Source organism: Natator depressus, chromosome 8 (assembly GCF_965152275.1).
Source record: "Natator depressus isolate rNatDep1 chromosome 8, rNatDep2.hap1, whole genome shotgun sequence".
Taxonomy (NCBI): Eukaryota; Metazoa; Chordata; order Testudines; family Cheloniidae; genus Natator; species Natator depressus.
The window spans coordinates 23,377,190-23,521,368 of record NC_134241.1 but is presented as its reverse complement, the minus strand read 5'-3'; the positions used below and the strand labels follow the sequence as shown (position 1 = coordinate 23,521,368).

Below are 144,179 nucleotides of genomic sequence, written 5' to 3'. Positions count from 1 at the left end.
TCCTTTACATCAAACTTAGATAATTTTAGGGAATGGGGTGGGGTGGGGGTGGGGGGAGATGGAGCGGAAGTCTATAGTTAAAAACTAATTGTAACATTCCTGGCTAATCAAAGAACAAGTGAGTGAATTTCTTGTTAGCATTTCACATCTTGTTTCTTTCGAATGGCCTTTGTTTTTGAAGCTCCCTGATTTCCAACAATCAATTCTGCTTGGAAACTTTATTAGTATATGTGTGGTATTTGATTTCCAATGCTAAAGCTTTTTTAATTTTTTAAAGTATCTTCTCACTGTTTGTGCCTTGTTTGTGATTGTTCCTCCCACAAGGGAAAGATTGCATTTCCCAGTCTAAACACAGAGCTGTGCCTGATGTCAATTTCATCATCCCTAGCCCCTTTGCTGACCTCTGGTTTCCTTCAACTCCTTTAAGGCTGCACTTATCTCACCCTCCAGGGGTAAATAATGGTGGATGTAAAGGGTCATCATTGATATATAACTGATTGGCCAGCTGGATAAATGGGGGGGGGGTGATTTAAGAGGAGTTTTAATCTATCCTGTACATTAAAGTGAGAATGTGCTAAGCACCTGGCTACCAATAACAGAAAGATCATTTATATAATTGGTCAGCCTATCATACTTCCTATAGCTGTAAATTTGAATTTTACTTGGAATGCACGGTCCTTAGAGAAATAAGAACTTAGTTTGCCCAACTCAACAAGAGTCATTTAAGAGCCTGATCGTATCTACTGTAGTGCTATGCAGAAATGATGCCTGGGGTTAGATGGAACAGCAGGTTATAACACATTAGTCTTTTCACCCCTGAAGGCCTGAGTTTAAATCTTGGTTTGAGGGATGGCTGAAAAATGGTTTGGTGGTCTTACCTTACTTGTCTTCATGCACCTCTCCAAACTACCACACCATGCCAATCTCTCTTTACATAAGCGCTCTAACTGGAGTTCCTTAGCTGTTAGGACTGAAGTTATTGGGAGAATTGCGGGGGGATTTTTGCAAATTTTGTGCGTGACTAAAGCCAGTGCTTTTATAGTGCTTTCCTTTTGTTTAATGTCTGCATAACTTGTTCTTCCATTTAATCGGATTAAGACTTCAAGAACTAAATAATTTGTGTTAAAAATAATACATCCTCCACCCTTTTTTTAATCAATTTTGATTACTTTTGGCGGTTACTGGATAACACAGTCATTGGTTATAGAGAGATGTCATTTTATATAAAAAGGCAAATTGGGATTCTGAACAAGACTGAGCCTATATGATACGATGTCAACAACTGAAGGTTGTAGTGTCATCACTGCTAACACTATAAGTATTATCCTATGCTGTGCAAACTGCCCTATCCCTGGGTGATTTATATGGTTAAACAAGATCAATTACATAAATCAGTCAAAATGATAGACATGGATTAGATCGAAATAAGTGGAAGGTTCAGTAATCTCATTCTCATTCCCCTAAAACGATTTACAGATTTTTAACCAGGGAAATAAGAGTCTTAAAAGGCTGTAATGCAATTTCTCCACTAATGACAGGTAACATCAGCACTGAACAGAAACAGACTGATAAAGAACCAGTTCCAAGCTTTAATGTTTTAGCACACTATGTGACTCGTATATAAAATTTGGGGATTCTGAATGTAAATACAGTTGGATGAGGACTTCTAGATTGCTAGTACTGTTGAAGGTCATGCTGTATCTTATTCAAAGGGTAAATTTCCCTGCATTTGTGGTTTGACTGAAGATCTTGCTGTCATGACAACTTGTCCATTCTTAACATAGTAGATTTTTTAGATGTGTCCCTCCACTCAGGTTTTTATGCATCATTTTTAATTAGAACAACCCCCATTCTTAATGTTAAAGCTGCGAGGAGTGTCAACTTTCATTATTTTATTTATTTGTCCTCCATTTTTGTGAAACGTGAAAATTTCTGAAAGAAATTTGGAAGTAACTGACATGAAAGAAACAAATGACAATATTTACCTGCCTGATATAAACTAGGGCACAGGGCTCCAGCTGGTGGAAAGCCATCCCTTACCAAAGTCCACAAAGCAGCTGCAATTTCCCCTTTATGACAAGGGAAGGGACCATGTTGGGCTTTTCACCTCAAAGCTGGGTGACGCTGATTTGGGAGAGCATGTAGCCATGGCAGGCAGGGAAATAAAAAGCTGTTTCTGCTTGTGGTTTTGCTTGCTAGTTCTTGTTTGCCTCTTGTTCTTGTAATTTTTGTACATGACGCGTTCATTGTTTAGGTAGTACCTAAAGGTCACCTAGACCAGGGCTGTTAAGTTGCTGAGGTAACTGCACCTCTGACCCCTTCATGGCCTTCTTGAGAACCCCTCAGGTATTGGACTTCTAGACATCACCTCTTTGGGTGGAAACATGTACATCTCTCTCTAGGCCAGGCATTCAAGCAGCAATTTCCTCCTGAAACTCACTGTCTGTGATCACCTTAGTAAGTCTGAGTTTAGTTCAGCACCTGCTGTCCAGTTCTTTCCAAGGGGTTATGACAGGATTAGCCAGTGATCATCCGGCCTTCATAAAGCAAAAGTATGATAGACAAAATGCTTCTTGAAAACAATAAGCAACTTGCATGGATGCCAGTCTTACCAGGTGCCACCCATTTTCCTCCTGAAGACCTTGATAGGTTTCAAAGTCCTTCGAACCATTTCTGCTGGGTCTGTCCCTCCTGTCACAGCCTCATATCTGTTCTTGGATTGGGTGAGAATGACCCCTCTTCTATATCAGGCTAGTTATTTCATACAATTCTCTATTTTCTGGGTTACTTTAACTCAGTCAGACCAGTATGCAATTTCCCCCAGTAGGTGGTACTTCTGCAAACTTGTTTATCTGTTTCATAGAAAGGTAAAGCTACAAGGGACCTCGATAGGTCATCTTGTCCGGCCCCCTGAACTGAGTCAGAACCAAGTAAACCCAGACCATCCCAGGCAGGTGTTTGTTTAACCTGTTCTTAAAAAACTTCCAATGGTGGGGATTCCACAAATTCTTGTGGTAATGTGTTCCAGTGGTTAACTATCCTTATAGTTAGAAAAACTGTCTTTAATATATGACTGAAATCTCCCTTGCTGCAGATTAAGTTGATTGCTACTTGTCCTGCCTTCAGTGGACATGGAGAAACAATTGATCACCATCTTCTTTATAACAACCCTCAACATATTTGAAGACTGTTTTCAGGTCCTTACCAGAGTCATCTTTTCTTGAGACTAAATATGCTCAGATTTTTTTACATTTCCTGACAGGTCATGTTTTCTAAACCTTTTATCTTTTTTGTTGCTATCTTCTGGACACTCTCTCCAATTTATCCACATCTTTCTTAAAGTGTGGCACCCAGAACTGGATACCATATTCCAGGTGAGGCCTCATCAGTGCCAAGTGGATCTGGACAATTACCTCCCATGTCTTATGTAGGGTACTCCTGTTAATACACCCCAGAATAATAATAGTCTTTCTTGCAATTGCATCACATTGTTGACTAATATTCAATTTGTGATCCACTAAACCCCCTAGATCCTTTTCAGGAGTACTACTGCATAGCCATTCAATTCCTCATTTGTTAGCTGTATATTTGATTTTTCTTTCCTTATTGAAGTACTTGTCTTTTTTGAATTTTATCTTGTTGGTTTCAGAACGGTTCTCCAAATTGTCAAGCTCATTTTATATTCCTGTCCTCCAAAGTGTTTGTAACCCCTTCCAGTTTGGTGTCATCCACAAATTATATAAGCACACTTTCCACTTCATTGTCCAAGTCATTATTGAAAATATTGAGTGGTACCAGATCTAGGACTGACTCCTGCAAACTCCCACTAGATACAGTTTGACAGTGAACCATTGATGACCTCTCTTTGAGTATGGTAAATCAACCAATTTTCACCCACTTTATAGTAATTTCGTCTAGACCACATTTCCCTAGTTTGCTTATGAGACTATTTTATGGAACTCTGTCAGAAGCCTGACTAACATCTACAACTTCCCCCCCTATTTACTAAGGCAGCAACCCTGTCAAAGAAGGAAATTAGGTTTGTTTGGCATGATTTGTTCTTGACGAATCCATGCTGGCTCTTACTTATCCTATTATGCTTGAGATGTTTACTAATCGATTGTTTAATTATTTGTCCCCATATCTTTGCAAGTAGGTTGACTTGTCAAAAATTCCCTGGGTCCTCTTCCCCTCCTCCCCTCCACACTCCTTTTTAAAGATAGGTACCCTTTGCTCTTCCCCAGTTCTTTGGGACTTCACCCAGCCTCCATAAGTTCTTGAAGATAATTACCAACAATTCTGAGTTTGCTTCAACTACTTCTGTAAATTCCTGGGGTGAATTTCATCAGGCCCTACCAACTTAAATACACCTAAGTTATCCAAATAGTCTTTAATCTGATCTTACCTTATTTTGGCTTGCATTCCTTCCCCCATGTTGTTAATATTAATTGCATTGAGTATCTGGTCGTCATGAATGTTTATAGTGAAGATAGAAGCAAAATGGGCATTTAAATATCTTATTAATGTCATCCCTTATTAGCTTTTCTTCCCAGCTAAGTAGAGGAGTTACACTTTCATTGGTTTTTCTATTGCTTCTAATGTACTTAACCTCTTCTTGTGGCCCTTCATGGTCCTTGCTAGGTGTGACTCATTTTGTGCCTTTCTGATTCTGTCCTTACATGCTTGTGTTATTCTTTTGTACTCATCATGTTTCCACTTTTTGCAGGGATGGTGGAGCCTTCCCAAAAGTGGTGGGGCCAGAGGCCTCTGTGGCCTTGCCCCCACACCTGGCCAAGCCCGGGCTCCTTGCCCAGGGCTGGTGGAGGGTCTGCGGCTCCGTATAGCTGCCCATGGGGCTCTTACCCCGACCCAGCTCCGCTTGGGGGCTGGGCCTCAGGGGTCGAAGAGCCACAGCTGGGCCATGGTAAGAGCAGCCCAGGCAGCTGTGGGGAGCTACGGACCCTCCATCTGCCCTGGGTGAGGCCCCAGGGGAAGGGAAATGGGCCGGGGCTGCTTTCAGCCCCACCTTAACCCTGGTTGGTGAAGAGTCCATGGCTCCGCACAGCTGCCCTGGCTCCCTAGCCGGGCTCCAGCTGCTGGCCTGACCAGGGGGTGGGGCCTCAGGGGAAAGAGGAGGGGCAGGGGCAGGGCCTTTGGCAAAAAATGGATGGGAAAGGCCAGTTCCGACACCTCAGTCTTTTTGTAGGATTCAGGTTTAGGGACTTGCATTATCACCCCCCTCCTCCCAGTGATTTCAGTTCCTGATAGTTCACTTGTGTGAGGTGACTTTCCCTCCCTCCCCTCAATCTCTGCATTACTTGTCCTGTTCCAAGAAACAAATAAACCCCTTCAAACCTCACAGGTATCAGTATAAGGTGAGAGGGGAAACTAAGTCACACTTTTCCATTATATAAACAGTCAGTTTCCCAGTTCTCCACAAGAGCTATATTGTGCTAGGTACTGCACAAACATATAGTAAGTAAGAGCTGTTGCCTTAGAGCCTACAATCTGAAAGCCATAACAAATGGATGAGAAAATCAACCAGGGCTGGATAGAGAGGCTGGGTAAGAGGGGATAACAAAATAATAGGATGGGTGTAATTGTTAACCAAACAAGGGAAGCAATTACAGCCATTCTTTCATAAATGTTAATATCCATGTAGAAAGTAAGAGAACAATGATTTGTTATTTGTGTGTGTTAATACCTCCATTTAAAGAGAATCTTCTCCAGCTATGGTGGGTTACGTGGGACCCCTCTTTTCCAGGATCACAAGCAGGGACTTACATTTACAAACTTCTGGTTTCTTCGAGTAGTAGAACAGCTTTTGGTACATTTCCTGAGCATCTATTGATGAGGCATTTTTTGACCTGCCGTCGTATTTTTGCATTTTATTTATTTATTTATTTATCCCCATCCCTCCCCCGAGCATTTGTTATGTGAAAGGCAAAAAAATTAAATTACAAAATGATAACATTTGACAAAAAAAGGCCTATTCTTTCTACCAAACAATGTAATTTTCTGTTTTTGACAGTTAAATGTTACATTAAAGATTTTGCAGCTACTGTGGGTCATGTCGATGAGCATTGTCAGGCACTTCGAAAGATCCCTGTCAAATTACCATCCATTTAAGAAAAATACTAACTTTGCTGTTACATTTCTGAAGACATCTAATAAAAATGTCCACTTCAATAAATCTCTTGAGGGGGGAGAGTCTGTATCGGGGATGATGGTTATCATCTGCTTTTGTGAGAATAATTTGCAACCATGATAGACAAGAAGCAGAGTAATGGTTGGTGTTGCTTTGGTTAAGGATCTCTTATGGCTATAAGGATCTCTTATAGCCATTCAACTTCATTCTATAGGGGTTCAAAATAAATGGAAACCACCCACAAACTCTAGTGGGGATTACCCTGAGGTGGCAAGAGTCCCCAGCAGGCTTAGTCAAGGTAGGTGGGATCTATGCTTATATCCCTCACAGGTCCCGGTGCAAAGGACATATCAGGAGTGGAGAAGGACATGCTGGGAGAGGGGAAGGGGTTTGGTTTGCAAGCATGGTGTGCCAGCCATCCTCAGCTGGTCTGTAGTTCATCACACACACTCAGCTGTCACAAGTTAGAGCTATCCTCCAGTTGTTCTAAACTGCTCTGGGGCTGGGGCAGGGAACTGGGGAGCTGAGCTGGCGCTAAGCTTTCCGTGCCTCTCCCTCACTCTGCTCCTGACATGTGTGGAAGGGTGCTCTCTGGGGCTAAGGCAGAGTCACTTGAGCAGCTACTGTACTGTCCCCGGATTTCCTATAGCCTGGCAAGGAAGTCGGCAGTGGAGCACCTCTAGTTACACTCCTTCCCCTGCACAGTAATGGGCAGTCATTGCGGGTGCTACTGAGCTGCTGCTGCAGGAAAGGGTTGGCAGCTCCTCAGAGTATTCATGGCTCCTGTCAGCTGTTCCCAGGGCTGCCGGCAAAGTGGTCAAGGGAGTTGGGGCAGCAGTGCTTGCTACCTCTTCCCCCTGGTTAAAGGGCTCTTTCAAACCCGTCAGTTTTAAATGTCTCAGGGCGTGGCCCAGGAAGCACATTTTCTATACATTATCAAATCCAGTTTCTTTAACACAATGGATTTTGGAGCTGCAGTTTAGAGTAACAGGAGCCACAAACTGGACAATCTTGCATTACAGATTTCCTTCCTTAAAATATAATGTGTCCTGTGTTTTCTAGATCATTTGACTAATTGTTTCAGCCCTAGTTAAGGGGTGTATATATATAATATATATATATATATATACATAGTATCCCTGTCTATGATGGAGAAATGATCCTTCTGTCGGGTGCTGCCTCCCGGTAGTCGGCCTAGCAGTTGGAGCAGAGATCAAAGACAGAGGTAGGGTTGGGACTGGGCTGAGGGTAGTGCTGGAACTGAAATCCGAGAACAGGCCAGGATCAGAACTGAGATCAGCGTCCATAGCCATGCCAGAATTAATACCGTAGCCAGAGCCTAGATATAGGCCAAAGATCAAAGCCGAGAAGTCGGAGTCTGGGGGTCCAGGGAGGGTCAGGAGGCAGAGACAGGGCTGGAGTGAGGTCAGAGTAGGGTAAGGACAAGACTAGAACAGGGCTTGGGCAAGACTGGGGCAGGAACAAGATCAAGAGCAGTCTGGGAGTCTGGAGGATCTGTTATACTTCAAGGCAGTTCCTCACCAGATAATGCTGTTGCACAGTTTGATCTGCTGTTTCTGTGGGGTTGGGGAAATACCTGAGCCTGGGGGGGGGGGGGGGTCATCAGAGCCAGGCTCTGCTAGGGGACAGGCTGCTGTTGCATGCTTTGAAGGCCAAGTCACCGCAGGCTCTGTCAGAAGGGTAAGTCAGTGGAGCTGAGTTACTGCATGTCTGTGAAAACTCACTGCCGCTCTCTTGGAGGGATGGCTGAGCGAGCAGCACTGGTTTGGCTCTAGGTTTGCCTCACATCCTCCCTCATCCTAATAGGCAAAAAATGCTGCTGAGCTTTTGCTGAAGATTTAAAATGGTAGTTCAACAAAGACGAAGCTAAAAGAGAGGCATCCCCTACCCCTTCTGCGCTCTCTGGTTTCTGCTCCCAAGAGTCTTAGATTTCTCTTATAACGCCTCAGGCTACCGAACCCCCAGTAGACCCAGGTCACGGAACCAATGACTGAGGGCTTTGCCAAATCAGCTTGCAAATTAATTTGCTAATTACCTTTCTGAAACTGGTCACTTTTCATGGTTAATTTAATCAGTGGAAAACTTTAAACATTATGCTGCTACAGAATATATATGTTTTATGAATATAATTACTTGGAGCACAGCAGAAACCAGGACTTTGAAGAAAACAGATATTTTTTATAATTTATAATGCGAGGGAACAGGCTGTACTCTTCACAGTTGCCTGGGTACCAGGGATCAGCAGCTTACCTGGTTCATTCTGTTACGAGTGGAAGAACACACACTAATTTCCCTGTCTGGGTCCAGTCCAGTTGTAAGGCATCTTATGGAGGAGGTAAGGGCCAAAAGCAGATTAAAATCTGTCTGCCGCATGGGCACAGGGATGAGAAGAGGGATCAAGCAACTGAGAGCTTACATGAGGAGACACTGTGTATACAGGCGATTCAAAGAGCTTTGCCCAGCATTTGTTACTTAAAATTGCAAATTCCACCATAAGGTTTACAACTACTGCCCATCACATGTGAACTGAGGCTCTGATTGGATTCCCAGCTGCTTCTGGCTGTCCACGTGATAAGTGGCAATGTAGTTTTTCCATCTGAGTTAGTCAAGATTGTAAACATTTATTTTGGGTGCAGACTGCACTACAGGGATCCCTGTTTTTGTTGTCTCCAGACTAAATTACTATGTAGGGCTGTATCTGAAGAGCATTCCGAAATTTGAGCTGGTACCTCCAAAACCTGGAAACCTTTTGGAGGAAGTCTTAAGGGTCCAAGTTTCAAGCTGAAAGCTTGAGGCATGGTGACATTGACAGAAGAAACACCGACACCAGGAATGTGACCAATCCATCCACACATGATACAGATCCACGTAGTCACAAACCTGCATAAATAAAGAGCAGCAGGTCTCTTTCCCTTCCCTTCCGCCCCACCCCAGCAATTTCTAATGCAATCCTTGTTTCCAGGTTGGGAGTGAGGATTTCACCCCTTTCTTCTCACTTAGTAAATCCCCGTTCCTTAACTTTGCTTGAGGACTCCATCAGCCTGCTCACCTGTTATTTTCCCTGGTAGCTGCAATTGTTTCCTCAATTTCTCTTCATCTAGACTGAGAACTCGGGGAAGATGTACCAGAAGCTTAAGCTGCTACAGGAACAGAGCCGGGTCATGAAAACTGCTATTTGCCTTTTGCCTTTGTATTCAGAATTCACTGTTTGACAGCATTCTGACTTTCTGTGCAATCCTAGCTAAATATAGTTCAGAGGGTCTACCTCCTTCCATTTCCTCTGGGCACGTTTGTGCTGCCCCAGGGAAAGCAGTAGTGAGTAAGGATTGAATTTCAGATCTTGCCCCCCTTTTAGGTGCCAAAGTAAGTGGCCAGATTTTCAGAAGCCCTCAGTATGTGTTGTGCTGAGCAGGAGCATCACAAAGGAAGCCAATGGATGCTGTGCACGTTTGAAAATGTGGCCTCAATTGTGGGTACCTGAGCACTTGTAAACTCTTGAATATTTAATCCCATGTGATTTAACACAATAATTAGAGATGGGAGCTGTGTCCCCAGGCATACTGCAAGCTTCCCCAGACAGCTCTACTCCTGAATCTGTGACACTGGGAGACACCTGGCGGGAGTTTGTCCCCAGCAAAGAGTGCCAGTCATGCCAAATAGTGCTGCCATTTTATGACCAGAACAAGTACTCCTGAGACACTGACCAGCTCTCATTTTCCTTTGTGACCTAAACAGGATTTGACCCCTGGACCTCCAGAGATGAAAACCCAGTATGGTATTGTTTTTTCCAGGAGCTTTAACAGAACACCATTTGCAAGGGTCAGTTCTTTATTCTAAACAACCTGTTCTTGGCCCTGCCATTGGATAGACTGTTTAAATCCATGGTTTGCCTGTTGCTTCCCTCGTCAAGAAGTCCACAGAGAATCTAGAAGGACTGTAGCATCTTATTTGTTATGACACTCTTGGCTGCTGTGGTAGCAAACTGAGCTGTTTTGCAAGTCGTGCTCCTGTGAGTGAAAATATAAGTCGCGCAATGCTCCTCTTCCATGTTGGTCAGGCTGTTCAAAGCCTGCATGCAAACCCTAAACAAAATCCGATAATAAATAGCAGCTGACGTGACTGAAATTGAAAACTCTGCAGTGGGGTGTTTAGAGGTTTACTGGTTCCCCCAGTACCATGGCCTCTTTTTTAGCCAACTCACTTGCAGTGCTTCTGAGTAAACAATGCCAGACAATTGTATTATGGGCTCTTGCTCTCTGCTCCTTACCTGGCTTTGCTTTCACAGTTCTAACAATACCTTTTTAAACATGGCTTCTCTTTTTAAAATGATGTGTTTCAAGCGGAGATGCCATGAGCATAGAAAGTAGAATGCTGAAGACTTGGAAACAGTGGTACCTGGCAGGTAAATTACTAGGTGGGGATTTACCAAGGACTAGGGGGAAAAGGTTTCTGCCAGCAAACTGTCAGTGTGCTGCTGCAGTTTGAATAATTCATCCAGAAATGCCTGCAGAACAGGTCTGATCCCTGCTCAATGTCAGCCAAGCAATAGTTATCTGGAAAACGTGCTGCTGTATTTACTTTTGGATTCTCTCCTTACCCTTCTGTCCTCTTTAGCACTTTGTAAGAACAGCTCATCTCTAATACGAAACTTGTGTCCAACCTGCATATGAATCAGTGCAAACTTCTGTGTTGCAATGTTTAATACGCTCTTAGCCAAAGGCAAAGCGGAAATAATCTCTGTAGACTAGAACTCTTGTAATCATTACACATCAGACCTAGGGTAACCCATCAATCCCCGAATGATGCTCCACACAGCACCCTAGGGATGGATTGTAATAGAAATGGATTCAGCCTCTAAAGCTTTGGTAAAATGGAAAAGTTGAGTCTAATTTTACTGATAGTCTTTTGTTAATAAGACCATTAGTTTAAAATAATATTGATTTATTATTCTGAGCATCATAGTCAATTTCAGACCAAGATTGGATGTATCCATTGGCTGGACTAACCATTAAGCCCAGTATTAAAAAGTTAGCAGTCTGTTTTAAAAATAATTAATAACACAGGCAGTCCCTAGTTAAGTGTGATGGACATTTAATTGACAGACTACCTTAATTGAAGTGATTGTTGCAGCTAGTTTCTGGATGAAAGCAAATTTCATATATTGAGAAGTATGTGTTTTTTCTTTTTGGATGAATGAATCCCTGACCGCAAATGAAATTGCACAGAATGGTTTCTGCTATCATTTAAACTATTTCATGTTGGAAATAAAGTACATGTCCCTCTTCTGATATAGTAGCTAATTAAAGGAAAGTTGTCAAGGTAGACAAGCCCAAAATGTGTGTCCCCCTGATAAAAGTAGTAGTCAGCCTTTCCACAATAAAGGCTACAGTCATGTTAAATTCTTTCATTGCTAAAATGTTTGACCCATCAGTGATGCCTATCCTGGGCATTTTAGAATCCTATAAATTACAGAAGGAAAGAAATATTAAAGTCAGCTAGCTTATCCCCTGCTAGTGCAGATTTTTTTCCCCTACAGTCTATTTTCTATTATTTTGTTCACTGTTAAGTGTTGGAGCTTCCAGTAATTTCCCTTGATGTTTTTCCAAAATCTAATAGATGTTGCACCCTTTGTTGCACTATCCTTCTCTTAAACCTACTTGCTGCTTTGTTGTAAGTGGTGTTGGGCCATATGAAATTGACAAGAGTCCTACTCACCAGCACTGAAAGCAACACCTGGAATTTGGCAGGTATTTCTATTCTCAATAGATTTTTGCACCGCCCTCCTTGCTGTAGAATTTGAGCACCTACGAGTAGCGCATTAAGCAACATGACTGATGTCTATTACGTGTGGTTCATTTGAGGTTGCAGAATAGCAATGCTGGGTTTCCCTGAGCTTTTTTCTGCTAATGACCATACTGCCATAGCTAGTACTAATAGAAACAAGAATTGTTATACTACGTCAGGCCAGTGGTTCATCTATCTCACACTGCTTTAGAGGAAGGAGCAAGAATCCTTGTAACAGACAGTTTATAATGGAATAATCTGATCATGGGGAAAGTTTCCTCCTGGATTATGCCCTGAAGCATGAGCATTTATTATATATTTAAAAACTACCCGATCGGGACCTCTGGACACTATTGTAATAAAAGTATTAATTTGCTCCTTTCTTCTAAACATCTCAATAATTTTCTAGAGCCGGATGAATTTGTTAGGCTGAAATTTTTTTCACTGAAAAATACATATTAGCGTCAGCTGAAACATTTAATAAATTCATGTCTATTTTGACAAATTGGTTCAGTCAAAAAAAATCAGAAGTGTTGAAATGGTTGATTACAAGCTTTCCAAACTAAGCATTTTGATTTTTCAGGCTAGATTTACAAGACGATTTAGGCTCCATTCAAAAAACTGAGAAGGAAGAGGTGCCCTTTCTCTCACTTCTCTCCCCCTCCCCAGGTAAGTGTTCTAACCTAGTCGCTCTCAACCTTTCAAGACTAATGTATCACTTTCAGGAGTCTGATTTGTCTTGAATTCCCCAAGTTTCACCTCAGTTAAAAACAACTTGCTTACAAAATCAGACATAAAAATGCGAAAGTGTCACAACACACTGTTACTGAACAATTGCTTACTTTCTCTTTTTTACCATCAATTGGAATATAAATATTGTACTTATATTTCAGTGGATAGTCTATAGAGCAGTATAAACAAGTCATTGTCTGTATGAAATTTTAGTTTGTACTGACGTCACTGATGCTTTTTATGTAGCCTGTTGTAAAACTAGGCAAATATCTAGATGAGTTGATGTACCCTAGGAAGACCTCTGCTTACCACCAGGGGCACACATACTGCTGGCTGAGAACCACGATCAAACCCAGGGATCGGCAATGCTTGGCACGCGGCCAGCCAGGGTAAGCTCCCTGACAGGCTGGGCCGGTTCGTTTACCTGCCACGTCAGCAGGTTTGGCTGATCGCAGTTCCCACTGGTCGTGGTTTGCGGTTTGCAATGGAATAACTCGACACACTGGTTGTGAGTGTCCTAACCTGGGGGAGAGCGGGCAACCTCATGGATCTTGCCCTTTGTTACCAAATTTCCTTTGTGTTTATTTTTAAAAAGTTAAAAATGCCAAAAATTGAAATTTTTTTCCAGAATTTTACTTTCACTGAATTTTTTTATTAAATGGTTTCAGGTTGACCTGAAACAATTTTGGTTTTGATCAGAACTGCTGGCCAGCTGAAAAATCTGTTATTTACACAATTCTGTTTTACTACTGTCAACAAAGCTCTTAATACTGCTGACACATCGGCTTAGAACTGAGAGGTCAGCAGAATTGACCAAGATCATTATAATGAATCAGAGGGAGAGCTGGCTATAGAAATCAAGAATCAGGTGCCAATTTTCTATACTGTGCTATGCTGTTCAAAAAGGAGTAAACCAGGCACTTATACCTCATGATATTTCTTCCATCCAATGCTAACTATGTGGAGTGATCTGGATGGGCTGAATTTCCATCCCAGAGTGTTGCCATGTTATTAGTTGCTAATATGCTTGTCCGCTGAAATGGATAGCATGACGGGAAAAATCTGATAGCTGCAGGAAAATATTGAATATATGCCTAGAGGATTTTAGATGGCCTGTTAAATGCATAGAATCTAGCTTCCTGGCACACATTTCCAGCTTCACCAATGTATTTGGAAGCAGAAATCCAACTGTTAGCCAAAGCACTAATATGTAGGTTTATAAGAAGTTTGAGAGGAATGTACCCTGTCAGCCTGCTGGAGTTGTCAGAAATGTGTGAGGTTCCCAAGGGCCATTTAAATAAAGGAGGTTGTGTAGGAGGGAAGCCAGATGGCAGTAGCTGCTTGTGTGGAGGTTGATGTGCCAAATAACTTTTTACATCTTTAAATGTGAAAGGGTTTGCCTTTGACTTTAAAATAAGAGATGTTGAGAATTATCATTCCGTGTGATGTTCAATTTTTTTTGTAATTCAGACCGCAGGATTCACTGTAGCAGACGGTCCAAAATGCTTATCAGATGACCAGTACTTAATCTGTGATCTGGCCTAGCTATAGTACCATTGAAAAGTTGTGGAATGCGGCGTTAACTCAGATTGGCAGCATCTGCAGAGTTCAGTGAGTTGTGTGTGTCCTGGCCAAATTCCAAATGGGTAATTAGATCCTGCCTGCCTAAATTTCCCCTTGTACTTTTTTGAAATCCCTCACTAAAAGCTGTTTTACAGTGTGGCTATATGCTGTTAATGGCTACCATATTCCACCCTAGGCAATTGCATCTCAGTGGCAAGTGAAATGACCCGGTGTCTGTGTTGTGGTGATGTCCATGTAATAAACTGTAAAGCCATGTGATATATTGTTTTCAAAATGCACGTCTCGACTCCTGTCCTCTGCCTACTGATTTATTTGTGCTAAAGTTCTACTGCCAATTTTTTGGAAAATCTAATTCTGTTTACAAGAATATTTAATTTTTACCTGACATTTAATTACTTCTGGCTAATTTATAAGTAGTTCTCCATCAGTTTCTCTTTTCAGTGTTTTTTTTCTCTTTATTGAATGTGTAGGGCTTCGTTAATAGCATGTTAACCATTAGTGTCCATGATGGCTAATGTGAGTAATGTGTCCTGAATTTTAAAAAAACTCGAGCCTTGTTTGACCAGCAGAGAAAGCAGGTTCCAGAGCTGAGGGCCCTCTGTTGAAAATGCCCTGCCTCTGAACTTGAAATCTAAGGTCTATGAGGGAGTGTACATCAGATAAGCAGAATTGGCAAAGTAGTGCACAGGGATGTATGCCATCTCGAAGGTAGCTAGGATGCAAACCGTATGCCATAGGACTTTGAAGAAGACGACCTGAAGAAGAACTCTGTGTAAGCCTGAAAGCTTCTCTCTCTCACCAATAGAAGGTCCAATAAAAAATATATTATGGCACCCACTTTGTCTCTCTAATGGGACTTTATAGTTGAATATCAATGCCTTCAATTACAAGGTAGGAGTTTGTCTGTTTACTGGGTATACTCAGGCACACATTGTGGATCTCTTCTGTTCACCTGGATGTTAGAAAAGTTGGCCCCAAAAACTCTCTCTCACTGTGTTTTATCATTCAGCTCTCTAAAATGAATACTTCAGGGTGCTTATACTGAAGGAAGAAGTTATACAAATTCTCCTACACTTAAGTGCATTTAGCAGGCAATTCTGTATCTGTTTGTTTGTTTTTGTGCTTGTGAACGTTCAGTAAATTCGATGTTGTAACTTTACCTCTCTCCCTCTCCAGTTATACATATGCATGAAGCTATAAAAAAAAACCCTTTCAATTATTCAATATAGACTAAGTACTTATTTTCCAGAAAATTGTAAACTAACTTAATTATTTGGGAGACCTGAAAAAAAAGTCTTGACTTTTGCTGTTCTGTTCACAAGTGGCAAGAAAGAAGAAGAAAAAAGAGGAATAAAGGTTACAGAGTACAGTGGAGAGTTGCAAACTTGTTTTCAGCAGCTGAAAACAACACAATAATGACCATCCCGCTAAAAGATCTGTAGATTTGAATATGTAACATTGCTGCTATTCAAGAAAACTTGGTAACATCCTCATGGAGTCTATGCTCTGTGAACTTTGTAATAATGAATAGAATTCACTGCCATGTAATCTGTGAGTGTTTGAACTGGATCACAGTTTTTGTTTACTCCATTTTATTGGGGACCCCTTGAACTGTTCTCTGTCTCTCTCTGCTCTATTAGAATGCAATTTGGTCTGAGGAGATAAGTCTAAAAATAAAACATGTCATGGCATGTTAACAAATAATGAAAAATTGGAAAGATACATGGCATTGGATATGTATAGTTATGTTGCTGAATCCACTCTTTTATTTCTAAGTATGAAAGAGTTTATATGTGGTATAAACCTAAACTTTTTATAAATTCTGAAAAACTTTAACTCCTTCCTCAAGCATGTTGCAACATCAGGTTGAATCCGGTCCACTCTCCATTATTTGTGTCATTCTTCAAAAAAGACACAGAATGGCTGTAGGCTGAAGCACAGACCTAAGGTTTATTGCTGACTCTAGACAGATTTCCTGAGTAATCTTGTGCAGCATTCTTTACTTGGATATCTGTATCTGCAAAATGTGTATAATAATACCTCCAAACCTCACATTAGCTGCGGAATCTTAATTCATTAATGTTTTGCACAACCCTGTGAGATCCATAGTTAGAAGGTGCAGGAAAAGTATTGAGTAATTTATTATTCAATAAATACAGTAGACTAAATTAATTAACCTTAATGAGGAAGTAAGTAGTTCCATTGAACTCAGTTGGACTACTGCTGTGAAGAAGAGGAAGAAAAGCAAGAATTGGCTTCATGTGGCTCTAATAATAATACCTACCATGTTTTTCATTAGTAGATGTAAAAGCACTCTACCAAGTGGTATCATCCCCATTTTACAGATGGGGAAACTGAGGCACAGAAGTGAAATGACTTGTCCAAGGTCACCCAGCTGGCCAGTGGCAGAGATGGGAATAGAATCAAGTGTCTGAGTCCCAGTCCAGTTCGCTATCCACTAGGTCACACTGCTTCCTTCCTATTATAATCTGTTAGTTTATTTCATAGAGACTTCAGTTAGTTATGTCCATTGGCTTTCCTGTTCAAACACTTGAGCTGTCCTCGTCAGGGCCGTTGGACTAGAATTCTGATTCCTGTTTGGGATCTCTGCTCAGCCTTCTGTGATTATTTGTATTGTACTGTAATTATTAGTTCTGTAACAGTATACTGCTGTTAGGAGGGCAGTCCCACAAACCAAACCCAGGGAATTTTTGCAGGCTTTGTAATCGTTGGGGTAGCAAAAGGGGATGAAACAGTGCATCTTAAATTTTTGCTTACTAGGTGAAACTAAGAAGATTTAAACAAAGCCTTGGTGTCATTAATAAAACAAAGGTTATGGGTAGTGTTGTGCAGTTATTTGTCTGTCTGAATTTAAGACGACTTTCCATAAGAGACATTTTTCTTCACCCTGTTTCCTTTTCCTCAGAGTGAATGATTGTTCAGCTGCTGACAGCTGGCAATGTGAACAGCACGCAAAGAGTTCATAAATGTAACTGCTTTCAGGAGAGCTGTTTGTGTAGGAAAGTGCTCAACAGTGAGAACTGGCAGGCAAGATATTTAGGTTGTAAAATAAATATAGTTACTTAAGGAGTTGTCTTTGTGCTGTTTAGACCTTCTTACTCACTGTCTGATAGAGGCTGAAACTTTAGTGGAAAATCATTTGTGAGCTTTCTCCTCGGTTACCTCATCTCCTGCTCTGAAGTTTGTAGCCATATGTAGATGTGCACTGCTGCGCACTATATGCCTGATACTCTGTTACCTCTTTATAGTGTACATCACTGTATAACATATGGCTTTTCTAGACTGATCAGCTGGTGAACTGGTAAAGGAAAAGTCTGAGGTATCTAAGAATTCCCTGATAAGGAATTCGATAATTCTGTGTAATGTCTATGGACTGGCACCATGTTGAACTATCCTAATGTCGTTAAATTCAGTTAAAGGCTTCTGTTGATTTCCATGGCTTGGGATCAGAACCCAAGCTGACAGAGAGAGATGCATATTTCTCCATTCAAGGCTATAAGATTTTCCCATAAGGGCAATAAAGCAGAAAAATCTGTTTGTTTGAAATACATTAGTCTCTCTAGGCAATTTATTCCAGTGCTTAACTAACCTGACAGGAAGTTTTTCCTAATGTCCAACCTAAACCTCCCTTGCTGCAATTTTAGCCCGCAGTTTCTTGTCCTATCCTCAGAGGTTAATGAAAACATTTTTTCCCTTCCTCCTTGTAACTTTTAAGTTTTTTATGTACTTAAAAACTGTTATGTCCCTCCTCAGCCTTCTCTTCTCCAGACTAAACAAACCCAATTCTTTCAATCTTTCTTAATAGGTCATGTTTTCTAGACATTTAATCATTTTTGTTGCTCTTCTCTCAACTTTCTCCAATTTGTCCACATCTTTACTAAAATGTGGCACCCAGAACTGGACACAATACTCCACCTGAGGCCTTATCAGTGTGGAGTAGAGTGGAAGAATTACTTTTCATGTTTTGCTTACAACACTCCAGAATGATGATTACTTTTTTGTAACAGAGTTACACTGTTGACTTACATTTAGCTTGTGATCCGCTATGACCACCAGATCCTTTTCTGCAGTACTCCTTCTTCAGCAGTCATTTCCCATTTTGTATGTGTGCAACTGATTGTTCTTTCCTAATTGGAGTACTCTGCATTTCTCTTTATTGAATTTCATCCTATTTACTTCAGGCCCTTTCTCCAGTTAGTCCAGATCATTTTGAATATTAATCCTATCCTCCAAAAGAACTTGCAACTCCTCACAGCTTGGTTTCATCTGCAAACTTTATAAGTATACTCTCTATACCATGATCTAAACCATTGATGAAAATATTGAACAGAACCGCACCTAGAACCAATCCCTGTGGGAACCCCCTCCCCAATATGCTCTTCCAGCTTGACTGAGAGCCACTGATAAAACTTATAGTAGCTCCATCTAGGTTGTATTTCCGTAGTTTGTTGATGAGAAGGTCATGCGAGACAGTATCAAAGGCCTTACTAAAATCAAGATATACCACATCTACCACTTCACCTCGATCCACAAGGGTTACCCGGTCAAAGAAAGCACCAATTTGTCAAGAACAAATTGTGTCAAACCAACCTGACTTTTTAATCATCTTTTTATAGATGGATACTGTATTTGTCCTTTTCCAGTCCTCTGGAATCTCCCCCGTCGCCCATGACTTTTTGAAGATATCACTAATGGCTCAGATATCTCCTCAGTCAACTCCTTGAGTATTCTAGGATGTATTTCATCAGGCTCTGGCGACTTGAAGACATCTAACTCATCTGAGTATTTTTTTAAATTAGATCTAGAGGCAAGGCTTGGGGGGTTGCATGTGGGGGCACGTGCATTCCCCCCCCCCAACTTTTCAAGCCACCTCTCCCTAGGATGCCCAGCAGCAAGGAGGCAGCAGCACCCCCTGGTGCCAGCACTCACTGTGTGTCCATGCCAAGCTGAGAGGGAGGAAGCAGCAATGCAGCTGGCTGAGGGCTGAGCTCCCTCTCTCCCCCGCCCTCCGCTACATGGGTTTGCTTCTCCTTCCCTGCTGCTGGAGTCCCAGTGCTTCCCATTGCCTGCTTTGCAGACTACCCGCTGAGGTGAGTCAAGGGGTCATCTTCGAGATCGGGAAGAGGAGCTGCGGCGTGGTGCTTAGTGCCAGGAAGCTCAGGTAGAGCCCCCCTCCAGCTTGAGGGTCCTGAGGGCAAGTGAAGGGAGCAGGCTGGGCAGAGGACAGCGGGAAGGGGCTGCTACTGGGGATGCATTGAAACAGCAGCAGCCTCCAATGTGCCTATCAGAAGACGACAATTTGGGAGCGTCATATTCCCCCGCCCCCCCCAACAAGAAGTTCCAACTTCTTGTTAACTGAGAGGATCCAGCCCAAAGCACCCACCCACCCTGATGGTGCATGGGGGCTCTGCATCCCAACTGTGTTTCCCCTTTTGTTGGTCTTGTTTTGGACACTTGCTAAATTGATTGAGGATAATTCAGGCAGGGAGAGACGCCTGCAAGCTTTTCAAGGGGCTGGGCAGCCACAGGACAGAGAACAGGGGGGAGGAGGTGGTAGCTGCTAATGTATATTGTGAAGGCCAAGACTATAACAGGGTTCAAAAGAGAACTAGATAAATTCATGGAGGATCGGTCCATCAATGGCTATTAGCCAGAATGGGCCAGGATGGTGTCCCTACCCTCTAATGGCCAAATACTGGGAATGAGCAACAGGAGATGGATCACTTGATGATTACCTGTTCTGTTCATTCCCTCTGGGGCGCCTGGCATTGGCTACTGTTGGAAGACAGGATACTGGGCTCGTTGGACCTTTGGTCTGATGCAGTATGCCCGTTTTTATGTTGTTTACATACATATCAAGTTTCAGGGGTGAAGGCAGAGGCAACATGTGTGGCGGCCATGTGCTCCCCCCAGAACCTTTCAATTGTGCCCCACCCCGCTATCCACAGTTACGTGTCACCTCTGCTCAGACCTTACCTCATTTTCACTGGCGTTCGCTATGTTAGATGTCCAATTGCTACAACACTTTTTGGCGAAAACTGAAACAAAAAAAATCGTTTAGCACTTCTGCCATTTCTACATTTTTTGTTATTGTAGAATAAAACAGTCCCCAAGCTCACAATCCCAGCTGACTCCAGAACTTTAAATAACCTGAAAGAGAGAGAAAAACCACAAACAGCCAAACAAGCTCACTCACCCCAAGACTGGTACTTGCACCTTGTTTGGTCAACATGGGGATCTCCTCCTCTCCCTCTCAAACTCTGTTTGCTGTCCCTTGGTCACTAGCTAACTTCCATTAGCAATGCATTTTTGGCTGTGGAAATATACAGTGACTATACTTTTGGTTCCTAATGTTACCAAAGAGAATCTCCATTGCTGATGATGTCAGTGATTGGGACTTCTGCAGAGTATTCTTTCATTTTGAAGTTTTCATGCATTTTTTTTTGTAGAATACTAAATATGAAGACTGTTTTGCTGAAGTCCCGACCTGTACTTGTATAGTAACAGCCAATAGGAACTGACCCTACCAAAATAATTAATGTTATAGAATTAACATGTGATCATAGCTCCCTATGTCACATGCATCATGCTGTAGATAATGAGCAGCATGAACAACTAATGATTTACTGAGGTCACCAGCTCTAGGGATTTGAAGTGATGAAGAGATTGACTGGTGACTACATAGGAGCCCATGTTTGTAATGTATTTATGTAATATAACAAAACATATTATTTTAGAAAATCCTTGATATGATCACAAAATATCTAACAAAAAGAAGGAAAAACAGGGAGAATCTGCTTTATGGAGATAGGTACTGTAACTTCAGAAAGGCAAACTACCAAACTTGTGGAGGAAGGAATTGCCGTCTAACTGCTTTGCAAGCAAGGTAAGAGAGCAGCTTTTGTCTCTATCAAAAGTGGACCAGTGTAACACTATCTTCTTCCTGCAGTGGTGAATTATGTAACCTGGACCCATGTAAAGTGACTGGGGCCAGGATATAAAATCCAGTCTCTTACAAACACTCCTTTGTTAGTCCTACCTTTATTACAGGAAATATATGACACACATCAGTCTTTGATGTTTGTAATCATCATATTCCTTGGTGTAGCAAGAAGGGGCATGTACAGAAGCGGATTTACTGTAAAACACGGGGCGTGTACAGAAGTGGATTTATTGTAAAACACAGGGTGCCCTGGCACGAGGCCCCCCAACAATGGGGGCCTTAGGACCGGGAAGCTGCAGGGGAAAAAGTTTGGTCCTGCCGGCTCCTGCTGCGGGCTCCGCACCCACGGGCAGCCAAGCTCTCACTTGCCCCCCCCCCCCCGCAGTGTGCCCCGTTCCCGCCCCACCCCGTGCTGCTCCCCCGCCGAACAGCTGTTTGCCGGTGCTCCAGGAGGGAGGGAGAGAAGCGGGGCCGCAGCACGCTCGGGGGAGGAGGCGGGAAAGAGGTGGGGGTGGAGCCTTGGAGAAGGGGGTGGGGTGAGATGGGGGCAGGACGGAGCAGAGGCAGGGCCCCCGCCCTCCCGCTACACCTACCCTCTCGCCAGCCTCCCCTCTCGTGAGCCGCTCAGGGCAGGGGGGCTGGAAGCACCCCCCCGACTACAGCCCCCTGCCCTGATTCCTGCAGCCCTGTCACACACGCCCAACCCCCTACCCTCCCTGACTCCTGCACCCCCAACACATAACCAGCCCCAACACACCCTGTGCCCTGACTCCTGCAACCCCCCACAACCCCACCCCCACCCTGAGCACCAAACGGGAGCTCCTGCACACACTCCCACAGATTCCCACCTGAACCCCTTGCACCAAATGGGAGCTGCCCCAGGTAAGCGTTCCACACCCCAACCTTCTGCCCCAGCCCTGAGCCCCCTCCCGCGCCCTAACTCCTGGCCAGACCCTGCACCCCAACCCCCCAGCCTGCTCCTGCACCCTAACTCCTTCCCAGACCCTGCCCTCCCCTCACAAACCCCCAGCTCCCTCCCACACCCTAACTCCCTCCCAGACCCTGCACCCCCAGCCCTGAGCCCCCTCCCGCACCCTAACTCCTTGCCAGATCCTGTACCACAACCCCCAGCTCACTCCCACACCCTAATTCCCTCCCAGACCCTGCACCTGTAGCCCTGAGCCCCATCCCGCACCTTAAGTCCTGGCCAGACCCCACACCCCAACGTTTTTTTACATTTTTTTAAACAAAGCGCTATGATCCCAAGCGCTGTACAATCGTTAGCTAACAGTACAAACAATATTTGGAAAGATCATTAAGTGGTCGGCCAAGACCCTCAGCGATTTTCAAGTGGTCTGTGGAAAAATAAGTTTGACTACAAAAACAATCAAGGTACCTCACTTTATTTTCATTTACTTCTGTCATAAACATAAAGGGAAAGGTAATCACCTTTCTGTATACAGTGCTATAAAATCCCTCCTGGCCAGAGGCAAAACCCTTTCACCTGTAAAGGGTTAAGAAGCTAAGGTAACCTCGCTGGCACCTGACCCAAAATGACCAATGAGGGGACAAGATACTTTCAAAGCTGGAGGGGGTGGGAACAAAGGGTCTGTCTGTCTGTGTGATGCTTTTGTTGGGAACAGAACAGGAATGGAGTATTAGAACTTGTTAGTAAGTAATCTAGCTAGAAATGCATTAGATTTCCTTTTGTTTAAATGGCTGGCTGGTAAATAAGCTGTGCTGAATGGAATGTATATTCCTGTTTTTGTGTCTTTTTGTAACTTAAGGTTTTGCCGAGAGGGATTCTCTGTGATTTGAATCTAATTACCCTGTAAGGTATTTACCATCCTGATTTTACAGAGATGATTCTTTTACTTTTTCTTTAATTAAAATTCTTCTTTTAAGATCCTGATTGCTTTTTCGTTGTTGTTAAGATCCAAGGGTTTGGGTCTGTGTTCACCTACACAAATTGGTGAGGATTTTTATCAAGCCTTCCCCAGGAAAGGGGATGTAGGGCTTGGGGGGATTCTGGGGGAAAAGACGTTTCCAAGCGGGCTCTTTCCCTATTATTTTTGTTAGACGCTTGGTGGTGGCAGCAATAAGGTCCAGGGACAAAAGGTAAAATAGTTTGTACCTTGGGGAAGTTTTAACCTAAGCTGGTAAGAATAAGCTTAGGGGGTCTTTCATGCAGGTCCACACATCTGTACCCTAGAGTTCAGAGTGGGGAAGGAACCTTGACAACTTCCTATTACTTATTGGAGGAGGATAAAGAAAAAAAGAATGAAAAACAGGGGCGGGGGGAGATAAGAGAGAATGTTCTTTTTCTTGGCTGGGTCCCAAGGGGTCCTGAAAAATGAAGCTGAGCACAGGGCTCCACTAACTCTAAATCCACCACTGGGCGTGTAGCAAATCTGGGACTCCAGTTAGAGGGGATATTTAAGGAATAGCAGAGAAAAAGGAATACAAATTAGTGGCTTGATTCTGTCCCTTTGAATTCAGTGAGGAAATTCCCATTGACTTCAGTGAGAACCCAGCTGGAACCTACAAAAAATAACCTGTAAATTAGCAGAATACAGGCAAGTTAAAGTGTTATATTTACATTTGGCAAGCAGTATTCCCTGTTCACAACAAAGCTGTTAAACAGCCATAATTTTTGTGATCCACAAAAGGCTCGTAGCTAAATGTGGCTCATTTAATAATTAGGTAAGAAGACTGAATCAGGCACTGAATTTATGGGCAAGGTGTAATCAGCTGCTGTACACGGGTGAAAATCTTAGCCATATGCTTTTAAAATCTGTAGAAGTCGCAATAAAATCATCACTGTAAAATGCAAGTTGGCTGCTTTGATGAAAACATGGCATTTGAGAATTTGAGAAGCATATTTCATGCACTCTGTAGGTGTTTTGCAAGGAAGTTTATCAAGTCCCAGTGCTTGGAAAGCTTAGGAAATCCAAGATTAGAAATTTTAGTTCAAGGGGTAAGTAAAAGGGGGTGAGTAGCTTGTATTTTCCACCTTTTGCTTCAGGAGCAGGCATGCATATTGGTACACATTTAACATTGCATTGTCTTCCTTTAAAAAGGAAGCCTAGCAATGAAACTATACATCAATTCCACACAGAACTCATCTTTAGGTAATGACTTTGGTTTGTGGTATTTGTCCTTGAAAGCTGGCCATTTTGGATTATAATGGAGTGTAGCACTGTGAAATAAGCATTCTGCTGATTTCCAGTGTAAATTGAAGCAGCCAGTCATGGATTAGCCACTGAGCCAACAGGGCTCCAGCCAACTAGAAGGCCCTTGGAAAAAAATCCACCTCTGGGCGGCAGAAGCTCAGAGCCCCAGCTTCTGGGCGGGTGGAGCGGGGAAAGCCCTCACTCCCCAAACTTGCTCCCTGAAAGCAGCACCGGGCAGGGTGGGGGAACCCCAGTAATCCCTGACCCCATTCCCAGCAGAAGATGCAGGACGTCAGGGGAAGCCCCAACACCCAGACCCTGGTCCCCTGCAGAAGTGCAGGAGGTGGCAGGGAAAGCCCCAGCACCCCAACCCCGCTGTGGCCCTGGGACTGGAGGAGCTCTCACTCTCTGCTGCGGCCCCAGCATGGGGACGGAGCTTCTCCGGTCTTGGGTCTGCAGTAGCGGGGCAGAAAGGAACAAATGGGTTGCGGGCTGCAGTGGGAGGGGTGGAATGGAAGGGACCCTGGGTGGAACAGGGGCAGGGCCCCAGGAAAAGAGCAGAAAGGGGTGGGGCCATGAGTGGAGCTGCAGGCAGAAGGGGCGGGGAGGGGCCCCCCACTTGCTCTGGCCCAGGGCCCCAGGAAACTTTAATCGGCCTCTGGAAGCAGCCATACTATACAGGCAATGAAAAATGTATTTCCATCTTCTGTTGAAAACGACATTAGTTACTGATTATACGAGTAGCTACAGACTTACTATTCCATTTTATAGCTGCATGGTTTGTTTTGTCAGTTCACGTTATACTCCTATGCTTGTGTTACTGTAATATTGTTAATAGTGTATGCCAAAAGCATATAGATTGTGTGGTGAATCTATCCTAAAAACTCTTTCATAAACATTAGACTCTGGGATCTAAAATAATTTTAATTAAAATTTTTTTTTAAATTAACCTTTTAAAGCTGTCCTTTCTGAAATATCTTTTGTAGCATCACGTTTGCCTCAAGGGTACTTTACAGTCTGCAAACCTCTAAGGATGGTGGTGGTGAGTTTACTTTTTTTCCCCTCAGCTATCTCCTCTCCTCTCCCCTTTTCTTTTCTTTCTTTCTCCCCCCTACCCCCCGCCTTCCTAACAGTTGATTTTGAGCTCCTCTGACTTGACAATGTCCTAGAGTTCAAGGTTCCTTATCTCTGTTGGCTAGGTAAGTAACCAGACAAGTGTTGTTAATGTCTCAGAGGCCTGTAACCAGTTGCAAGCTGATAATTTTATTAAGAGCCTAGCTCTGCTTTGGAATTCGTTTTCTTAAATCCCCTCTAGGTTTTCCTCTTTACACTTGTTCTTCTTAAACTATTTACAGTGAGTTTTGCCTCTTGTGCTGTTCAAGCCGATACAGACTAACACAGCCGCTACTCTGAAACCAGGTATAATTGCGACAGTTTTAGGCTACCACACAGCACTTCCTATGCAAGCTGTTGATGAATTGAATAGCCAACTGTTTGACCAGACTTTGGTTTGTTGTGACATGTGTTTGAGACCAAATAATCAATAGCACTTAGAGTCTATAATACAGGAAGAAATGCTCAATATGATAACAGCTTCTGGGAAGCCATCTTGGGAAGTATTGTTAAATTGTGCTTACACAGAAAGTGTGCTCCCAAAGTTACAAGTTTCAGCTAGGAGTATTTATAGCATGGTTTTACAGATTACTAAACTCTGTGTGTGCCACTAAAATCCAGCCCACCAGTTCATCCTAGTTCCTTAATGTGTTCTGCCCCTTTCCTTATCTTTCTTTTGGATACTAGTATTCCAGGTACTGGTCTGTGAAGGTATCTCCCCAGCTTATATTGGGACAGAACACTGATGTATTTGGTCTTTGACAAGTTTCTTATTTTCTTCTGCCAATGCTTACTTCAGCATGGCATAAACAACAGGATTATAAAAAAAATATAGGCCCGTTCAGGCCAAGAAACTGCTAGAAATAAATGTATACGATATAATGTTATATTGATATTGTGTGCATAGTGCATATTAATATATGTGGTATCAATAGTACATAGTGATACTGTGATCTATCTGTAGATAATTAGCCTAGCATATATTGGGCAACAAAGCCTACTTTATTCTTCAGATAAAAAAGCATTACAGAGAAAACAAATTAAAAACCATAAAAGAGCCTACACGTATGCTAATATGCTTACCAGAGTTCACCCCAACCCTAATGTGGAATCCTCCAAACTCGGGGATTCCTTGTGGCTACAAGTTTATCACAGACTCAGCTCAGAACTAGCCCTCATAGAATAATAGAATATCAGGGTTGGGAGGGACCTCAGGAGGTCATTTAGTCTAAGCCCCTGCTCAAAGCAGGACTAATCCCCAACTAAATCATCCCAGCCAGGGCTTTGTCAAGTCTGACCTTAAAAACCTGTAAGGAAGGATATTCCACCACCTCCCTAGGTAATCCATTCTAGTGCTTCACCACCCTCAGAGTGAAAAAGTTTTTCCTAATATCCAACCTAAATCTCCTCCACTGCAACTTGAGACCATCACTCCTTGTTCTGTCATCTGGTACCACTGAGAACAGTCTAGATCCATGCTCTTTGGAACCCCCTTTCAGGTAGTTGAAAGCAGCTATCAAATCCCCCCTCATTCTTCTCTTCTGCAGACTAAATAATCCCAGCCTCTCCTCATAAATCATATGCTGCAGCCCCCTAATATTTTTGTGTCTTGTGAGCCCTCCATGGACCAAGGGTCCTGTCCATTTGCTGGATCAGGAAGAAGGCCCTGAGCCTGTTTAAAACCAGTCCATTTATCCAAAAACCCTTTCTTTGTCTGTTGGTCCCTGAAGAATCCAGTTTGAAGCCAACCCTAGGAGGAGCAATGCTAATATACTTTCTCTGTTATCAACCCGTAGAAGCCCCCTTCCAGGTCCGTACCCCCTCCCACCTCCCACCTTTTCACCCCCTCCTGCACCCCAACCCCCTGCCCCAGGTTGGAACCCCCTCCCAGAGTCTACACCCCAACCCCCTTCTCCAGCCCTGAGCCCCTTCCCACACTCCAAACCCCTCAGCCCCAGCCTGGAGCCCCCTCCTGCATCCCAGGCCCCACCCCAGATCCTGCACCCCCCCCCAGCCAGAGCCCTCACCCCCTCCTGCACCCTCAACCCCCTGCCTCAACCCAATGAAAGTGAGTGAGTGTTGGGGAAGAGCGACTGATGGAGTGGGGGAATTGAGTTAGCGGGGGACAGGCCTCGGAAAAGGGGTGGGGTGGGGGCAAGGGTGTTTGGGTTTCTGCAGTTAGAAAGTTGGCAACCCTAACTCCTCCCTACCAGCGAAGGTACATACAATGCCATATGTACACAATTTCATTTTTAATACAGTTTACCCCAGAGGTATTAACCCTAATTCAGTAAGTTTATTTAATTTCACTGAATTTAATCTTAATTCCATAAGGTTAGTTCAGGACAGTGTCAGGCGGGCACAAAGGTTTTTTGTTTTTTTTTAAATGTGAAACCTTTAAGATTTAAAACGAGCAAATTCTTATTTTTGTAGTTTATTTCTGGTTCCTTGGGGGCATATTCTTTTGCTGTGCCTTGCAGGGAGACACAGCTTGGGGGAAAAGGGCAAACAAGGTGGCTTTATATCATCTGTGTGTTTTTTCCAAATTACGAGTAAATCCGGCTAGGGCCCGTGACACTATTTAGAGAAGCTCATGGGGATGCTCTCTGTTATCTCAGTCTGTATATCACTGTGTGCCCCAGAATAGCCCGAGCACAGTGTGCTTCAGCCATAAACTGTCCTTCTCACGAACAACTTCCTCCTGGACAAGTCTTCTCCAGGCCTCTACATCAGAGCTGCACTGTAGAGTAATATAGAGCTGCTCCACCAGCTCTATACCCATCAGATACACCTATTAACAAAAATGGTATTCCCACAGTGCCAGCCTGTCCGCTTCATGGCCTCTTTCTACCATGGGAGTGGTATAAAGGGGAATGGGGGGGAGGGCGCAGAAATAGGACAGAATTGGCCCCTTTTGCTTTACATTTATATTTTACATTTCCATCGTGCTTAAATGTAATCACTTTTTCTATCTTTGTACTCCCTAAATAAATGTATAAAACTAATTATTCTATATCTCTTAATCTCTGCTCACACTAGCTCACAGTATAACTCACTCAACTTGCCCTAGCTTGTGTCATTTCACAACCTGATTATTTCCCACCTTCTTCTCTGTGGAACGTTGCCTGAAAAGCTATAATGTCATGAATTCCTGGTTTTAAAAGAGAGTCCAATACGTGTAATTAATTTCAGGCACCTGCAGCAATTTGCAAATAATCTGAGTGCTGCAGTGTTTACACCCTTCCTAGTGTCACGACAATACAGGGCAAAACTGCCGGCCTGTAAAAAGTTTTTGCTTTTTGTGTTGGTTTTTGTTATTGTTGTTGGTTTTTGGTGGCCAGTCGTGTAATTCCCAAGATTGATGCTTTGTCACTGTGCACTGGCAGAAGCAGGGAAAGGAAAGGTCACGGAGGATGTGAATTTTAAATGGAATATAGTATTAGAGACCTCTTACACAGCTGGCCTTGACTGACAATAAATTTTGGTCCTTCTAAAGATTTTATTAATGCAGGGATGTTAAGAAACGGTGTACAACAAATGAACTTCTGTGCAAATCCTTTTCATGTGTTCTTTTAACATGGGTTTCTCTTCATTATGCAGTTCTGATCCCTCCTACTCCACATGATTATTTTAAATAAATATACAAATATGCATTAAAATATCCTGAATATCCTTATCTCATCCCTAAAGCAGAATGAAAACCTTTAGCAGCGTTTAGAACGTCTGTGGTAAGTAAAACATGGGTCTTTTCAGTGGTATTTGGGTCACTATGTATTTTAGGTCCAGATTGTTAAATCTTTTGTCGTTACAATGTTAGCAAGTGGACAAAGTGAAAACCTTTTAGAAATGTGTATTAAATCATATTCAATGAAAAACAAGCAGTTTGGTTTAAAAGTAACAGAAAATAGAAATCAGCAATTAGATTCCAGAAAGAGCAGACGTGGGATTTTTAATTTAGAGCTCTATAGCATTCTTTTCTCACCAACTCTGCTTCTGGTCATAGACTTTAGTTCTTCAGTGGGAACACCAGAATACTCTTGCTTTCTCCTCCTTCTGTAGTGGTCTTGCACCAGTTAGCGTGGTACATCTGAACCTGACAGAACCTCACATATTGTACTCTCTGCAGATTCAAAGGACAAAGCATCGCAAATTAGCCAGAGTGAAATTAAGAAATAAGTCAAAGTATGGTAGGAAAGGTAGCTGGAAGAATTTTCAACACTTTCACAGGACCCTAGGGACTTACAGTTATCAAGGTATCTGCTGGTGCAATTTCATGAGTGCAAAATGACAAACAGCATAGAACCAATAAATTGACCTGATCTTTTTTACCCTTTCTCATAATACAAGAACGAGATGTCATTCAACTAAATTGAAAGGCAACAAATATAAAGCAATAAACTTACTATATAATACTTTTTAAATGTTGCATAATTAATCTGTAAAACTCATTGCCACAAAATATTGAGACTTAGAATTTAAGTAGGATTCTATGCAATGGAGACAGTTACTGTATTCCCTCTCCCAAGAAAACCCCAAAGCTGTCTTTTCCTCTACTTTGGACTTTTGTTCCAGCAGAAGGAGAAACACAGCTGTATTACTGAATAATTAATTGAGTGAATGGACTTCATGAGCCATACACAAATGACCCTAGCTTTTGAACCATTTTCAATAGATTTTCCCTCACTTCAGATAGTTGGTGCTGGAACATATTAAGCAGTTTTGGACTCTTACAACAGTCCCTGGAGGTTGGTTTTATTTGCAAAGGCCCCAGTTTAAATTAGCTGTTGCCAAAACCACTAATTTAAATGGGGCCTTTGTTGAGCTGATTGAGGAGCTGTGGTGTGTATGTGTGTGTTTTTTCCTTCTTTAAAAAAAATCCCAAGTTGAATAAATGAGTTCTGTGACAGGAAAAATTGTGAGGGATTGCAGATCTTGAACCAAGATCTGTGGGTCTATAGGCAAACCTCAGACTTCAGCCACCAGCCAGCAGCTTGCTGGTACCAGCACATTATGTGAACTGGTGGATCCTAGCTCACCAGAGATACTGCCCATAAAACTCCTAATTGAAGGAGACATCCAGCCTCCCCACTTGGCTCAGACTCATTATTTAAGCCAGAAGGAGAAACAGGGAGTTGTCAGAGTAATTAGGTGAATCCCTGTCTGGCTACTACATTAGACCCTCCCTTCTCACTTCCTCCTGAGCCCTGCCTTATTCCTGATTCCTGCCTTCCTGTCCTGCTCCTGGTTCCTGATCTCTTCTCCTCTGACACCACCTCTGACATGCTTGGCTTGATTCCTGACTGAATCTGGCTTGATAACTGACTCAGTCTCTGACGCCTGCTCTGACCATTCTGATCATCTATATCCTGGTCTATGACAAAAACGTAAAACGGAGTGTAACCCTTCTGCCCATCAGAGTTGGCAGCAACAAGGGCCGGGTTCAGTATCTAGGGGTTCCGTTCCAATAACACGATGCAAAACTGGCTCCGCCCCTTCAATCCCCACTGTGACCTCTGCTCAAGGCCCTAGCAGTCCTGTGGGGATCCCTGATGGACAGTCTTTTATGAGGGAATCTTCAAATCCTGCAGGCCTGGGTGGTCCCTGTCCCCAGACCTGCTGGCAGTTACTGGATCTCTCCCAGCTGATCCTCAGTTTTCCATACACTAAGGAGGGATTCTCTTCATTACGGCACTTGGCAGCCCCGTGTCCATCCTGACCACATCGGTAGCAGAAGAATTGCCCTTTCCCCCTTTGCCTGGGTGGGATGGTGGCTCGAAGTGCTGGCTTCTCCATTGCTGCAGTTTGAGGCTCCTTATTCCTGGAACTCTTAGCTCGGTCAATGGTGCTTTGCAGCTCAGCTGTCCGTTCCGTCAGGACCTGCATTTGTTGGGCTAGTTCCTCTCTGGTGCTCATCATCAGTACACTGGCCGTTTGCAGTGGTGTTGTGCTGGCTGGCTCCGATGTTTGGCCTTCGCAAAACTCGCTGGCAGCCTGCCTTTCTTCCTCCTCTCTGACCTCTTTTATCAGCTGGGAGTAACTTGGGGGATGTTCTTGTCATTCTTTTAGCCAGAGGTGAAGTAGAATCAGGTTCTGATACTGAGTTCCTCTCATGATTTGAGCCAGTCTAGTCCAATCCTTCTGCTCAGCAGTCACTGCTCCCCTCCTGACAGCTCCCTGAAGCAGTCTCTCCAGACTCTGTATGTAGGCTGAAGCCTTCTCGCCCCGTTGCTGTTGGGAATTAAGGAACTTGCAGCTGTCTTCAGGGCCCTCTACGCTTCCAAAGGTGTGATCAAGGGCCTCTAGTCAGTCCTTCACACTGACCGCAGGGTCAATGAGCTTCAGAGTGTGCATCACATCTAATGCTGGGCTGCCAAGGCTCTCTATGAGGCATCTTCGCTTTTCTGCATCTGGTACGGCCTACGCTTGCAGCATTTCAGTTTTATGCTCTATCCAGGGTTCAAACTCCTCCTCCCCGGCAAATAACCTTAACTTATGACAAGAGTTTGATGTAGCATGGGACAGCACAATCTTTTCCATTGTTTGCCCCAGTGCTTTTGTCCAGTCATCGGCAGAGGCTGCAGCCTCTGAGCATGAAGCTACTGAGCTGGGGCCCAACAAACCTGACATATTAGCCATTATACAAACAGTAATTTCCTCAAAATATAAACACAATTGTTTCCCAATGTGGTGGATCACTCAACAGGTGCTTGCGAGGGGTACTGACCCAGGGATCCTGGACGAGCCCCCAAAATGTAACCCTTCTGCCCGTCAGAGTTGGCAGTAACAAGGGCAGGGTTCAGTGTCTAGGGGTTCCATTCCAATAACACAATGCAAAACCGGCTCAAGCCCCACTCAGTGACCTGGGACAAATATATACCACCACCCCCCTGGGCGCCTCTAAGAGGCAATACTTCCCCTCTCGCAAGCACAGAGTCTGAGTGTAGCAAGAGCCTTTTAATAACAGAGAGAAACAATGTGGCATTATGTTGGGGAAACACCACCACCAAGATTCATAACACAAACCATGAGCAAAAACCCACCCCAAGCAAACTGGGCCATGTCCTTTCCCTTTGGTTCTTGAGTCCAGCAACCCAAAAGTCACCAAAAGTCCAACAACCCAAAGTCCAGCAACCCAAACATCTCTGTCCTTGGTGAGTCCAGAGTTCAAAAGTTCATCTGCAGAGTTTTAACCCCACCAGCCTGTGTGGAAATGGGGTGGGGGGAAGTAAAGGGGCACCTTACGTGCTCTGATGGCCAACTGCCCCGCCTCTCCATGGGTTTCTGCTGCAGTGTTCACTGCCAACTGCTCCTCTCCGTTAGCTGTCCTGTGAGCCGCTCTGCCAGCTGCTCCTCTCCGGTAGCCATCCTGTGTGCCACTCACCATTATATCTTCAGGCCCCCTGCTACTTAACACAGTACTCAGTGATTTCAACTCATAGTAGGGGAGCCCTAGTGCTGGTGCACCATTGGCCCAAAGTGAATTCAGCTCTGCAATCTGTAACCAGACTCCTAGTAGAATCAAAATTAGCTCTGCTATTACACAGTGGAGAGAGGAGAAGGAGGTGCAGTGGGCATTTAGGGCCCTCAGAAGGGGCCCATACCACAAGGTACAAATGTCTGTCCCCAGCCTCTCCCCCTTCACTGAGTTTTGGCACTTGTGTCCCTTGCCTAGCGAGTGCTACTTTGTTGATGGCGAGTCCCTCCATCATAACAAAAAGCCAAGTACAGTTCCACGGTCCTTGATTCACATAATCAGGATGATAACACTTTATTCTTCCTGCTCCAATAACAGAGAAACTGGGGATCCCACAGCAGTCAAAGTGACCATCTAGGCAGGGTGGGTATGCAAATGAGATCAGCCGCTGTGCTGCGGACCTGTGGGATCGGTCGACGCTATGCATGGCTCATGTGGCACTTCGTGGTCTCGGACACCATCCGATGGTCCAGGGACATCTACATCGAACACATCACCGGCCACGGACAGTACCAGGACATCTGGAGGTGTGAGCCGGTACGACATCGTGCATCAACTATGAGAAAGGGACCAAGAGACTTTTTCCATTGGACCATATGAACTGGAACCATAAACTCACCGAACATTAAATCTCACCAAATGAGGGTAAATCCATCCTCATCATCGTATCCACTCATTATACTCCACACCTGAACATAGTCATTATATGAACAACATACCCTCATGTCTCAATGTCTGTACTTTGACCCGTTAACCTTTTACCCCCAATCAGGGATATTGCAGATTATGTATTCCTTACACCACCCGATCCTAAACTAAACTTCGCACCCCTTGATAATCTGTACCTTATTCCCTGATAACCAGAAACTTCTACGCTTAAACTCTGTACAATTTTTTTTATTTTAACATCTTAATAAAATTATTGGTTTCAGAGTAACAGCCGTGTTAGTCTGTATTCGCAAAAAGAAAAGGAGTACTTGTGGCACCTTAGAGACGAACCAATTTATTTGAGCATAAGCTTTCGTGAGCTACAGCTCACTTCATCGGATGCATGCTGTGGAAACTGCAGAAGATCTTTTATACACACAAAGCATGAAAAAATACCTCCCCCCACTCACTCTCCTGCTGGCAATAGCTTATCTAAAGTGATCACTCTCCTTACAATGTGTATGATAATCAAGTTGGGCCATTTCCAGCACAAATCCAGGTTTTCTCACCCCCCCGCCCCCCCCCACACAAACCCACTCTCCTGCTGGTAATAGCTTATCTAAAGTGACCACTCACCTTACAATGTGTGTGATAATCAAGGTGGGCCATTTCCAGCACAAATCCAGGGTTTAACAAGAACGTCTGGGGGGGGGGGGGGTTAGGAAAAAACAAGGGGAAATAGGTTACCTTGCGTAATGACTTAGCCACTCCCAGTCTCTATTCAAGCCTAAGTTAATTGTATCCAATTTGCAAATGAATTCCAATTCAACAGTTTCTCGCTGGAGTCTGGATTTGAAGTTTTTTTGTTGAAGAATTGCAACTTTCATGTCTGTAATCGCGTGACCAGAGAGATTGAAGTGTTCTCCGACTGGTTTGTGAATGTTATAATTCTTGACATCTGATTTGTGTCCATTTATTCTTTTACATAGAGACTGTCCAGTTTGACCAATGTACATGGCAGAGGGGCATTGCTGGCACATGATGGCATATATCACATTGGTGGATGTGCATATCACCAATGTGATATATGCCATCATGTGCCAGCAATGCCCCTCTGCCATGTACATTGGTCAAACTGGACAGTCTCTATGTAAAAGAATAAATGGACACAAATCAGATGTCAAGAATTATAACATTCACAAACCAGTCGGAGAACACTTCAATCTCTCTGGTCACGCGATTACAGACATGAAAGTTGCAATTCTTCAACAAAAAAACTTCAAATCCAGACTCCAGCGAGAAACTGTTGAATTGGAATTCATTTGCAAACTGGATACAATTAACTTAGGCTTGAATAGAGACTGGGAGTGGCTAAGTCATTATGCAAGGTAACCTATTTCCCCTTGTTTTTTCCTAAACCCCCCCCCCCCAGACGTTCTTGTTAAACCCTGGATTTGTGCTGGAAATGGCCCACCTTGATTATCATACACATTGTAAGGTGAGTGGTCACTTTAGATAAGCTATTGCCAGCAGGAGAGTGGGATGGGGGGAGGTATTTTTTCATGCTTTGTGTGTATATAAAAAGATCTTCTACACTTTCCACAGTATGCATCCGATGAAGTGAACTGTAGCTCACGAAAGCTTATGCTCAAATAAATTGGTTAGTCTCTAAGGTGCCACAAGTACTCCTTTTCTTTTTAATAAAATTATTAAATCTCCATGTCAGGTACTTACATGCCACTCATTACCATAGTATTTGAGGGACTCACAATCTTTCATATAGTTATCTTCACAACACCCCTGTGAGGTAGGGCAGTGGTACTGTCCACATTTTACAAATGGGGAACTGAGACACAGAGAGGTTATATGACTTGCCTGAGGTCACACAGGGAGTCTATGGCTGAACAGGGAATTGAACATGGGTCTCCCAAGTCCCAGACTATTGCCTTTCATCATATTCTTCATCTTTATTGTGGCTTAAAACTAGCAACGTAAATGTCCATGTCTAGGTTTGTATACCAGTTAATTGCTTTGGGTGTCATAGAGTGGATGGCTGGGTTACCACTTGGATGTAATTGTTTGGGACATTAGTTGATGAGGAATTTCATAGTTTGAAGTCCTTTTCCACAGTAACAAATAGGATTGTGTCTCAGTCTCCATTTATGGGAAAAGTAGGCACATCTGTCACATGATCTGCGGTTGCAGTTCAGAGTGGGCCATATTTTCCATGGGAGTGAAAAGCCATTGGGTTCTTCAGTTGGGTCCTTGATGAGGTGTTTGTTAAGGATGCTGGTGTCCTTCCACTTTACTCGCTATTGATTTTCAGGGAAGAACCCTAAATCTTCGAGCTCTTGCACTACAAGATTTTCTGAATTTTAGTCAAAATCTTGGTGTGTTGTTTGGGTCTTCATGCATTGTATTCCTCCAAAACAGAGGTGGGCAAACTCCGGCCCGCAGGCCACATCCGGCCCGCAGGACCATCCTGCCCGGCCCCTGAGCTCCTGGCCTGGGAGGCTCGCCCACGGCCCCTCCCCCTCCCACGTATTTCTGCTGCCGCGTGGGCAGTGGGGCTGCAAGCTCCTGCCACTCTGAGTGGTATGGTAAGGGGGTAGTGGTGGTGCGCACTCGTCAGTGGAGGGGTTGGGTAGCGGGTCCCGGGGGGCAGTCAGGGGACAGGGGGCAGAGGGCGGTTGGATGGGGCGGAGGTTCTGAGGAGGTCAGGGAACAGGGAGGGTTGGATGGGAGTCCTGGGGGGCCTGTCAGGGGGCGGGGGTGTGGCTAGGTTGGGGCAGTCAAGGTACAGGGAGCGGGGGGCTGGGATCCGGGGGGGGGTGGTTTGGGGGGGGTCCCAGGAAGGGGCAGTCAGGGGACGGGAATAGGGGGTGGGGGCCAGGCTGTTTGGGGGGCACAGCCTTCCCTGACCGGCCCTCCACACAGTTACGCACCCCGATGTGGCCCTCAGGCCAAAAAGTTTGCCCACCCCTGCTCTAAAATGATGGGACTCTCCAAGGATTCTCATGTCATGGCAAATTCGGGGTGGATGGATGTGTGCCAGCATGGGAAGCCATGGTTGTGGCGTTGATTTTACTGTCCTTGTAATGATTCTCATGGCAGTATTAAATTGAGAGTTGGCAATTGATGTGTGGGAGCTATGTGTCCAGATGAGGGAGCAGTATTCTGTGGTAGAGTAGACAGGGGACAGTGCAGAGGTGTTTAATAAGGTCAAGGATTTAAACATATTTATTAAATACAAGCAGTCAGTTCACTGTCCTGGGTGTCTAATAGACATTCCTTTCACATGATTGTGTGACTGATTTCTCCTTGAGATTTTTCCAAGCTGATTAAGTGTTGCGGAACTGTGCCTTATATAATTTGGTAGTGTTTTTAGACCATTGTTTTCTCTTTCGGTTTAATATAAATAAATAACTGTTCTCTCTGGGGCATTTTAGTTTACTGTATAGATATGGGGAATTGAGATCAAAACAAATCAACACGTTCTTACAAAAATCCTTGCGTAAAAGGTTTTTACACACAGAGGATCTTCTGGTCAGTTCCCAATTTATTTTTAAGTTTTCTGCTTCCTTCTGGACTTGTTCATATGGGAACTAAGCAGTGTTGTACATCTGCAACATAATAATCTTGATCACAAGAGCTTTATACTCGTACATGCTATAAATATTAGATTGTCTTTTAAAGGCCACTCTACTTTGATTTTGAAAATTAAGTGGAACAAAGAAGTTTCTTATTCAAAGGATTGCTTTGATTCCAGTGTCCTCTTTTCTGAGTTAAGAAGTAAATAGATTCCACAATGGCATGATGAGATATATCGTCTTCTAAGTACAGCTTAGGAAAACTGGCACCATATACATGCAGTGACTGTATAATACAAAAAAGATGCAAGGACATGAGTGAGACAGTAGAATTCCATACCGCACTTTAACTGACCACCCATGAAACACAAATAGCAGAGCAGCAAGACGCCCAGTTTGGCTAGAACATGAAATAGACTGAGAACACCCAGATAAGGAAACTGGGGGAAAAACACCAGTGCAGATGCTCTTCATGTACAGAGGAGTAATTAGCTGATGATCAAATGGGCACACACAGATACTAATGAAATAAGTCTAGGGTGGACCTGCAGACCAGCATGCTATTTCCAATCAAATGGGCTGCTAGTACAATACGTTTACATTTGACCTTATGTTGACTGGTCCCTGTAAGTTGGAATGTATGTGTGTCAGGTTACTTATTCACATATATATCTATATCTCTGACTGGTACTCATCTCTTGCCTACAATACATAGGTGAGGATAGTTAATAATTGGCTAACCTGAGACTTAAACCTGGCTTGTGTACACATGTATGCAGTGGAATGCAAGTCAGTTATGGTTGCTACAGCCAGCTTTAATTTATACTTTTGGTATGTACTTTTGGAGGGCAACCTAAGAACATTCATGTTTTCCATAGTGATTAATTTAACGTCTACATGAGTCTGAGCCCAGGGATCTCTTTCCCATTAGACTGCTGGCTCAGTCCAAGGGATTCATGTACCTAATAATTTTCTAGCATATCCTGTTGGAGATAGCTGCCCAACTGTTGAATCAGGCTACTAAGGCATTAGTGAGATACTAAAACAACCTGTAGTCCGCAATCATTGAAAACTCTGGTCCTGGCCACCTCTAGGCTCAGGTTAGTAAGCAGTTGCCTCTGTAACTGCTGTGAAGAACCACTGTTATATTCTCTCTTCCTGTTTTGCTACTCAGCTGAAATGACAGGAAAAATGTAAGTAGGCCAGATGTAATTACAGAACTGGAGTTATGCTAGGATGCCAAGGTTAACACACCCTATGCTTGTGAAAAATGCCATGGGAGCTTTCCTGAGCATTGGGTGTAGTGGAGCTGGATCACTCCATTGGCTATCAGGTTGACAGTTCATTTTAGAGAAATACTGTATGTTTAAATAGCACATAACTCTTTTAAAGTTAGGCTATGCTCAGAATTTTCTTACACCAACAAATGTATGGCTAGGATTTATTTACTTATCCTTTGCTCTATCTGAGAAGGGCAGATTGATAGTCACAGTGCAAGAAGGGCTACAAGAGGATAGTTAATTTCTGCGTAATTCTGCATATGGACAAGCAAATAATATTGGCAGCAAGGCAGAATGCTTTCCTTGTGCAGTATCTGACTTCTTCCATAAAAATGAGCTAAACCAAGCATCCAGTATTACTACATTCAGACTGACAGCATCCTACTTGAGAAAAAGCCATTTGATAATCATAGTTGTCTTCATGACCTGTGTGTTGGCATCTGCTCAGAGCACATCTGTTTGGAGCAAGTCTTAATAATGCAGCTGTAGCCTTTTGCAAAATCAAATTCTCTGAACATGCTGCTGAAGCTGAAGGAAAATTCTGTCAGGCACTAAAATCTTTTGTCTGCCTTGGGAAAAGTGTTATAATTAACCCATTGTTGTAAGATTTCAGGATAGATTTCTCCCACAAGGAAACAAAATCTAGTCACTGCATGAAAAGCCTGTGTTAATCTCATAGAATAATAATAGAATAGCAATACACTGTAGTCTAATGACACACTAGATTTATGTAAAGCTCCTTTCTATTTATCCTGCAAAAAGAAACATTATATAAATTTTAATCCATAATGCATTTCTGTTCACTGAATGACAGGGCAGCTTGCAATGGCTAGCATTTTTGGGTAATCATTTCTTTAGGACCTGTTTTTAACTCTTGTTGGTGCCACCCATGCATTATTTCTTCAGTATAGTGTAACATAATTCCAGACAGCATTTTATAGGCTGCTTATGAACTACAATAGCCTCCCTCTCTCACCCCATTCAATATATTCATCAGCCTTCACTAGCCAAATATTTTTTTCAGGATTGCTTTGACTGGATCCTGATTACAGGAGGCTTTATATAGCATAGCAAAAAACAAATCAGGCTGCTTCCTAGCAGATAATTGCCATGCAGATTAAAACCAGTGTAGTTCAGCCTTCTGTAGTGCTCTGCTCACTCAGTGATGTTTATTTCCCTAACCCAAGCATCCTGGAAATGATTCACTTGAATGGGTGCCACATCTTTCATATAAGACAACACAAAGAATAATTGCTGCTGTTTTCAGTCAGGAACTGCAAGAGAAAACTTGAAAAAATTGGAATTAAGTGTTTCAGGGAGAGTGAGTGTGTGTGTGTGCTCTTAGTTTATAGGTAGGTTTATGGGTTCTTTCAGTGTGGAAATGTAAGGTAATAGTTTGGAGAGAAAAATTACCTTTTTCTTAGTAACATTTGATTAATGCACACATCCCACTGAAAGGTCCTAACTGCAATTGTTCATGTTAAAATATTACATTTGAAATTTCCATTCTGTCTGAGCTTTTTCCCTGGAGTAAAATTTTCAAAAGCACCCGCATCCCATTGGTGTAGGCTCCTAAGTAATTTAGGAACTTTTGAAAATGTTGCCCCTCGTTTTTTACCTTTGTATTGCTAGTGTCTGTTTGTTTTTACAAACATATCTGTGTATAGGATATTTTCCAGAATTTGGGCTTATTATCCCTCTTATGAACAGAATACAAGGACACGATGCTGCAAACCCTTGGTCACACAGACACCAGCAATAGAAAGATATAAAACCAGGGAAAGTATAATATAAATCAAGGCATAATACATTTGCTAAATGTTGCCCTTTGACAATGGCTAGGCTGATGGCAAAATGACACTATAGAAAACCATGCTTGTTTTACTGATACCTTATTTTCCCACTTTCCCCTCCTTTGTCCCTTACACCCACCTGTTGCATATTGTTATAAACCGGGATTATAATCTCTCAGGCAGGGACAGCATCTAGCACAACAAGGCCTTGTTCCTTGATAAAGGCTTGTAGGCGTTAGGGTTTCCAACGCTCCAGGATTGGCCTGGAATCAGCATCCATCTCCCAGTGACTGTTGAAAGCAATCCAGGAGATTTTAATAGGATATTTTAAGAAAATTACATTGTCATGTTGGGGGGGGGATCTCCCTGAATAGCTTCAGTCAGAGTTGGCAACCCTAGTAGGTGTGGGTCCCTTAATGCTAACTGTCTATGTAATATAAGGAAGACTGGGAAGGGGGTTCTCATTAGTGGCAGGTAGGGAGAAAACTGCAAGATCATAGGCGGTCTGGTAGTCACACCGACCATGTATGAGGAACTGTAAATTCCTATAGAAGTGAAGAACCAAGAGAGAATCTCCCCATTATTTTGGGGGTGGTGAAAGAGGGAAGGGGAAGAATTTGGCATCAGGGAGTTGCAGCATGCCTTTCACAATAAAGGGCAGTATTCTACAAATGGACCGTGCTGGGTTTGTGCTTGCAGTTCTGACAAATAGGCTATGATATGTGGGGTAAGTATATAAATGCCCTATTTTATTGATATACTTGTTGGATATGCTGTTCAGATTCTAGTGGCCTATCCCAATCATGGTTTATTTCTCACATAAGATTAAGTTGTCACCATGAAAGTCTATATTATGTGCTTTAAATAAATGCCTAGGTAAAGTCTTGAAGGATTGGACATGCAGAACATGATACAGAGATGAGGCTTGGGTGCACCTTAAAAGGCTTGGTACAGACAAGCACCCAGTGACTCATGCATTGATATGATATATTGAACCATTTGAGCCAAACCTCTACTTAGAGAATTTGAACAGCATCCCTTCCACCCCATGACTAGCCAACATGCCGGCAAGCTTCTGCTCCATCATGGCACCTGACCTGTTCCCTCCACTAAAATGAGTACATCTTAATCTTGGGTCTCTTTAGTTTCTGAAGGTGTTCAGAACCCTTCTCAGACTGGGGGACTTGAATCTCAAGGATCGTGGGTTAATTCTACTTCGGTTTTTGGGAACACATGCCTTAAAACACAGTGAGGATTATCTAGGAGATGCTAACAAGGTGTAGGGCTTGAGCACATTTCATTTCTGGATGAGATGTCCAAGGCAAATATAGTGAATCTCTAGCGTTAGTCTTAACAGTGGTGACAGTTCTCCTCACAAATAAAATGAGAGGAAAATAAATGAGTCTTTTAAAATAATGGGTTCAGGAATGGCAGCGTTGGGCTTTATGAGTTGTATTTCATGGCAGCTTATTGCAGTAAATACATTACTGTTGTTTTTGAGCCATATGTAAAATCCCTGACTGTGACAGTATAGTCAATAGTATTTCACAATCAATGTATTTTCTACAGTAGTATTATAAAACCTTTAGGCAAAAAATTTTATTCCTTTCCAATAATAGCATGGAACACACTTTTGAAGTTAATAAGATGTTGCGTAGTTTAATCTATGTGAAAATGGCAAGGAGAAATCTGTTTAATGTGATTCTCTTCGAGTAGTTTGTTGTGCATTGACATGCTTGAGGTAAACTTGAAGCCACTCTGAAATGCCCGGAAATAAATGCTATCAAATTGCACCCCAGAACTTATTGCCAATCTCTGAAGAAATAGCATGATGTTAGTTCTCCTTATATTGCAAAGAAGTTCAGATTTTTCAAAACCTTTCCTGTTGATTGAGAATTTTATCACTTTTGTTTGTAGACTGGCTTCTTATACCATTGTCTTGTCAGGTAAAGTATGTCTTGTAAATTTTCTCATATGTAAATCTTTCCATAGCTGTCTAAATCTCCCCACTGTATTTTCCACTGAATGCATCTGATGAAGTGAGCTGTAGCTCACGAAAGCTTATGCTCAAATAAATTTGTTAATCTCTAAGGTGCCACAAGTCCTCCTTTTCTTTTTGCGGATACAGACTAACTACTCTAAAACCTAAAGAAAGTGAAATATCTTTCAGATATCTGTGGGCAGCTATTTTGTGTGTGTGTATGTACACAAAACAAGAGATTGTAACTGAGGCTCATGAAATAACCATAATGTCTGGGCCTCCTAAACCAGCATCATGTGTCTCTCATTCTGCAAAACTGTGTATTATGTGCATCCCTTTCCTTTTCCTTCACAGAAATCCTATCAGCTTTGTAATGAATCAGTTTGTACAACTGGGCTTCTAGTTCTGATTATGCCACTCTGTGCTTTATTTCAATTCACTTTGATGTAATCAGATGCTACATAAATTGCTTCCATATTGCTTCTCCTTCTCAGCTTCAATTCTTGACCTTCTGTATTTGAATAAATAACTGTCTATACAAACTCTGGCTATTCACACCCTTTGCAGGGTCCTAAGAATTCCTAAGGAAGATCTGAAAAGAGTAATAAAAATGATGGGGGGCTAGGAAGGTTGAGAGCTCAATATGTGAAGTTTGGCTAGATAATTACCGTAATGATATAGGTACAGTTTAATGTTTGAAGGGTATCAACACAAAGGAGGGAGAGGAATTGGGCTAGCTTGTGAACCTCTTTCTCATATTTCTGAGCACTTAGTTCCAGTGAGACTATGTGTAGTAGTAACTGCTCATCAATATAAGTAAGAGCTGGTTCACAGTCTGGTTCATTGAAGGTACCTGGAGGTTCAACTAGGAACAATAAACTGAAATAAGGGGAAACTTCAGGTTCCTGATTGTGAGATTTATTAGGGTGTAGACTAGAACTCCACAGGGAAGAGGTGGAAACCTCATCAACTGGGACTTCTAAAAAGACTGGACAGAAAGTTTAAGACAAGTGTACTCTACAAGGACAATTGTGCAGTGGCAGAGATCATCCAAACTTCTACTTCTTTTCAAATTTCTCCCTCATGCACTTTATTAGCCATTTTTCCTCAGCAATCCAAGTCTGAGAGCTGAGAGGAGGCACTGCCAAAAGCCTTCCCTGTGAAGTTCATCTGCTCTACCTCTTGATTATCCAGGGGGCTAATCAAACATGAGGAAGGCATTTCCTGCACCCATGCCTGAACATGTGCCTCTCCAGCACTTCTAGCTTCTACCTGCTCAGAGACAGACTATGACTATACCTGGCCTTAAAGCACACTGCTAAGGCCTGCTGATTGCCTTTTAACAACAATCAAATATTTTAAATTTCTGATAACTGTGGTGAGCATTGAGAAAGCACAATTGTTTTCTTGTATTGGGATAGGAATCGACACATGCTGTAACCCTAACACTGGAGTAATGTAGCAGGCAAATCCCAAGTGACATCACAGCATCTGGAAAAATAACTCACTGCTCTCTTTGCATCTTCCCTTCTTTTTCTTTAGGCATGCCTCTGGTGGTACAAAAGCATCACCTTCAAGGTGGGAGATGCTCGGTTGTTCTGGTAATCATATGTTGAAAAGATCTGCTCTTTACTTTAATCACATATAGCACACACCCCCCACCACCAATATATGCGTAATATAGAGCTATAAATAATGTGTTCACTATATTTGTGGGTTTGCAAAGATGGCATTCTCTGCTTCTTTTTAGCTTTAAACCTTAGCCTTTTAAAGGAGAGAGAGAAATCCTGTGGGAACTGCTAGTATGCTTCTACTGAGAAGTAAATGTTTGAAATGAATTCCCTGTCCTTCAGAAAGTGACCCAGGTGACACACCAAAATGCAGTTAGTACACTTGGGAGATCCTGGATACCCATTGGCTGATGTAAGGTGATACTGAATTTACAGAATAATGTCTTTGTGAGATCTTCCTTCCTTTCCCCTAGTCATCTCCGAACTGAGGTGCCAGGTCAGGTTCATCTTTATTATTAATGATCCCAAAATATATTGGTTGCTTTCTGCAGCTTTGTTTTTTCCAACAATTTCATCCTTGTGACAAGGAAATCACTAACTTCTGCTTTGATTATATATCCATCAATATAATTTTTTCATTGTATAGCCGTTGTCCTTTTGCAGAGTTTGTATTATGACATTTTGACATCTCCTGTGACTCAGTTAATTGTATGTTGGCACTAGTCAGCTTCCTTCTCCATAGATATACAGCACTATTCACAACCTCAGTACAAAGGAAGCCATGATGAGAAAGTTGCTTCCTAAACTGAATCAAACTAAGTAGGGTGAGTTTATTCTTTCATTAATTTGTTTTAATGAAATAGAATGATAATAAGAAAAGAAGTCAGCCTGAATGTCAAGTAAAACTTCATAGTTGTGAGATCTGTAAGGCCGTGGAATAGTCTCCCAAAAGAGGTGGTGGAAGACATTATTTTAGACATTTAAAGCTAGACTGACCAGAGAACTGGCAAACAAACTTGCATTGGTTGGAGGAGATGCTCTGTTTTAATATATATTTTCTACTTTAAATACCTGATTCTGTGAATGAACTCTGCTTTTATTTACCTACTTTTATTTTAACTTGGTGGAGAACTAGGAGTATTAATAATTTGGGGTTCTGATAGGTTAGTCTAAGTGTATAGGTTTCAGAGTAGCAGCCGTGTTAGTCTGTATTCGCAAAAAGAAAAGGCGTACTAGTGGCACCTTAGAGACTAACCAATTTATTTGAGCATAAGCTTTCGTGAGCTACAGCTCGGGATGCATCCGATGAATTTGAGCTGTAGCTCACGAAAGCTTATGCTCAAATAAATTGGTTAGTCTCTAAGGTGCCACTAGTACGCCTTTCCTCTTTCTAAGTGTATATGTAATTTTGTTGGAGTCAGATAGAATATAAAAAAAATCAGTAAATAACTAAGAGCCCGATTTTTTCATATTCACTTATGTTGAGCAGTATCTTCACTCCATGATCAGCCACATTGAAATACGTAGGTTTTCAGAGATTCAAGTTAGCCACTCCACATTCCGCAATGGCACAAGACACCACTAGGCAATCTTAACTCTTCATTAGCTACGTTTTTAAGTATTTAATAAATAGTAGCGCATAGGTATGACTTGCATTACATTACTGTAACTGCATGCCTATAAGCACTATATCAGTGTAACACATGGCATAAACTGTCACAGTATGTTATTTTTCCTCCTTATGACTCAGTCATATACATCTTTGAAAATCATTTTTAAAATATAAATATTTTGTATATGGCTCTTCCTGAGAAGAATGTGTGGCTGTTCACAGTTTTTAAAAGGAATGGGGATTTGGAAGGGGGCAGCATAGGCAGTAGCTTCGTGAGTGTAGGGAAACTGAGAATTTGTCTAATGTGCATTGGTCAAATTTTAAATTGGTATAAAAACTAATTTACTTGAACTGGTGCAAAACATAATGTGGATACTCTTAATCCTCTTTAAACGAGGTTGATATCAAATTTGCTTAAGCAGATTCTTTACTGAATTAAACTAAATCAATATTAAAATAATTTAAATAAGATTAAGATTGTCCATATTGTGTGTTCTGCTAGTTTAAGTAAATTGGTTTCAAATCACAACTAAGTTAAACCAGTGCAGCTTTGAATATAGTCAAGGCTTTATCCTTTTTCTTGTTTGTGCCATACCATTTGTTTTGTGTCTCCCTCCAGCCCCTACACATGCATTTTACTGTGGTTTGAATTGGGCATAATGGTATAGAGCCCAGTGCCGTACCTTTGAAGTCAGTTAGAGTTGTGCTATTTGTCAGCAGTCCCTCGAGGTTGAAGACTATCTCTTTCAGAGATTTTATTTTTCATGGGTCCTTTGGTGACCGAGGAGTCCAATTCTTGAGCCACAGGGTCGTTGGCAGACATTGCAAGTGGTGTTGGAAGACAGGGTTGGGCCGTGATTGCTGTGTGACAGTTGTCTTTCCTTTCTTTTCTGGCATTTTTCTGCAATCTGGGCAAAGCGATTTTCCTCAAAAGTCTTCACCAGTTATCCCTATCCTGGGCTGCTGTCTCCCCGTGTGTGTGGGACTCGCCCAGCGCCAGAGGACTTCTATGGGTAGGGGTGAGGAAAAGTTCTCCTGTGAAAGAAGCCTGCGCATGAGTAGTTTAGTGTGGGGGAGCTGATGCTCACCAGCAGCCACACAAATCTTGGTGGAAGAGGCACTGATATCCGGTGGCAAGGAGGTCCAAGAACTGGGGGGTTTCTCCTCTGTTGCAGCCTTTGTCCACCTTCACAGCCATTGAGAGGTGATCCTGCTTCATCCACCCGTTCTGTTGTTGAGGTCTTATACTGGGTTGCGTTGTGCTGGGCTGCATGTTGTCTGGTGTCTCACCTTCGACCTTACCGCCATGGGTGACCCTACCAGGAGTACAGGACTCCAAACAGCATCACTCTTAGGGTCTTAAGTATATGCAAGCTTCTCCACCACGTCAAGTTGGCAGCCCAAGGAGAAGATTGTGCTAGTGGGAACAGGATCAGGGTCTTACTGTATGATTGTGTTTCAAGCTGTACTGTTACATTGTATAAGAGCACTAGTATTTACTAATCAAGTCGCTAGATCTATCCAACCAGAAAAATGCCCATTGTTGCTTGTTGAGTTCTGCATTTGAATCAGATTTCTATGGAGATTAAAGAATGTTTTTTCCTTTTGTGAATGTAAATGAATTTAAAATGACCATGCAGTTCATTCTCATCATAGTCTTTGTGCGTGCCTTTAAGATTCAGCACCTGAGCCAATCACCTTTGTACAAGAACATGAACAGACAAAACCATCATGCAAAAGTCTGAGGCAGTCAAAGAAAAACTACCAAACAGCTTTGGTTGTGGCAGTTTGATTAAAGAAAATGATATAGACTTGGATAAAGATAAAATGATATAGATAAAGAAATGATATAGACTTGGAAGTTTAAATTGTGAACAATCAGCTTGAATCTGCCTTATTTGCATTAACTCACAGTTAGAACACACAGCTCATAAAGCATTTTTTGCATAAAGTTAGAAATGGATTTTTTCCATATTAAATATTTTTGTTGTACTAGTTAACTTCTGTACAGAAAGCACTGAGCATGAAGCTGAACAGGTAATATGCTGAATTGTATTGTTTGCTGCTTTAAAACCATCACTGGCAAGACACAAAGTGAATTTGTTACCATAATGGAATTGGTTTTCAGTCCTTGTAATGCATTTCTCTTTCAGCCGTACCTTGCTACTGTGGATGGCTTTGTCAGTGGACTCAGCTTTGTATCGTTGTCAGCGGCTGGCTGCCGAAGGTTCCGCCTGGACTCATTCGGAATCAACACCTCTGCTGTCTTCTGTCAGAAAGAGGCTGAGATACAACTTGAACAAATGGAGGATTGTGTTTCCCAACAATAAGAGACTTCAGAAAGATTGGGAGAAGGTTTCTAGATTTTATTCTGGAAATGGGATACAGACCACGAAATACACCTTGCTCTCCTTTTTGCCTAGAAACCTCTTTGAACAGTTTCACAGGTATATACTTGCCAAAACTAAGGAAATGATTGATCAGCTTTAAGATCTGTCCCATCATAAGTGATCTTTGATAAAAATGTGTAAAGTTTCTATAGGTTTTTGAATAATCCTATAAGAGAATTAAGATCTCTGATTTAGAATTACACAAAGGGCTCAAAACAGCATGCTGAAAGCAAATTATTCTCTTAGATTCTATAGGATTTTAGCGTAATTTTATAAAATTATGTTAATTTTTGCATAAGCACATTGATGTCATCAATATTAAGTTATATAGAACTTGTCCATAAAGGGTGGTCAGAGCTGAGTTGCTTGTGTGGCTCAGTCTTTCCCATCAACTACTGGTTGTAGGACTAGTGACCTTGGCATGAAGAATCCTGCCAAAGGCAGCCAGTGGGAAATGCCATTCTGATCACGATAGATGAAATTTGCCCATCCATCTTTCACTTTGAAATAAACATTCTGCAATATGGTGCCAGGTTCTGTCATCCCATGGTTTGGCCTATCTTTTTGTTTACCTTATGTCTGTAAATTCATAGAGGGCCTAGTCTGTTGCTTGTAAAAACAATCCCATACATTTCTGAATATGAGTTTTAAATACTTTGTTGCTTTTTAAAGTTGGCAATCCTTGAATGACAAATGAATGCAAATATGGGAACCTGGATGTGAGGGACGTCATGAGGTAAACAGTTTTTAGGTTTCTGGATTTAAACAGTGGTATAATACACAAATGAAATTCTTTTTAATGTTATGAAAATATATCTCCTATAGAATCCTCATAAGGAATGGAGACATCACAATGTAGTCAGGAAATATTCTGTCCTTTACTGGGGAAGGAAGGGAGAAGGAGAATTGTGTGTGTGTCTGAGAGAGAGCGCTGTTTTGACCTACAAACAGTGATGTGAATCAGGAAAGGACACCTTTAATTTCTGGCTATTGTCATTTGTTTTTGACCTTCTCAGGTTGGCTAATCTCTATTTCTTCTTCCTGGTCATCCTAAACTGGTTCCCACAAGTGGAAGTTTTCCATAGGGAGATCACGATGCTACCTTTGGGTGTGGTGCTGCTAGTAATCATGGTTAAGGATGGCACTGAAGACTGCAGGAGATACAGATTTGATAAGGCGATAAACTCCTCTAAAACCAAAGCATATGATGAGTAAGTGGAATGAAACAATGACTGTTTTTACATTACATTACATTACATTTGTTTTTACTTTACATTACATATATGTGCAATTTAACCACATTATTTTGCAATATTTTCCCATTTGATCACAATAAGTGAAATTAATAAATTTGGAAAGGTTTTTATATAGGGACTCATTCCTAATTATATGAATGGGAAAAAGCTAGGGAAATAATTTTAGCCCAGACTGATGTCAATAACCTATAGCATTTTTCTCTTAAAGTTTTCCACCCACTTTACCAATACCAAATAATTAAGGCTCAACACTCCTTCTCAGTAGGTAAAGGACCTTTAGGGATGGTGAGGATCCTTCACCCACCATTGAAATGCAGCCAACCCTGGAACAGAACATTGCAGCTGCTTAACAGCATGGCATAACACTGCTCATTGGCAACAGGAAGGGAAGAATATTTTATCCAACTGAAACCAGAGTGGGAAATTTCGTAGGTTGACCGGAATGTGACCAGGACATAAGTGTTAACACTTCGTCTCTGCCATCAGATCTCCAATAACCAAAGGTGGCCAGTCCCTCCAAATTTCATGTGAATGACCGCACCTCCAGAAGTATGATACCCTTTACATTTGTTCTGGGGCATTTGCCAGTACTGATTCAGAGGGAAGAGAATGGCTTCTACTACCTTCTTAATCACCAGCAATACTTCTTACAGCATCAGAAGTCTCTTGTCTAAGTGCCCTGACTAGACCCTTCTTAGCTTGCCACAATTGATGGGACTACATGACAAGGTGGTAAACTTGCATTAAAAGAGGTTGATTACATTGTGTAGTCCTTTGGTCAAGAGATTTTTTTTCCTCTCTTAAACTTGGTTCTGTAGAGACAAAAGCAAATGGCAGATCGGGATAGTTTTAGGAGATGAAGTCCTGGCACTATTTAAGTCAATTGCAGCCTTCCATTGACTTCAGTGAGATCAGGGCTTCCCCTTTGAACTAACTTACTGGCAATAGTTTTAGCTTCTAACATCTTTAAAAAGAGTGTTTTAGAAAAGCCTCAAGAAGAGGACTGAGCATGACTTCAAAATTATCCACCCACTATAATAATATGCAGAAAGAAGATTTGCCTGGCACAAGCTTCAGGAAGTATAGTAACACAAACAACAGCACATTTCAGCAGTGCTTTTGTCATCAGTGACTTGCAACGGGGGAGACTTTAGGACCCAGAGTCATCCTGTCTGACAGTGGCAGAACTGGTTTCTAGGAGGATACTACCTATTCCTGTGACGTCTGTATTCCAACAGGTGTAGCTTTCCATCAAGAGAAAGACAGCAGTCGTTTCAGGGAAACTCAAATCCTCATTCCACTGCTTTGCATTCTTCTGGATTATTTAAACCACTGTACCTTATCTTTATTATTACTTGAAACGACATTTTTAAAGGGGAGGTAAGATGTCCAGGAAATATGCTCTAGGCTGCTGTTCTATGAAGATCATAAGGGAAAAACTTTTTTTCAAGAAAGCTTGCTGCCAACATGCTGCTTCAGATTCTGGGACACAAAATGAGGAGTCAGAGAAGAGAGGAAAAGGAAAGAAAAGAAAGAAGCAAAAAGAAAATAAATGGGTGGTCGTATCCAACTTGCCCTTTGCAAGCTGCAAGTGGAAAGAGAACCCAAACAGACATTACGACTGTAATAAAATCAAGACCACCAAATACACTCTCCTATCCTTCATCCCAAAGAATATCTTTGAACAGTTTCACCGCTTTGCCAACTTATATTTTGTGGCCATTGCAGCATTGAACTTTGTGCCAATAGTAAATGCTTTTCAACCAGCAGTTTCTGTGATCCCAATTTGTGTTATAATGGCTATTACAGCAGTTAAAGATGCCTGGGAGGACTTTCGGAGATACCAGTTGGACAAAGAGATCAATAATATGGTCTGCCTCGTTTACAGCAGGTAAATAAATCGTACGCTTTTTCAATGTAAACCAAAAATTCCCTCAATATTTTTCAGAAGCATCTTAAAAAATGAAGGAGTCTCTGGGGGGAAAAAATAACTACTGGGGAACAAGGTCTTCCACAGAGGAAACCAATGAATTTGTGTATTTGATAGCTAAAATAAAGGGGTCCCACAAAACAAACTTTACAACTAATGCCTTATAAGGGGAAATTAAGATGATCATCCTACTAGATTGACTAAGAAAACACTAATTTCTGAAGTTCATAAAGAGTGTGACCTTATCTAAAAAGTTTCTCTCTCCCACCACCAAAATTGTTCATGATCCCAGTTTCCCGTATTGCCTGCAGAATTGCTGCTTTCTGTTTTCCTTCGAACTGTAGCAATGATAGTATTTTCACTCTTAGGAAAATGACACATTGTAACAGAGGTAATGAAAAAATATTGACTCTTTATAGGTAAGACAATGATAAAAAGTTATTTTTGTTTTGTTTAATTTTACATTTGCTCAGACAAAGACAACCGAGAGAGAGAAATAACAAATACGCTAGGTATTAGCTGAGTGAGTCTGTGCAGGAAATCTTAATTATCTCTCTTTTGAATAAAAGAAGCATGATAAATTGCTTCTGAAAACCATTTACCAGAGATGGCTAATTCTAAGTGCTAAATGGGGAAAGCACAGAAGTTGTTTTCTGCTCTTTACCCTTCCTCTTGTGCCATTTTGTATTGCTCTATGTTCTTTCTGAACCTAGAAACCTTAGTACAGCAATGAACTGTCTTTGTGTTCCTTGAAAATTCTGTGCCTGTGGTTTTCCCAAAGATCCAGTATATGTTTTTAACTTTTTTTGTGTATGAAAAATGTCTGTCAACTTACAGATAGACCTGTGAATGCTTTGCGGACGACAACATCATGCCTCTGGCTCACTTTTTCTCCAGCCATGGGATACGTAGTCCATCAAGCATTAAAAATAGTCATTGGGCTATCGCAATATGTTGTGTTGTTTTGGTTTGCAGTGATGTCAGAGGGCTCTGAAAAGAGCCCTTTCCCGTTGTCTTTCAACAGATATTTGTGGCCTTAAAGGAAGTGTAAAGCCAGAGGGAGTGGGGTGTCTTCAGGATAATAGAGGTTCCCTTCTCCTGGAAAAAATGGTAGATAATACAACTACCATCAGACTTGTTATGTGCTGTAATTACTATGAATAACTTTAATTTTTTGGGAAGCTGACATTTCTTGTTCTTCTTGTTAGCTGCACTTTCACGGAGGAGCTTGGTGTCTCCTAGTTTTCTTTTCTTCCCTATGACTCATCTGTCATACGTTATTTTGTACCATGGGTGAAACTCTTTTTCTAGACACTGGAAGCCTTGTAAAACTGAATTATAATCTTGTTGCAGTAAAGCATTCTCTTTTAATACAGTAACTGATCTCCCATCTAAAGGTGAATGGTTAATCAGATTTACAGTATTACCTTAGGAGAAATTGAATTGGAGACTGTGTTATCTCTGTTGTTTCAGACTTCAACATAATGAATTCTGGTTCCCAGTTTTAATGGAACTATGAGGGCAGAATTCTGTTTTTTTCATCTCTGATAGAAAGATGCTTTTCTAAAAACTTGCTCGGAGATTGGTGGGGGAATCTCCCATCTTGCCTTTACTCAGATCACGGGAGCGGCTAGTGAATTTAAATAGAGCATCTTGTAACATGGCCCTTTTCATTTTGCCTTTTTTAACTGAGGTAAACTGACATGTCAAGTCAGGACTGGTAAGAGATAACCTTTTCTAGTAGCGTATTTAAATAAGACTCAGCTGTGAACAGGAGAGAGGGCAGTAGTCATTGAAGAGTGTTTTAGGCTCTGTTGGCTGGCTTATGGGCTTAGTAATTGGTTATGGAGGCTTGCCACCTATAGGCTGCAGGTTCACAGAATCACAGTAATTGTTGTTTATAAACTGTATCACCAGATAAATTAAAAAGTTAATAATCTAATTGCAGATTGAACAGACCTATCTGTAGTCACCTCCATTCCCTGTGCCAGTACAGGATTCTCCTACATATACATTTTCTGCCTAGTTCTAAATTTCATTATCAGGAAGTCATCTGTGATACTCAGCTTATATTTTCTCTGTCTTAATTGCATTCAATTTCTTCTAGCTGTACTCCTTTGTATAAGCCTGATTAATTCATTTCTTTATCCTCAGTATTTAATTATATCCTTTAAATATTTGTGATCAAAGTCCCTTCCCCACACTCCCAGCTATGTCCTGGCAAAGATATGCTGCATTCACTCATTTCATCTTTTCTCATAGGTCAGTTCCTCCAGCCCCTCACCATTTTAGTTGCTCTTCCCTGAACTCCCTCCAGTTTGTCATCATCTTTCTGAGATAGGGGCCTAGAACTGAATGTGGTATTCCAAACTAATAATGGTATGGTTCAATCCTCTTCCACCCCCCCAATCTCCAACCCCCTTCCCCCTCCCCCCCCCCCACACACACACAAAAGAGGCAGGAGGAGATGAGCAATTAATTTCAAATAGCAAAAGTCCTAGGCAAAAGGTGGTGGTATCCTTTCACCCAGTAAGAGCAATGATCTATAATAATCCAGGAAAGCATAGTTATACACTCTGCATAGAGTACATATGTGAGCCTGCTGTATACACAAAGAGACTGAAACTGGAGTGCCGTTGTGTCACTTTCAATCCCTAGGGATTTCTGTCTAGGTTCCACAAGCATCCACCAGCTGTTTCTCTGCTGATTCACTGAATGACTGCATTATGATAAACACAGGGTAGCTGTCTATGTGACTCTCAAATTTACTTAGCATCAGCTTTAAAAGCAAGTTTCAAAATTTCTACATCTGCACTAAACATTGGACATACAACCATGACAGTAAACCCTGAAGTGCTGTAGAGCTCATTTGTTCATCAAGTCAAGTAACAGGACACTGCAGGCTACTGGAAAACTTTGCTGTAATGTGAATTTTGCTATATTTGCTGCTTTGAAGGAAAATCAGTATTTCATTTGCTTTAAACGTTACATTGTAGGGGACAAATCCTGGAGTCCTGATGTGGTTTTTACTCCGTCCTTACTCAGGCAAAATTCTCACTGACTTTTCCTTTTCCACCTGTTGGTGACTATTCTTGCATTGTTGGCCATAGCAAGAGCAATACCAGACAACTGGCTTTCTACACTCCAGTGAGGCCTTCTTGTTGTGGCATATACACAGATTGCCCACATGCAGGATCTCCTACCCTCTCATCCCAGTCAACACATGAGCATGCCACACTGATGATGGGTTTTGCCTAGTATCGTGCTCATAAGGCATGAGGACATGAAATATAATTTAAGCATGAATCATCTTAAAATTTGAAGTTTATAAAATAAAAGCATATACATCCATTTGAAATTTTACATTAACTGCAGAAAGATAATTCTGACATCATATTTTAGTGCTCATCTCATGAAGATCCCCCATTGCAACTTAGTGTCATCAAATATTGGTGCCATGTCAGAACATCACTCCATGATTATCTCATGAATCTGTAATTCCATTTGATGTAATATCTACTCTCTCCTCCCTCTTTGTATCCTTTTTTCCCAGATACTGAGGGCACCAGGGAGGGATACTAACAAATCCTGTTTGCTTATAACTAACCACTTTGCCTGATGTGCCAGTGTGGTGAGCACTCCTGTGATTGGTGCTCCGCTCATATGCCCGAGAAGCACAAAAGAAATCCATAATTCTACAAGAGCTGCACACTGCTCTAAAATCTCAGGTTGAGTGTTACTGATTTAGCATCTTGCATACTGAAAGGGTATACCAAAAACAAAGAGATACTAGTTAGCTAATATAGGTCCATTCTACTATTGTTTAAAAACTGTCTAGGTAAAACTTAGATTCTCTTGGAATTTTCAGACCTGTATGGTGTGGGTGGATACATACAACGTGCCCCTGTTATGCAAGCTACATGCACTTTTGGGGCTTCTAGCAAGTTGTGAAGGTGGCTCTAGAATCATAATAAATGAGGTCTGTGTTGTGTGCTGCCAAGCAACTTATTGAAACCAATGGTATCAAAGTTGTGAAGGAAAAATTAAAAATTGAATTCATACCGTGGAGAGCCTGTTGACTATGTGGTAAAGGAATATCTAACCTGCTCAGCTGACTAAACTTAAAAGAACTTCAGATTATCAACATTTACTTTGGTTAGGCCCAAGCTACAGCACTGCAAATCAAGGAGCAGTGAGTTAGCAATTCTCGTTGCCAGTCAATGCACATTACTGTAGTCATGATCCTTGGCTTCTTTAAATTAACACCTGCCATAACATTATTAATGCCATCACCTGTTTGTGCACGGCTTTAATAACATCATCTTCAAGGTCTATCGCATTATTGTATCTATCAGATTTTTTGCTTCACCAAAAAAAAACCCGTGTGTGGTACTTTAGCAGACTGCAACACCAAACTAATGACTAAAGGCAAAGGGCAAATGGGAGTCTATGTTTCTGGTTTAATGAACAGCAGAATCCCTGACATCATGGCAAGGAATGCCACAGAGAAGGTGCTCAGTGGCTGAAACAATGGGTGAACAGCTTATTGAGATGCTACTAGGAGACAAGCAGCAGGCCACAGTCCGGTGCCCTCAGAATTGTGCTTGGGCGTGTCAGGAGGTGACAGAGGTGGTTTGGACTGAGCTTCCCAAAGGCTTTACAGGTCAATAGGAGCAACTGGAAGCTAATGCAGAATCTGATTAGCAATCATTAAGTAGCTGAGCTTTAAGTGACGTGCTCACTCCATCTGCTGTCAGACAGTATCCTAGCAGCAGCATTCTGCTCTCGGTGCTAATACAAAAAAACCTGGCACCAAAAACATTGAGGTGTGAAATCAGAAAACTGTCAAATGAAAGCACCGTTAAGAAAATGAACCTCAAAGTTACTGGACAGTGAAGTTTGAACAACAGTCAAAAATGCTTTTTGCAAAATAAATAAATCCATTTAATTTGATCTGGCTCATTGTTTTCAAAATGGATTCTGACCAAATCAGGTAAATCAAAAAATATATGTATATGATGATAAAGTATTCCTGACTAGTACCTGTTTTAAGTCAGTACAGACTTGGTATTTTTAGTCCATAAGTTAAGAATATAGGCAGCTTTTAGCATTGAGAGAATAGTGCCCATGGTAGGAGGCAATAGATTATTTTATCAAGTAGAACATAGGGTCCTTTTGTGGCATTAAGAACATTCACTCCCCAGACAGTAGGATTATTTTAACTGCATACTTTGTTAGCTTCTAGAAAATTGCATGTCATTGCAATATCAAGGGTGTTCATTGTTACCTTGCTAGCTTATCATTCAAGGCCAATCCTAAGAGTTTCCAATTACAAGGAACATACATCTCTCTTTGCAAAATAGGACTTATCTGGCTGCACAAACTGCAAATGATGTACAGAACTTTCACCTCTAGGTCACAGGTATGAATCCAGTCTAAGAATGTAGTGACTGAAAGATTGGTACAGAATTGGCCCCTGGGAAACAAGTAGGACTCTTCTTTCCAAGCAGACGTGTCAGCCTCACAAAAATCACTTATATGCAACTCTAACAGAGACCCTGGTGACAATGTTGTGAGAGTAGCCAATGAATGAAGCAGCATGGAGATCTAGCTACTTTCTTGCTGGACTGTTCTTTTGTTGAATTTTTTTTCTGTTTTTCTCTGTTTGCAAAGATAACCTACCAAGAATAAACAACTGCAGTAATTCTGTTTACTGACTATATAGCATCGACGAATGTAGACTTGATTACAATTTCAATCAGAAGCTACAGATGATGCTTCTTGATATAGTTTTAAAATGTGGAATGTTATCAAATGTATATGTGATAAATGAAAATGTCTGCTTTGGTCCAAATGTGGCACAGTAAATGTTTAAAAAGGTGTACTGTTCAGCATTTTGCTGGAGGACTGGGAAAAAGGCTTTTTAAAAGGCTGCAAAAGATTCTGCGGGGGAGGAACAAAGGAGTCAAGGGTGATGCAGTCACAGGAGAAAAAAAGCAGCTGACTTTGGGAAGCAAAATACACATGGTTTGGAAGTTGTGAATGATGAATAGTTGAGGACTCTTCCTTTCAGGGAATTGACTAGATGACTATTTCAGAAGGACTCTCAGATAAATCCTCTTGTTTGTGCCCGTGGCTGACTGGCTGGCCTTTTAAGGCAAGCCAGGCTCAGCCTTGCCTGTGACCAGACAGCTATCCCACAGCTGAATGTGATGGAGTCTTAATTATGACTGTCTCCAGTTGCAGGGGACCAGGGAGAAGAGTACTTAAACACGGCTGTGAACTCATGCTAAGGAAGAGACCCAGGAGAGTGGAGCAAGAGAAGTTACCTTGTCAGGGAATGACCTGGGGAAGTCAGGTTGGAGGAGACACACAGAAAGCAGGTCAGGTTAGTGTAGAAAGGACTCTGAAATAGGGCCTGTCAGGATCAGGGAGATCTCTAATGGAATTGGCCAGAGTCCCCAGGGAATGGAGGCAGTGAGGGAAACTTCTGATTAGAAGAAGCACAGAGAAAAAGCTCTGCAGGGCTCAGGAATAGGGGCAAAAGCAGAGAACTTCTGAGTAGCCCAAGAGAGGCATAAGAATTACTAGTGTGGTTATTAACTTAAAAGTTGGACCTTTGTTACCCTGAAAGGGGACTGAACGTAAATTTGACCTGGCCAGCGGGCGGAGGTGATCAAGAGGGGGCACTAGAGGCAATGACCCTTGCAACGTCCTATTGAGGGGCACAGGGGCACCCTCAAGGTAAAGGCTTGCTATTACAGTGCTCCAGTGTGGCTAGCTTTGATTTGTCTCCACTTGGACAGATTAATGTAATTTTTTCTTCATACCCATTTGCGCCCCTTCACCTTCTTCCCTATCCCAGTCTTGGTTTGGAAATCCCAGTCTTGTTTGAATCCAAGAAATAAACTGAGAGAACATTGTTGACACAATGTAAATAATTTATTCATGTCCCCATATCCAACAATTTTCAGCCACTCTCTTTTTTTATGAACCTTTCTTCTCAGATACAGATTGAGAAAGGACCTTTGATCCATGGTTGCGTCAGTGGAAAAGAGGTCAGAGCAGCAGACAGTAACCGTGGCCCAGGGCACAATGGATTGCTGTTGGCTGACTGCTGGGTGGGCCTTTGGGACAACTTGGGAGGAAGAGAAAAGCATGAGAGATGCAGGCCCATCAGCGGGAGGTGGGAGCAAGAATGACTCTGTTGAAAACCCCTAATTTTGAAAAATCCAGGCCTGGTGGTTGTTTTTTTTGTTCAACTTTTTTTGCCTACAGACTCCTGTTCTTCCTGTACCCCACCCCCTCAACTCTCTCTCTGAGCAGAGACTCCACACTGACATCTCTCATCTTTTCTTATTTATTTAATCAGGTGCTGCTTTTCCTGATTCCAATGTCCTAACACCACTTTCTGGAAGCAATAGCTCAGGTGTTAAGTTCCCCACCTATCAGAAATCACCTCATGTTGTTTTTAAAATTGCATAATTGTTCGCTTTGTATTTGTTCATTGCCAGAACTGACTAGATTTGCAAAGACACTGTTTATTTAGCAATGGGAGCTTCATATTGTGCTGTGCACTTAAATCCATGAATAGCAAATGGACATTGCTCCCTGTCTACATGAATCACTAAGAGGAAACTGCTTCATTTGAAAGGTCTTATGTGGTTTCAAAGCTGATAGCTGGGGTGGTGGTGGCGGTTGGGGTGGGAGGGGTTGCTTGTAAAGAGCTCCTTCCTTCCTTGTATCCATAGAGAAGGCACTACAAAGTGTTAAAACATACCTGATGCTTTGTACTGAAGAAACTTGTTAATTTCACTGCAACAACTGTATAACAGGTAGTGCTGTAAAATGCTTTTTTGGGAAACATAGTCTTTTGATACAAAGCAAATACATTCATTCAATAGATCTAATTCTCTAGGGAAGGGAGGAAGAGTCTAGTGGTGAGAAAACAGACCTGGAAGCCAGGAACTCCTGAATTCTAATCCCAGCTCTGAAAATGACTCTCCTTGGGGCCTTGAGCAGATCACTTGGCATTCCTGCAGTTTACAGTTTCCCCTCTGAAAATGAGTTAAATAATACTCTGTGTCATAAAATTAAAGTTTCTAAAGCTCCTTGAAGATGAAAGGCATTATGCATTGTAAATGCTTTAATCAGGCTCTAATCCCCAGCTGTTTCTGACGGTTTACTCTCTCAACAATTTTATTATTCAGACAACTTTCCTGTAATTTTGTGTAATTCATAAACAAGTTCATTCTTTCAATAGGCTATTTTTAATTACCTGGGCTCTTTGGTCCCTTCTGGATGTCAGGTAATTGGGCTGGGCTTTTCTAAAGATCTTTGTGAGCAAGATTAATGGAAAGAGTTTGGTAGATATTGGAATTAAACAAGAGGTGGAGAGAGAGAACGACAGGACTGCATTGCAGCAGTCTCTAGCTCTGTGCCCAGGTATGTCTCGCAAAGGTTATGACACGTCATCTGCTTACTGTTGGTTGCTCTGTCCTTTTGTTTTTATGATCTGTACAAACAGATTCTAAAGTTGTACCAGGAAGGTGTTAGATGCTGTTAGTGTTAAAGGTCACTCAGCATTTGTGTCCTATTAATACGTGTACCCACTTTTGTGAAGCATTTAATGCTCAGCTGCTTAAATATTTTTAAGCAGCAATTTGTCAGAGTTGCTGGGATGGAACCTTTTAATTTTTTTAATATATAAATAACATTGAACATCAGCTTAACTTAAAATAGAATTGACTTTTTAGGGTTTGGCTTTCAGCTCATTGTTGCAGAGCTCTGTAAGCAAGGAAATATTTCTTAGCAACCAGCTTCACAGGTGGGAGAGATTTCTGAGAACAGCTGTGCTAACAGAATTAACATGTAGGGCCAGATTCTGTCAGGCCCCTATGTGGATGTGCATAGGGGTGCAGAGGATGAGGGTGTAAGAACTTGCGCCCTGTGCATGATCTAGCCACAGTTGCAGGTCTCTGGCTTGCATAGGCTCAAGGACTGTTCCCTGGCTAGTGTTGCTAGTTCCATTACCCACCCCAAATGAAGTGGGGGGAAATGTGTACTCATAGCCCTATTCCCCTTCTACCCTGACTAGCCAGCTGTGAATGGGGCACATGCCACACCCTGCAAGGAAGGCAGTAGTGAGCATGATCTCCAGGTGCTCCTGGAAACACAATGCCTCCAAGAGGTCTTGCTGGGGCAGTGCACCTCTGTATACCTCCATTGCCGACTAATGCCTTACAGACACAAGCCTTTAAGAAGTGAGTCAGGAGTTTATAAAGACAGTTTAGAGTCCTCCTGACTGCCATGATATTCTCCCCATGTGATCTCCAGGCCCTTGGCTTTACACTCAGGATACTGGCAGAACACTGTCCATCTGTGGGTCCAGTGGATTGCTGAACTGGTATCGCACTAAATAACTTGTCCACAATCAACAACATGATGTTTCATAAATGCCCTTTACGTCACCCCATTAAATCACCTCTGTTCACCAGTGTGCTATACCAGATAAAGCATAAGAACAGAAAACTACAGTGTTGGTGGCATGAGACTTGTTCAGGGTTCAAGTGCAAACTTATGCAATAACTATGCAGGATGGTGAGAGCTCTTCTTTGTCATCGGGCATCTGCAAAATCTTTACTTATGCAACAGTTCTAGAGCCCTCCGATCAACTCATACTACTTTCAGTCAGAGCTCATTAAATGTGACTAGTATTTGGCTCTAGGTAATGATTAGCCAAATTTGAAATAGACTTTCCAACTCTGAAGAGATGGAGCCAGGGAAGAAATTAGTGATCACAACAGAGTTTGTCACAAGCAAGGGAAATCTGTACTGCCAAATACAAAATGGACCCCTTCACCTTGTAGTGAATGGGGAATCCCTGAGACAACTGCTGATCAGACTGTCCGTGCCTCAAAATCCTTGAAAAATAAATAGGAGTACTTGTGGCACCTTAGAGACGAACAAATTTATTACAGCATAATTTCCTTAAGTTAAGTATCCTCACACCTTCTTGTCAACTGTCTAAATGGGCCATCTTGATTATCACTACAAAAGTTTTTTTCTCCTGCTGGTAATAGCTCATCTTAACTAATTAGCCTCTCATAGTTTGTGTGGTAACTTCCAACTTATCTGTATGTCTGTGTGTGTGTGTATATATATATAATCTCTTATTTTATGTTCCATTCTATGCATCCAAGGAAGTGAGCTGTAGCCCACGAAAGCTTATGCTCTAATAAATTTGTTCGTCTCTAAGGTGCCACAAGTACTCCTGTTCTTTTTGCTGATACAGACTAACACGGCTGCTACTCTGAAAAATAAATGTTGCTCAAGAAAACAGCACTTCCTGCAGCACTGAAGTCAGCACAGCAGCTTCAGAAAGCAGTTTAAAACAGTACTGCTGCACAGGGTGTGAGGGGAGCAAAATAGGGCCCGAGCAGAGCACCCAACCTCTCTTCCCGCCCCAAAGATCCCTTGGATCCAGAACTAAGCAAAAGAGACAAACTGATAGACACAAGGGAACACTAGGACCTATGCTACATCCCTCATCCCCAAGCCGTGTGGCCTTTGGCTGACTCCCCCCTGCACTTTCTATCTCAATGACTACTTTCTGCCAGTGCTTTTCTGGATTCAGTTTGAGCAAGGACCCGTGGACACTGATGATGTCATTGGACTGATCCCTGCATTTTTCACTCTGAACATCCTCTCCTCTGTGCTGTTTGGCTTCTTGTAGCAAACTTTTCCCACCTCCTCTCTCCCTTTGTCTTTTCAGCTAACTAATCTCCCTCTCACACATCCCAACAAAGCCCCACTGAAAGGATTTTAAATAACAAAACAAAATTACAGAACTGACATGACATTTGCCACCATTGCATTGTTTGCTTTGCTTATATGTTCTATCCCTTTCCCCCTCCTTTTGTCTGTCATGTCTATTTGGAGTATAAGCTCATGGGAGCATGACAGATGTCTCTTCTTCTATATTTGTGCAATGCCTAGCACAGCGGGGCCCTGTTTTCAGCTGGCCTTGAGGCACGGGTGTAATAAACACGATAAATAATCATAAAAATGACCAAAACAACTACCACATCCTCTCTAATATTTCCTTCCTATTCAAAGGGATTGAGAAGGTGGTGGGTGAATTAGAAGTTTTCTGAGAAGTTGCAAGTATTTTTTTTCTTTGAGAGTAGAAAAAGAGCTTGACGTCTATTCATTGAGAAGGTTTTCTGGGCATGCAGGATGGCATGAAAGAAAGCACAAAGTCAGAAATGGGTGAAGGATACAAAAAACAGCAGTGTGTGTGGCGCATAGGAGTAGAAGGGGGAAAAAGAAGAAATGAGGGAAGATTTAACCATTAACGATTTTTGCTATAAATACTTAGCAATATTTAAACGCATTTCACACCCAGTGTATTCACTGAGAGGGGTTTGCGAAGATTCTTACAGGATAGGTTTTTAAGCAATAATGTGGAGTGGATGCAATGAGGAAATGATGCACAATTGTATTGCATTCAAAAATGTTACCAGAAAATGGTATGTGTTGGCATCAAGACGTTCCTGGGTAGCAGTATTTTATGTTCTTCCTTTTTAGATACAAGTATTTAAACACCTAGTGGTAGATAATATATAAATTATCTGTCAGTACGTAAGCAAGTTTATTGGGCTGCAGAATTATTTATCTTCTGAGACAATAAATCTTCTTCGTGAAAATCAGTAGTAATTATGTGTGTTGTAGGTGGAGCAAACTTTATATTGGTTCAACATCCGGGACATGGTTTTTTTTTTAATATGCCCTGAGATTTTGTGTCTGCTCAGAGCTATAAGTTAATACTTGTTGCTAGTCAGATGTAGGATTCACTACTAACCCTGATAGCTTGAGGGATATTAGACATTATAATCACGTATTTCTGATTGTTGTTGCATTTTTCCCCTCCCAGTTGAATTCTGACCTAATTTTGAGTAGGTCAAGAGTATTAGAGCCAGTACTTTACCCTGTCTGAACTCTTGGCATTCAGATTTTTTCAGATTATGTAAAACATTTATTTCTAGCTCTTGGGGTTCGTGAGACATGCTGGCTGTTAAAATCATGGTTGAATTGAGGACAGTGTTACAGAGAGTAAGCAACAGTTATGGGAATAGGCTGACTTTTAAAACTAGGGTGTCACAGAATCCAAGAAATATAGGGCTGGAAGAGAACTCGAGAGATCATCTAGTTAGAGGTAAGCCCTAGTAAACCTATAGAATAGAATCCTAGGAGTCCTGACTCCAAGTCTGGTGTAGACACCAATTCTTCTCTTAATTAAAATGAAATTTAAATTCTGTAAAAGCCTTGAGTGGAGTACTGGTGAGATATTTATGTAAAGATGAAAGGAACCTCAGAATGAAATATCTGGCATGGCTCCATGGCCTTTTTTTATAGCACTTTAAAAATGAATCAAGCTGCAGAAACTCTTAGGTTCATGCCTGGTAGGCTGTGTTTGTGGGTTCAAAGCCAGCATTAGTGAGTAGCAAGCGGGGCAGTTGCCCAGGGCCACATGCCACAGGGGACCGTGCGCAGTGGGGCTTGGGCTTTGACTTCAGAAACGTTGCAGAAATCCAGTGAGTGATCAGGTAAGGGAGGCGGGGTGTGGCCCCACTCCTTAGTTTCTGCCCTGGACCCCAGCGAGTCTAACGCCTGCCCAGGGTGGGTTTTTCAAAGGCACTCACCATTGACCTAACCCTACTCCCACTGTAGTCAAATGTAAAAGTCCCTTTGATTTCAATAGGAGTAGAGTTAAGGCAACGCTGAGTGCTTTTGATCTCACCCTATAGGATGCTTAATCAAGTTACAGTGTCTGGAATGCTCCAGTCATGTGCTGCTGCATTATTAGTTTAGCATTGACCATTCAGAGCTGTTAATATTCCTCTGGGCTATCTGGGGTGGTAAATGAAGCCCATATCCCAAGACGGGAGAGAACCCAGCAGAAAAGTGCATGACCATATTTTGTGTGTCAGGGTGCAGAGCTGGATAATCAGAAAGTGTGGAAGAGAATTCAGTGAGCACATCAGATCAGCTTCCATGACCACGTTGAAAAGAGAGTCACCTGCACAATTAAAAGATCTGTTCCAAACTTCCTAATGAGACATAAAAAGAAAAAGAGGACTTGTGGCACCTTAGAGACTAACCAATTTATGTGAGCATAAGCTTTCGTGAGCTACAGCTCACTTCATCAGATGCATTCAGTGGAAAAACATAGTTATTAATTAAGGGATAACGCTCCAGGTGGAGAAGTATACAGGGCAATAAATAGCCTTTCTGGTAATTAAACACCGAAGAGAAACTGTGGTGTTGAATCACCACTTAAATCATTTAGTAAGCATCTATTCTAGTATCTTTCCCTATTGTAGGTTCAGAAGTAAGATACTTCAACAAACCACATTACAAAAATAACCTCTCTCTTGTAAGGGTTTAAAAGAACTATGCTGCTGTTTCCAGCGCAGACTTTCAATTGACCATTTTTATAGCATGCTACAAGATTCTTTAGTTTGCATAAGTTTTCCCCACTAACACTAGCTGATGGACAACTGAGCATCATGGAGGAGGAAAGGGGGGAAAAATCCCATTACTAACTCATGGCTAAATGAAGAAATTATGCAGAGAAATGAATGTGACTTGTATTTATTGCCTGGATACGCAAATGATGAGTATTTCAGAAGTTTGAAACAGATAATCTAGGGGTCAAGGCTTTGATGAATAAACTGTTCAAACGAAGGGTTAAATAGGATATAATTGTTAAATGAAAATTGAGTGATGTGTTAGGATACACATGCTACTCCAGAGCAAGAAAATTGTATACACCTGGGGAGTCAGCAAAGAACACAAACTTGGTGGTAAGCTAGCAAAGCAGGAGGAGTGGAAATATAGCAAATATATCACAGCTGTGAAGAAGATTCCTCTATTGTGCAGAAAGAGAACTACTTAATACATTTCTGCAATGGCAGATTCTCTGGCTTTCCTGTTTTGACTAGTGCAAAGGTTGCAGGATCACTTAAATCATCTGGGAGCTGGGGACAATCCATGGATTCTGGTATCCAGGAGGCAGACATGAGGATGGGGGACTGATTTGCAGCTGTGTAGTTGTGCGGGAGGATCCCTCTTTCCAGCCCACTGCTGAGGAGGGTCCAGTCCAAGCACTCCTTACTGGGGAGAGCTGATCTCTGGACCTAACCAATGAATTACACTGTTTTAAATGGCTTTGTCACTTCTCTTCAGTCAGACTATACCCCACACATGCTGTATATGAAACATGCCCTAGATTTCTTTATTTTAGTAGCAAACATAATAAGCAGAATTATAGCTAATTCCTGCCCTGTGCGCTCTGGTTTTAGGAGAGGACTAAAAGTTTCCAGCATCAGAGCACACTAATAAAATGTTTGCATATGCCACAGATACTTTGCTCTGTGACACAGCTCGGCCAAAATGCAGCAGCCAAATCAGCCATCTCATGCTTCCATTTATTTCCTGTAACGCATGACTGGCCTGGGGATAGGTCTGGTAAAAGGGCCTGGAGACGGGCCTCAGGGAAAAATCCAATATAATAGAAAGTTTCACACATCCAAAGGGAATCTGTGTGGAATAAGAACTAAAGCAGGCAGCTGAGTATCAGAGCCAGAGAGGCCTGAAGCAGCAGACAGTGTTCCATTGACCCCAGATCTGCTCAAGCCCAAAGCTGCAGTCTGCACTCACTCTCAAAAAAGCTTGCCCTTCCTTGAACCATAGAGGGAAAGTCTGTTCCGTAGTTCTTATTTTGTTTGTTATACTTTGAAACAAACCATATTCCTTTTCCTTAAGTCCCGAGGCTATAATTCTTTTCTGTTTTCACTCATTCAAAACCTGTAAATGTTCTTCACCTTAAGATTTTCATTGCCCTTTAAAAAACAAAAATCACAGTATGTTACTTATTTTTAATGTGGTACCTCTCGGTTGTTTCATATGTTGAAACTATGCACATGGGCTAAGCTTGAGAATTGTCATAACCTTTCAAGATTTATGAACCAGAGAGAGCTGAAATAACTGCAGCTGAGAAGTTGGTCTGACTTGTTCAAGTGTCTCTATTTTGGTGTTGGGAAACCCCAAGGAAGTAGCCTTCCAGTCTCAAGTAATGTAGCATTTTCTGTGGAATGTCTGAAACTCACAAAAGAAGTTCTATTCAGTGCATCTTTAGGGCTTCAGTCTTAAAATGAGATATTTTTAAAAGTGCCCACCATTGTGAGGCTTAAGACCTAATATTGTTTAGTAAGAGACTAAACATGACATGGGGTGATGCTAGTGTCTTAGACAGTTATCACCATGGTATCATTTTACTTCGGTTAAAGAGCTTATTGCATATGTTACACAACTTGCTTTCCAACAGAAAGTGCAGAAATGATGCTATGAGACTACAGATCAGTGCTCTATGTTTTCCTATGCACCAAAACTTAAATTATGGAATAACCCGGTTTTCTTTTCTTAAAGAACTAGTACTTATAGCCTTTTGCTCCTCATGTGGCTATTCAAATGTGGCACTTCTTTAACACAACAGGAAAGAAAGCGACTATGTTGAGAAGTGCTGGAAAGATGTGCGAGTGGGAGACTTTGTGCAGCTGCAATGTAACGAGATCATCCCAGCTGATATCCTGTTACTGTACTCCTCCGATCAGAATGGGATCTGTCACTTGGAGACTGCAAACCTCGATGGGGAGACCAATCTTAAACAAAGACAAGTTGTGAAAGGGTTCTCCAATCAGGTAGGCCTGTTGGAAATGTGACAATATTCAGGCTATTCTGCCTCTGTTTCCATGACAACTAGTGTCATGAAATGCAATATAAGCATGTTCTGAAGGGCTGAATAATACTTGCTCAGTCTCATACAGCCACAGATCCATGCCATCTCAGGGCATGAATGTATAGTACGGTAAGTAACAGATTTGTGTAGGTGTGCTACAGACATGCACAATTACAAATGAATGTTATCTGACACAAATAAGTGCTTATATTACCGTGTTTCCTGCTTGTAGGACCAGATGACAGTACCTTCTGGGTTGCAAGTTTGGTATTCTGCTTCCCATTGGGCACCTGAATCTGCAGTGGCCTTTTCCCAATGTCAAAAGAATTCCATCTCCTTTAGACTTTGATGGGATACAAGACAAAAACAAGAGAGTTGGGTGAGGGATGACTTGCCTTCTGCACAGAACTAGCAATGTAATTCACTACACCCTTTCCAATTCAGTCTTTCTGCAAGAAAGAATAGGTGCATGTTTGTGCATAGATTTGGGGGTGTAGCTTTCACCGCATTCCCAGCCACCCTTATGCCCCATGAGTTTTTATGGTTATGTTCCTAACCAGCACTTTGGCATATATTAACTAGTAGATAAACAATTCTAGTGCACACTAAGCTGAAAATAACTTTGTGAATGGCCCTGTCTGAGAGTACAATATATTATTGTGTATGCTATTAGGACAAATGTGAATTTGAATTAAAATTGAAGATTGGCTGTCTAGTCATCAGTTTGAATGTTGGACAGTGAGAAATTAAATATTTGATGTTGACATTATTGCATAGTTCATATTGTTCCTTTCTCATAAGCAACTGATTGAATTATTCATTTGGTGCCACTTTTTGAGAAATCCTAAAATTGAGACAGTTTGACATTAGAAGAGTTGTATTCTTCACACACTCGAATGACTTTTCAAACATACTAGTGACAGGTGTCAGATAAGACAAACCAAGTTTAATCAGCTACATCAGGAGGAATGGAACAATTTGCACTATTGGAATCATAGTTGTGAATAGGGCAAAAATAAAGAACATGTAGATAATTCCTGGAATTAAACATCAATGTTTTAGTTAGCGGGAAGTAAGAATACACATAAGGCACAAAAATAGGAACAACTATTGCAGAAATCTCCAAATAGATATTTGTACCACAAAAAATGTTACTTTTTTTTTTAGTCCCATATTTAATTCATTTCAGCAGTTCAGTAGTTAGGTAGAACTGGCAGCAAGTTCATCCCCCACTCCACCCACCTCATTTAATTCAGTGGAGACTCTTACGGCTGTTATACAAGTCATTTCTCAGAGATCTTTAGGGTCTAAGGAAGTTAATGCTCATAAGATCAAATGCAAATTGTGGTCTTTTTTTTTTTTTTAAGGAGGAAGAGTTGTACTTAGATGAAAATTTCTGTGAAAGGATGGGGAGAGAACAAAGAAATAATTTTACTCAGTAGGTTTTATGTTTTGTGCTTTTCAGATTTCAGAGCCCATACTATTATTTTGAACAACAATAAAATTCCATTATTTCAGATGACTGATGAAGATAAATGGAAGTTGAGGGCAATAAGCACCTCCCAGCATCAGGCCCTAAATCAGTATGGCCCATTACACTGATCTGTTGTTTCTTTCAAATCACTTGTCTTCCCACTAGCTTTTGTTCTAGCTATTAAGGTACAGGATAATAAACTGCATTGTGCAGTAACTATTATCTAGCTGCTGCAAGTTCTGAATTCTCCACTCCATTTACAATATGAGAGGATCTGTGGTTTCAGTTCATCTCCTAATGCTCCAATTAATATAATCTTCTATTAATCTAATAGTTTTATTTGTCTGTTTATTTCACCGTTTAAAAATTGGTCCTAATTAAAATTCCCATTTAATAAAATTGCAGGCCACAGTTAGTTTGCATTCTTAAGACTATTTACTTAATTGATTACAGCAGTCCAAAATTGTAGCTAGTCCTCTTTGCAAATGAATATATTTACTTTATTACATTAAACATGAGGCTACTTTCAGCACAACTGATCCTCTGATGAAACAGATCATCATCATTAGTGTTACAGTTCAGGGCAACTACACCTGTATTTCCACCTTGTGGTCCCTTGAGGGGACCCACTCTAAGCTCCCTGCTCCTCAGCCATCACCTCTTTTGGGCAGAAACCCACGTCTATGTCCCTTCTGACTGGGATTTTTTCAGGCTGCGGAGTCCCCTGCCTAGATTTTGTGACATCCCCAGCAAGCCAGACTGCCTAAACAGGCCAGTGTCTGTACTGTGTTTTCTCTCTGAAGGCTATGAACAGCGGTGATGGACAACGGTCACAAGTTACTACACCACTTTTTCTGAGCAAGGACATTTATTCTTAAGATGAAAGCGCTACACAGAAAACACTAACAACTATAAAAGAATCTATGCACATGCTAATAAGCCTACCAGAGGTCACCCCAACTCCAAACTCGGACTCTGGTAGGTGTCAGTCTTCCAAAACCCACAATGGTCTCAGGTTTAGTTCATAATTGTCTCAGATTTGGAACCAGAGAAAGCAGCTGGGCAGTTCATCGATTTCTTAATACAGCTGTGGCTTTGATGTCTAGTATCCAGGAACAGGTAATCAGCAAACCAAAATCCTCTCCTCAGAGAGTAGCTTCAAAAGGTAGGGTTTTTGCATAACTGGAGATGGGGAACTTGCATTTACCTCCCCTTGGCATTTCCCAGGAAATCCACTTTGCAAATGTTGTCCCAAAAGTCCATTCTCATCTGGTATGTCCTTCAGTATAGTCCTTTGATCAGCCAGGCCTTAAATCAGATCTCTCTTCCTCCTGACCCCCAGAGGTTACATAAAGTCTCAGCCCACAATAGAACATAAACTTTGCATAGAGTACAATGGACCCCAAAGATACTTAAACTTAATTCAATATGGTTTTACAAGTATATTGCAGGAAATTGCCATATCTGTCACAATTAGTTCATAAAGTCGGTTAGGAAATTTTGAACACTTCAAATTTTTGATGAAAAAAGGGTGAAAATGTCTGCATTTTCCTCTCCATTTTCCCAAACAACATTATTAGTTCATTGCATGTGGTTTATTTTTTGTTTTATATTTTTTAAATATGAATATCAATACTATCCCTTCACAGTTCAGATTTCACTCCTCTGAATGTAGGTGCAGACAGGGAAGAAGCAGGAAGAACCTGTTGTATCCTTTAAATGAGGGTAAACCACCACCACCACTGGTTGCAGGCAGGTGCCATAATTCTATACATTCCTCACACTTAGCGTGGAATTTATCTTGTGCACGTGCTTAAGTGCTTTGCTAGATCAAGTCAATAGTTCCATAAACCTCAAACTATCTATAAGCTTTGTAACAATAAGTAGGAGAGGCTCTTCTTAGTGAGAAGAGTTGAAACTAGAGCTGATTGAAAAATTGTTGATGAAACTTTTTTTCTCTTGAAAGATGCTATATCATCAAAAGTGAAATGCTTCACAGAATCTTATTGGTTTCAACAAAAATTTTGCTGGGAAGTTGTCTTGGCTTGAGGATGGAAGGTAGGAGGTGCAAGAGGGAAATCAACCCATCCCAGAATAGCCAATAGCCCAGTGGTTAGGATACTCACTTAGGATATGGGGGACCTGGGTTCAAATCCCTGCTCTATATCATGGTTATTGGCTATTTAAAGGGGTTTCTTTTTCTCTGCTTTTCACAACAGAATTTCAAAAAGTCTCATTTTCCTTCACATCGAAATGAAAACAAATTTTTAAACTTCAAAATGTTTCATGAAACTAAGTTTTCTGCCCAGCATAGTTGAAATCTGTATATTTTATTGTATAGATTTAACAACATAAACCAAAATGTATTGAACTACATATTTAACAAGGAAAAAAGAGGAATAGAAAATATTACATTTGTGTAATATTGCCATGTTACTGATACCTTATGAACTACATCTTTTGTATTTCCTACCTTTTATATTATAACTGACCAACCCGAATGTTAAACAAGACACAACATTTTGCACTAATAGGCCATTCTCAATCCATCAGCTATTAACTCAGTAACAGTTGTGTTCTGAGTTAAATGTGCTTTGGACTCAGATTATTTAGCTTGGTTATTACCTTGTTACCTTCAAGTTACCTAAACAAACCACATGCCCTAATGTATGGTTTTTGCATGTATAAACTGTTGACCTCAGTAAGCTTGGTGGAAAGCAGTTTGGATTGTGGTGGTATCTCGTAGTGTTAGAGGTTAGAGTTTAATGAACTAATCAGTTTGTTCCCTTCTCTTCCTGCTGATTGTGTGTTTGTTGTCAGCACCGCATCATGTTGTGAGCACGTCACTGGGTATTTGTGTACTGTGTAAATGTTGAAACAATAGAACTGGAGCTAGTGCTCCCAGAAAAGCCGAAGATTGAATGAAATGTCTACTATGCTGAATGGGATGAAACGGCTCAGTTAAATCTAAGTATGGTCAGTTTTACTTTTTGTTAATTGCATAAGGAAAAGGCCTGGATTGATTTACATAAAAAAGGTTATATTGTAAATACCTCATCAAAACAAGATTATTGGAGAAGCTAACAACAAAGTTTGACCAACTTCTGCCTTTGGATGCATCCACAGCTCACTGAATTCAATAAAAGCTCTGGATACAAATCCAAGGTCAGAATTCGTATTTTATACAATAATGGGAGTCAAAAAACTGGATGTGTCTGTATGTTGCAAGCCATGAACTTGCCCTCAGGAGCTCTTGCCCATTGATCTTTATTTTGCAGTAGTGAAGAGGATCTGCGGGGATTGTTGCATTCGATCTAATGTTATATGACCCTTCCAAGAAAAGGCTTCCCGTGCTAGCAACCACAGACATGTTTTCTAGTCACAACTACCATGAGATGTTCTGATTGTTACATTTTTATAAGTATATGTTGAACTTAATTCCCAATGTATTTTCTTTTGTAGAACACTCCATTTGATCCAGAATTTTTCCAAAACACCATAGTCTGTGAAAAGCCAAATAATGATCTCAATAAATTCAAAGGTTACATGTAAGTACTTGCTATCTGTTTCTATAAATGAGTCAAATCACCTCTGAGCTTTAAACTATCACATTTTAAAACTAAGTATTTTACAGAAAGTAATGGGTTTAGAAGCTCCACCATTGTCTAAATGTGGGCTGTGGAAGCTGTGTTGTAGGTCCAATGTAGATGGGATCTGGAGTTTGTGGCTAAGTCAATGCCAATACTTGGGTTTGGATTCAGTGTTTCCAGAATCACATGACCCCTTCTCATGAAGCTTCAGCTATGTCTGAACCCAGATATAGGTCCCTTTAAATTTTAAATCTGACCTGAAACCTACACCAGATGGACTTGTCTGGGCCAGGGTCTAAATCTAAATCTCTCCTAACATTCAAAGTGGTTCAGGTTCAAGGTTCTAGTTTCTTTATGTGTATGTTCACAGGAAATAAAAGGCATCCAGGGATGACCTACTGTGGTCTAATTTTCTTGTACTAGCAGAAATCAAGAGTAAATCCACTAAAGTCAATGGGATTATACTAATGTAAAATATGTGCAAGTGAGGAAAGAATCTGCCTCTTATTTTCTGTTACCTTATCTAAAATGATTGTAAGAGGCATACATTAATGCCTCTTCAGAGGAGCAATGAGAATATTAAAACTTCTGGAAGATACAGGAAGGGCCAGTTTTTTTGTTGGTGTGTAGTCACTGTGCTGCTCCATTGGTGTAAACCCATATGAATCTGGCCTGGAGGATATACCCAGTGTTAGGTGATCCTCCACTTACTCTCCTATCTGACACCTTAGAAGAGTCAAGAGGTGCAGCTAGGAAACCCCTATTTAATATTGATCTAGTTTTGACCTCTTGGGACCAGTTGCTTGGAGCATAAATTATGGCAGCCCTCTCAATTAGGCTGCTGTTGCACAGGGCAACTGGCCCTACATAGAGGCTGCACCAGAATAAGGGGAATGCAAGGATGGGCTGTATTTCGCCTATGCACACACACCGACTGCACTGTCTGCAAATCAGATGGAACCAAGGATCTGACCCCAAATTTTGGAACTCTAGCAGGAGTTTTGTATGGGAAATCCATTCCAGAAATATTTACTACTTCCCGAGCTTAGTGGATACAGAATCCATTCAGTGTTTCTCATCATGTTGGTCCAAGGACAGCAGGAAGAATCTTCAGCAAAATATATTCGTTGTAGTTTAATGCCTTTAATGATCAATGAGGCTTGAGTTCTTCCCTCTAGTTTTACTATTGATTAAGACAATTTAGAAGCCTAGTCATAGGAAACCAGCATTATTTTAAGCAATTTTCCAGCAAAAGTTGATGTTCCAACAAACGAGTGTGACCCAGCATACAATGAACACAATGTCTTCAGCAAAGAATTTGCTCTAGGACAGTGGTTCTCAACCAGGGGTGCGTGTACGCCTGGGGGTATGCAGAGGTCTTCCAGGGGGTACATCAACTCATCTAGATATGTGCCTAGTTTTACAACAGGCTATGTAAAAAGCACTAGCAAAGTCAGTACAAACTAAAATTTCATACAGACAGTGACTTGTTTATACTGCTCTACATACTATGCACTGAAATGTAAGTACAATATTTATATTCCAATTAATGTATTTTATAAATATATTGTAAAAATGAGAAAGTAAACATTTTTTCAGTGACACTTCTGTATTTTTATGTCTGATTTTATAAGCAAGTAGTTTTGAAGTGAGGTGAAATTTAGGGGTATGCAAGAGAAATCAGACTCCTGAAAGGAGTACAGTAGTCTGGAAAGGTTGAGCGTCACTGAGATTCCTCCAAGAATCGTTTGTAAGTTATAGTTATTTTCTTTAGCTTCACTATAAAACTATAGTAACTCCTAAGAACTGGCTCTGCTGAAATCACAATGCCTGTCTGACATGCTTGAAAAAGTGTCCCTTCCTGGATTGAAATTTGAGCAAAGGGACACACAAAGGCTTTTAGGAAATGATCTTACCAATGCATTATCTAGACAAGGAAAAAAAGAGGTTGCTGGAGTTTTTTGTGTGTTAGTGAAGACACTTAAATTAATGCAGTTTAACTAACACATTACTACTTTACACTGCTACATCACTGACTGCCTGATGTTCATGTGCAAATTGCTTTTTTGTGAGCAAATGAGAAACTTTGGGCACCTATTACAGGCTGCTTTTGAAAATCTGTCCCTTCATTCCCATGACTGATTCATGGGTTTACATTGCAAACTGGAGCATGTGCTACTTTGCCTAGCTCATGAAACTTAAGAATAAAGTGATTCCTAACAGTCATGGAGTTTGTTTATAAACATTCTGACCTAATTCTTCATTGCCTTGCACCTTGTGTTGTCATTTACAAATGGGCAAACTGGCTTGAAAACATTGTGAGTGCACTCGTTTACCTTGCATTCATTTGCACAGGTGTAAGTAATTATACAAGGTGTGACATATTGTATAATCAGGCCTCACCTATGAATAATATCATACTTAACCAACAAAAGTGAGGCTGAATATATTTTAAAAAAAGTAAATGGAAGCCATGAACACTTGGGAACCTCCTGTTCAATGCTGATGTTTAAAGTAGCAATATCAGTTCCACCATGTTAGGACTGACCCACGTCATAAATCCCAACTTGAACCTCAGCAGGAACCTAGCTTGGTGTGTAATCAAGACTTTGAAAACATCAGACTTTCGCTGTTATGTCACTGGAGGCAGATAATGAATTGTTTACCTGAAGGAACAGCTTCATAGTGATTTGCTCAGCGTGTAAATCAAACCTCCACCACTGTCCATCTTACTAGCAAGGAGGTCTGTCTTGTGAATATGCATCCTAAACTGGGACTCTCAAGGAGGAATAATGCTGGGATCAATAATACAGTGAAGGGGAAGACTCACAGGCTTTTTTGAAAAATCTCTCCTCCCAGCTGGTGCATCACAGAGATGAGCTCCTGAATGGTAACCACAGCAGACAAAGGATATTATTTATATACACATGTGGTATCTGTACAACTGTGCTTCTACAATATTACAAAATCTATTCATTTTAATCATTAACCTCAGAGAGAGAACACCTATAAGATCTCTCTAATAATTCCCTCTGAATTGTGGGTTAAATTGCACAGTTTCTCTTATCTTCATTTATTAAATACTAAATCTGCCAGGCAAAGAACAGAATCAGAGGCTCCAACCACATAATTTATCTTCAGATTTAAATTTTGATGCTTTAGTCCATACATTATATTCTGTATTATAAGATACAAAGACTTCTATACACCTCCAGTGTGGATCCCTGACTGAAGCCAGATACAGTGAAACATTTCTCAGTCGTCACAATTCAATGGTTCACACCTGAAGGGAAAAAAGAAATACATAGAACAGAACACAAAGGGAAATCATATCATTTTATTTTCTTCTTTGTAGGGAGCAGCCTGATCACAAACGGATTGGTTTTGGAAGTGAAAGCCTTTTGCTTCGTGGCTGTACAATCAGAAATACTGAGATTGCAATAGGAATTGTCATTTATGCAGGTAACAACTCACTTTTTACCCTTTCATTTAGCTAAGCATGAAGTTGCTCTTGTAAGATATTTCAACGAATATGTATAGTCTAATACTAAGCCATAATATTTTACTTTAAGAAGTAGTAGTTTATGGGAATAAATAGGTTGATAAAGTGAAAGCACTTGCCATTTATCTCTAAGGGTTTGGTTCCAATCTGAAGCTAAGGTGTCCGCCCATCGGTGCCTGGTGGCTAATAGTGATAGCAGATGATCCTGCTTGTTAGTTGATTTCAGATGTCCTGCGGTGGCTACTCAAAAATTGCCAGAGTGAAGAAGGCATGAAGTGATCTGCTCCACATCCCAGGACTGTGTCCAGTATTGGTGACGGGGAACGGAGCTTAGGGAAACCACGTACACATATACAAGCCATGAAGACATCAGTGCCCAGATCTGTAGCAGCATCACAGGGTTCACAGCTGTAGTCAGACCTTCTATTTCCAGGCTGCTTGAGCTGAAATGTTTTCCATTGGTGACTGTTGGACTATAGAGGAAGAACAATGGCCATTCCTCCCAGCACACTTGCTAGCTGATATGTGAAGTGACATTCACCATGAGTGTCATTCATTTGCACCCGTGGCTAGATGCCAAATGCTGTGACAATATCCATTTAACAGAAATACCTGTTTCTATGATGGCAACCTTTGTACCATTCTAGCACAGACTGCCAAGCCCCATCACTCACCTCCTTGAAATAGCTACTATAAAAAAAATTGGGGCAAGTGTTCACTGTGAAGTTGGGACCATTTCTCTTCACTTGTCCTTTTAGGAATCCTGCTTCTCTCTTTGCATGTCTAGTGCAGTCATTTTTTGGTATGTTGTTTTGATCACAGACCCTAATATGTTTGCATCTCTGCTCTTTACTTGAGTGTCTGTTCACTGCTTCCTCTGCTCATTTTGAAGGTTAGAGTCTCACAGTCATTCTTGAGCCATTGTGACTGTGACCTTAGCATGCCTTCAATATGATTTTTTTCAGCTGATACCCACTTGTTAATATCAATGTCAGAGTTTAATCTTACTTTTTTTGTTTCTAAAATTAGATTCACCTACAGCATCTTCCCTGAGCCAGCACTAGCTTCATTTCTGGGACTCATTGACATTGATTATACTGTGACTTTTAATCAAGATCTGTAACCTCTTTTTCTGAATCTCCATTATCACTTATGTTGTATTTATATGATGTGTGGCAGAGCTCCGACCTTGTCCCCATGGGTCCCGCGTTTCCAGGTGGTTTATGCTAGCTTCAGAGGCTCACTGCAACCCTCCACGTAGCCCTTCTCTCTCTAGGGCCAGGGATACAGTCTACTGAGCCCTTTTCATCATAAGCCAGCAATGGAGGTTGGTGAGAGAATTTCCACAGTCTCTGTTGCTCCTACGGCCTCATGCCAAAACACTTGAGCCTCCTGTCTTGACAGGGGCCTGTTTTCCCCTCCCAGGAGGTGTTTCTGTAGTGGCGGGTTGGGGGGAACCCGAGCCCACCCTCTACTCTGGGTTCCGGCCCAGGGACTCTAATGGTAGCAGTTATTGGCAGCCAACCTTTTACTGCCAGAGTTGCTACATTTCCCTGGACCACTTCCCCACAGCTCTCCTGCTTCTCCCTTCTTCACCCTTGCCTTAGGGCTCCCTTACCAATGACTTGAGGGTGTCTTCATTAACTAGCCCTTCAGCCGCACTTCCTCTCTGCCTGACTGGAGTGAGCCCTTTTATATTATCAGAGGGGCCTTAACTAGAGTCAGGTGGTCACATTAGCTTAATGGCCTCACCTGATTCTTTGCAGGTTAATTGGAGTCAGGTGTACTCATTAGCCTGGAGCAGCCCCTGCTCTGGTCAGTCAGGGAACAGAAACCTGTTCATCCAGTGGCCAGTAGACTCGCCTTCGGCTCCTCTGCTGAACCCGACTGGCCTGGAGGGAGGCTGCTGCTCCTGTTGCTGGGCCTTGGGCCCTTGCTGCTGCCGCCACTGCCCCTGCTCCAGCTGCTCCCCTGGCCGGGCCGGACACCACCCACCCACCCCCCTAATCCGCTAGCTGGTTGCTGGCTAGCTGCTGGACTCCCCCACCCACCCACCCTTGGGTGCTGCTGTTACTGCTCCAACTACAGCCCCTTCGGGGGGGGAGGCTGCTGGCCCACTCCCCAGAGGGGGGGAGTGAGGGACCCCTACCCCAGTCGTTGCTGCTACTGCTGCTGTGGATACCACCACCACCATCAACACCACCTGTGAGGAGTCCTCTCTGCCTGCCTGGCCACCGGGCTGCTGCCTGGAGCTGCTGCTGCTGCCTGAGAGCTGCTGGACCCCGAAGGAGGAGGGGACGAGGCCATCTGCTGCTGGGGGAGCGCACAAGGATTCTGCAGACTATTGTGGAGGGGGCTTGAAGGCTGAGTAACTTTTGGACTGTGCTCTTGTGGTGGGGGTTTTGACTGTGTTTGTGGGGACACGGGGTGTGGCGTGGAGCCTGCCCCCTAGTCCATCAGTGTGTCCCCCCCCCCCCAAACCCCCACCACCACCAACACCATCACCATCGGCGCTGCCCCCTCCACCACCCCCAGTGGACACTTACCATCTGCCTCAAGCTCCTGCCTCTGGGACTCCGCTGCTTGCTTGGCCTGCTGCCCCCTTTCACCACCTTTTGGGCCTGCAGCAGCAGCCAGCCCGCACTGACTCTTCTGCAAGCGCCCGTGGGCGCACGTGCCCCCCCCCCCCGCCCCATCCTGCACTGACCACCTTTAGCAAACCCCCAGCTTTGTCCCTGGCTCCCTGCCCCATTTTCCCCTTGCAGCCTTTTTGCCCTCCCCTTTACCCCAGCACCTCGCTGGCTTCAGTTTGTTTGCCTGCCCCGCCCTTCTCCCTCTGCAGCCTTTGCTTGTTTGCCCCGTCCTTGCCTCTGAAGTCAGCCCCTAGGCTCCCTGTCCTGCCTCCAGCCTGGTTCCCCCCCTCCCCACGTGATACCCCTGCCTTGATTGGCCCCTTATTCAGTGCGCCCATGCCCCCTCCCACGCGCTTGTGCCCTTCCCCTGTTTGAGTTTGCCCCGATCTCACTGCACTCCCCGAATGTTATGACCCCCCTTCCCTAGTGCAGCTAGAGGAGCCGGTTTTCTACTCTGAGTTGGTGACTGTCCCCCACAAGCCCTCGAAAGCCCCCCGTCCAGCCTATCCCCTTTGGCGCCCTCCTCCCCTGCCTGCAGCCTAGCGGGGAGGAGTGGTTGACCTGCCTCCCCTTTCCCCTCCTCTTTCTGGTGTCCTTCCCTCCCTCCCTGATCATTATGTCGGGGGATACGACGGGTGGGGCCCCTCCAGCAGCCCTAGATACCCCTCCCCCGCGTGCCCCTCCGTCACCCCCCCAAGCCTCTACCTCAGCCGCTGCTGCCAAACCACCTGTCACCGCCCATGCTGGGGCGCCAGCAGCGGCGGGCACCGGGGTGACCTCCGTTGCTGCCACGTCCCTCCCCCCCTCAGATTCTGGGGGAGCCCCCTCAGATTCTGGGGGAAGGGCCAGGGTAGGAAGAAGGGGAAGGGCCCTGCCAAAAAGTCCAGGCCCTCCATGGCAGGGACTCCCCTCACTGCCACGGCCCCGCCACCGGCCGCGGCCTCCCACCCCGCTGCTCCTTCCACCAGCTCGACGTTCACCTTTATCTGGGTGGAGGCCCGTTGGTCGCGCTACTCCCGGTTGGACCGCATCTATTTATCACGTTTCCATCTTTCACAGGCCCACTCCTCCAGCATCCAGCTGGCCCCATTCTCCAATCATCACCTGGCCACCGTGACGGTCTCTCTCTGCGCAGAGAGGCCAGGGCCGGCCTATTGGCATTTTAATAACAGCTTGTTGGAGGATGTGGGTTTCGTGGCGTCCTTCCGGGAGTTCTGGCTGGCCTGGCGAGGGCAGCGGCGTGCCTTTCCCTCGGCGCGGCGGTGGTGGGACCTAGGGAAGGTGCGCGCCCGGCTCTTCTGCCGTGACTACACCCGGGGTGCCAGCCAACGGAGGGATGCGGCGATAGGGCAGTTGGAACGGGAGGTCTTAGAGCTGGAGAGGCGTCTGGCCGCCAGCCCCGAGGATCCATCCCTCTGCGGGGCATGCCGGGAGAAGCTCCGGGCCCTCGAGGACCATCGGGCCCGGGGTGCTTTTGTTTGATCCCGCATCCGCCTCCTTCGGGAGATGGATCGCGGCTACCGCTTCTTCTACGCCCTGGAGAAAAAGAGGGGGGGCCAAGAATCACGTCACCTGCCTCCTCGCAGAGGATGGCACCCCCCTCACGGATCCAGCGGAGATGTGCGGGAGGGCCAGGGCCTTCTACGTAGGCCTTTTCTCCCCAGATCCGACTGATCCTAACGCTTGCAGAGTGCTCTGGGACGAACTCCCAACAGTCAGTGCGGGCGACCGAGACCGGCTTGGGCTGCGTCTCACTCTGGCCGAGTTCTCGGAAGCCCTCCGCCGCATGCCCACCAATAAATCTCCGGGCATGGACGGACTGACCGTGGAGTTCTACCGCGCGTTCTGGGACGTCCTTGGCCCAGACCTAGTCACCGTCTGGGCCGAGTCTTTGCAGAGTGGGCTCCTCCCTCTTTCATGCAGGCGAGCTGTGCTCGCCTTATTGCCAAAGAAGGGGGACCTCCGCAATCTACGAAATTGGCGTCCCGTCTCGCTGCTCAGCACGGACTACAAGGTTGTAGCGAAAGCCATCTTGCTGCGGCTAGGGTCCGTGCTGGCGGACGTGATCCACCCAGACCAGACCTACACCGTCCCGGGCCGCACCATCTTCGACAACCTGTATCTGGTCCCGGACCGCTTGGAACTCCGGTGTAGGGACAGTCTGTCGTTCGCCCTCCTGTCCCTTGATCAGGAGAAGGCGTTCGACAGGGTGGATCACGGGTGTCTCCTGAGCACTCCGTGAGCGTTTGGCTTCAGACCCCAATTTGTGGGTTTTCTCCAGGTGCTGTACGCCTCCGCAGAGTGTCTGGTCAGGCTCAACTGGACCCTGCCTGAACCGGTCAGCTTCGGGCGAGGAGTACGGCAGGGGTGCCCCCTCTCGGGCCAGCTGTACGCTCTGGCGATCGAGCCCTTCCTCTGTCTCCTCCGTAGGAGGTTGACGGGGTTGGCGCTACGGGAGCCGGAGCTGTGGCTGGTCCTGTCAGCATATGCTGACGATGTGCTCCTCATGGTCCAGGACCCGGGCGACTTGGCGCGGGTGGAGGCTTGCCAGGCCGTCTGCTCGGCAGCCTCCTCAGCCCGGATCAACTGGGTCAAGAGCTCTGGCTTGGTGGTAGGGGACTGGTGGCAGGCGAGCTCCCTCCCACCCGCGCTTCAGGCCATCCGGTAGAGCGCGGGTCCGCTGCTCTATCTGGACGTTTACCTTTCTGCCACGCATCCGTCTCCGCCAGAGAACTGGCACGGTTTAGAGGGCAGGATGGTAGAGCGGCTCCGGAGATGGACAGGACTGCTCCGGTGTCTGTCCCTTCGAGGGCAGGCACTGGTGCTCAATCAACTAGTCCTGTCCATGCTCTGGTACTGGCTCAACAGCCTGGTCCTGGCCCCGGATTTCCTGGCCAACCTCCGGATGTTGATTCTGGAGTTCTTCTGGTCAGGACTGCACTGGGTCTCTGCACGGGTTCTCCATCTACCCCTGGAGGAGGGAGGGCAGGGCCTGAAGTGTCTCCGCACTCAGGTCCATGTCTTCCGCCTCCAGGCCCTGCAGAGGCTCCTTTATGGTGCAGGTAGTCTGGCGTGGAGTGTACTGGCACACGCCTTCCTGCACCGCTTCCGAGGGCTCCGATATGACCGGCAGCTCCTTTACCTCCATCCGAGGGGTCTTCCGCGAGACCTCTCCGGGCTGCTGGTCTTCTACCAGGACCTCCTCCGGACCTGGAAACTGTTCACAGCGACCAGGTCCGTGGCAGCCTCCATGGGGGAAGATCTCCTCGCGGAGCCCCTGCTACACAACCCCCAGCTCCGTGTGCAGGTGGCGGAGTCCCCCTCGGTGCACCAGAGGTTGGTCCTGGCAGAAGTTACCAGAGTCGGAGACCTCCTGGACTACGACCGGGGAGGCTGGCTGGATCCCCTGACGCTCGCTCAGCGCATGGGGCTCTCCAGACCTCGTACTCCCCTGCGCGTACTTCAGGAGGTGAGGGCCGCTTTGCTGCCCTCTGCTCAGGTTTACCTCGACCAGGTCCTATGAGAGGGCGCGCCCCGCCCACCCTCCACCCCAGGCCCTCCGGACCTTTTCATCGGGCCCCTGCCCCGTGGACCTGACCGACCCCCCCGCCCCTTCACCGCGAGCCAGCTATGCGAGCTGCAACCGGTCCAGTTCCAGACCACGCCAAGGAAACATCTCTACATGCTCGTGCTCCACACCCTTCACGTCCTCACACTCGCGTCCCGCCCTGACACAAAGTGGCGGGACCTCCTGCCACCTCTAGAGGGTGAGGAGCCCCGGTGGGCCAGCCTATATTCCACCTTAGTCCCGAGGCCCGCCGGGGATATCAGTTGGTGGCTCCTTCACGGGGCCGTCAGCACAGGTGTGTACTTGGCGCAGTTCACCCCAATCCCAGACACCTGCCCCTTTTGCGGCGTGAGGGAAACCCTGGCGCACGTCTACCTGGAGTACGCCAGGTTGCAGCCCCTATTCCGGCTCCTCACGAATATTTTGTTAAGATTTTGGTTGCACTTTTCCCCTCACCTCCTTATCTATGCACTCCCTGTCCGTGGCCCCGCTAAGTCACGGGACCTCCTGGTGGACCTCCTCCTGGCCCTGGCTAAAGTGGCCATCTATAAAACCAGGATGAGGAGGTTGGCCGATGGAGTCTCCTGCGACTGTGGGGCCTATTTCCGATCCTCTGTCCATTCACGCCTCCGGGCAGAGTTCCTCTGGGCGGCGTCCACTGACTCCCTTGACGCCTTTGAGGAGCGGTGGGCGCTGTCCGGGGTTCTCTGCTCGGTGAATGGACGGAGAAATTTTGTGTCCCCATCCGGTTCCCTTCGTTTGACCGCACTCCTGTCCCTGTTGTTCATTAGTTGTCCCCCGTAATTATTTGGCTTTGCCCGCCCACTTCCTGGATCCCAATAAGGCTACTCTGCTGTACCCAACTGGCCTGGGTCTATCACAGATGACATGTTCTCCATTTGTATAATTCTTAACTTACCTTTAATGGAGACATCAGTGAATTGTGGAGCAATCGCTGAATGTGATTGCCTAGCCTGTGTGGCTCACATCTCACTGGTGTGTGACTTGACTTTTCATGTCTATGCAGATGGCTAAATGTGAGGCAGTTGTGCTAAGGGAAAAGTGCATATAGGCCTCATCGCTGAAGCTTCAGCCAACACAGGGTGATGCATTCTTCCAATCATGACAGCGGAGGGGCTACATGAGTTGCACTCACCCCAGACATGAAGGTGGTAGGAGACAAGAGAAAAACTTCAATCCTGCAGCTAAGAGAAATTTCTCCGTCCATTCAGCAACTAGAAAGTGAGAGAGACATAATTGTTCATCTGCCACCCCCTGCAGCTAAGCAAGGGAGTGAGTTAAACAGCATGTTCAGAGTTACGGGGAGGTCCTAGAAATGCAGTGTAATTCATACCTCTAATTCATAGTCTTAGCCTGTCACAAGATGATGTTGAGATCAAATTTTCATTCTGAGCTTGCTGAGCTACTCATTTAGATTTTATTATCTTTGGGGTCAGGGAGGTGTGTCTATGTATATGTAAAACACCTAGCACATTTGGGCCTTCATCTTGATTGGGGCCTGTAGGCACTACTGAAATAGGAACAAAGAGTAATCATAGATGCTGTGCAATATGAATTCGGGCTACGATGTGAAACAGCAACAGCATTAATGGCACTGCTGGACCACTTGCTGCTCACTTCCTCTTCATGTTCAAGGCATGCTTCTTTGACCTTGTCTTCCCAAATAAAAGCATCTAGCATATCATAAAACAAGGAAAAAACAACCCATCATTCGCATATACCATGCAGTTGCAAACAAAAATCTATACATAGTTTATCTTGTGGAAAGATAAATGGAGAAAGAACCACATATGACATCATTTAAAACACCACTGGAGATTATTTAGACAACACAATGAGGGGTGCAGTATGAAAAATTAATAGGATAGAAAAAGTAGGCTCTACGTGCAGGTTTCATGTTAGCACTTCTTATACTAGTCTCTTATTAGCATTACAAGCGTAGTAACTTGATTCAAATTGAATAGGTTTAATATTTGTTCTATCCTACGGTGTTGTTCATACTTTACAATCACATAAGGAAGAGCTAAATAACATGAAAATCATTCACTTCTGGATCTGACGTATTGGGTTTTCTGTTAGTTTGCACATGGCAAATGTGACGAGCAGCTTCTAATTAAGCCAGTTTAGCTGCTGAGATATTCAAAAGTAGTTAGAAATCAGTAGACCACCTAATCAAGGTTTTTATTTCTATATATAAAAGGAAGTAAAATAAGATGTATGTTATCTTATTGTATAAGATTTGTATATTTTACAAATCTTATTTTACTTCCTTTTCACATCAAGCAGATTTAGCTGTTAAGTAGAAGCACGTACATGTTTCCCCACATCTTCAAATGTTGGTACAAGCCTTGTGAGCCTGCTGACTCTGCTGCCCTTGTGAGAGTGAAATGTGTGTGACAGCTGAAATCTGTAATGTAATTGTTTTTTTTGGAATCCTTCCAGACCTAACTGGAAGCTGTACTTTCTTCTAGTGGTTGTAAAGCTGGACTCTAATGTGAAACATGTTCCCCCTAACGTCTGTCTCATAGGAATTCTTCTTCTTAAAAGTTTCTCTGTCTTCTGTTTGTAGTTAAACATATACATTTTACAGTGTGTGTATTTATTTGTGTGTATATCATGAAGGTGTCAGAAGCAACTCCATAGTTAAGGTTGCATTCAGATTTTCACTTTAAAGCAGGATTCAAATTCTTGGCCTCAATTCTCAGATACGGGAATGAAGTGTTTTAGACAGGAAGTGAGGGTGGGAAGGAAAAGTAGCTTTTTAAGCCGCCTTTGAGTTCTGGGGAAGGCAGGACCTGCCTGGCCCTGGTGTAAGTTAAGTCCACTCAGTTTTGCTCTAATGTATGCTCTGCTTCTTGTGGTCCCCAGAAAGCAGACATTAGCCATTGTACATTATACTCCAGCAATAACCTCAGTCAGCCCTTAACATGCCCCTGTATTGCAGGAATTGGGACCAGAGCCTTATGCTAGCCAGGGAGACCTCTTGCAAGCGGCTATTCTTATGGGGCCTTAGTGTAAGTGAGAATTTGGGGTCCTTGTATTTACCACATAAATGCATCAATTTAGTATAAATATGAATGCCTGGAAGAGTGGCATGGATGGTGTGTGATAGGCTTGGGCCCCACCAGGCTGTACAGGTAAAATGCCCTGCTACAATGCTTTTGCTGTGACTTAGGGCACAGGAACGCGCCTTCTTGGTAAATGATACCAGGTGGAGAAGGCAGGGAAACACTCCCTCTCCTCCTGTGATCCTCCAGCCCTGACACCACTCCCATCTGAGCCGCCCCGCTTCCCCCCCCCCCCCCCCGGCCATGAAATGCTTGGAGTCAAGTGAACATTGTGGGCACCAGCATGTCGGGTATAAATGTGTATTAAGTCTGTCTCTCTTCTCTCTCCCCTCCCCCAGGTAAGAAACTAAATAAATGAGGCTCTCTCCATTTGTGTTTTTGAAGGTCATGAAACCAAGGCCATGCTGAATAACAGTGGGCCGCGCTACAAACGCAGCAAGATAGAACGGCGCATGAACATTGATATTTTCTTTTGTGTGGGGCTTCTGTTCATCATGTGTCTTATCGGAGCACTAGGTATGGAGCAACAGTGAAAATCTCCTCTTCCATTTGAAAGGTTTTCTTTGTGATGATTAAGATTTGTTCTTATTAGGCGTGTGTATGTTCCAAAACCTAGATCTGATCACCTTTACTCTGGGGAACTTAACTGAAATTTCAGGGTTGATGCATATCTTTATAATGGGTTTGAATCAAAATCTCAAATCTGAATAATCTCAAATGTGGGAGGAAATTCAGTTGTGGGTATGAATTTTCATCTCCAGTTCTAGTAGGATTTGCTAGATGCTAATTGTGAAAGAGGTCATCTTCACTGCATTGCAGAAAGCTGCAGAACAGGCTTGCATTCCAGTACTGACTGTGATACTATCCTAGTCAGAGCAGGATCAATACATTTTCTTAACTCTAATGAAGAAAGGGCCAAAGTTGGAGCCCAATGAGTTTTCCATGGGCCATGACTTTACAGAGGTTACAAAGGCTCCTGTAGGTTTCTTGTGGTTTCTAAACATTTTCACTAAACTGCAGCACAGCCATGAAGTTGCCTAGTGCTACAGCTTTGATGTAGTTCACACACACAGAGTTGTATCGTACCATACTGAAGCCCTAACAAGTTTCCAGGTAGCTGCCCATGAGAGCTGTAATGAGACATACAAGCAAGGCATTAGATTAGTACTTCTAGAAGTAAGGGAGCATCAAAAAAGAGGAATCTGTTTAAGACGAACAGTAGAACTGAGTAAATCCCTTTTTAATTTTGCCACTTCATGTTGGAATGAGCTTTTTTTTGGCTTAGAAATGGGATTTCAGTTTAACAGCTGAGTTGTATGCATATGAGAGAGATTTTATTTTCATTGTTCCCGGGCTGCTGTCATTTAGATTTAGACTCTTGTATTTGTCATGCTCATGTGCAGAGACCCCTGAGTAGCAAAATCCTTTAAGTTCCAATTTGATGTGTGGACACAGATGCAAAAAGTCAACATTTAAAAACCAATTTATCTGCTATCTTAAAAAAGATAAGAATTAAACATAGTGAAACACCTAAAACAGTAATAAATCCACTAGATTTCATCCTCTTAAAATGACCTTCAGCGCCAACAGTGGTTTAGTAGTTTGTTTTATGTGATAAAATTGTTTGAATATAGGATTTCAGAAAAAAAATATTACTGATGATTTAGTGATTGGTATCTTGCTTGCAGATAACGTAATATTAGCAAAACTTGGGGGAGTAGGTAACTCATGAGTGTGGTAATGGGATAATCATCCTTGTTCAAATATGATAAGGTCTCTAGCAGCCAAAGCTGTTGCTATCTGACAGGTGTTTTCATGGCCAGTGTAAGCGAGGGAATAGTCCCAGTATTGTGGGGAACTTTCCTGGCTTCTGTACTACCCCGGTGAAGTGGGCTAGCGAAAGGATCTGAGTCCTCACTCCTACTTCCTTTACCCAGTGGCCTCCCTGCCCTTGAGGACTCCCCTTCCACTCTCCTGTCTGGCAGAGTCCTCGTAACTCCAACAAGGCTGGACCCAGGATTCCTGGAGGGCTCGACCCCCAACCCTGCTGTGGTCACCTAGGGGCTAGGGTGTCCCCACTCTGGGGTACTGTCTCTGTACTGGGCACTTCTCTGACCCACTGATCATTACATACAATTTGAAGCAAATGCAAGTTATTTAATCAACAATTTAATTTTAAAAAGAATAAGGGAAAATGGGAAAGGTTAAAGGAAACACATCAACCTGCTCTGTGGCAGGGAACATCACAAACAGCATCTCTGGAATGTCAGGGTAGTTCACAGTCTGTTCCTTGTAAGTCCCAGGCCTCCTTCTCAGGCTCTGGCTGTGCTGCAGGGATGCTGTGGGTTGGACACTTGCTCTGGTGGTGGCCACACACTCTCAGGCTCTAGGTGGCAGGGCCCTTCTTCCCAGCGTTGCCCCCGCCCCGTCAGGGTTACCAATCCCCCTCCAAGTCTGGCCTGCAGAGCCTCCTGGCTGAGGCGTCTTCCTGTGCTGGGCCCACTGCCCAGGGTCTCCCCTCGCTCTCCCCAGCAGCTCACGACACCCGGCTCCGGACTGCTTCAGCCCCAGCCCCACTCTGTCTCAGCTCCAGCTCCACTCTGCCTCCAGCTCCCTGGGCTGCTTCTCTTGCCCCTCTGGCTCTGATTGCTACAGCTCTGCTCGCAGGACAGGTCTGCTCTGCAGGCTGCTTCTGTGACTCTGCTCCCAGCACTGACCTGCTTCATGGGCTGCTTTTCTGGCCCCTCTGGCTCTGGTTGCTGCAGCTCTGCTCCCAGGGCAAGTCTGCTCTCTCTGGGCTGTGCCTGTGACTTTGGGGCTGCAGCTCTCCTCCCAGAACAGGGTCTGCTCTCTCTGGGCTGCTTTTCTCGTCCCTCTGGATCTGGCACAGCTCTGCTCCCCAGCTCAGCTTGGGCCCCTGCTTTCTCCTTAGCTCAGCCCCACTCTGTCTGACCCAGGCAATTCCAGCTCACACGGAGGATGGGACCTCCCTGGCCTCCTGACTCCCTGATTAGCCTGCCCGCCCTGACATTCAGGCTGATACCTGGAGCATTGGCCTCTCCCCATTGCTCCTAGGGACTGTCAATCTCAGGGTCCTGAATCCCCATCGACCCTTCACCCTTTTAGTACTGGGAGCTAGCAACTAAAACACCCCCACTGAATGTTAGTAAGGGGGCAACAGTCCCCTTACACCAGCATAAAACAATTTGGGAGTCTCTGTCCAGTTCTTAGTAGGACAGATGTCCACATCACAAAAACTGCTTCCACAATTGGCATTAATAGCATCTTCTTCAAGAGTGTCAGGAAAGAGGCCAAGATAAAGGCCTGAAGAGTGAAGTACTAGAGGATTTGCCTTTTGAAATGGTCTGTGGTCTGGAGCCACAGACAGTGCAGGGGAAGCTTGTGTTCCTGCTGACTGCCTGTACAGGATCAAACTACACTAGTTCTGTATGGAAATTCAGTTTCCAGTGCTGTTAAGCTAACAGCATTCTTGAACAACATGCATATCTGGGAGGTCAGAAAGAAAGATTTTGCAGTAGTCATGGCAGGAAGCAATGAAACCTTGAACAAGAGATTTGTCTTCAGGAATGGAAAGAAAAGGACAGAGATCTTGGAGAAACTGAGGAGGAAGACCCATCCATTTCTGGATGTGGCCTAAGACTAGTAAATAAAGGGAGAGGGAGGAATCTAAAATAAATGCCAAACTGCAGGACTGAGTCATGGGGAGCGTGAATGGTAGTGTCAACAGTAAAAGAAGGGGGGAAGTGAAGAAGTCTAGAAAGGAAGAGAATAACTTCAGTTTTGGCCACATTAAATCTCTCTCTCCACTGACCTCTTTAACTTGAGTCATTAGTATAGCTGATACTTGAATCTGTGTAAGCAAATGGAATCACCCAGAAACAGAATGTAAGTGAGAAGAGCAAAGGGTAAAGGAAAGAGCTCTGGGGAAACTCCCACAGACCGTGGGAGAAGGGAGGAGGAAGAGGATTCCCTAAAGGATACCCACACTTCAAGTTTACTACTAATCTAACCTTTATAAAAATGTGCAATGGTGTTCTACATTAATGGTGCAGTTTACAGTAGACTTACAGCATTGCTTGGGGCCATTGCTGTGGAATATTTTTCCTTTTTAACAAGAGTATAAGAAATAGAATATTCCAGAACTCTTGCCCCACCACTGTTTTGCTCAGCTTACTCCACTAAAATAGTGTTGATTTTGTATAGGTCATGGCATTTGGAATGGGAATTTTTCAGAACGCCCACCATACGAAGTCCCAGACGTGAATGGCAACTACCTTTCCTCAGCTCTTGCTGGTTTCTACATGTTCTTGACAATGATAATCCTATTACAGGTAAAACAGAAATTTTAAAAAAGCTGTAGCTTTGGAAATGGTGATATAATGGCTGGCAAGCAGATGTCAAGTTACACCCTCTTGATAGTTGAATTTATTTTTAAAACTTTTGTAAAGATACTATAGTATTTTACAGAAATGGTCCAAAATACTAGTGTGTGTTAGTTACTAGTAGTTAGTGCAATATTTTGGACCATTACTGTAGAATGCTTAAATGATAACAGCCTTTTGTGTATTTGTAAATAAAGATCACATGGTAGAGAACCAGCTGCTATATACATCAGGTGGAAGCATCTTTTTATCTTGAAAGCTTCTTAATTTTTAGGGTTCTACAGCATCTGAAAACCCATACATAGTTACAGTCAATTCACGATAGTCACTATAGTATGGGTATGTAGGTATGTATATACCCACAATTATATATATTTAAGATACAGTCTTTTTTTAATTTCTTCTGACCCTTCCCCAGTGTATTGATATGAAGGTGATGGTAATATCATTAAACTAGTTCCAGAATTGATCGCATGCACACGAAGGAGGACAATTCCGTCAGTATGTTAGAACTGTCAGTGTTTTCTCCCCTGATTCAGAATCAGAATTCTACTTAGTAGCTCAAGGAAACGGTGAAACAAAAATTTTTGTACACTTTACCAACAGGGAATAATAACTAGATAAGGCTGTGTTGGCGTGGAAAAAGAAGATAAATTAGAACTGGGAGACCATATATCTGAGTCTGATTAAGCCTAACTGAGAACATTTTATGGAATGGGGATTTATTTTTCATATTTATTATTATAGCCACTGAGATATAAACAGACAGAATTTGTTTAACATGAATAAAATATGAGGACAACTTTCTGAGCTGTTGGTAGAATCCCTAGGGAAGTTATGCATTATTTCTGAAACAGAATACTTGTACGTTTTGGGAATTTAGAGGTTTTTGGGGGTATAACAGGGGAGGGGAAAGTGGTAAACAAAGCAGTTACTTGTGAAATGTAATTATATTAAGAGTTGAAAAATATGCTAGTCCATCCTATTTTAGGAGCAATCTGAGAAAGATGCACCTTGGCCTAGAAACACATTTTGGATAGTGTTGTGAATCCCATCTGAGCATTCCAAATATAGCACCTCTTGACCCACATCCACCGCACCTATCCATAGGGTGCTATTATGTGTACAGCATCATTCCACTTCTGGATGGCTGTTTCTGGCACCAGAGCCTCAGTCCTAGACTATGAATTTCCTGGTAGTATACCATTCCCATAGATACATGTTTAGTGAGAGTCAGCAGATGCATGAACATTATTTTCTGTGCTTATGGTCAAGATGCTATATCATGGAGGTCACAGCGCTTCGGCGAGGGTGACCATGACCTATAAATTCCCTGTGAATTACAGGGACAGTGAAAATCTCCCTGCCACTGAGTTAATAAGACTTAGACTCCAGAAAGAACTGGTTCTTTTTCTTCTCCATAAAGTGTCATGACTGCAACTGACATGGGACTTGGCTGATAGTGAAAAGTACAGCGAGAAAAAAGACCCACCACTGAGGTTCTAACATCTTGTGGAACATTCTTCTTTCAGATTTTAATCCCCATTTCTCTCTACGTGTCCATCGAGTTCGTCAAGCTGGGCCAAGTTTTCTTAATTCACAGTGACATTGATCTGTATGATGAAGATGTAGATTTGCCCATACAGTGCCGAGCCCTAAATATCACTGAAGATCTGGGGCAAATCCAGTACATTTTCTCGGATAAAACTGGGACGCTAACAGAGAACAAGATGGTGTTTCGGCGCTGTACTGTCGATGGAAATGAGTTTTCACATCAGGAAAATGGTAAAACACAAAGAAATATTATTGTATTATGACTATATACCTACATATATATTACTATACCTACTGTAGCTTAGTGGCTTAGTGTTTCATTTTGTGGTTTGTTTGGGGGTTTTTTGTTTTGTTTTCTTTGTCTTATTATAAGGTTCACTAGAGAGTGGAAGTTTTTAAAATTATTGTGAAGCCACACAACTAATCTTCATATTCCCACATCAAGCACCTCAGCCTCTGTTCTATTGTGATCAACAATTCAGGACTGCAAGGAAGAAATATCCTCTTAAATTCACCTCGCTGCAGTAACTGCCACCCCTACCTTTCCCTGATTCTTACTAAGTGAGATAAGTGGTAATTAAACTCAGTGGGTCCAAAAGTAATTACCATACAACCATCTGGGTAATGTGAAAGGTAGGAACAATTATGCGTTTGCTAGAAACGGGCCTAAACTACAAAGTCCATATCTGAAGTTCCCAAAAGTTTGCAGGTATTTGAATCTGGGTTTTTTGGCTAGGTCCATTTGCTGATAGTTACTTTTTCATTAATAAATACTGTTATGGATTTTGTTAAAACCCCATTGAAACTGATGGGTGTGAATGCTGTCTTCATTTAAGATAGCTGTAAGAGATAGTTAAGGAGCCCCACCTAAAAATAGGCATAAACTCACACCATATAGACGGAGGGCACAATGTGTGTGTGAGTGAGAGAGAGAGAGAGAGAAGGTGATATACAGACAAACTGAGCACACGGACAGACAAACTGAAGCAAGACATACTAAGAGAGCCTGGTCAAGCACAGTCTATGGCCCTGAAAGAAGCTAGAGAATGGGCTTCTGGGTCTGGTGCTGGCTAAAGATGCTTGGGACTGTAAGCAAAGAATCTGTCTTGTTTTGGTTCCTTCTGCATTCAGAGATGCAGGATTCTGTATGTTCCTTTTAAATAAATAAGTTTGTCTCAAAGAAAACACCAGACCTCATCGTCAGTTTTTAAACCCAACTGCAACCCCCTCAGGGCCGCAAACTTTCACAAACCACTTGGGTCAAAAAAGGATAACAGTACTATTGGTCTAATCTCGCAGTCCTTGCTAAGGCAAAATTCCCATTTGACCGCAACTCCCTTTCATGTTGTATTCTTCAGTGGGAGTTTTTCCTGTGTGGGTAATGCAAAATTAGGCCCAAAGTACTTTATTATGCATATAACTACTCCACCTCTACATTATATTTAGAATGTCATTAAGCTGGCCAGCATCTGTCAAATAGATTTTCATGCTCTGTGAGTGGAAAACATTACCAAATTTGTGAATTACCATAGTTCATTCTTCTCTTCCACCGAACTGCAAAAAGTGCAGCTAAAGATATTTTAGTTAACAGAAGTCCATAAAAGTGATCAGTTTCTTGTTTTGTTTGGTTTGGTTTGTAATTATAAACATTTCAGTGGGAGGCTTGCCAAGAAACTGAACTATGCATGGAAGTTTTTTTCTGGTGATGGTTTAGTGATTGTGTGATGGGTCTCCAGTGTACAACCTGGAACTGTGGGACTGCTGTGCCCTCTTAATGCTCCAGCCTGGGCTGTCTCTCAGGATGTTTTGCCAGTGACAAGCAGCAAACCCCTCCAGATGTTATGATCACTCAGTCAACAATATGCAGGGACACACCCAGCTAAATTCAATAAATGCTCTCTAAGCCAGTGGTTCTCAACCAGGGGTATGTGTACCCTGGGTGTATGCAGAAATCTTCTAGGGGATATATCAACTCATCTAGTTATTTGCCTAGTTTTACAACAGACTACATAAAAAGCACTAGTGAAGTTAGTACAAACTAAAATTTCATACAGACAATGACTTATTTATACTGCTTTATATACTATAAACTGAAATGTAAGTACAATATTTATATTCCAATCAATTTATTTTAATATCAGATGGTAAAAATGAGAAAGTAAGTACATTTTCAGTAATAGTGTGCTGTAACACTTTTTTGTATTTTTATATCTGATTTTGTAAGCAAGTAGTTTTTAAGTGAGTTGAAACTTGGGGTACACAAGACAAATGAGACTCCTGAAAGGGGTACAGTAGTCTGGAAAGATTGAGAGCCACTGCTCTAAGCCACTCAGAATCATACACAGAGAAACACCAGCAAATCCCCCCAGGCTTCCACCCCAGACATATTACCTGCTCAAGATCTTCTCTTGAACAATGCAAGCTCATTAATTAGTTCAACACTTCATCAAAGGATAGTGGACATGTACCAGCCTTTGTAATCAACAGGGTAGTAATGTTCCACAGATCATGACTTCTCAATTGATACCTCACAAGGCATGCTTTATACAAAACATATAACAGTGGTGAATATGTGAGTACAGGGTGTCATTTTGAGGTTCAGAGTTTCACAGATTATCAGAGTTAGTAGTAGTAATAATAATAATAAAATCTTCTAATTAATACTGCTAATAACAAGAAAAGACTATGCAAGATATTGGTTTCTCTCTTCCAGCCAAACGCCTGGAGACCCATAAGGAACTGGACTCAGATGATGAAGACTGGGCAAGATATCAGCATTTCGCTCTTCCTGTTATCAAGATCGAGAAACCAGACACTTTAAAACAGAAAAACACTAAGCCCATGAGGAGGTGCCAAAGTGCCCGAGCACGTTTTCAGGGACATGCAAGGAAGAAATCATTGGGGCGTTGTGACAGCCTTCAGTCTCAAGTGGCGTTCAGCAGTACCATAGTGAGTAACTTCAGATTAGGTCAATATGTTTTTGGGATCTCTGCTTTATGCAGTTTTTTGAAGGGAGGAGGGAGCTGAAAAGAGTCAATGAAATAGCACTCATTTACTAGATTGGGAACAAGGAAACTGTAACCTGCTACTTGCCAAAGAATGCTACATGGTCACCTCAGATGAATTTCAGTCTATTACACTATATCAGGAAAAAGTGACAAATTGAGCCACCAGGAGAGTTACCAGTATCTTGTTGTTCTGTCAGAAGAGAGGTCTCACACTTCACTACAGATAAAATACAGTGAACATAGTATGGTTTTTAGTACAAAGTTAAAAATTATAAAATTTGAGTTTTATATAAAATGTAGTTCCAAAATAAGGCTGTAATCCTACAAAATGCTGAGCACTCTGGTTTCAATCCAGCAAAATACTTAGTCACATCCTTAATTTCAAGTACACGAGTAGTCCCATTGACACCAGTGGGACTATGCACATGCTTAAAATTAAACACGAGTGCTGATCGAAAACTTCCAGAATTTCACCACCAGTTTGTCAGAACTTCAACAGAAAAAATGGGTCATCATTTTCCGTTATAATTTTTGCAAAAATTTTGTCCTATTTTTGTGACCAGCTGTACAGCAGGTTGAAATTTTTCAAAATTCAGAATTTGGATTTTTTGTTGTTTTTTTTTTTTTAATTTGAAAAGAGGAACAAAATTTTCCCAAATATTGTTGCTTTTTCAATCTGCTCTGTTACACACATATTCAAGTGCTTTACTGGATTTCAGCCAGAGAGCTCAGGACTTTATGGGGTCAAACCCTAAGCCCTTATTCTGCAAAGACGCTCCGGATGGCAATATCTTATGCCCACTGATTCCCAGTGACTTTTCTTTCTGGGATGTGGACTTATGAATGTATTTATTACAAGCTTCTGTCTTGCTAACTCAGTATCTCTGTTATGTAGAAGTGGACATCAGTTAGTATTCTGTTAACTTCTGGAATCTGTTTATTTCATGATAATCTTATTGCTTGCTGGTCTGTTGTCTTCCATCCCATTTTCCCACATAGTACATTGAGAACTTCTCTGTATCTATTTGCTTTATGGATCATGACATTTCAGGTGTGTAAAACATCTCCTTCAAGAGAATTTTTCCCCAACTACTTTTCCTATTATTGTAAAATCACTGAGTCAGAATCAATAGCTTTGTGCCTCTCTCTCCAATTCTTCTTTGCATTTTTCAAGGGTGGGAATTAAAAAATGTCTCACTTCACTTTGCAAATCCAGTTAAAAGTAGGGTTTCCTGCTTCTTGGAGTAGCTAACACTGGAACCCACAAGTGGAGAGGCAATTCTTGATTTAGTCCTAAGTGGTTCCGGTCCAAGAGGTGAATATAGCTGAATGAAAACTACTTTAAAACACCACAGTGAAGTGTCAAATTAATGTATTCCCCCCCCCCCCAAAAAAAAACAGGTAGAGGACCAAAAAATGCCACTATGGCTAAACAGCACAGTAAAAGAGGATGTTAGAGGCAAAAAAAATGGCATCCTTTAAAAATTGGAAGTCAAATCCTACTGTGGAAAATAGAAAGGAGCATAAACTCTGGCAAGTCAAGTGTAAAAATATAATTAGGCAGGCCAAAAAAAGAATTTGAAGAGCACCTAGCAAAAGACACAAAAACTAACAGCAATTTTTTTTAATGAGTCAGAAGCAGAAATCTGGAAAGTGGTCTTACATGAATCAGTGATAAGCAGTCTGCATTAGTTACAGTGTATTTGTACCGTTAGTAATCTATTGTCTGGCTATACCGAAAGAAAGACAGGTGATATTTGACATGGGTTTAATCAGGCCACAACTTTATTATTAGAAGTCTGGGACTACCTGGCAGATAAAAGTGTGCAGTGCAGGTAACCCTATGTTTATGCCATAATTACCGAGGGGGCTTTTTACCATCTCCCCCTCTTTTTCCATCCAGGTCACTCAAGCAAATCCATTGCCGGGACCTTACCATCCACCTCCCGCCCCCGCCGCCTCATAGGAGGGTTAAGGTGGACTATAATAATGGGGGTTAGCTCCCTGCCATATCAATCATAGGGATCCAACCACCCCCCATTTGCTCCTTTACTGTCACCTCTTTTTAAGTCCTTTCCCAAGCCATTTATCTGGTCACTGTATACCTTCCCTATGGAGTTCCTGCACTGGACATCCGCCACAAGGAGGTGCCTGCCATTAGCTTGGTTGTCTCCTCCCCAAACCCAGTCGGGTTCCCAGACATCTCCTAATGCCCTCTTGTATGGGTTTTACACTTTTTCGCTATATCTTGAGACGTTTTAGGATTATGGAGCTAGGTGGCTACAAAAATTATCCAAGCTTGAATGTTTTGTGAGTTCATCTGTGCTTGACATGTTTTGCTGTTTTGTTGAAATATGAGATGGTTTCGTCAATTAATATGTTGATGTCAGTGTAATTCTGAGAAGGAAACATGATGATGATGGTTCTTTCATGGCATTTGATAGTTAATGAAAATGGAATCTGCTGATCCTGGAGAAAAATATAAACAGCACTGTGTGGTCCATTCTGGAATAGAAATTACAAAGATATGATGCAAGAGGCAGCATAGTCTGCTTTACAGTAGTGTCCTCTATTTGTGCTCCTGCAAATACTTGTGTCCACATTTTTCACCTCATAGTAAGTTTTAGCATATATGACAGCAATTGGATACCGAGCTACCTGTTTCTGGTGCAATTAACAATTACCCCTGCAAAATTAAAGATTGAGTTAAAGCCAGATTGAAAATCAGTCTACCTAATCAATTCCCAAGACGAAAGAGAAAGATAGTATTTAAAGTTCAGAATACCTGTCAAGTTTGTAGTGTTTATACCAGTGCCAGGGAATTTGTATTGTCTCTGCATAACTGAAGATCATATGGGTGGGAAAGGAATAAAGAATGGTAAAAAAGCTGTATTTCAGAACGCCCCAGAGAGAGTGTTTTCTGTGTCATTAATTTGTCCCTGTTTCAGTGAGGAAATGGGGAGGCAGGGTGAGGAAGGTGAAAGATCCATCTTATTGAGACGTTTATAGGCGAGAAATCCGATTTCTCTTTCCTCCACGCCATAGATGAAAATGAAAACTAATTCTTTTTGTATCCGTCAAAACCCAGCTTCACTGAGAAACAGCCTGCAGCCCAATCAGAATTACCCATTTCATGCTGGGACCTACAAATGTTCCCTTATGTTGGCCAGCTTCATGGTTTCTATTTGTGTCTCAAGTGGAGAGATGGCCAATTTCTTTTATTAATTTTGTCTCCTGCTGCTGCTGCAACAACTTCTCTGAGCGAAAAAGGCTGCATCAGATCATGTGCTACAAAATAAAAAATAGATCCTGGGTTGGGGAGAGGACTTACTTGTACTATGAAGAATGGAAGGAGAAAACTTACAATATGAAAAGGAATAAATTATGGAAGAAGATAGAAAGAAGATTATTACTGTCCATTTTCCCTTTGCTATGCTTTTTAAATTAAGGTTCTTACAGCTCTCTTGATCTAGATTTAATAAGTCTGCTATTGCATGTCCTATAAATATCACTATTATTAGAAACATTGCTTGAAGACTGGCAGTTTTCATAGTTAACGTCTTTTAAATTCAGTAACTTATTTTTAATTTTATATTCATTTAAAGGGACACTCAGATGAAAACTATTAATAAATTACCCTTTAAATCTTAAATGGTCTTACCCATTTTATAAATAATGAACAAGCTTACTAACAATGGCGGGATTTTTAAGTGTTAATTGATTTTTCATTCTTAATGCTGATTGTTTAATTTCTGCATTTCACTCAGCTTGGTCAGTGAAAATAGATGTGTCAGTTTCGCTATCTGTCTCTTATACATTACCATCCAGCTACATGGAAACATATAAATTCAAGCCAACATCTGTTTTCATTTTTTAAGATAATGAAAACTTTTCTTCTAAGCTTCAGTTGTGCACTATCTAGCTTTTCAAACCTGACAGTGTCCTCTTAACATTCAATAGCTGTAATATGCAGAGAAATATAGTACAGAAAGTTTCTGCACAAGTAGCATACCTGAGGTTAAATAATTCTTCGTCTGCTGCATGGTGCTGCAGTACTGGATACTAATGATATAGATGCAGTAGAAACTGGATGGCTGGATGATGGACAGGAGCAAGAGAGAGGTGTATGTTATTGTGCTTTGCTGCTTGCATGAGTGTACCTTGGGGGATTTGATAAAAAAAAAAGCACAGATACAGCATAAATAGCTAGATGTTCAGTAATCAGTTACTATATTAGAACGTGTATGGATCCTGGAAAAATTTGCTTTAATTTTTGGGATTTTGTATGTACAATTTGTATTTTTTCATTGAAATTATGCAAGTAATAGGGAACCTCAGGTTGTGTTTTTTTCCATTGTGTGATACTGTAGCAGCCAGTAAACACAAATGCACTGTCTTTGCTGCTGAACATACTTGGTGTGTCTAGATCTTTCACTTATTTCAAAGGAATGTCAGTTTAAATGAGCAACCCCAGAGGCACAAGAGGGTCTCCTGTAGCTGAAAGCTTGATGCATCATCTTATTTTGTCTTTGGGTCTCACTCAAGCTCTGTCCAGTATAATTAGAGAGAGATTTATTTTCAATTATTAGATAATTTTAGAATCTCCATTCACTTTAGCAAGCGGGAGTTAAAATGTAACACATTCAGCTCAGCACAACACAGCCCTGAAGGTTATTGATTTATTGTTGTTGCAGATTTGGGAACTTTATAATAATTGTGCCAGATTGAAAGAAGAGAGGGCAATGGCAGAGATGAACTGAGAAGGAAGCTAAATTGTTTTGGCAGTAGTTTAAAGAAGAAATCTAAAAGCCTCGGCTCCTATTTTAAAACTGGAAGCTCTTATTAAATATGGCCTGAACTAAATCCAAATTTATTAAAAATCAAGTAGGGGCTAGGGATTACAATACCACATCACAGAAATTAATGATCTTTTTTTAAAAATTGAGTGAAAACACTTTGAAGGGTGCGATTGATTTCTTGCATTTTTTGGAAATGACATTAGGGCATGAGAACAAGAAGTGATATTGACCATACAGAGTGAAAAGCAAAAATTAAACGTAGACCCTGAACTTGCAACTGGATTCATTGGGTGGTCACTTATCCCTATTAAGCATTCCATTTAACTCAGTGATCAGCGGTTTCAAGGATCTGCCCATTTAGGTCTGCTTCTGGGTTTAGGGCAATAGTGCAGATTCTATAACGTAAATTTTAATGATCTAGGTTCAGATTCGGCCTGACTTGCACTTTTTGCAAGCCCAGTGAAGTGACCGCTTTTCTATTTTGTTCTGTGTAGGTTCTTATTCTACCCTCCATCATCATAATATCTGAGCACCTCATTGCACAGTCTCCAAGATGGAGAATCTTCTCTTCTTCAGAAGATCCTTGAAGATTTAATTAGTAATGATAGAATAGAATAGAATAGAATAGAATATAGGGGTTGGAAGGGACCTTAGGAGATCATCTAGTCCAACCCCCTGCTCAAAGCAGGACCAATCCCCAATTTTTGACCCAGATCCCTAAATGCCCCCCTCAAGGATTGAACTCACACCCCTGGGTTTAACAGGCCAATGCTCAAACCACTGAGCTATCCCCGACGTTGACCATCTATTTATGCAACAGTGGGAATTCTATCTTTTTTTCTATATGCTGGGTACAATAGAGTATATAGTTCTGTACAAGCATTTCCTAAGGTGCAGGTCGTACACAATCCCAAATGCGGGGGATCCTTACTGAATAACTTCTCTTCCAGGAAAAGGATGTGACCCCTGATAACAAGCTGTTGATGAAAGTGAGAAATGCTGCACTCCAGATAGAGTCTTCGGCATCATTTCTATCTGCAAAGGACACCTACTCCTCCACGTCCGTTATGGACTTTTTTCTTGCACTGGCTATCTGTAATACTGTTGTGGTCTCCACAGCAACTGAGCCAAGACAAAGGGTAATCTCACTTTAAATACATAAGGAGAATTGATTTGCTTAAAATCTGTATACTAAAATTGAAAGCTATCTGCAGTGGTAAAAAAGCACTGTTTTGGAATTGCCATATGGTTTTCTATCTTCTGTCTGCAATAACTCCAATGACTGCTATTCAACCATTAAGGTCAGAAGGGCCCACAATGAACATCTGGTCTGACCTCCTGCACGTTGCAGGCCACAGAATCTCACCCACCCACTCCTGTAATAGACTCCTAAACCCTGGCTGAGTTACTGGAGTCTGAAAATCATGGTTTAAAGACTTCAAGTTACAGAGAATCCGCCATTTACACTAGTTTAAACCTGGGCCCAATGCTGCAGAGGAAGGTGAAAATTCTTTCCCAACCCAAATATGGCCATCAGTTAGACCAGGGGTCGGCAACCTTCGGCACGCGGCCCATCAGGGTAATCGGCTGGTGGGCCGTGAGACATTGTGTTTGTGTTGACCATCCGCAGGCACGGCCCCACACAGCTCCCAGTGGCCGTGGTTTGCCATTCCCAGCCAACGGCAGCGGCGCGGGCAGATTACCCTGATGGGCCATGTGCCAAAGGTTGCCGACCCCTGAATTAGACCCTCAGCATGTGATCAGACGTACCAGCCAGACATCTAGGAAAGAATTCTCTGTAGTAACTCAGAGCCCTTCCCATCTAGTGTCCCATCACCAGTCATTGGAGATATTTGCTGCTAGCAGTCGCAGATCGGCTACATGCCTTTGTAGGCAGTCTCATCATACCATCCCCTCCATAAACATATCAAGTTCAGTCTTGAAGCCAGTTAACTTTTTTGCCTGCACTGCTCCCCTTCGAAGGCTGTTTCAGAACTGCACTCCTCTGATTGTTAGAAACCTTTGCCTTAGTTCAAGCCTAAACTTGTTGATGGCTAGTTATATCCCTTTGGTTTTGTGTCCACACTGGCTCTTAAATTAAATAACTCCTCTCCATCCCTACCTACATATTTCCCTGTCTACCACGGTGGCCTTTAAGAACTTGCCAATCTTAAGTAAGATAAATCAATATGGCTACCTCAGTGTCTGCAGCATTCCCTTGTACTTGAGGAAATATTTTGATTTTAATATGCTACAAGGTTCTCTTACTGTAAAACCTTGCTTAATTATCTCAGGTAGTTGGTGAGGTTTTTAGGGCACCACTCTCTCTCTGCCATATATCACCATTGAATCTAGAAGCCAACTTAACTGTTGTCCTGAAAATCCCTTGACATAATTAGTTAGAAAAAGTACAGCTGCATATTTTTAAAAAAATCATTACTTTGATTCACAGCACTGCAGTGGGAATTTGTAAATGTTCTTGTGGCTCACCTTGTTTAATTTCAGGTGTAATGTTCCCAATGTCTTCTCGTGTCTCAAGGTTACAGTGCCACCACTGATGAAACCATCAGGGATCTCCCTGGAGAGGATTCACCAGCTACTTCAACGGCTAAAATTAGCAAACCTTGGTCAATCTTTCTCATTGACTCAGTCCAGTTCAGACCTCGGAGCAAGTGTTAATGCAAAGAACAGTAAAGAGAATCCAGCTGCCACAGACTCCTATAACAAAGATGACATTTCCACCCACACTTGCTCCAACTCAGCAGATGGTGACTACGATGGTGATGGTAGAGCAGATGCAATGCCCAGGAAAGACAGCATAGAGATTGGAGGCGCCTCCCTGGATGAGGTGTTTGGGTCTGTTAGTGAAGGCCATTTGCAGCCAGAATTTTGTTACGAGGCTGAGAGCCCAGATGAGGCAGCCCTTGTCCATGCTGCCCGGGCTTACAGTTTCACTTTAATGTCCAGGACCCCTGAGCAGGTAACTGTGAGGTTGCCACAAGGTACCCTCCTGGCCTTTGACATACTTTGCACCTTGGGTTTTGACTCAGTCAGAAAAAGGATGTCTGTGGTGGTGAGGCACCCCTTTACCAATGAGATAATTGTCTACACCAAGGGAGCTGACTGTGTCATAATGGATTTACTGGAAGACCCTGCCAAAGGTAATTAGTGCACCAGCTAGCGAACTATTATCACTATGTTGTCTGTTAAGTTTACAGTACTTTTTCCTGAATATTATATCCAAGCTTTAGGATTATACAGGAATAACAAGTCTCTTATAGCATTATTGCTGCAGACCAAAACTGAGGTGTTTGTTTAACCTGAAGAGTGCTTGGAATATGGAAAAAGCTAATTAAGATTCACAGGCAGCCTAACCTAACTGGATGGTGTATTTCACAATAATATTGTCATACAACCCTGACCACTGTATTTTAACTTGGCAGCAATAGAGCAGTAACATAAAGAAGACCAAGAAATGCCATCCTGGAGCATATGCTTGTGGGTTTATGGAACACAAATTAATATTTATGGGCTTTGCAAGGAATTGCTGTTTTGTTAGTACACCAGCTCCTATGTTGCCTGTTAATTATTATTATTATTTTATTATTTTATTTTGCTGTCGGGTTTGGAATGCTTTGTACTAGAAATAAGTAGCTGACTGCTTATATTTCACAGCTGACATTAATATGGGGAGGAAGCTGATAAGAATACATTCTAAAACACAGAAACACCTGGACTGGTATGCACAATCTGGCCTGCGAACCTTGTGTATAGCGAAGAAGGTAAGTAGTAATTGGACTAATGCTATTTGTTAACGATGTCCTGTACATGTGAACAGATTTATGACTGGAGAAATGTGAGAATTATAAACCCTTATGCATAAAGCTACAAGCCAAATCCTAACTGCCTAGGATTAGAAGGGAACTTTTCCTGTGAACAAATTGATCTTATACTTTTTTCTGAAGTATTTGGTCACTGTCAGAGACAAAATCTTTTATCTAGATGGGTTTGGTCAGCAATATCTGTCTCCTAAGACTACCCTATCTATTCCTAGTTAGTGATTCCAGGCGAGATCAAACAGAATCACAATTTATTAGCTGTTCTTTTAAATTTTATTTGGCATTCGGCTTTCAAACATCTTGTACTCAGTTTGGAGCAGTTGTGCTTTATCCTGATGGCTTTAATACAGTGGTGATGAAAGTTCAGCCTATGGGTAAAATCCAGCCCATGGAGGTCTGGAGTCCAGCCTTCAGAAACAACATGTCCCAGCATGCAATGCTCTCGGTCCTTGGTGAGCAGCACTGGGACCAGTTGTCTTTCCAGGCCATGCCTCTCCTAAAGATGAGACAGCTGCTGTCTATAGCATTTTATGCAAATTGAGAAATCAGGTCTGTTTTTCCTCATTTCTACTTGTCCATGCAGCTTTCAGTTGGGGAAGGTTAAAGGTGAGGTGATATGTTACAAATGGACTCTGGGGTAGTAATTACCACTCTGGGATCCAAAATATTGCTGCCCTGTTTCTCCAGTTTCGATCAAGGTGAGCTCTTCTTAGATTCAGTGGGAAAGACATAATGCTGAAACTGTTGCATCCAAATATTTTATACCAATAGACTGACGTAATAGATGCAAGATTGTGCTTTACAGGATAAGACTCAAATGCAAAGAATGAAGTTATTTTTAAAACACAAGCATCTTCAATTGTAGCCGACGATTCTCTAAAAAATCTATTACTTGGTATTCTACCTCAACAATACTCTGCCTATGCAAACTTTCCATTCTGCATCCATACTGCTTTGCTGAGAGAGTGCTCCTCTCATGGATACCTTTCCTCGTACCACTCCGCAATTCTTCCCCACTGCTTGATTCTGGGTTCTGTTTCATTCTGTGAACCACCAGAAAAGGGTTGTGTTGCACCACGCTGGGCCACAGACTACACACAGTCTGAGCAACTGCTCTACCTAAATCTGAATATGTGGCATACCTGTATCCCTATTGCACAGGTTTTAAGTGAAGATGACTTTCAGAAATGGGCCAATTTTCGTCGTGAGGCAGAGGCAGCGATTGACAACAGAGATGAGCTACTAATGGACACAGCACAGCATCTGGAGACCAAACTCACCTTGCTAGGTAGCTAAAAATAAAGACTCATTACTGAGTGAAATATTGCTTGCTTTCAAGTGATGGTTTTGGTAACCAAAGAAACAATGACTCAGACAAATTTATATTAAAAGGTCTTCCTGTGGCCCTTTGCAATTCTTTGATACCAATTTATTAGCGCTGGGTGTAGCTTCCAAGGGAAATATTTTTATATGCATAAGCTGTGTCCAGAGCACTAACGTTGGTGCACAGTGTTTTATATTGGTACCGAAGGTTTGTGTGCATATGCACTCTTTCTGTGTACGCACATGCTTACCAATGGATTTGTGATTTATCTGTGTTCCGCTGTTAGTTTTCTCTACTTTGAAAAAACTATAGTACATCATGCAAAAAGTTATCTATCTAGGTACTTATACGGCACCCATCCCTATAGCATCAAAGCACCATTATTTTCTAAAATGAGAGTAGTTTAATGTTCTCTATCTTGAGTCCAAATGTTTTGCTATTTTAGGCTTGGCTTTTCAAAGGAGCCTAGGTTTAACCTATTTCCCTATGTGCTGTATGTTCAACACTGTGTCATCCTGATCTATATAATTGCAGCCTGTTGTTATTATGGCTCTCCATAATCTCTGCAATGATGTTTGTAAAAAATTAGGATAATAACAGTAAATACTGTAAACAGCGCTGTAGGTGAGCTAGTGTAGCTGTCAGAATCTATCACCTTTGCCAACTGCAAACCCTCTGTATGCACTCCTACTTAATTTTCCTCAGAGAAGTATCCTTTTCTGCTTTAAGTAATACTGATCTTTAATGTACAGTATCACTGTTACAGCAACTTCAAAGTGGCCTCTAGTGGAAGAGATAAGAGATGACTGTTTATCACTCTTTCATATGGTGATTTACCTTCAGTATAAGTATTGGCTTCTTCACCTAAGTTTTCACATTTCAAAAGAGGAAATTTGATGTATCCTATCTCATTCTTTTGATGGAAGAAGCATCTGACTTGCCGTAGAGTGTCTTTCAATTAAACAGCCAAGATTCAGTGTAGAATTGCATCCTTTCTAGTTCCTGTGATGGGAACTGATACCATACTTCTTAAAAAATGCACGTAGTGTATTCCTTGGCCAGTACATTGTCATTTTGGAGTATTCAAAAGAAATGAAATGAGACACTACAGTGCCAAGTAAAATGAATGGTCACTAGTCATTGATTGCTGGTGGTTTGTTTGTTTTTAAATCTCAATCTAAATGCACATTTTTGTATGTGTTAATCACTTAGAACTACTCAGTATTCATCCATATATTTCCTGCAGGACTGATGTGAGGCTTGAGATAATGCAAAAATTTAGGGAATCTCCATAAAGATTTTCTCCTCAATGCAGGTTTAATTTTATGCCTTTTGAAGTCTATATCAACCACTGGACGGTAGCATTGGCTTAGCTGTCGATACATGCAGGATCTTTCTTTATTTAGAATCAAAGATTTTTGATTTTTTTTAAAGCCATCTCACCACAGCTTTCAAAGGGAAATAAATTGGCTGACTTCTCGTCTTCCCCTTTTACTAGGAGCAACAGGGATTGAAGATCGGCTGCAAGATGGAGTGCCCGATACTATTGCAGCTCTCCGCGAGGCTGGGATACAAATCTGGGTGCTGACTGGAGACAAGCAGGAAACAGCAGTTAATATTGCATATTCTTGTAAACTTCTGGACCAAAAAGACACTGTGTTTACCATTAATACTGAAAATAAGGTACGTCCAGAAAAAGGTGAAAAGCCTGCTGGGAAGTGCATTCCATTTCTTTCAATGATTTGGGGTTTGGAAATGCTTCATTTTGTGTTAATGCTTCATGAAAAGCCAAAAAAAAAAAAATCCTTCAAGGCCTATTGGAAAAAGGCCTTTGACTCTTTAGATCACACATCATGCTGTATGATTCAGAGTCCAAGCAGGTTTTATAGATTATTTTTATGAGATTAAAATATAATGAATTTTCCACATGAAAATAATCTTTTTTTTCCCCCAAGAAAAAGGGGGCATTGAATATTATGCTTTTGAGAAAAGGTAATTTTGCAGTTCGAGTGCCTGATCGTATAATAGTGTTGATGTTTGGCTTTGCTCCTTGCAATGGAATTTTCACTTGCCATGATAATTTAGCTCCAGGCGATTTCTGTAGGAGGACAATTTTAAAGTACTGCATGAGTCAGCCTGGAAAAAATACGCACATGTAGATTCCATTCCCTTCAGAACCTTATAGCAAGGTGTACTGCATGCTCCTTAATGGAGTTAGAGTAGTTAGGCTTCAAAAGAAATTAGTTATTTAGTAGGGAACATTTAGCGCTGCCTCTTTGTCTGGGTCAGCAGTGTCCATTCCATTTAACCTTCTCATAATAGTTCTCATGGTCCTGTAAAAATAATGAGATCATTTCCTAGGTACTCCCTGTGGTGTGTCTAGCATTGATTTGCACAAATATTACCTGTATATTCACTGGAAATAAAAGGTTCATACAGTGAGTAGCACAGGCATACTCCGCAAAATAGTGGATAAAGTAACTTTTCTGGAAAAACAATGAGGAGTCCTTGTGGCACCTTAGAGACTAACAAATATATTTGGGCATAAGCTTCTGTGGGCTATAACCCACTTCATCAGATACATGGAATGAAAATTACAGTAAGCAGGTATAAATATACAGCACATGAAAAGATGGGAGTTGCCTTACCAACTGGGGGGTCAGCGCTAATGAGGCCAATTCAATTAGGGTGGATGTGGCCCATTCCCAACAGTTGACAAGAAGGGGTGAATATCAACAAAGGGATAATTATTTTTTGTAGTGACCCAGCCACTCCCAGTCTTTATTCAGGCCTAATTTGATGGTGTCCAGTTTGCATATTAATTCCAGTTCTGCAGTTTCTCGTTGAAATCTGGTTTTGAAGTTTTTTTGTTGAAGAGTGGCTACTTTTAAGTCTGTTATTGAGTGTCCAGGGAGATTGAAGTGCCCTCCTACTGGTTTTTGAATGTTACAATTCTTGATATCTGATTTGTGTCCATTTATTCTTTTGCGTAGAGACTGTCCAGTTTGGCCAATGTACATGGCAGCGAGACACTGCTGGCCCATGATGGCATATATCACTTTGGTAGTTGTGCAGGTGAACAAGCCCCTGATGATGTGGCTGATGTGAATAGGTCCTATGATGGTGTCCCTTGAATAGATATGTGGACAGAGTTGGCAACAGGCTTTGTTGCAAGGATAGGTTCCTGGGTTGGTGTTTTTGTTGCATGATGTGTGGTTGCTGGTGAGTATTTGCTTCAGGTTTCGGGGTTGTCTGTAAGCTAGGACTGGCCTGTCTCCCAAGGTCTGTGAGAGTGATGGATCGTCCTTCAGGATAGGTTTTAAATCCTTGATGATGCGGTGGAGAGGTTTTAGTTGGGGGCAGTAAGTGATGGCTAGTGGTGTACTGTTACTTTCTTTGTTGGGCTTGTCCTGTAGTAGGTGACTTCTGGGTACCCTTCTGTCTCTCTCAATCTGCTTCTTCACTTCCCCAGGTGAGTATTGTAGTTTTAAGAACACTTGATGGAGATCCTGTAGGTGTTTGTGTCTGTCTGAGGGATTGGAGCAAATGCGGTTGTATCTTAGGGCTTGGCTGTAGACAACGGATTGTGTGATGTGGTCTGGATGAAAGCTGGAGTCCTGTAGGTAAGTATAGTGATCAGTAGGTGTCCAGTATGGAGTGGTGTTTATGTGACCATTGCTTATTTGCACTGTATTTGTCCAGGAAGTGGATCTCTTGTGTGGACTGGTCCAGGCTGAGGTCAATGGTGGGGTGGAAATTGTTGAAATCCTGGTGGAATTCCTCAAGAGCCTCCTTCCCATGGGTCCAGATGAGGAAGATGTCATCAATGTAGTGCAAGTAGAGTAGAGGCACTAGGGGACAAGAGCTGAGGAAGCATTGTTCTAAGTCAGCCATAAAAATGTTGCCATACTATGGGGCCATGCGGGTACCCATAGCAGTGCTGTTGATTTGAAGGTATAAATCGTCTCCAAATCTGAAATAGTTGTGGGTGAGGACAAAGTCACAAAGCTTAGCCACCAGATTTGCCATGACATTATCGGGGATACTGTTCCTGACGGCTTGTAGTCCATCTTTGTGTGGAATGTTGGTGTAGAGAGCTTCTACATCCATAGTGACTAGGATGGTGTTTTCTGGAAGATCACCAATGGATTGTAGTTTCCTCAGGAAGTCAGTGGTGTCTCGAAAACAGCTGGGAGTGCTGGTATCATAGGGCCTGAGCAGATTCCACCTAGCCAGATAGTACTGCTGTCAGGGTGCCAATGCCGGAGATGATGTGGTGTCCAGGATTCCCAGGTTTATGGATCTTGGGTAGCAGATAGAATACCCCTGGTTGGGGCTCTAAGGGTGTGTCTGTCTAGATTTGTTCCTGTGCTTCTTCAGGGAGTTTCTTCAACAACAAAACTTCAAAAACAGACTTCAGCGAGAAACTGCAGAACTGGAATTAATTTGCAAGCTGGATACCATCAAATTAGGCCTGAATAAAGACTGGGAATGGCTGGGTCACTACAAAAAATAATTTTCCATCTGTTGACACTCACCCCTTCTTGTCAACTGTTGGGAATGGGCCACATCCACCCTAACTGAATTGGCCTCATTAGCACTGACCCCCACTTGGTAAGGCAACCTCCATCTTTTCATGTGCTGTATATTTATACCTGCTTACTGTAATTTTCACTCCATGCATCTGATGAAGTGGGTTATAGCCCACAAAAGCTTATGTCCAAATAAATTTGTTAGTCTATAGGGTGCCACAAGGACTCCTCGTTGTGTTTGCTGATACAAACTAACACAGCTACCCCTCTGTAACTTTTCTGGGTTATCGTTCTGAGCCACTGCTACTCAGAGATGTTATCTTTCATAGCATACACACATAGAAGTTAGATAAAAACATAAAATACTCTTTCTGGAAGGTTGCAGTATAATACTACTTTTGTTCTTAAAGTCCAGAACCCTAACACACGTGAAACGAAAACCCAAGAGAGACAAAGCAGGCTGCTCCTTAAAGCAGGGGGTCACAATTCAACCTACCTTGCTGTAGACTGGCTTGGCTGCACAAGACCCAGATTGCATGCTTCCTTCTAGAGCCCATTAGTTTGCAAGCAGGACCAGGAAACCTCTTACTTTTACAAAGTTAGCTTCTGATTTTAACAGTTTTCAGTACACCACAAGGGAAGCCACAGCAAGCAATCGATGGAGCGACCTATAACTTTCTGAAACAACCAGAGCAGAGTGAGGTGAACTCTTGCAAATGGAAGGTGCCAATGAGGATAGACACAAGTTTGGCCAAGTGACCACAACTTTTTCATAACTTCAGATGACAAAATAAGATGCCATGAGAAGCCATCCTGCCCTGGCATCCCTAAAAGGGGGGAGAGGCAGCTGCCACCCACCTTCTCTATTTTCATTACTCACATCCTGAGCATTCTAACAGTCCACTAACTAATCAGCCCACTTAAACCCAAGTCCCACCCAATAGGCCTGCTCATTTCCAAGACCTAGCCCACCCCTGCACAATTACTGCACAAAGAAGTATTGAATTGTGCAACAAGGACTTGTTTGTTACTGCCAGTTCAGCTCTAATCTGCATAGAGGGTGAGTTGATTCTTAAACACCATGGAAGAGATCTACCCATTTCCCATACTCTGCCATGGTGGGAGGCCAAACCAAACCAAAAGACAGCCTGAACATTACCCCTACTCCTGACCAGAATTGTGGACCAGCCCACAAGTTGGCTACAACAAGTCATCTCTAGGCTTTGCTTGGGATCAAGAGTGATGCTTGTGATACAGCTCAGATGGCATATGGCAGGATCATGTAATTTATCTGCCCAAGTGAGAGCCACATTACTTTCACACCTACTTCCATGCAGCTGTTGTGCAGATTAACTAAATAGTGGTTTGTAAAATGCTTTGAATGTGAAAAGCAATGATTAAGTGCTGAATATTTTATTGTGATGGACACTTTTATAGAGCAGTTAGATGGCCTACTTTGTAGCTTCTTTTGTCTGTGGCTAGCAGCTCCCCAAACAGGAACATAATTCTGTACAAATGTCTATATATATATATATTCATTCTTTTTGGAAATAGAAAGCATGCAAAGCTGATACAGAATCTGGCATGGAATATGTTCTCTGCTTCAATGTGTAAATTTGATTTGATACGCATGTCTGCTTTAAAGAAAAGAGGCATGTATTTTACTAAGTGCAATGCCCTGGTTGACCTGATGGGATATACACTTAGTACCTGCAAACTTTCATTTGTATATAAAGTTGAAGTTTTTTATTTCAAATGGGTATATGGGGGTCTTTTGGCATTCAGTGTAATACTGAAAAGCACCAGTGATTCTGTGAGCCCAATACTGAGAGTGAATAAACTTGCACCCGACTTTAATTATATTTAGCAGTCTGAAAATAACTTTTTAATGTTAAAAAAAATTACTGGTGAAATTGTAAATATAACAAATCCCTGATCACTTTTGACTTCATAGTTGTCACAATTACTACCAAGAATTACATGGCAGCAGTTGGGATATGACTCAGATCCTCTTGTTCCAAAAGCACAATCCCCAACCAGTTAAACTAAAGGGAAATCTCCTTTAACTGTTGCCAGTATATGACTCATAACACACAGCTGAGCATTCTGATCCCATTCAGCAGAGGGCAGTGGCACACATATGCTATAGTAAAGTTCTGGTTGTTAAAATGGAAATTCCTTTACTGTATTTGTGATGTCACTTTTACTTAAAGACAAAAACACACATACTCAGTGATGTGTACAAGGGTGCTAAAGATAGATATGCCCATTTTAGGCACCTTGGGGTGCACTGTTTTCCACCCCACTCCCAAGCCCAAAATTACATGACCCATTTCTGCACAGGTGGGAAACTTCTCCCCAAATCTCTAGTCCACCATATTCACTGATACTGCCACTCTTCAATTGGCAGGGAACTTTACTCTTCTTACCTACTGTACAAGCTGCCCAGCTTGGGCTACGACATCAAACCTTCCTTGGCTCCATGCCAGGACATCTGTACCCTCAGTCACTGTTCTGCATCACTCAACTTCTTCCCAAGCTGAGGAAGAGGTGGGGCCCAGCTGCAGGGGTAGGCAGCTGTCATTAAGGGCTATGGTTCCCTGACAGGAATTAGTGGGGAATGAAGCCAGATGGACATACTGCAAGAAGGGGTCCCAATCCTTCATTCTTCCCACTGGTCTCAGACGTTTCTTCTCCTGGGTACAGTTACCCCAAAGACTCACCAAAACCCTAGAAATTAGATGCATTCCTAGTGACCAGCATTAGGCAATTAGCCAGTTTCTTTAGGATTAGTTAAAAAATACTTTACATTTTCAGTATATATTTCCTGGTTTACACATGGAAAGGTGCTGTTCCCCAGGAACATTTTTAGAACATTTTAGTGATGCAGCTTCATCTTAGGTGTCAGAGGTACATTTGGTTTCAGAACCTCCCACTTAAGTGTAATTTAAATCTTGCAGCATCCTACGGGTGCACCTCATGCAATATAACATGAAAATAACATTTTAAAACTGAATCATCACTCAGTAAGGCTGAGAGAAGGCAAAAATGGGGAGTGATTAGCTCTTCAGGTATTCTATGCCATGCCACAGAAAGACTTTTAGCACTAACAGCAAGATGAACTTTGGGTGACACCGTATGTCACACTGTTACTGTGCCCTTATGAAATCTTAGGGAAAGGAAGGCAATTTGGAACAAGTTATCCATCCTTGGATATGTTTGTACCCAGCTCCTGCTTAAGCCACTCTAGGGACTGTGTGCCTCCAAAAGAAGAATTCAGTCCAAAACGGGGAAATGCACTAATGGAAGAAGTATGGTTTTGTAGCTAAAGCACAGAAGCAGGTGCTGTTGGAACCTGGGTTAAGTTCCTAGCTCTGCCATGTACTTGATGTGTCACAACGCATTATTTAATTTTCAAAACCTGTGGCTACTTTTAAAAATCTGGACCTGTCAGGTTCTGTGTGTGTGTGGTGTGAGTGAGTGAGTGAGTGAGTGAGAGAGAGAGAGAGAGATGAATCATGCCTTCACCATCCCTCACATGGGAGTTGTCAGATTTCATGTGTGCGTGTCTGAAAGAGAAATATGATTCATGCCTTCACTATCCTTCACAGGGATGTTTGTTGTTATTACTAACATTATTCTTCAGAACGCATGTTAAGATCCTTGCATGGAAAAGGCTACAACAATGCAATTTATTATTAAAAACAATTATTCCATGTTGCTTTCCCTAAATTCTTTGCATTGCATACACAAATATAGGCTCTCTTTGTAAAGGTAGACTTTCTTTTAAAATGAATGGTCATATTGGAAGCAAATAGCTGTTAAAATGGTCAGTGTTTTCAACATACTTTTTATGGGTGGAGAAGCTGAGAACATCACTGATGTCATCTCCAGTGTGATTCTATAATGATTTCATCTTCCCCCAGGAAACCTGTGAATCCCTCTTGGATTTAACATTGGAAGAAGTAAGGAAGAATTCTAATGTTGAAAGAACAAAAAGGAAATTTTTTGGCATTAGCCTGTCATCATCTTTACCAGCCTCTGTGGCCCCCAGGCCTGACATTGGACTGGTAGTTGATGGGAAAACATTGAACATCATTTTCCAAGGAAAGCTGGAAGAGAAGTTTCTGGAGCTGACAAAGTACTGTCACTCCGTTTTGTGCTGCCGTGCCACTCCTTTGCAGAAGAGCATGGTGGTCAAACTAGTGCGGAGACAACTAAAAGTCATGACACTGTCAATAGGTACTTAACTTTCTTAGTCTCTTGCAATTCTAAATTACTTTGGTTTTATGCTTTTTATATTCATCATGAGCATGTGGGGAAAAGATGGTGCTAAATATTCTCTCCTTAGCAATAGCCATACGCTTGCAGGTGAAATTTCCTCTTGAAGAGCCTGCTACCATTGAACAACCTCAGTCCCCATTAAAATCAAAGATCAGATGAGGGCACGCAGCAACTTTCAATATCAGCAATTCTTCCTCCCCGCCTCCCTCTAAAACTCTTCAGTTCAGGAAAACCAATCATAATAATAGTTACTGTGCTTGTTGTGTTAACATCTCCCTTTTACTCTTGGATTTTTTCCAATTCGTCAAAACAGGACATATCCCAAAAGCAGCATTGGACACTGACAGGCTTGCTTTTAACCTGCAAGTAAACTAGTCAATGTGAAATCTGCAAGTTTCTTGTTTCACTGTGTGTGATTCTACTAAAATCCTTGCAGAACTGACTTTAAAACTTACAACATAACCAAAGCCTGCGGGGACCAAACAAAATATGAACAGGAAGGGAAGGGTCTGATAAATTTTTACATTTATAGATTTGCATCAGTTTTGTTTTAAAAAGGAAAATGTAAAAAGCAAGATATATATTGCCACACTTCCATTTTGTTTATGCCACTTCACTAGTTTACCTTGTTCACAGACTACATGTTTACGTACAAACCTGAATATTCTTGCCACAGGGATATTCTTTGTAGTCAAAGATCTTGAAAATGCCACCAAACGTTTTAAAGTGGCTTGTTATACTGTATAATTTGCATTATCATTTCTGATTTAAGTCAAAGAAATCTACAAAATGAATTATTACAAAAGCATGCTTTTGACAATTTGGGTTCCACAAAGGAAAAACGTAACAGTGATTTTTAATATGCTTTATATTTGGTGTAAGGTGATACAGATAGTGTGCAAGAAGGAAGTTGTCGTAAAACTATTGTAACTTCTGTTTCTCTCACTCAGAACTTTTGAAAACATGCACCTTTGGGCTGAATTTTTCCATGTATTGTCCCTGGCTGAATCTAAATGTTTTAAGCCATTTTTGAGTAATGATAAGATGGAAAAAATTGCTTTTTTGCCATAGGAGGAAGGGGGAACAAATTGTTCTCAAAGGCTTTTTTGTTTGGCTTGTTTTTAGTGATGGTTGGAGTAAATAAGCTGAACCTCATGAAGTAAATTTATTTTTGTACAGAGTCCATAAAGAATAGCGTGTACTTTGGGAAATTTGAACAAATGTGATCATTAAAATACATGAGTTTATGTATTGCCACCTCAGTCACTGACTCTGCTTACTACTTTATGGTTGCAAGTATTATAGAGGGAGTTTTGCCATTGATTTCAATGGGGCCAGAATTTCACCCCAAGAGTTTGTGAACCAAAGGCTCACAGCACGGAGCTATCAGACCCAATTTTCTTGACTGCTTGACCTAATCCTAATCCACCTGACCACAAGGCAAGGCACCAACAACCCTAAATGTGTTGTTGTAAAGATACTTGTCTATCAGCAATAGTTTGAGATGTTGCTCTCAGATATAGGCATATAACACTGAACAATCCAAACCTTAGCATTATTTTATCCTGTATTTTCATATTTCTGGAAATCGGTTCTTTTTTCTCTTCAAGGTGATGGTGCAAATGATGTGAGTATGATTCAAGCAGCTGATGTTGGGATTGGAATTTCTGGCCAAGAAGGCATGCAGGTATCCCTTCAATTTATCCCCCTTTCTGTTTTTATTAAGTAGATCTGAGTAGCTTCAAGGGCTTATAGAGGGACCTTTATTTTGAGTAACAACTTGAAATTAAGATACAAGTTGGCATTATTGCTATCCTGACATTATCCTTTCCATCTTTGTGGGGCTAACTAGATCATCAGTTAACATGTATGTATGTTTATCCTAAGCTTGAAAAATCAGCAGATGAATATCCATCAATGGAATAACACCTGCTTTCTGGATCACCTCTTCAGTAGAATTTCCCCAAGATACTGGTACAGGGCTGCTTTTCATCCTAATTTCATTCCAAATATTTCCCCTCTCTCATCATCCTAAACTCATTAATACATTTTTGTGGTGCGTTTTATGGAGGCAGAAGGATGCAGGTTCATATTGGGAAGATTGAGAGTAGGTTTTTTGGTTAGTTAATCAGCCTTAAAGTGTCAACACAATAGTGGGTGGTTGCCTCATTGTTCATTCTTAAATCAGGTTATGTTGGGTAGAGAAATAGATAGAATTTTTAATAAATAATCTCAATACTTTTTTATTTAAGGCTGTGATGGCCAGTGACTTCGCAATATCTCGATTTAAACATCTCAAGAAATTGCTTCTGGTCCATGGACATTGGTGCTACTCTCGCTTGGCAAAGATGGTGATTTACTTCTTCTACAAAAATGTGGTAAGATGCAAATGATCCTGGATGCCTTGGTTTACTTCAGTCAAGGTGACTTAAAGTACCAGTTCTTGTAGGCCATGTTTCTTTAATGTTCATTGAATTGCAATTCCTTTTTCTTCATTTGGACAGTTCATGGTTACTCACAAATTCACTCTTACTACTCTACTGACCTAAAGCCTTCAGAAAAAGTAACATCTAGATCTTTCACTGTATGAGTTGAAAATAGTACTGTCCCAGAGGAGGAAATACCTCAGTTTAGTGACTTTTTTTAGTTCAAAAACTTTTCCAGTAACACTCATGAGCCTCAAAATAAAATTTGCATAAGGAATGGTAGATTAGTGCTAGAAGATGGAAGATGACTTTACATTAGGCAAGAATTTCCTGTGAAACTTGTGAATTTTTGTTATTAATTTGATAGGAATTGCTTGCAAGCACTGGTGCGGTCATATCTAGCATTTTTATTAAAAGTTTAATGTGTATGCAAATAAGCTGTGCATTGAAGAATAATGTAAAGTGGATAAACTTGAGAATAATACTCTTTCAGCAAGCCTGTGCAAACAAGTCTATTTGACTTGAAATACATTCTGAGCATGAAAGACTATTTACTTAAAATTCAAAGTGTTCACGTTTTAAATTTTTTTTTAAGTCATCATTTTAAATAAGGATCGTGTCTTATCAATATTAAAATTTGTAATGGAAAACTTTTTTGGTCTGGGCATGATTTCAAAGCTTAAATGATATTTATTTGCGACATGAAATAGTTTTCTCAACTGGAATGCTGTTGTTCATTATCTCCCCGCTACCGTTTGGGAGTGGGGAGAGACCTTTTGATTCCACAGTCACAACCAATTTTGTAAAAGGATTTAAAACTTGGTGTTCAGAACTGAATAACTGAATTGCTCTGCTGTATTTTCTTAAAGGACATCCATTGTGATGCATTGATTTAAAACCAAAATATTCCTTAAAGGTACACTGCATTGATTAAGTGAAGGAATGCAAAGCTATCTGTTTAAGATCTCTCTAGGTGAAATGAATGTGTGGTGTGGAATATTAAGTAGCTAAAGGTGGAATGGATATGTGGTGTGGAAGGATATCTCGGAGCTCTCCATGCTATTTAAACCCCATTGGTGGACCTATTGGCTGGGATTAACTCTGTACTGCAAAATGAGAAACTCACACCAGCCCCAAATAGACCATCACAATTGGTGAAGGTCCAAAGAAGAGGCCACAGGAGATCTGTGACTTTGTGGCTTCTGGAGCCCAAAGTAAAATGAAATTTATACTTACCAAAAGCAATTTTTCTTGCAAGTTCGAAATGTTGGGACTGCGTCTATTCATAATGCATTGTGGTGTTTTCTGTTCACTTTTCTCACAGAGCTACGTCAGCCTGCTCTTCTGGTACCAGTTCTTCTGTGGCTTCTCAGGGACCACTATGATAGATTACTGGCAAATGATCTTCTTCAACCTCTTTTTCACCTCGATTCCCCCCATCCTTTTTGGAATCCTGGATAAAGATATATCTGCAGAAACACTCCTAAGTTTGCCAGAACTATACAAGAGCGGGCAAAATTCAGAGGTGGGTCTTGGCTGCTGGCGTAACTGTATGAGATCTTATCTGTTTGATAAGACAGTGGTTCTCAACTCTTTTCATGCTCCCCCTCCCTGATATCCACTATCCACCTATTCTTTCTCTTCTGCTGACATCCAGCCAAAGGCTTGTGTAACTGGGGTCATGGCAAGTACCTGTGAGTGGACTTGGAGTGGAGGTGGTGGTGGAAGCTGGGCTGGGTTCTGGTGCAAATGATGGGGCTGGGTTGGAAGGTGTAAACCGGAGGATTGGTGTGGTCACAAATCTCATGGGCCTGATTGGCCACTGAATCACTCCAGGTTTCAGAGTAACAGCCGTGTTAGTCTGTATTCGTAAAAAGAAAAAAGAAAAGGAGTACTTGTGGCACCTTAGAGACTAACCAGTTTATTTGAGCATGAGCTTTCGTGAGCTACAGCTCACTTCATCGGATGCATAGCATATTGTGGAAACTGCAGAAGACATTATATACACACACAGACCATGAAACAAAACTTCCTCCCACCCCACTGTCCTGCTCGTAACAGCTTATCTAAAGTGATCATCAAGGGAGGGCCATTTCCAGCACAAATCCAGGTTTTCTCACCCTTCCCCCCGCCCCCCCCACAGACACACATACAAACTCACTCTCCTGCTGGTAATAGCCCATCCCTCTTTGAAACCTCTCTTTATAATGCGCATGATAATCAAGGTGGGTCATTTCCAGCACTAATCCAGGTTTTCTCACCACCGCCACCCCCACACACACACACACACACCCCTCCAAAAACCACACACACAAACTCACTCTCCTGCTGGCAATAGCTCATCTTACAATGTGCACAGCAATAATCCAAGTTTAACCAGAACGTCTTGGGGGGGGGGGGGGGTTGTAGGAAAAAAAACAAGGGAGATAGGCTACCTTGCATAATGACTTAGCCACTCCCAGTCTCTATTCAAGCCCAAATTAATAGTATCCAATTTGCAAATCACTCCAGTTTCACTCCTGTGTAAGTCCACTGAAGACATAAGGTGAGTGAGGTAGTACCTTTTATTGGATCAGTGTCTGCTGGTGAAAGAAACAAGCTTTGGAGCTTCCACAAAGCTCTTCTTTGATGAAAGTTGGTCCAATGAAAGATATTACTTCACCCACCTCATGTCTCCAACATCCTGGGGCCAACACAGCTACAACACTGTAAACAACATAAGTCCATTGAAGTCAGTGGAGAGCTGCATTGGTAAATCAAGCCCGAAACATTGCAACCCTGAAGACTCTCTTAACATCAGAAGGGTGTAATGTCTCTGACCTGAAGAAAGATGAAGTGGAGGAATTTGTAAAGACTTTTGTTTTTCATTATTGGAGGGTGTAGGGAGAAATAAATGAGTGGAGTTGAAAGGTAACAGCCGAGTGTAAAAACAGCATGGCCCATGATTAAATTGTGATGGGGTCTGAGTATTTTGTAACCTAAGCAGGAGTTCTAAAGGAAAAGCTTTTAAAGTGAAGATGACAGTAGAAAGTGACACGTAAACTTAAGCCTTTAGATCAACAAAAGGCTGGCAGACTGTGTGTATGCACTCCTGCTGTTATGTTTAGAAATAGTCCTTTTAATATACAAAGTACTTCTTTTGCCACTGTAAGAGTTTGGTGTCCCTGTTTCTCCAGGCCTGGATGCTTTCATTTTTTCCTTTGAATACTCCAAAATTGATAAAAATCTGGGAATATGTGTAAGCGATTATATTAAGCTTTTTCTCAAACCTCCCTGTCAAGTTCAGAGAACCAGGCTGATCTTCTATTTATTTATTACAAGTGCACACACTTTTTTTCTGTCATTTTAAAATGCCTTAGCCTAGCTTGGGCTCAACTGCTCTTTTCTAATCTGTTCTAAGCAAAACCTTTTTGGGGGGCAGATTTTTTACCTGCCCTTTCCAGGTCCCAGAACAGTGGAATACAGAAGGAGTCAGGGCTCCTCCGTTTTATGCAGCAGCCACATTTTTAGTGTGGGGTGTGATTTTCAGAGGTGCTGAGCACCCATGACTCAGACTGGTTTCACTTTGATGTTCTGACAGTCCAGCTCTTGGAGTGCAAAGTGTGGAAGGTAGTCAGACTGCCAACAGACTCTCTGAAGAGGTCTCACCCTCTTCCAACTCCAGCTGTTGGCCTGGTCTCAGTGGAATGTATTTCTTCATGTTTTCAAAGGGCATAGTCATTGGTGCTCTGGCATTCTGAAGGCCTCATCAACTTGCCACTCCCGTAGTGACCCTACCTGTTACTGCAACTGTGGCATTAAAAGTCATGATAAAGGCCTAAATGTCAACATGTGCAATCGCATTACATGTCCCTAAACTTACTGTTCCATGGAAAAGAGTTTTAAAGAATAACATTTGACCCAATCCTTCAGCCCTTATGGGAGTTTTGCCTGAATAAGAACTGCAGGATCAGGTTCTTAAAGACAATGACTTAAATGGATGCAGTACAAACTAGGAGAAACAGTGTGATAATGGTTATCCCTCACTTCCTACAGACCTACAAGCTGTCAACTTTTATTATTGCCGTGTTGGATGCCTTCTACCAGAGTCTCATCTGCTTCTTTGTCCCTTATTTGGTAAGTACATAGAGGATTTAAACACTGCTTCTTTAAAGAAGTTTAAAAAATACCCCAAAACACCACTGTTTTCTTAAACCTTGACTAGTCAGAATGCATATCTGATTTTTGTCTATTTTCTAGACGTACAAGGACTCTGACACTGATGTCTTCACATTTGGAACCCCCATCAATACCATCTCTCTCTTCACAATTCTCTTGCACCAAGCTCTAGAAATGAAAACTTGGGTATGTCTGTAAACGTGATGGGTACAGATGACAATTTTACTTTTTGTGAATTTAAATATGATTATATGGTAGTGTAGACAGGGCCTACAGAAAGCCATGGAATTGTCTTTGAGTCATTTTTTAACTCTGGATCACACAAAGGAAATAAGTTTCTTTATATGCAGTGAGGTATCATCAGTGAGCCAACAAAAATGGATGATTTGCCTAGAGTAATTGCCTCCCTGGAATACCTTTGGTTATTCATACAGTGTCTTTGGGACAGAACAATGCAGAATTCTGCAGTTAGGCATCAGAATAGGAGACTTTATACCATGCTCTTAGAGATAGTCTTTTTTACTTGCAAGTTATTGTCCTTTGAATGAGTTATGTGGAGGAGGGTGTGTTTTATTCTGCAATATATACTTATTGCATTATGCAGTAGTTCTCAATAACATGATCTATACAGGTATGTTCTTTCTAATATCCTTATATGTTCCCCTGTACTAAAACTAAAGTCATGGGATCCAGCATCAGTGTTTGGTGCCATTAATGTATTCTCTGCTTCTGTTCATAGACATGCTTCCATTGGATCACAATGATTCTAAGTGTTCTGCTTTACTTCGTCTTCTCAGCTATCTACAATGCTGTCTGCGTTGTTTGTAATGAACCCACAAGCCCCTACTGGATTATGGAGGATCAGCTGTCAGATCCTAGCTTTTATTTAGTGTGCTTCATTACACCAGTCGTAGCACTTTTACCAAGGTTTGAATGTTTGATTTTTTTTTCCTTCCCAATGTTGGGATTTGAAGGCATTAGGGTAAGATGATGATGATAATGATGCCTTGTACAGATAAAAATGATATTGTCCTTAGCTCTCTCAGAGTCATGTTTGGTCCAACGTGGAGACATGGCTTCTATTCTCAGTTCAGCTGTTGGCTCATACAATTATCTAATCTTTGACAAGTCACTTTACACCTCTGTGCCTCCTTTTGCTCATCTATAAAATGGACATTGTCATGCTTACCCTCTTTTGTGAAGTGCTTTGCTATTTTACAAGTGAAAAGCTGCTATAAAAGTGTTCAATATTATGGGTACAGCAATATTCAGTGTACCACTGTTTGGTAAAGGGTAGGTTTAAGTTTTGAATTGTCCCCAAATGCAGTAAAATCTTGAAAAATATCTACTTCTATCATGTCCCTATATTATACGACATCTTTAAATAATTAACATCTTAAAATTTGGCAATGCATTACTGCAGATAATTAATAATATCTTCTTTATATATAAATGTCTTCGTACAGCCAGAATCTTAGTTTACTATTGTGACGCTTTGGGGGTTCACTCAGACAAAAAGGGCTTCTCTCACCACCTGCCCTGGGACCCTGATTGCCTCTGTGCTGTGCATCTTTGGCTCAGAGCCCTGACACCAGCAGCACGCTCACAGCCCAGTGGTCTCACCCGGGTTCCACCCACCCAATTACTTCTAGCAGAGTGAACTCAGCGACCCTACTGGTTCCAGCTCTCCCCAAAAATGTCTCCTCTGTAGTGTCCAGTCCCTCTTACTGGACACTTACAGAGGTAACCCCAAGTTCACTGCCTCCTGAGAGCCAGTACATGCAACAGCTTGTTAGCTCACCTGGGGCTATAAACTCAACCTTAATAAATGGCACTGGGATGATTTATAGTAAACTAAGAATACATATATTAACAACAATCATAGATTTTAAGTGATTTCAAGAGAGAGTGACAACAATCTCAAAAGGTTACAAACAAAAGAAATATAATATGCTTTCTAGTGTCTAAAATTCAATTCTAGCAAGATATAGCTTTGCCTAACAGTTTCTTACTCACACTAAGTTGTCAGCGTTCTCCAACTAGTTTAGTAGGAGGACTCATCTTTTGTAGATACAGCAAATTGGCTTCTTTGTTCTCCCAGGAGATGGATGACTCAAATATCTCTTTGCCCCCACATATATTACCCCAAAGTTCATTGTTTCTGTTTCAAGAGCCAGGAAGGCTTCCTGAGGGGTACAGACTCCGTCTGTGGTTGTGATCATTAAGTGGTCTTCTCCCCTGCTTGTTGGCTTTGTTTACCTTATATGTAAATGTACCTGCATTGTCCTCTGCCTGTGATCAAACTGGTCAGACAAAGGAAAAAATGAGAGAGAACGGTTTTGCCTCCTATGTCTGTTTACAGACTACAAAATAATATCAGAGGGCATGCGGAATTTCACAAACAACATTGTTACATACATTTCACGGTAATATTAATGACCAGCAGGGTGGTAGTTTTCAAATGACATATTACAAGACACCTGTTAAATGAATATTATGGCAATGATGTGTTGAGGGCAGTGAGTGTGTCAGGCCTATTGTGAGTTACAGTATAGTGTGTCCTCTGCCAGCAGGTGTGGAGTGTCTTGCAGGGTCACAACTATATGCCAAATAATGGATGTATTGAAAAATATTCACTGATAATGTTATTGTTTTAACAGGTGACAGGCTAAAATATATACTTTCACTTCCTTATGTGTGTTATTGTTAACACCTTAGGTTATTAGAACTAAAATAGTTTATAAAAACAAATCTCCTATTCCCAGATTATGGTGCTAATTTATTTTTTGCACTACATTCAACTTGGACAATGAAATAAGACTAGTTTGTTTCACTTTTTGTTTCTAGTCAGTTTCACTTTTGTGGTTGTCATGAACTGTAAATACTAATTATGAAAACAGTTCCTTTAATATTGGATTCTGTAAAACCACTTTTCAAACACTTTATAAAATATGGGCCTAAATGATCGGAAAGGTGACCATTAAGACTAGATAACTTTTTTTTCTCAAATAATACCTGTCCAATGAGTACTATATTTCCATGTGTTTTTAGATTTACTTCTGTTTATATGCTGTGCTATATAAGGTAAAGATGAAGTGCCTCATAGTTCAATGCAGTCCCATGTCTTCAGGGTACAGCATCTTTTATTGTCTGTTTTGTTCCTGTATGATGGTTGCATTCCTATCAGCCCATATTCACTGTTGTCATTTTTGACCCTGAGCTTTCTAGGAAGAGCTACATCAAACACATGGTTAAGAATTCATGTCTCTATCGTGGGGATTCATTTGTTGAGATCATTGCTGCCTCAGCAGGATACTGAGCTTAAGGATTTTTGTCTTGATAACAGGGGTGGAGCACTGCTGTTCCCTCTTGCAGGCACCCCAGAATATTGTCTTTAGGAGTTTCTGTTCACACAAAATCCAGCTCGAAGTCCCCCCCGCAGAACTGAGTTATATCAAAAACACTCCTTCCTGTGATGTACAGGCTCACACTCAAGTTTTCTTTTGGCTGTGACTTTCTTCCTCTTGGCATGCTGATTGTTCCTTATCTCCCCTGTTTCCCACCTGGAGTTTACAGCTTTCCGACACCTCACTATCTCTAGGAGGTAGGATTAAAATTCTTGAGCCTCAATTCCTCCTCTTGTCCACAACTTCTTGTACTTATTGATTTTATAGGTTGGAGTTGCTAAGACATTTACTGTTTGGTGAAGGACGTCCCCATTTGCCCTTGCTTGTGTGCAGGGGTTTTGTAGTAGCTCTGCATAGTAGTTCTTTGAGATATGCCCCATGCACACGACCAAAAAAAATTTACTATGCTTTCCTGTTCAGAATAGAATATGAATCTTGCTGCTTGTGAGCTCCCAGCTTCATGCAACTTTCCTCAACTTTCAGGCACTGCCAGGGAGCTGGAAGAAGAGTGGGTGCAGCAGAGGCAGGATAAAAGCAAGGAGTCTCTGCCTGCCTGGCCCTAGCCTCTGCAATTTTCCAACAGTCCACAAATTCTTGGGACAGAATCCTCTGTTCCTTGTACTGGGAGAGTGAAAACCCCCATGCCCTTCACCTTTCCCTATTTCCCTGCCCACTTCTGCCTCCACACACCACCTGATCTCAGTGTGAGGGGAACTTCAGAGTTAAGATCCCTTCCTGCATGGGGGAGAGGGGAACTGGGTCCTTTCTTAACACAGTTTCAAACAGCACTCCCTCTGAATTGGTTTAGGATATATATTGGCCAGCCATGTGGACAAAGGCCAAATCATGTTCCAAACCCTTCTCAGAAACTGTCCTTACGGTGAGACTTTGGTTTTCAAATACGACCTGGTAGTGTAAAGACAGGCACCATCTCTCTAGGGAGGCCAACTGTTTTGCTGGTTCCTGAGCCACCCACAAGCTGGGATTGTTTTTACTTCCAAGCCTCAGACGAGATGTTAAACTAAGATCCTGTCTGCCCATCCCCTTTCTGAATATGGAAGAATATAACCCCAGTGCCCTGACTGATAGTGCTTCTCTCAGTGAAACTAATCTGTGTCTGACCTTCCTTGCCCTATGCAGTGACTGCACAACCTGTATTATCATAATTTATATAGCATCATAAGTGTAAATGACTCTGTACAATAGGAGGACTGTGTGTATTTAAGTGCCTCCATTAGAAATATTACACCTCTCTGCCAGAAACCTGCATAACAATGGAAGCTGAAAGATCAGAGTTAGATTTTTGTCATGTTGTGGCAAATTACCAGTGAAGCCCATTATTAATGCAGTACCCTTCTTCACCTTTCACCAGGTATTTTATATTGGCCGTGCGAGGAACCTTCAGAGTATCTCCGATTCTGAAAGCTCAGCAGCTGGATAAGCTCCCTAAAGAGCAACGAGACCGGGAAATCCAGAGGTGGAGGTCAAGAAAACAAGGCATCCCAACCACATCTATGGTATCACCCAGCGATGAGGTTGACCGAACCAACAGTAATTTACGTGTGTCACAGTTTCTGGGCCAAGCAGCAGTTACACCCCATGGGAATAACGATACCCAGGGACTCTCGACTCCTGAAATGAATCACCTCAGGGACTGGATGCTAAATGGAGAAGGTAATTTTTCCACCAGGAGGTGCGCAGGGGAAGAAACTACTGCTGCCAACTTCTTAGCAAGACCCTGTCCTGGGCAAGATCTACTTGAGCCCACTAGAATACCATCTCCTGGGCCGTTCGCTAGCAAGCTGACAAGTGATAACGCTGAAGAACTTACCCCTGGAAGCCATCGGAGGTCTGTGAGCTCAGTGACACTGTAAAAGATTTGCGGTGGCGGGTGTTTGAACTCTGGACATATTGTGCTGCTGCTGTGCGGCCCACATGGAGGGGGAGTACAGAAGTGGGAGATAACGTTTCTATTTATATTCAACTGTGAAGCTTTCTAGACAGACAGACACATGGATTTACAAACCTGCTGGAACAGTGTAACATAATCAGTAATACTTACATAGCCCATGTTCATGTATCTTTCTTGGGAGGTGGGAGTCACTAGCTGGTTGGTTTTGATTAACTGGGGGAATATGACATGAGCATCAGTTAGTCACTGTGAAATGCACAGTTTGGATGAAAACCAAAGATGTTGCTCACCAAGGAACATTTTCCCTTCACAATAATGGTAGTCGATGTGTTGATTAAATGGTAACTACATGCTTAGTTCAGTGAGAGGGAACCGTCCTCTAGGTCTTGCCTTAAAGCAGCAAATCCCATTCCAGCTCCTTTCAAGCTCTGCTGCTTTTTCAAGGGGCACCAGCAACTTAAAAATCACACTTCTGTCTGACAATGTGTAATCTCCTACTTTTACAAGTGATACCTAAGATGACTGTAACAGAAAGAAATTAGAAAAAATGATATCTTTTTTAGTCTGTATGCTTTATGCATGTAACAATACTGTGTAGATAGTCAGTTTCACTGCTTCCCTTTTATAGTCCGTTTCACCCTTTTTGTCTGGGTTGATCTTCTACACAGCAGTAGAGGGCAGTGAAGAAAAGATTTTAATAAACAGAAAAATGTGCATATAAAATTACAACAAAAAAAAACTGGCAGGAGAACTTCAAGGGAGGTGTAGGACTTGTATTTTTGAAAACTACCTAATATAAACCAAAATGTGAAATAGAAATATATTAACCCTCGCCAAATTTCAATTCAAGTAAATATTCAACCTAACTAGAATTCTCCTAGCTTTTTCATTTGGAGATAGTGTTCCTCCCTTCTTGCCCTATACTATTATGGAGTGTTGCTGTGTTCTGTCAGACACACACAATGTTCTACCCCAGAGCTGGATGCAGTCAATGATAGATGTGAACATCCCTGTATGTTTATCGATATTCTTGGGATCGTTTTGAGATTAAAGTTGCTGAAGAGAGAGAAAAAAATTTTAATAGTGAACTATACAAATCTATACCAGATCTGAGAGTTAGGCAAGTAAATTACTTTGAATGTGAGATGTACAATATGGAAGGGTGCTAATCACATTATCGTTGTAATAGCAAATGGTGAGTAAAATGTGGTGTGTGTCTTCAAGACTTTTAAAAAATACATCTCTAGATCTTTTTCAATACCTCAAAGTAATAAGAAATAAGAATACTCATAAATGACTCCAACATTACTAGCTGTTGCAATGCAGTGAATGATGTCTCTATTGTTTCTCATAGAAATACTGACTTATTAGCACTATGTCAAGTTGCAAGATGTCACAGGAAAATCTTCACAATGTGGGACTTAAACCGAACCCAGTCATGCACTAAATCTATCTTGCCTGGCACCTGTGACTCAACCACTGACTCTCTATTTTAGAAATATTTTTAGCCTTTTATATATGTATTATTTTAGCTAATTTATTATGACACATCACAATGTGTGATCCCTTTTTAATAACCCATTTAGCAAACACTCATTTGGCTTTCAATCTATTCTGAGGACTACTGTAACTAATATCTTCAAGTTGTGGTTACTTTAAAACAAGTCAGGCAGGACTGAATATCATGCCTAGCACTTAGATTTGTACTAAAACTGTAGCTCATTTATAACTGTAACCAGTACAGTATTGTCTGCTGTGATGGAAGTAGAAGGCCATTTAGAAAGAGATTTTGTGTGTGTGATATATGAATGAAGGGAATTAGATGTAGTTGAGATTTTTGTTAATGGGATGTGAGATTGCTCAGTGGCCTGCTCAGTGGCTAGGAATGAATTCTTTGGTGACTATATTTGATATCAACTCTTTTCCACTCCCAGCAGTGGTTTTATGTGATCTAGTCCATTTTCTCTGAATTCAGGGAAATGAGGTGCCATTCACCAGTTTTTTCTCATGTATTTTATGATGACAAAATGTGGAATATTTCCACTGTAATAAAATTGATACATTTATGACTCAGAGTGTTATTCATGATGAGCCTTACCTGATGGGGGGAAAAGTAATAATACCAAGCTCTTTTATTTCGTGCTTTTAATCAGCAGATCTCAATGTGTTTTAGAAAGAAGGTTGGTATCATTATCCCCATTTTAAAGATGGGGAGACTGAGGAAACAAGGTCACCCAGCAACCAGTGGCCAAGACAAGATCTCCTGAGTCGTATTCTAGAGCTTTATCCACCAGGTCACACTGGCAACTTGTTCAGGGCAAAATAATGGATACCTTGTAGGTCTGTGTGGGTGTATGGAGAGGATACAAGGGGGAGCCAAGACCAGTTCAAGCAAACCTGGGGACTGCAGTGGAGTCTCTTAATTGAGTCCCCTGTCTACAAGCCACAAGAATCAATGTGTGATTTTTCTTCTCACCACCTGAGAAATTGCTGTGCCATACAGGCTGCCCTCTCAGCTGGGAAGCCAAGAGCACTGCGGGGGAACGTGTCCAGAACTGGTTTGAGGATGCAGTGCAGGGAACAACAGTTCTCTGTTAAACAGGAAGAAAGAGGATTTCCTGCCATGTGCTCACCTGTCTAAATGTATCCAGAAGTTCCATGCTTAGGGCCACCTATTATGCTTAGGGCCACCTATTATACAGAGTGAGAGAGAGACTGTGCCTGCCCAAAGAACTTACAATCAGAAGTATTTACTCCTAGAGGAATGAGTAGAAGTTTGCAAGTGTGCCTTTTAATCTACTTGTCAACAAGCTACCTGCTAGCGCCATCAAGTGGTAGATGATTACAATAAATGGCTCAATTTACTCCTCTATCTGTGGAATCGACTGTGGTCTTCAATACCAGAAAGCTCTGTAGCATCAGAACAGTGTAAACCACCCACTCATTTGGGGAGTAGAGGCAGAGTGAACCGATGTAGCCCACAAAATGCAAGGGACCAGGCAAGGGACTCAGAAGCCTAGCAGGACACTAGCTGGAGAGTAAAGCAGTCCTCTGGCAGCTCTCCACTTGGGGCGAGAAAGGTGGCAACACTGTTACCTGTCCTGCCTTAGGCTCAGAGCCAAATCAAAGCCCAAAGTGGATTTATTTCCCATGGGGCTGTTTTGTTTGCTTGACAGAGGTTGCATATTTTTATGAATCTAAATGCACCATGGCTTATTTAAATGAGTCCTTTTCAGGACACACTCCATCAGTTCTAGTGTGAACGGTCAAAAAGCAGAGTGGGTCTCTAGCATTTTCATTTGCCTGCTGCTGGTATCAACTTCATTGTTTCATTTAGTTGGGCCACAAAATATTAAAAATGAATGAGTCTCATTAAAATTGCCACGTAATCTTCTTTTGGTCTGTGACACTTTATCATAATAAAGTAATTGCACAAACGACAATGCTTCAAGCCACATATAGGAGGCACTGTCACCTATGAGACATACTAAAGGTGACTTCTCTTATGTAAGTGACCAGCTCTCTCACTTACACAAGGCTATCCACAAAGTAATGTAAACTACCCCCGAGCTGCTTACAATGATCAGAGAAAAGCCATCCATCGTGGTAGAAGAGGGGACTTTTAAGTGCATGGAGATGGAGGTGTGCATATACTCTGTTATGCTTTAATTGAATTCGTGCTTGTACCTCTTAGTGCAACATTTTGGAAATGTGCCCTTTGGCCTACTAAATATTGGCTGTAATTGTTCGGATTAAAAGCCCGAAAGAAGAAGAGGTGGGGGGGAGGACACAATTTGCTCTTTTGTTCAGCGCAAGTATAACGGTAATATTATATACAGAGAGATGGGTGTAACACCGCAGCAAAGAATGTTTTGCCTAAAGGATAGATTGCCATATATTTTGCAACTTGTGTGCTACATCTGTAATGTTTAATTCATTTGTGTGATTGCAGTACCAGGCACTGTAGAAGTACAAAGCTGTTTGCTTTGGAGGGCGGGGGGGGGGGGGTCGATGACTGAAGACAGGATGCGGTGTGAATTAGATACTTGCACCCGGTGCTGATGACTAAAAATGTAAACGATAAGATAAGAGACTCTTGAAGATAATGATCCCAGAGAGTGGGAGATAGAGGGCTGACCAAATAACACTGATGATCAATAAAGTACTTTTGACGTTACTGGTGATTGGAACTCACAGCAATTATCAGTACATGAACCAAATGTGACTAGGACTTGTCGTCTAACATTATAATCTAACACCTGATTTTCGTCAGTTACTTAGACAAGCTAGGCATGGAAAACAGAGATTGAATTTATTATGCTTTCAAAATGAAAATGACTTGGAGCTGATTCTCTGTTGCCTTAAAGCCCCAAGAACTAGCTCCTGTATAAGGCAGCTCCCCCTGAGCATAGAGCTGCTAGAGAAGCCCTTGCCAAGCTCCTCCATTTGGGGGGGATGGGAGGGAGGTGCCAGGGTGCGGTAAGGCGGGAGTGTGGCCCATAGCACAATGCTCTACGGCCCACGGGTTGCCTGGGGCTGCACCCACCCCCAAATATGGGAGGCATGTGGCTGAGCACAGGGATGGTCTAACTGAGAATTAAGGCCTAAATGCTTCTCTTGATATCAGCAATGGCCCCTTCACTGGACACCGTCTAATGTGTTTTAATCTCATAGTATTACAAAGAAGAATCCACCTTCTACACTTGCCAGCTAATTCACACCCCTCCTATACACCCTTCCATGCTTCCATTCTCTTGCTGCCACCCTGACTTCTGCTCCATCAACCAAGAAACTCAGCTTGATACACAACCCCCCTTGATCCCCACCTGACTCAGCTTCTTTGTTCAGCTGGTTGAACCTGGCTCTCCCTGCTGACTCAGCACCTGTTTCTGCTTTCTGTTCTATTAATTTAGATGGAATATATGGGCTAAAACTGTTTACATAACCCAGTTACTGGCTAACATTACACAGTGTTAAACAAGGTCCAGGGTTTAGAATAGAGACCTCAATCCACAGACTACAATGGCCAATACACTATAAAATTCATGCCTAAAGTTAGAAATGTATTGATTGAAGCACATAAAAGGAAAAGAATCAAAATGAATTAAAGAGCATTGAAGCTGAAATCGTTTATACAAAAAAACCAAAACCTCCCTTTTTGGAGACCATGAATATTGGTTACAGTCCCTTATTCAGTCAAAAAGTCCTTCCTGGTGTGGAAGAAAGGGTTAATGCTGCTGAGCAATTCTGAATCAGGAATGATAGTCACTTTCCTGCTTTAGACAAAACCAATGGACACAGAAGGCAAAGGAGAAATAGGATAGTAAAGAGGAGGGAAATATAGTTTTTGTTGATGTTCTCAGAATGCAGCGCGGCTGGTCGGTCACGGTTAGATGCTTTGAGCCAGCAAATTTGGCCACAACGAGTGTGGCTCCGGACCCTGGCTTACTTCCCCAGCCAAAGGACATCAGCTGGTTGGTCTGGTCAAGTCCCTCTCCTTCACTGGTCCTTCTCAGGCCAGGCAGTCCTGAATGGGCCATCTCATCTCACCATGCTGGTGCCATGCAGTACAGTTTATTTCAGGATCAGGTGAAAGCAGAGAGGGCAAGAAAATTGGGGAGGAAGAGAGAGAAAAGCACAAGAGAAGATCTCATAAGTATCAGGTTTGGGTCCTCGCTGGTGTCGTGATGAGGGTCAGGTGTCCCTCAGTATCAAGGGTCAGTATCAAGGACTGCTGTCATGGCAACAATTCTTCTGGCACAGCTGCAATGTTGGTAAGAGATGTTCCCCCTGCCCCCATAATCATTTTTTCTTAAGGGCCCCAAAAAGGCAATGGGTGGGATAACATATCCTCTTGTTGTTTTGTCCACCAATTAGGCCTAATATCCGAGGCACCAGTTTTGAGTGGTTTACTGCTTAAATATATTCAGTCTTTCTGTCTCCTCACCTCTTCCCTGAAACAGTTTTATATTACTGATCACTGTGATGATTCATAAACCTTTACCTACTTTTCATCAGTCAGGCTAACAATTCATGTAGGCCTACTAAGTCTCAATTATTACATCATCTTTCCCTAGGTGGGTCTCCTTTTACTCTCACTTCCAGATCTGAAAGCCTTGGCATTGATACTGGGTTTCACCCCTCCCTCTCCTACCACTTTCAGCCCCCTCTTTGTCCTTCCCATCCCACTCCATCTGCTTCAACATCCATTCTGCCTGGCCACTAACTTCAGTTTACCACCGGCCCTGCTTTCCATCCTCCTTACTCCCTACCTGTAATGCCTGCCTCGATCTCCCTCCATCCTCAATCCCCACCCTTTATCCCATACAGCTTCATTTTCCACATCAACTTGTCTGAATCTGCTACATCTCCAGCCCTCCTATTCACCACCACCACTGTTTAATCTCCCCCATGCAGTGTCTTGGTTGCTCCTAATCTGGTCTCTAATAAGCACTGTTCTTGCTCTGATCTCTGGATTTCTTTTCTGCAGACAGGGTTGTGCCATTTCCTCCCCAGAAACAGAATTAACGCTTTGAGAACTCCCTTTGGCTCTCCACCCTTCCTCTTTCCCATGCCTAGTTCAAGCCCATTGGCCTTCATGCCAACATTATTCTGAGGTCTCTCTCCTCTTGTGTTCCTAACCCTTTGACCTGTTCCTTTTGACACCATCCCCTCCCAATTGGCGGCATCTTTCTTTCCTCCAGTGGCTCGTTTCCCTGTGCCTGAAAGCATGCTCCTATCTTTCCTGTGCTGAAAAATCCTTCCTTAACCCCACCTACCTCTTGCTCTTTGTCTATAAAATCCTTGAGCATACTGACTACTCTAGCTGCTTAGGCTGCCTTACTTCCCCTCCAATCTGGCATTCACTCTATATTTCATGAAAACTGTGCTTACTAATGATCTCCTCTCTGCTAGGTCAGATAGGCACTTCTCTGTTCTTATTCTCATAAAAAAGGCACAGTAACAGCTAAGCTTTAGTGGGTAGGAGAAAAACAATGCATGTCTTTAAGATTACTTCTATAAATCTGTGATAATGGAAAAGGGTGCATGGTGGATACTTGAAGCTAATTTAGAATAGCCTACAGGAGAGCCAATAATTATACACATAATGGATGCTTTTTTTATGGGTTGGAGTCCAAGGAGCATGTCTGGCTATATGTTTTAAACTCCATGTAAGTTGACAGTGATCTATAAATTATCATAATGACAAACTAAATTCTCAGGGAGAAATCTTGGCCCTTCTTCTGTGGATGGGGGCTTTGACATTAGCTTCACTGGGGCCAGGATTTCACTCTCTTGTGTTTCATGTCTTCTGTCTTATGTGCTTGCAATTCTCATTGGGCAGGATTCTGCCCTCAGTTATATCTGTGGAACCCCACTGGGAGTTTGAAACATAGCTGAAGGCAGAATTGGGCTCATGAGATTTAAGGTACATGGGTGGCAATTGCTTGATATATAGTCCCATAGACACCTGTAGTGCATTAGCACATACTTTAATGTATTTGGAGCATCATTCTAAATGTGCTATCAGTTGACTCTGGGGCCAGTCCAAAAGAACCAAAGTGCAGAGCATGCATTATCCCAGGACCTTTCCTAAAAAAAACTTTAAATAAATAGGTGACTGTGTGGCTAGGTCAGTGGTAGTGTAGCCAGTGCTTCATATTTTTGTGCTGGTTTTCTTTCCTGTAGAACTAATTCAATTCTACTTAGCTCTAAAGAAACCAGGTGCAAACTCCTTTACGTGTACTGGTTTTATTTAAAATAAATAAGCACACATGTAAATCAATAAGGCTGAGGTCAAGTGAATAGGGCTCAATTAAAAGCAGTTAAATTCAGTGTAACTCTATTAGAGCCCACCTTTTTCCTCTAATCTGTTAATTCTACAGGAGCTTGCCAGGAAGGTTTCCCAGCATGAACATACCCTGCCATCTGAGCAGGCACACCCTTGCTGTGTCCAGCCACCCAAGGGGCAAGAATCTCATTTTCTTGAGTTTAAATTTTGAATTTCTTGACGAGCCAAAAGAGTAGATCCTCAGTTCTGTCCTTTGTACCGCTGATGCAGAGCAGGAGGGGATGAGTAAAGGTGCGTGGCACCTTGATCAAGCCTGCAGAATATCACAAGAGGTGAGGGGCACTTTGTTCAGTAGCCAGGGCCATTTAGAGGTTTATAGCTCAAATCCCTAAACTCCACCCATTGCACATCGTGGAGTACCCAGGTAATGTGCTCTCTGTGACGTCATTCCTAATCAATCATCCATGTTCCATACCAGCTTCAATTTGAAGGACCATAAGGTGCATCCCTGTGCACTTAAGAGATGGCAATAACTTTGTTTGGCATCTTAGCTTTGAGGAGAGGAGATGAAGAGGGTCAAGGGTGATCTCTCTCTCTCTCTCTCTCTCTCTCAGAAATGTTGGATGCCCAAAAAAACATGGGGGCCTGGTGCTCAGCCCAGCCTTAACCAGGCCTCCTCCTTCATAACCCACAATTTTGCAGGCACAAACAAGTACATAGACATCAGAATGACCTAAATTGCACCTGCAATTTAGGGTCAATCTTAAATTCAGTCCCTGCCCCGCTGCCCCAGATATCCAGCTAAACTTCCTATCTTTATAGCACTTTCCTTTGGAGATTCTCAAAGAATAAAGACAAACACTATTTTCTGGGAGGAGAAAGAAATATTTAGGATCCGATTGCAAATTTGGAAGGGAATATATTTTAAAGGGAGGTAAGGTTTTACCCTATATGGTTGTCATTTATTAGCTCTCTAGTCTTTACTCTGATTTTTCCTCTCCCCCATGCCTGTGCATTTAATTGATCGCTTGCATGTGGAAGCAAATGAAAAAATAAACATCATGTATTTAAAAATTAGGTATGAATATTCATGAGCATATAGAAACACATGTAGTATCCCTGGTGATATTATTGGTGTGTACTACATTATATGTTAGTGAATCTGACATTATGAAATTAATCAAGCTGTAATCTTCTCATTTACACTAGTTTCTGTGCCCATCTCCTGGACCACTGTGACGTTCTGTATCTTGTGGGGAAAACCCTACACCCCCATGTTATCCTTATAATATGGTTGTGTGGTATCTAGTGCAAAGTTTGTCATGTTGGGTGTCTTCGGAAGGCTCATGATGCACAGAGCATTGTTGTTATAGTGATGTTATAGTAATTGTTGTTACAGTAATATTATAGGTTATAATTTCATGTATATAGTTATGAGGCTGAAAATGTATCCTCATAGCTTAAAGCAAGCCCAAGCAAAAACTCTCTAAGAGCAGAGGGGCAGTTCACACCTCATCAAAGCATGTATGGGACAAACCCAGCCCAGCCTCACAGGAACAAAGAACACTGGCCTAGGCAGCAACAAAAGAATCTGTTGGACTCTCGAGTGAATCACCTCCCTTCCTTTGGTCAATTTGGGACTGTGATGAGGTAATGCTCACCTGACTCTGAATGTGGGGGGGGCAAAGCCAAGGGGGCAGAAAGAACATGATAAAAGGGAGAGACGTTTGCCACGCTCTTTCTCTCTCTTCCACCTACGTCTACAAACACCATCACCACCAAGGACTGAAGCACTGATCAAAGGGGAGAGCCTGGCTGAAGGCAACCAGCCAGCGTGTGGTGAGAAGCATCTAAGTTTGTAAGGGTATTGAAAGTGTTAAGATCAGCTTAGAATGCGTTTTGCTTTTATTTCATTTGACCAAATCTGACTTGTTATGTTTTGACTTATTATCACTTAAAATCTGTCTTTATAGGTAATAAATCTGTTTGTTTATTCTACCTGAAGTAGTGTGTTTGGTTTGAAGCATGTCAGAGACTCCCCTTGGGATAACAAGCCTGGTACATATCAATTTCTTTGTTAAACTGGTGAACTCATATAAGCTTGCAGCGTCCAGCGGGCATAATGGGACACTGCAAGACAGAGGTTCCTAGGGTTGTGTCGGGGACCGGAGATGTTGGCTAGTGTCATTCGTTTGCAGGGAGCAGCTTACCTGCCAGAGGCTGTGTGTGAACAGCCCAGGAGTGGGGGTTCTCACAGTAAAGCAGGGTAAGGCTGGCTCCCAGAGTCAAGGATTGGAGTGACCTAGCAGATCACTGGTCCAGATAACACCAGGGGACTGTCACAACCACACATATAGGAAAATATCCATATATACAGAAATCTTTGTAAAGCACCATACACACTCAGCACAATATTGGTAAAAGTGTTCCTCTCGCTAGCAGTGAGAGATGATCATATGAGGAGAACCACTCCTCATATTTGTCCATGTTTTGGCTTAAGAATGGTTTGGTTTATATTAACATTTCCCTTTTTACAAATAAGTGTAATAAGCAGTGTGCATTTCATAACTGCATGCTTTAAGGATTTTCCCTGGATGGCAGTGCACTATATTAGGGGAGTTTCAGAATTCAAATGTGAGTGGCTGAAGAAATGTCAGGAGTTAATTTTATATGCGGTCGTGTTTGCCTGACTTTCACTGTATAGATATGGAAGACAGAAACAAAGTAAGAAATGTACAGGCATAAATCAATGCCATACAAGTGACATACACTTATGAGATGTGAATTAAAAGAAAAATTCCAGTGTTACTGTTTGCTCCCCATTCCATCCAACTGGAGGAAGTGTGTAGAGCAGTCAATCATCTCAAACCTGCTTTTAGCTCACCCAGGTCCTGAGCCTGCAGCCACTTAGATTATTGCCATAGTTATAGTGGGATATAGCATACATACACTGCACACACCCTCCGCAAAGGTATAAATAGCATTGCTTAGGTGAGCAGAGTAAAGACATGCCAGACCCCACGCAACTCTCTACACACCCAAGCAGGGCCTGCTGCCTCTACACAGTGTAGTGTCCTGCTGCCTGCCCACTCACCCTGCCAGAGCTTTTCATTCCCATGCGTAGCTACACACCATACTGTGGATGCAGCCTGCTTTTTACTATGGTAACTACACATACCCCACATGCTGCTGCCAGTGTAGACAAGGCCCTACACATGTGGCACATGTAGACACATGACTAGTGTCATTGACCTCAATGAGACTACCAACATGCCTGAAGTTACACAGTAGTACCTTTGCAGGATTGAGCCCTAATTCCTTCAGCTAAAGTAGAAATAGTGTGTGTGGTGTATATAGATAGATAGATGCACACACGCAGAGAGACAGAAAATTGCCTAGGTACCGACAGATACAAATATTTTAGAAGAGAGCCAAAACTGGAGCTCTGAATACGTACCCATTGATTTTCAGACAGGTTTGGAATCAACACCCTGGTGCCAAAACTTCCTAATGTTTTTGTTCCACAGCACATTCAAAATGAGAAGGGGGGGGGGTGGTCTATTTTTCTGGTTCGTTTGCATGCAAAAATTCATAAAACAGCTATTCTCATGAGATTTTTGGCCATAAAAGACATGACCTCATGAGATTTCCACCACTGAAGATTCCATAAATAGTGCAAGAACAGCTGACGTTATTGGGCCATCAGATCCAAACCAGACCTCTAACCTTAGCATTTGATTTTTGTCTCTGGCCCTTGCCTAAACCAAGGTTTGGTCTCTCAGATATAGTTCATTGATCAGTGCCAAAAATTTCATTTTGCTTTATTTTGGCTCCTTGCAACCAGGTAACTGGAGCCCTAATAACTAGTGTTAAAGGATCTATTACACTAGGATGGAGGAAGGAAGATGGGTGGGAGGAGCATCCCTTTATTGCTTTATATTCTTCACTGGTCTTCTGAAACAAGTTAATCCAAACAACAATTTCCTAATTTTCTTTTCCCCCACCCTCACCCTGACACCCTGTGTCTTTCCTGAAACAGTAAGAATGTAAAATTGTGTGTTTGCTAATTGACCAAGGGGTTTCTGCCTACTGGTGTGATACATGTCCTAGAAATTTTCCAGCAGGTCAAAATCTATGGACTTGGGAAATCCCCTAATGGGACCTGTCTGATGCTAATGAGGAACTAAGATGCCCCAAAGGGGATTGTGGAGGGGGCTATTGGTTTTCAAGACTTTGTTCTGGATATCTATCAAAATTTTCAGGAGAAAAATAACCAATGATTTGAGATATGTTACTGTGCATGGTAAACAATAGCTTCAAGCAGCTGTTAATTAGCTTGGCACTGTTCCCCTCCTGCCTTTTATGTCGGGATATCTTCTTCAGACTAAAGAAGCAGAAGAAAAACAACCAAGCATAAGAATCAGAAGGCAAAGAAAGAGCAGTAGCTCAGGATAACAACTGAAAAATAAATTAGATGAGACCTCCCCACACAAAGACTAGGGACCCAGCAAAAAGAACTTTCTAAGGAATTGGAAGCTAGATGTACAAACAGCAGAGAAGTTTAGTAGTCACTCTCTGCCATGCGTATACATGGTGTGAGTACACACAACATTCTCTAGGACCCATCTTTTTCACTTTCAACCCACCATTTTTTCCTCTGAAGTTTAGTGTTTCAGGAAATAAAGCTCCCAGCACCGTGCACAGTTAAAAAGGCTCTTTGCCACCTACTCTGCTGAATCTGAGCTCAGAGAAAATGCTCAGTTCCGTTAGAATGGCCTGTGTAGTTTATTTCAGGGCATCAGACCTATCCATCCATCCATTCATAACATCAGCCTTTCTCTGGCAATGAAGAAAGCCGCTGGCGCACTTTACTTGTCTACCACAGTAATTGACAAAGGGTTTGCCTGGAACTCTTGAATTCTTTGCCTAACCAGGCTGTTAGGTAAATTCATATTTGTGTGTCTGGGGGCGACAGAATGGAGAGCATTCTTCCTGATAATTTACCATTCAAGTTCTCAAGTGTTAGCCAAAGCCATCAGCCATCATAGTGGTCACGGAAGAGAAAGAAATTGAGTATACTATATGGCTGTTCTTTAAGTTATCACTCACTGTTTACTCCCTGAAAAATGGGCTATTCCCAGGTTTTCCCTGAAAAAAAGGAAAGAAACATCTCTACTAGCACAGGCCCAGAAAATTAACTTGAATATTCTCACGTCTCTGTTTGTTTATCCCCGCAAGAGGGGACTTGAGAAAATCGTTTCAAACAAGGATGCTGTTACATCTTCCACACAAGAATACCACTGTTAATACTGAACTGTTCTTCAAGTAATAACATAGGCATTTACCTCTGCTGCTAATTACTCATGCCAATCTTTTCTTTCCACTTCAGAAAACGGAAAAGGTCATCAAGGCATCATTTGTTATCTCATATTATAGGCTCATCCTTTGAGTAGTATTTTCCATTAGCATTCAGTCTAATGTGGTTGTTTCCAAACCAGAGAGGACAGCTGTCAGCCTCCTCTCATAACTCACTCAAAGGCTATAATCAAGACATCTTCTCTGAGCAGTTGTTTAAGGATGTGCTTATCACTCTTCAAAAGACTGTTAAAACAATAAACCAGTCAATTTAGTCTAATAGACAGGTGTAATCTGAGTCTTTAGTGGCTCATAAGTATTGATTTGAAAATCTTAAAAGAATCTGAATGGCATGGATGCCATCCACTAGCCTGACAGTAATTGAAACATTGTTGTTAAATATTTACATTTACAAGCAGCTAATTCTAGGGGATTTCTCCAAGTGTTGAGATAACTATTAAAGTGAATACTATTCTGCTTCTCACTTGCACATCACTAAACGTGCATCAGAATTCCCTGGTAGTTCCAGTTAAGAAGGTCTGATTGTGAACCAGGATAAAATTGTAGAAGGGAACTCCCCCTCTCTAAGCCCAGAAGGGATCTGTCTATCAGAGGTACTTATAAGACCCACCTCACTGTACTCTGAGTGCCTCACAATCTGTAATGTGAAAAGAAAAGGAGTACTTGTGGCACCTTAGAGACTAACAAATTTATTTGAGCATAAGCTTTCGTGAGCTATAGCTCGCTTCATTGGATGCATGCTTATGCTCAAATAAATTTGTTAGTCTCTAAGGTGCCACAAGTCCTCCTTTTCTTTTTGCGAATACAGACTAACACGGCTGCTACTCTGAAACCTGTCAATCTGTAATGTGTGCATTTTCACAACGCCCCTGTGAGGTAGGGCAGAATTATTATCCTCATTTTACAGATGGGGAACTGAGGGGACGGAGAGGTTAAATAACTGGCCCAAGGTGTCACAGGATATCTGTGGCAGAGCAAGGACTTTAAACCCTGCTCTTCCAAATACTAACCACTAGTACCATCCTTCCTCCATAGAAAATAGCTTAGCACCTTTCCATTTTGAGACTAACAAGGGGCCAGCTCCTATTATTTCATTTTTAGTAATTTTAACTCTATTTTTTCAGAACTTTGTTTTGAAACAAGAAATAGTACAAATGCAGTAACAAATCCATTTAAAGAAATAAAAGAATTAAACTTTAACACATAGAGGATTAAAAAATGTCAAATATATGAGCAAACAATAAATATTTAGAGCAGACTGAAATTGTTCAGGTTTCAAAATTTAGATTAAACATTTCCATAAAATTGCTGAAGTTTGCAAAAATGTAGTCCCAGGTTTCAACTGGCTCTAATAAACACCATGAATATACTAAGCAAGTTAATTACATATCTCAATACTGCCTTTGTCTGTCTGGGTCTAGTACTAGGGGTGCTGGAACAGGAGGGACCGGGGGCCATGGCCCCATCACTTTTAAAAGTGGGAGGCCTTTGCCTTCCCACTTTTTTCTGCCTTAAGGGAAAGCGACTGGGAGAGAGGAGCAAGTGCAGAGCGGGGCCCCGGGGGAAGGGTCTGAGCAATGGGAGCCATGGTTCAGATGCCAGTGGCCCCAGACACACGCTTCTAGGGAGCTTCTGGCGCTCCTGTCTGGTACTCCCTGTGCTATAGTATCTAAGCCCTAACTTCAACAACTGAATGAAGTTCTGCCTACGGGCATGGCTACACTTGCAGTTGTAGAGCGCTGGGAGTTAAACCAGCCTTCGGAGACCACAGCAGGGAAAACACTGCCGAGTGGTTACACTCTCAGCTGAAGTGCACTGGCGTGGCCACATTAGCAGCTCTTGCAATGCCACAAAGAGCAGTGCATTCTGATAGCTATCCCAGCATGCAAGTGGCTGCAATGTGCTTTTCAAATGCGGGGGGTGGATTGGAGTGTGACAGGAAGTGTGATGTGTGTATGTGGAGGGAGAGAGAATGGGTTTTTGGGAGCTCAGAGTGTCAGCATGCTGTCTTGTAAGTTCAGACAGCAGCAGACCTCCCTTCCCGCTCCCTGCCCCGCCTCTCTCTCAAAGCAAGCAGCATTCCTCAGTGATGGTTCCTTTGTCCCGGAGCAGATAAGTAGCCAGCTGTCAGAAACGGAGCTTTGAAAGGGCATATCTGCATTCCTATAGCAAGTTCAAAACAATGACAAGCGTGGCCACTTGGCTTAAGGGGATTATGGGACGTTTCCAGAGGTCAATCAGAGCGCAGTAATGCAACACCTCGTTCACACTGGCGCCACGGTGCTGCAGCAGGGGCACAGCAAACATTATTCTACTCACTGAGGTGGAGTACCAGCAGCGCTGTAGCCACGGAGTCAGAGCGCTCTATGTGCCTTACCAGTGTGGATGGGTAGTGAGTTAGTGCGCCCGGGGCTCCTTTATTGTGCTGTAACTTGCAAGTGTAGCCAAGCCCTAAGTATGGGCATCTTCTCCACTCCCTTTTTTTCACTTAGCTCATAGTCTTGTGGATCTTTCTAAGGTGCCTACGGGAAAAAAAAGTCTTCCACCAGTTGTGAGTCATACCTTATTTCAGTCCTGCACAGAGAGTTGTGTCTTATATCGTGCTCTAGGGCAAGAGTGAATAGGACTACTACTTTAAATTAAAGCATATATATAAGTGCCATGCTTGACTGGTGTCCTATCTGTCTATGGTACTTACCAGTCCTGCCACATCTGAGTGCCCCACAATCTTTAACGTGTTTAGTCTCACAACACCTTTGTGAGGTAGGGCGTAAAAAGATTAAGTGACTTGCGCAAGGTCACACAGGAAGTCAGTTGAGGAGAAGGGATTTGCATGTGGGTCTCCTAGTTCCCAGCCTAACACCCAGCCAGAAAGAGAAAAGACAGGAACTCATTTTAATATCTGCTAATAGGAAGGCCCACAGTCCAGGACCTCCACAGGAAAGGCCTCTGTTTCCTGAGAGTTTTAACCTGGCCTCTAGCAGCAGTAATGACCCTGTTGCTTGTAGCTGGACTAGAAGATAGGCTCCCATGTTGATAGGCACCATGATAGAATAATATTTTGAAACAAAGAGAAATGCGCCCTACGGTAGGCAAGCACTAGCACACTGAAAGCAAGAAAGATGAGAAAAGGAGCCAAGATTTTCATATGTGACTAACAATCCGAGGCATTTCCATTTGTGGATACCCAGTCTGACACACCTTAAAGGGGCCTGCTATCCAGAAGTGCTATACACCCACTCTCTGAAAAAATCAGGCCCCTTTAGGGTGTCTCAAATTGGGCACCTACAAATCAATGCATCTCAAATCACTAGCTACTTCTGAAAAATCTTGCCAGGACCATAAAGGGGATGTGGAATTTGAACAAGTGGATAGATACTTATGAGGATGATATCCAGTCATGACAGCTCCTGGGGTAGGGTGGGTATTTTCAACATACCACCTTTTTTCAAGTAACTCATCTTTCCTCTATGCAGAGTACCTAAAGCACTGATTAAACGGGCCAAGCAAACTAAAGATTAAATCAATTAAAAATTTAAAACAGCCTTAAAAGTCTGTACATTTTTAGAACTTTACCCTGGGCTGCCACAATCCTAGCTAGCGTGCTCAGTGTGGGCACAGGAGTGGCTGTGTTATGCATTTTTTATTTGTAAATTCCATTTGATAATCGCAGTAAGGAGCACCACAGGCCGCACCTTTCAAGGTGATTAGTGCCCTTCCCAGCTGGTTAAAATGACTCGAGCCTTGGTTGTGTGCCTTACAAGACCTCCTGAGACCTGCCATAATTGCCCGTGAATGTACTGCTTGCCACGTCTCCAGCCTGAAGCAGAAAGAAGTAATTATTCATGCGATCTATTGGATAGTTAAAAATCTCTCGGAAATTATCCCCTACATGTTTTCTCAAACTTTGATTCGGTCTGTGTTTAGCAGCATATTGTCCATTTAGAACAATGGCTGACTTAAGGAGCGCTGCTCGACCCGAAGTACATTCCTCTAGGTTGGTTCAGGATCCACCTGTTAACTAGAAACTGCCTTTTTAACCTCAAGATACTAATTAAATTATGCCCTTGAGTCATCTCCCAGTCAGGTAATACAACATCCTTGAAAGTGCCTGGAGTGGGGTGTTTAGTAAACAATGAGACCTTTAGACCTCATGATAATAAGAGAGCTTCGTATGCACAGCCTGAGGCTTATTGGGTCATAATGTGCAATTTACATTCAGAGGCATGTGTGTGAGACACACATGCGTTACCCCACATTTAACACATATGGATGAGCTATGCAGAAGCCAATATTGAACTGGTATTTCCATTATAAACCCTTTGTTTGCTTTTTTTGTGAGCTGGAAGAGCCTTTGAGGTATTGGCGCGCAACTTATTAGAGCAGGTAAAATAGTATTAGTTGAACAAAATGTGATGAATTTAAGCATTTTTGGAGTTTGTGAATAATTTGCAAACCCTTTCTGATTTCTGCAAGAGATTTTATTAGTCATAAGTACACAGTGAACAGCCCAGATGAATAATTTTCAAACGGTTGTGCACAAATAACTCACACTGACTATTTGCTGTTCATGTTACGTGACTGATCGTGTTGGCGTATTTCCTGCTTTCTCATTGGATTCCTGAAAATCTTTAATAGGCGAATTTAAAACAAACAAACAGACTGATTAGTGCATAGCAAATGATGCACTACTGCCTATAACAAGTTGTAAAACTTTCAAAATCTGTGATCATTGTCATGAATACCAGTGGTGCTCTGAATATGCGTGAATACCAAATAGTATGGCCCCCAAAAGAAAAGCAAATTGAATTTGAAACATTAACGTGAATATATTATTTTATTATTTGGCCAGCTTTCCAAATCCCATTGTGCTTCAAAATTCCTGTATCTAGCAGGACTACTGGGACCAACAGTGCCTCAAGAAGTAGCTGATAAACTGAAATAGAAAGGTATGGAACAATTTTGAAGGAAATCAATAGATTCTAAGCTTGTCTTCTTGACTGCATCTTCATAATACACATACTAAAAAAATTAAATAATTATCAATTAATTTGTTCTATTTTTGCTGATTTAGGGGGAAAAAGTCAGTAATATTTAATATGCAGTAAGTACTAAGTTCCATTTACCACAATTACACAGATTTACATTGACTGCGCTATGTAAAATTTAACATGTGTGAAACAAGTTTGAAGTATACTATATAAAAGGTTTTTAGATCTGACAGTAAATAGGTCCTCAACTACCCCACTGAAGTCAATGAAGATTTTGTCATTATGTTCAGTGGGAACAAGATCAGGGCCACGGTGCTTTTCATCCATCATGATACGTATTTGGTAAGAATATAGCTAGCCCTGGTTTTGCTGCATTATTCTATTCTGTCTCTGATGATCCCAAATTCAGTCTGATATATGTCAGCAGAATTGCTCTAACGTATTGATCAATGCAGAGATGGCCTCACCTATCAGTCAATGAGCAGAAACAATGGCCCGTACAACAAAACGACCCCCCCCGGCATGCAATACCCATAGCTAAAACGTCAATACCAGAAACATGTACGAAATATAAAACAAAAAGATGAGCCAAGACTAGTTGATTTCCCTGTGTAGTTTCTCTATTACTCTCCTTGGTTGCTAAGATACTAGCAGAACTATCTTGTAATATGTCTCCATGGTTTACAGTAAATTACGCTTCCATACCATTCTTATCTCTAGCCTGTGAACAAAAAAAAAAAAAAATCTCCCCAATATCCCAGGGTTGCACGTGTGTCTTCTTTTACTCCCCGGGAAGAAGCTAAGCAATTCTGGCCCAGACCTTCAGCTGGTGTAAATCCACGTCATTCCATTGACTTCAGCGGAGCTATACAACAGCTGAGGAGCAGGCCTGCGCTCTGTGTGTAACAGCTTTATGGAGAAACTACTAGAAGCTGGTGTCTTGCACACCGGGTCATGCAACTTCTCACATAAGTGCAAATAACTTTACTGAGAGAAAACAAACTTCTCTTGAGCATTTCAGTATTATCTTACATGAGGCATTTGAGGCCTGATTTTTAAAAACAGCCCTCTATTTTGTGTGTGAAAATACCTGCACCCCTCAATTGATGGAATTTTGATCAGAAAGTGCCATTGTATTTCAAGGAGCACTGTCAAGTGATTAAAATAATTTATCGAGATTAATTGCATGATTAAAAAAAATAATTGAGCGAATAATTGCACTCTTACACAATAATAGAATACCATAAATTTAAATATTTTTGGAGGTTCAGATTCTCTAGTTTCCACATTGGAGTGTTGCTCTTTTAAGACTTCTGAAAACATGCTCCACACTTCGTCCCTCTCAGATTTTGGACGGCACTTCAGATTCTTAAACCTTGGGTCGAGTGCTGTAGCTGTCCTTAGAAATCTCACATTGGTAGCTGTGAAAGTGTTCTTAAAATGAACAACACATGCTGGGTCATCATCCGAGACTGCTATAACAGGAAAAATATAGCAGAATGCAGGCAAAACAGAGCAGGAGACATAGAATTCTGCCCCAAGGAGTTCAGTCAGAAATTTAATTAATGCATTTTTTAATGACCATCATCAGCATAGAAGCATGTCCTCTAGAATAGTGGCCAAAGCATGAGGGGCATGTCAATGTTTAGCATATTTGGCACATAAATATCTTGCAATGCTGGCTACAAAAGTGCCGTGCAAATACCTGTTCTCATTTTCTGGTGACATTGTA

The 144,179-nt window shown here is 42.2% G+C and overlaps 1 protein-coding gene across 2 annotated transcripts; it reads left to right on the top strand.

Moving 5' to 3' along the window:
- The first annotated feature begins 47,568 nt into the window (after window positions 1-47,568).
- On the top strand, window positions 47,569-124,503 carry ATP10B (ATPase phospholipid transporting 10B (putative)). Of its 2 annotated transcripts, XM_074960634.1 has the most exons (22): window positions 47,569-47,855; window positions 48,815-49,009; window positions 66,544-66,748; window positions 71,723-71,808; window positions 75,206-75,312; window positions 85,027-85,158; window positions 88,867-88,994; window positions 90,578-90,830; window positions 93,313-93,548; window positions 99,357-99,545; window positions 100,946-101,567; window positions 102,082-102,188; window positions 103,407-103,533; window positions 105,068-105,252; window positions 112,028-112,343; window positions 113,996-114,072; window positions 114,638-114,763; window positions 116,136-116,336; window positions 118,847-118,927; window positions 119,051-119,155; window positions 119,709-119,896; window positions 123,749-124,503. In XM_074960634.1, the coding sequence occupies exons 1-22, from the start codon at window positions 47,581-47,583 to the stop codon at window positions 124,248-124,250; spliced, it is 4,443 nt and encodes a 1,480-aa protein (XP_074816735.1). In that variant the 5' UTR covers window positions 47,569-47,580; the 3' UTR covers window positions 124,251-124,503. The 2 variants fall into 2 exon arrangements, with proteins under 2 accessions (XP_074816735.1, XP_074816736.1); XM_074960635.1 differs by lacking the exons at window positions 47,569-47,855; window positions 48,815-49,009 and adding an exon at window positions 50,255-50,945.
- Window positions 124,504-144,179: the final 19,676 nt, after the last annotated feature.

What these genes read in the sequence shown, in the direction of transcription:
- ATP10B (XM_074960635.1), top strand. Translation starts at nt 50,440, where the DNA reads ATGTCCAGGAAATATGCTCTAGGCTGCTGTTCTATGAAGATCATAAGG. An exon ending in TGAAAGGGTTCTCCAATCAG is followed by an intron (nt 66,749 to 71,722) that starts GTAGGCCTGTTG and finishes TTTCTTTTGTAG; the next exon opens with AACACTCCATTTGATCCAGA. An exon ending in AGGAATTGTCATTTATGCAG is followed by an intron (nt 75,313 to 85,026) that starts GTAACAACTCAC and finishes GTGTTTTTGAAG; the next exon opens with GTCATGAAACCAAGGCCATG.